This window comes from Poecilia formosa, unplaced genomic scaffold, assembly GCF_000485575.1.
Source record: "Poecilia formosa unplaced genomic scaffold, Poecilia_formosa-5.1.2 Scaffold257, whole genome shotgun sequence".
NCBI classification, from domain to species: domain Eukaryota; kingdom Metazoa; phylum Chordata; class Actinopteri; order Cyprinodontiformes; family Poeciliidae; genus Poecilia; species Poecilia formosa.
The window spans coordinates 308,273-445,516 of record NW_006800196.1 but is presented as its reverse complement, the minus strand read 5'-3'; the positions used below and the strand labels follow the sequence as shown (position 1 = coordinate 445,516).

The 137,244-nt window shown below is 37.5% G+C and overlaps 2 protein-coding genes and 1 long non-coding RNA gene across 4 annotated transcripts in view; 2 read left to right on the top strand and 1 right to left on the bottom strand.

Annotated features, from left to right (window-relative positions):
* The window catches only part of kcnj3a (potassium inwardly rectifying channel subfamily J member 3a), a 46,572-nt gene extending 34,708 nt beyond the window's left edge, over positions 1 to 11,864 (top strand). Inside the window, exon 3 of the mRNA XM_007570272.2 lies at positions 10,017 to 11,864. Coding sequence (XP_007570334.1) covers positions 10,017 to 10,612 — 596 coding nt within the window. The 3' untranslated portion in view covers positions 10,613 to 11,864. The remainder of the gene's footprint in view (positions 1 to 10,016) is intronic.
* A 21,117-nt stretch (positions 11,865 to 32,981) lies between these two features.
* LOC107838445 (uncharacterized) lies at positions 32,982 to 78,969 on the top strand. 2 transcript variants are annotated; one of them, XR_001664508.1, is made up of 5 exons: positions 32,982 to 33,286; positions 33,777 to 33,872; positions 35,169 to 35,210; positions 49,233 to 49,297; positions 49,439 to 49,621. It is a non-coding gene; the product is annotated as an uncharacterized LOC107838445 (long non-coding RNA). The 2 variants fall into 2 exon arrangements; XR_001664506.1 differs by lacking the exons at positions 49,233 to 49,297; positions 49,439 to 49,621 and adding an exon at positions 78,658 to 78,969.
* Positions 78,970 to 125,485: 46,516 nt separating this feature from the next.
* On the bottom strand, positions 125,486 to 130,215 carry nr4a2a (nuclear receptor subfamily 4, group A, member 2a). The gene is made up of 8 exons (XM_007570271.2): positions 130,033 to 130,215; positions 129,540 to 129,640; positions 128,505 to 129,379; positions 128,026 to 128,155; positions 127,653 to 127,816; positions 127,128 to 127,330; positions 126,778 to 126,956; positions 125,486 to 126,599 (listed from the first exon to the last, which is right to left on the bottom strand). Exons 3-8 carry the CDS (start codon positions 129,375 to 129,377, stop codon positions 126,343 to 126,345), a joined length of 1,806 nt encoding a protein of 601 aa, XP_007570333.1. The 5' UTR covers positions 129,378 to 129,379; positions 129,540 to 129,640; positions 130,033 to 130,215; the 3' UTR covers positions 125,486 to 126,342.
* Positions 130,216 to 137,244: the final 7,029 nt, after the last annotated feature.

Genomic DNA, 137,244 nt, shown 5'->3' with positions numbered 1-137,244 from the left:
CTTGATGCGCTTAGACTTTGACTGTTTTTCCCCTTTCTGGTCCATTTTCTTCTGTGTTTCTGTGACAGATTTCTTTTCGGTGACCGGCTCTGATGTAAAACTCAGAAGTTCCTCTTTGCAAATCTCCGTCTTAAAGGAATCCTCCTGATCACCTTCTTCTTCAGGCAGAGAAGTGTCCTGATTGTTAATATTTTCAGTGCTGTACTTAGAGGACTCTTCCTTCTCTGGTGTCTCCTCCAGTACGGAGATCAATTCCTGTTCGGTAACCAGTGAATTGTCTTCCATTCCAGTATTTTCAGCTGAAGTCCTTACATCAGTGGGGGCATGTTTCTCCAACCAGATGTGAAACGGTATCATTTTCTTCTTGTTACGCCTCGTCTTTCTTGGTTGTTGCTCAAACTTAGAGGGCTGTTCTTTCTCTGCTTTGTCGACTGTCTCCTGCACTCCAGCAATGGACTCTTCTACACTGACCAGTGAAACATTCTGCTTTTCGATATTACCTGCAGAAACCTCTTGATCAACAGGGACATGTTCCTCCGAACAGGTTTTAAGTGGTACCTGGTTGTTCTCGGTGGACTCACGCTCACGTGACTGTCCGTCCCCTTTTTGGTCCACTTTTTCCAGTGCTTTGGTGCTTGATTTATTTTCAATCACCAACAAAGAGTCCTGCTGTTCCATATTTTCAGCAGACATCTTAAGCTCCTCAGCTGTGTGCAGTTCCCACCAGACTGCAAATGACATCTTCTTCTTCTTGCGCTTGGGTGGCTTGGGTGGCTGTACTTCCCTCTCGATAATGTTGTCGGATGAAACTTCTTCGATTGTACGCTTGTTGGACTCCATTGTAACTTTTGCTTGTGGTTCTAAGATAAATAACTTCTCTAGAAACTCTAGATTTCAGAGTTGAAAATCGTACTATGAACTGCTAAGTAACTTCTCAAGGGAAACGTATCGACAACGGCTGCTAACAGGTTGTGATGAAGGTTGATGGATGTGACAAGCTTATATAATCACTGGTGATGTCAGAATTCTGCCTTTGGAGTTATATTGTGATGTCACATTGTGATGTCACAGTTCCATTTGATATTCAGAGTGGGCTTGTCTTACAGATTTTTTTATTAACACGCGGATGCGCGCGCAACTTGACTGCAGAAAGAGTAGGCGGGCTTTTAAACTGTCATTGGTTGCCATAGTTACCCACCATTACCTTGTTGTTTGAGAAGGACTTCGCTGCAGTAAGCAGAAAGGGTCGAGGACAGACCACTGTCAGTCTCACACCTTATTTGGAAATGGGACCATTGCACTCCGGAATTGAAAGGGGGCGCTATTTCCTATATTATCGGTCTCCCGTTTTTATTTTCTTTTGAAATCTGGGATATAGCTTCATCTTTAAGAAGGAGTTTCACTCTCAGCATATATTTGAACTTCTTTTATTTACTTCAACACAGCTCACAGTTTTTAACAAATTCCATAGCTTTCTGTATACTTCTAAATCTGCTCCTAAATTGCACCTTTTCGGGCCTGCTACTGCCTCTAGTGGTGTGGGAGTGGTAGCACAACTAATATAATTACGTCACTAAATGAGAATACCACAAAGTCTTTATTTTATTATTAATTCTGGCATTACCTCTGGTTCAGTGCCCCTATGCATTGCATACAGTGCATACCCATCTTTTGTGCCACTGCAAACAGGTATGAGTGTCATAGCATATGTAAAGATCTTCAAGGCTTATGAAGACAACCCACAAAAAGTCTGGACTGAGGAAAACTAACTCAAGGTTCTCTTGTGTAGTGATATCTGTTGACGCAAATGTGAGTGGCTTGTGATCCAATGTTTACTATTAGCTACTGCTAACACCATTGGCAGGAGATAAGGCAAAATCAGAATAAATTGTGAGATAATGAGAGGTTGTTTAAAGTTAAAATGAAGGATCTTTAAGTCTTTGTAAGGCACCATTCCAATATATTTGGTTAAATGTTTTTATCCCGATGATTGTCTTAAACAGCTTGGGTTAGAAACTGGAGGTCTTCTCGTTTCATTTTGGCATTTCCAAGCAGCTGCAGCACAAACACCAGCTTTATTTAATGTAATTCTCTGTCATTTCCAGAGCCAGAGAGGAACTCATTTTAAGCCCTAGAGTTCCATGCCTCAGACCAGCCTACTTTAGATAACAACCTATTATTATTATTAAAATCGTATAATTATCATCTTACATGTTGAATCTACAATTGGGCACTGTTCTGTAAAACCTTGTAATTCAGTGTATTTCTCTAAAATACTTCCAATTCATTGCAAGTGAGGGCTGCTTCACAATGTAGATTGATTTCAACATGAGTGCGCATCTCAAACAATATACATTACAACACATCCTTTTCAACAATATCACAATCTATTTTTTCAATTAAGAGCTCAGAGATATCCAAACCTTAAAAATGAAATGAGAGAGAGTAAGTTACAATATTCAATATCAAATTCAGAAAAATAAATTAAAAAGTGTTGCACTTCCTTTTAACATTGTCATCTCCATTTTTTCCCCTACAGGAAAACAGGTCCATCACAGTTAGATTTCACTGAGATTATTTACATCACAATGTTGTTTTCTGCAAAATCAAATTGCAAGTTTGTGTTCACATAATATTTAATCTAATAATCTAATAATAAAAACAGCACACTGTACTCTACAAGGTACATGGTAGAGTACACTGCCAAGTTAAAGTCATAATGGCAGTATGACATTACCTTAATGATCCTATTCTTTTTTTCCTCTTAAGTTATGGAGTTATGAGGAAATATGGCCAACTCCAACACATTAATATACATATGAGCAGTGCAGTAGTCTATGCAGCTTTGTATATTACAATATCATTGTCTAAAGACATGAGAAGTTCTGTCTCAACTCCTGGCTCTGCTTTTGACAATAAATCACATTTTTAAAACCATCATAATTTTCAGCACAAATCTCCTGTTTTTACAAAATCTTTTGATCAATTCAAGTCAGTTGTAATGAGGTGAATCATTTTTTGCATCTCATGGCACATTTCATAAAAACCAGTTCTACACCATGCCCTTCATTATTATTTCTAATATTCACTCAATGAGTAATCCTACCTAACCACTCTGGACTTGTGGGCTCATGACCAGTGCTTGCTGCTTTTTCTTCATTCTCACTGATGGGCTACTAGACAAAGTTCCCTAGTTACAGGGCGTCGTTAGCACTGTTTTGTGAAAAAGTTGCCATTTTTTGCACATTTAACTGCATCTGTTTTCAGAGCTTTCATCTTTTTAATTTCTAGCCTTTCTAGCCTAGTATTATGTTATGTAGTCCATGCATATATGCTGTAATAATATATTGAGTTTGAAGAAACAAAATGTTTATGGAAATATGTCTTGCTTTCTAAAATGCATAACAGTTTTAAGCACAATTTGAAAAACATTTCTGATTAGAAAAATAATTTGCAAAACAATATTCAGCAGACTGCACTGCAAGAAACAATGAATCCAACTTCTGTAACATCCCTGGCACTTTTTTGTAAAGAGATGCTTTTATTTATTCCCTTTTTTCACCTGTGGTAAATATAATTACTAGCTTTCAGCAGACTTTTTCTTGAAGCAATTCTCATAACACAAGAAGTTCTGGTCTGTAAATAACGCCAATCAATAACTTATAAGCCTGCCCTTATAAGTAATCTTTGTCAGAGATTGTATTTGTTTGCTAATGTTTTTCAAAGCAAATTTGACTTTCCATTTACTGTAGGTTTGAAATCAGAATCATATACATACAAAACTTTAGAATATGAAAATAGATTTGTAAAAATACCTCTCAGTTTTAGCTATTTGTCCTTTTTATTTCTATACTTCCGTATAAGTTAAAGTGCTAAAACATTTTTTTCTTATTGAAAAAAAAAAATACCGCTTATGGAAAGTTGCCTTTGAGTAACGTTTCTGTGTCCTTCAATCACCTCAAAGGGGTACATGCTTACCCCCCTCCCACACACACATGCCCACACACACTTTCTGCACTAATACTCACTTTACAATGTATTGTAAGAGTGACAGATAAGGAGAAGAAAGGGACTTGCCCTGTGCTTTATTAAAGGTGACATTTATAACAAGAGCTCTGGGCTTCACTGAAGATACGTCACCAAAATATATAATTTCCAGACTCCACTAAAAACAGCACTTTTAACTCTGTGGTTGTGTGCTTAAAAGGTCACAAGTCTTTGACAGTAAAAACAATATTTGTCTGGCTCTGGTGCTTTATGTATGATCAGAACCCGCACTTGCTGGAAAAAAACGCTCTCTGTTGTTGTCGGGGTCTTTGAGAGAGAGACACTCTTGTTTCGTGTCGTGTCACTGTTACTTTTGACCAAATGGAGCAGTGAAAAGGTTTATGGCCGTCACATGTACTCATTCCAACAGTTTTGTTTCCATAGAAACACAGAGTGCCGGGCAGCCGTGTATTACAGAGTTACATAAGACCTTACCAATAATACGACAGACAATCTGATATGGGATTTCTCATTTGACTGGATTCCTATTTTGGGAATAATGCACAGCAACAGCAGAAAATAACGAAATCTGCCTTCCCTTTCTTTACCGCTGCTATTTTAGGCTACAAGGACGTACTGCACCACTTGAGGTTTCTGTCTGATAATGTTTACATATACTTAACATAATGTTTGCATCTCTATCAAATATTAAACGGTGTCATGGCCTCACTGAGAGCGGAGGTGCACAGTTCAATATTAGTGCTTTATCTCTTACAGTGTGTGCCATATGAATGTGGGCGTAGCAGAACAGCAGGTCTTCGCAACACAATTGAACATACGTGATGCAACTCTGTCTATAATTATGCAGTGCTCCGGCATTGGGCATTGAATAATGAATGTAAATGAAATGTGTTATATTTAGAGATTGTGTCCAGTACCATTAGTTGTTAGTTTTAGAAGAATGATCCTTATCTGAGAGCCTCCTTTGTGGGCGGCTTGTCTTAGACGTGGAGTAAACTGAAACAGGAGGCAGGGTTTCACAGAGGAGACAGAGGTCTCACAATAACTCTTGCATCATCTGCAGGACCAACAGAGCATTATCAATAGATGTAAGATGAAACTATCAGAGTGTTGTGTATTGCGATACAGTTTTTTGCCTTAGGCATAGCATCGGTTTACAACTTCATTGCTTGTAATACATGGGTTAAGCTGTTTTTAATATTGCAGCCATGTATTTACAGTATCGATTTCAGCTTAGCATTGCATCACTAAGTCCAGTGTTCAATAAAGCAGATAACTTTTGATGGTGATTAGGTCAGCGTTCCGAGCCTATAAAAAACATATGTTTGTCTTGATAAGATCTCCTCAGATTTGGTACGCCGTGACCACGTACGTCGATGGCGACAATGTTTTGGCTGGAGGCTGTTTAACAGGCTCACTATGGAATAGGATTTCTATTCACGCTTAACTCTCAAACGCTTTGGCCCTCAAGTTCACATTAGCTTTGCCCGCTTCATTCACCGCAGCACGCTTGCATGAGCCTAAAGGCACTGGGACTTTGAAGCAATAGAGCTGAAGTAATATTGTGAATACCCCAAACGCACTTGATGTTCAGTCTCCTGCACATCTGTGATTGTGTGCAGGGTTGTGATCAGTGAATTATCTCACGGCACTGGGAATCAGGCGGAATTGCAGATGCTTCTAGTTGGGGTGATGACACTCTGGCTGTCAGCAGCCGTGTCTCACAGTAAACAAGTGCCCCTCAGTTTTGGGAACCAAATGTCTGCACGAATAATATTAGGTTCGGATTAGACCAGTGATGATGAGCAAATATTTGATTAATTGGATTCATTTGAGACACAAATGTCCTCACAAAGAAATATTTATTCAGTTTAACAGTTTAAGCCAGATTCTCAGTCTTGCAAATGAGTCTGTTAAACGATGTCTTCACATTATATCAAACACAACTGCTTCAACCAAAGCCTAAGTTTCAAAACCTATATATTAATACCTTGTAGAAAGTCAGCAAGACACTTCTCTGCTTCAGTTTTGTTACTAAAATGTATTTGTAGTCTGTGCAAAATACATTCCATTATACATAAATAATAATACAATATAAATAAACAATATATTAGTAATATATAATTGTTCACATTTGTGTTTTATGTGTAGATTATGGAAATTAATGATGAAGTGTGGATTGTTCCTCTAAAATGGACAAAATAAGTGCATTTAATCATATTTCAAATGTTTTGATATTTAATGATACACATTTATTGAACAAACAGTGGAGAAAAATAGTAACAAATTAACAATCTGGATAAAACAGACAGTCTTAGGATTTTTTAAACATCAATTGGAATTGAATGTGAAAATGATAAATAAAAATCTCATAAGAAATTTATCATGATAAACGACAAATGATAAACCATACAATATATTCTCGCCCCTGTTCTGAATGTAATTTTTTTTTCACTTAAACAAATTGAAACTTACAAGTTTGTAGATAGATAGATAGATAGATAGATAGATAGATAGATAGATAGATAGATAGATAGATAGACAATTTTAGCAGAACAGTATCATAAAATCTAACCGTAGTACTGAAGAATTCCTTTTGTGATATACTGATTAAACTGAAATAATAAAAAACAACACAAGAATGTAAATACTTGTAATATTTTGCTTTGTACTTTTGTCTTTAGCTTTACCTTTTTTTTTTTTTTTTTGGAAAAAAATGTTATGTTAAGGAAGAGTTCACAGCTTTTCAAACACCTTTGATCAATTCAGGTGTGTTGTAATGTTTTAATATCATGGCACAGAGCTATGCTGCATACTAGCCTACCCCTTGTTTGGGTGATGCCATGCACAGCTATTTTTGTCTTTTTCCAACTTTGTGCACACCTTCCTGATAGCGTGGGACGCAGGACCTTTCTACCACCCACAGAGGCATTGCTCTCTCATCCTAGGATGGAGAAGAAAAGCAGGTAAACAGCATGGTAGATGCAGAGTGCTTGTTGTAGCAACAAGAGGAAGACATATTGCTAAATGGCGGCGTGTACACAGCGGGCTGGATCACACGTTTGACACGGTTCCCTCTTGGCGCTCCCAGCATTTTTCCCTTGAAATGCACATTATGTTTGGTGTAAGATATGGAATCTTTTCGTGCCAGAGGGGTCAAGTTGAAGTGGAGGTATGAGGCGTTGGTATTAGTGTCAGATTCAAGTCCAAGCTCTTTCATATTTCATATCTATTATTTCATCAAGCCAAGTCGAAAGTCATTAAAATTTGTGTTTCGAGTCTGACTCAAGGCACATGACTTGAATCCACACCTGTGAAAATTACCATTTCCTCATTTACATACCTCACAAATGACCACAACACATTTGTGGTCATTAAATAATAGACTCTGCTCTATCATTACTATTATACAAACTTGTATGAAACGACTATTGTGTTTATAGTGAAATCAAATGAGCAAACATGTTGTATATTTTATATACGTTACAACCACCTCTCTGTCTGATTCCACCGCTCAAGAGGAAGAAAATGTTATCCAACTTCCCTTCTAGGTCTTCTTGTATAGACAGTTCTAGCTATTGCGTAATACAGCCTTGCATCACACAGCTATGGTAAATGTAGGTGGATTGTTTCTGTCCCATGTGCGTAAACCTGAGGTAGGATTCAAAACTGCACTTGTTTACGAAGTTGGAACGAAAAAATAAAATGATTTCTACTGAACAAAACACAGATATGTGTGCAATACTTAGAAGAGTGAACGATAAAATGTTTTGAAGTCAATTAAGCTTTATGAAAAAGACATACGCTGAAACGGAAAATTGAAATGGACCATTTTTGATCCGTGTTGTGCATTTGAAAGGTAGGGATACAAACATGTTGTTTTTTTGTTTTTTTTAATTCAAGAAGTCCAAAAGGCCAAAATCCACTTGTGATGGGATGATGTAATACCACTTTCAGAATCCACTGCTGATTTTCTGCAAGACGTTAAAAACAGATTTTTACAGCTGAATGTTAATATTATGAGACTCGCAGGGCTTTGCTTTAAGCAGCAGTGTGTAATATTAGACAGCTACAACAGGAGCTGCTGAATATCGTTGATGAGTAATCACTAACAAGCCTCCAATAAGTTTGCATGAAAAGATGTTTGTGTTGACTAATTTTAAAGACAGGGTTTGCTAACTGTATTAATTTCCTTTTGTGTATATGAAGGGCGGTTTGACGCAGGGGTTTAATGGAATAAATGTTTCTTCACAGGGGGAGCATTTATTCCAAATTCATCATGGTGTGATTTGGAGCAGACATAAACACTCAGATGAAACAACCAGCACATGCAAAACAGGATGTTTTGTTTTCAATTTGTTCTTTAAAATGGACACGACTGAACAGTTTAACCCGAAATATTTCAATGGATATGCAAAATCCCTAATGTATAATTTAAAGACTTTTGCATGAGTTTTAATTTGCCTTTGTTGCATCAAAGAAAGTTAAATGTTTTCCTGTGGACATGTTCTGTGATAATGTAGTACTCACAGGGAGTACTGACTATCTTAATCCTTCATCTTTTGTAGCTAGAAGCCAAGCTTAAGATGTGAACTGAAAAAAAGCAAGTAGCATAAAAGGTGATGTGAGGAAAAATCCGTTTCTGCAGTTACTTTGTTTTTCTGAGAACCTTGTTTCTTTACTTTAATATCACAAAACGAAACTTTTTATCTTTACACAATAGGTAAGCCTTAACCTGTAACACTCCAATGCAAAGTTATTCATACTTTTTCATATTTTGTGTTGTTACAAAAGCAAGGTTTTGCAGGCTTATGGCATTCAGCCCTTATCTTTGCAGCTGTAAATCTTTTAGGGCGTCTCTTTACCTGCACATTCAGAAAGTGAAATTGCTTTGTCTATTATTTTGTTTAATTTCTTCTTGAAATCCCTCTATTTGGTTCCCTTCATCTTACCATCAACTTTGACCGGCTTCTCTAGTTCTACTGAAGACGAGCAACCCCACATCCTGATGCTGCCAGCACCATGTTTCACCACAGAGATGAGGTGTTCAGGGAGATGTGGGGTGTTAATTTTATACCGAACAAAGTATTTGCAGCTCAAAAGTTCCATTTTGGTTTCATCTACCAGAGCACCTTCTCTCATGTATTTTTTGTGTGTGTGTGTGTGTGTGTGTGTGTGTTCTATATGACCTGTGGAAAACTGCTAGTAGGACTTCTTAAAGCTTTCTTTCAATAAATTGCTTTTTTCTTGCCAATTTAGTTTAAATACCAATTTGTGGAGCTTACAGCTAACAGTTGACTTACTGACAGCTTCTCCCACCTGAGCTGTGGATCTTTGGTGCTCACAAAACATCTTTCCAGATGTTTTTTTTTTTTTTTTTTTTGGTAATTCGTGTTTCTTTGCATGGGCCTTTTACATAAAATTTCGATAAAATACATTAATTAGCTTGCGTTGGGCACTGTTTGTAGAATTAAAAGGCACACTGAAGAACAAATCTGAACGAATAATGGACTCAGGTGCTAATATCAAGTTTAGCACTGTGCCGTAACTGCATGACAAATATGCTTCCAGGTTTTTTCTTAGCTTTTATGTCAAAATGAATTGAGGCTTTCAGGATTAAATATTTTGTAATTCATATAAAACTCACACAGCAAATAACTTTTAATTATTTTTCAAATTAGCCTGGAAAGTGCTTGCAAACATCACGTGCAGAAAAATAAAAATCAATTAGGCTCATTATTCAGGGAGCTGGCTCTGTAATGCAATAAATGTTGTTTCGATGGGGCTGTTATGTTTACAGTAATGTTTGCTTTGTAATCTAAAAATAGCACAAATAATGTTGGAAATATTATTGATTTTATGGAACGGCGCCAAGCACATAATTGAATCAGAGGCACATTGTTTCACATCGGAGCCACAGAGCAATTCAGTGCTGCTTTCTTTGCACAGCGAAGACGTTCATTTATATGATTCCAGAAGCTTAAAAGTTTCTTGTGTTTCTCTGGCAGGGATGACCTGCCAGGCGAGGACGTCGTACACGGAGGACGAGGTTCTCTGGGGACACCGGTTCTTTCCTGTCATCTCCTTGGAGGAGGGCTTCTTCAAGGTGGACTACTCTCAGTTTCATGCCACGTTCGAGGTGCCTACTCCTCCTTACAGCGTGAAAGAGCAGGAGGAGGCCCTCCTTCTGTCCTCGCCCCTCATGGCGCCCTCCCTGTGCAACAGTGGGGAGAAAAACAGCTCCCTGGACTGCCTGGAGACACTGGAGGACAATGACAGCACCACCAAGCTGCCTACCAAGCTGCAGAAGATCACGGGCCGGGACGGTCTGCCCAAGAAGCTGCTGAGGATGAGCTCCACCACCTCAGAGATGACTTACAGCTTCGGAGACCTGCCCATGAAGCTGCAGCGAATCAGTTCAGTCCCCGGCGTCTCTGATGACAAACAGGCTGGGAAGGCCTCCAAGATCAGCACAGAGCCCATCAGTAAGTCGGTGGCGGACTTGCCCCCGAAGCTGCAGCGACTAGCTGGGGGAGGAGGCGGGAGGATGGACGGACACTTGCCACCTAAACTTAGGAAAATGAACTCGGATCGCTTCACATAAAAGCACACAACCAATTTTAACTCCTGCTATCTCCTTTTTTTTTCTGAACCTGAAATCCTTGTACTATTCCGTATTTATTAACGGACAATATTCTTATATTAAAGGAGCTGTAGAATACGTGCACAAATACCTTATATAAAGTAGGGGGATGGAAATGAGCACATTTGTCCCTGGATGTAAGTGTTCTTGCTCTAATGAAAGACCTCAGATTTATTTATTTTTCTTTCTCTTTTTTTTCCTCTTTTTTTTTCTTTTTTAGGATGATGTACAATTAGCACAATCTGGCATGTAAGAAGCGACGCATGTAGAACCGAATCTCAGTTTCTGGCATGACAATTTGTTGATTTCACAAAACAAAAAGACCAAAAAAAAAACAAAAAAACAATTTCATTAGTGAATTTACAGACAGTGGACAATTGCACAAAGCCATATGATTTACACCACTGAAAACTTACATTACACTGGTTCTAATCTGTAGTGAAGAAAGGCACATGTTTGTTTTGAGTTGATTGCTTTTGTTGTTTACTGTAAAATTGTGGCAATGTTACGTTGGTTGCATGCTCCTCTTACTGACTTAGCTATACAAAGGTAATAGACAAAGATGTTTAGCCTTAACTATATTACCTTGTTCCCATTTTCATGTTTGTTCACAGCTGTATTTTTTGGTATTTCATATACAGACTATTTTACCATGTGCGCTTTAAAGATTTTATCTGATTGAATACAGAAAGTGCTACTAGATGATGCATACTATATTTACAAATGCGTTATTAGCGTCAGTAAAACTGGGCACAACGATACGCAATTTTCACTTGCTTATTAATGTAACACTTAAGTTGAAATACTCTATAGCTGTAACCGATAAGCACAAAACAATCATATAAATCCTTAAGATGTTAGAAAGCCTTTCTTGTCTCATTATATACCAAAATGCAATCTTCAGTAAGCCAGTGCCGCTTTAACAAGGGCACCACTAGATTTTCAACTTACGTGTTACTGGTTAGATTTGGTGGGCCTGTAAAAAAAAAAAAATTGAAATAATCTTTGTTTTTAGGGACCATAATATTCCTCCTTTGTGATGAAAGCAATAATATTATAAAAACTACAACCTACAGCCACAGGGTCTACCACACCCCCTATGATTGTTTTGTTTACTTGATCTGTGCCATGAAATCTGATTTTCTCTAAATGCATCAAAGACATTGTATGATAACTGATCTATTCAGGAATAAAGATCTAACGTAACTATTTAGTATCTTGGTACTTGGTGGAATATATTTGGTGCGTTGCACGTTTTATGAACGCCTTACTGCCGGCTGATTACAAGAGGTAATAATCAGAAATTCAAAAAATATACATATTCATGTACTTATATGACCTGTTTGCAGCTCACAGCATTTATTTATTTATTTATTTTTTTGTGGTCTCTAACAGATTTTCTTTCAGGATTTAGCTCCATCCATCTTCCCATACACTCAGACCAGCTTTCATGTCCCTCCTGAAGGAAAAAAGACACAGAACAATGCTGCCACTATGCCCATTAAACACTCCATGTGTTCAAGGTTATAAGCATTACTACTTTTCAGTCATAAATCCATTACCAAAATGCAAAAACCTCTTATCTGCAGCATTGTCTGATTGGTGGATATAACTTGGAGGACCAAGTTATAATTGCACTCTGCTTCAGTCTTATCCATGAAAATCCCTCTCATTGTTGGGACAAAATAGTCACCTGATTAAAAAACTACCATCAGGTTTACTGGGAAGACGTTGGAGCAAAATAAGAACCATTTTTCTGATAGAAAATCTTGCAATTTGATCATCAATTTAGCATTGTACAAGTAGCCCTAAAAGTTTTTTTTTATTCATCTCTCACCTAACTCTTCTTGTTAGCTGCTTCTCCAATTAATACTCTCAATACCCTGTGTTTCAAGTTTGGTGGACAGGGATGTCGTCACTGGTTTGCTGTCGTGTAAACGGTTTACATTTTTTAATAACAGACTAAACAGTGCTCTTTATGATGTTTAAAGTTTAGGACTTTGTTTTATAACCTAACCCTGCCGGAAACTTCTCCACAACTTTATCTCTAACATGTCTTCACGACACTGTTTATTCACTAATATTTTCTGAACCCTTCACAATCAGCTGGATTTATGGGATTGAACTGCAACTAAGATTGCAGTTCAATCCCACTGTCTTTTACGAATAGGTGATTTATCTGTTTATTTCATTTACAGTTCGAAGTGAACATGCCACATGTCAGCACAAAGAAAGTTCTGAATGAAAAGGAGTAGTCTGAAGAAAGAAAATCTTAATCTATTTTTGAAGCAGCTGGTTGGACTGTATTTATTTTGGGGTATCAGAGTAACAGAAGTTAAACACAAATGCAGACTTTTCATAATTTTATTTGTACCATAATTTCTGGACTATTAGCAGCTACTTTTCCCACACTCTTTGAATACTGTTTGGCTTTGTAACAACGTGTTTCAAAAAGCTGGACTGCTGCGTGATGAAGAGGACAGCACAAGCTCAAGAGAAAGACAAAAGTGACATTGGAATGACAATGAAAGAGAGACTGAGGAAGTGTGTGTGTGTGTGTGTGTGTGTTTGTGTTTGTGTATGAGGCCAGGGATGTTATTGGAGGGCATGCACAAAAACCATCACTGCACCTCACCCACACAAATACAACCACATCCCTAACTCGCATAATGTGCGTGGCATACAAAACCCACACAATGCACCCGACCCACACAAATACAGGCCACATGTGCGCAGTGCAAATGGCACACAAAAAACAGCAGTGTGGCACCGAGTACAAGACAGTCAGTTCCTGCCCCACACAAACAGGACACGTGAGCGCGATGCGCATGCCGCTCAAAAGCAGCGCATCTGACCCACACGTACATACATCCCCACATAGACTATTTGATACAAATTACGCCAAATAATACAAATGGAAAACAAAGCCTACCTATTTTAAGTACGGTAAACTGTCTTCCTGCCAGTTCCCAGGGTCAGTCTTCCGTCTGTGACATCCAGAGGAGGAGTAGGTGAAGTGATGACATGTCTGTTTACTCATCTTTAGATAGCTTCACCATAAAGCCACATTTAGCTAATGGAAGAAGCTCCAGCTGCAAAGTAAACAATACAAATTAACCAATAAATGTTTTGCATGGGATGTGTGTGCATTTCCTTGGAGACGCACACAGTTTTACATACAGGATATGAACATTTTAATTTTTGGACAAGTTCAGGAGAATGTTTGGGAAAGCAGGAAATTAAATATGGATCAAGAGCATGCAGTGGAAGGCTCCTCTAGAGCAGCAGGCATTGATCCTGATCCTCAGATCCTGTTTTGGACATTTATCTGCTTCAGCGCAGCTAAATAAATGATTGATTGATTGCACAACTTAATGACAAGCAGAAGAAGCTATTCATTCACTAATTCTGGGCATTTTGAAGCAGAAAACAGACAGGTCAGTCCCCAGCAATAGGGTCCCTTAGAGATCCTAATAGGAAGGACATGATGCAAAAATGAAGTTGTAGAAACTTCTATGTTCTTTACATCAAAATAGAGTAGTCTGTCTTATGTTCATACCAGTATCACATATAGCCCAATATGACCACAGCATCAACAAGCGAGGTGCAGCCCACAGACGATACACAATCCAAGCTATAAACACGATTGCACACTGGCTCATGTTAAATGCTTCAAAAATGTAACTGCTGTGTTTGCACATTTTATCACCCAGCTATGTTCGAGAGATTTTGGCATAGGGTGCTGCAGGGAAAATCTCTTAAAGAAGTCTGGAATGCAGACATTTGCATTCAGAACATACAGTGGCTGCAAACCCCGAGGAGCATTTCTAGAAAACTCCACGACTACAGTGAATGTGTGGAAACCACCTCCGTTTGCAAGATTGCATGGCCTGATAATGTTCAAGTGTATTTATCTATGAACAAATAGACCACGCTTTAGGCTGGATGGAGAAGGCAGTTATTTTCTTTTCCTTTTTCTACTTTTTCTTCTACTTGCTGTTTCCTTTTGCTTTCCCTAATATTAAAAAAAATAGTTATTTAGGTTTAGGACAGCAGTTGCTACTCAGACATTTTCAGGACTGTTCTTTCACTTAAAGAGCACTGCTTCTCAGTGTTGCCTCGATGTACTGAAACTGATGGCCTTCTAAGTGGATTTCTAACACTGTAGGCTGCAGCAGATTGAGAATGGGCTGTGATTACAGTTTTGGCTTTTAATCTCACAGGAAATCTAACAAACAATTTAAGAAAAAAAAAAAAAGCCTTCTTTCTTGAAGAAAGGGAAGCCAGGGGTCCAATGCCCTCTGCAACATGCGTTAAGTAAACACATGTTGCAGAGGGCAACATGCTGGAGGTAATTTAAAAAATGTACAGAGCATGAAATTATAAAGGATAGCATCTCAGAACTCCTCACGTTGAGTTGCAACTTGGCTGCTGAGCCTTTTTAGGGAAAAACTACTGCTGAACTAATGCTAACTGAAAAAGAGAAAATGTAGATTAAAGTAGCTCTTCTTTCTTTTGAATAGTTTTTTTTTTTCTCACTAAATTAGCGAAAAGCCTTGCACCTTTTAATTGCAACTTACATGATATTTTCTGTGATAGTATTTGAAAAACAAATGTGTTTTCAATAACTAAAGTGAATTGATAAATACTCCTTCAACACCTAAATTTTGAATAACCTCTTAAATTGAAAACTGGCAACAGCAGAGATTTGAATGGAAATACTCAGTGAATAAAACATAAGAGTTTGTTCTTTGGGATTAGTATTGAACAACACGAACAGGAAAATTAAATTCTTCTTGCAGCAGAAGCACAACCCAAAATGTATTGGGGGGGCATGTCGTGCTGTGTTCCTCTCAATTTTGCAACATTCTGCGCAGAGTACTGCTTACTCACCAAACAGGAAGAGCAACAAGGTAAAATCTCAAAGTAAATCACTGTAGCCAGTTACATTAGGAATCCACTTCCTCTTTTAGCTCTTCTTCTGTATCTGGTTGTCAGATTTTATCTGCACTTCCATCTATTATTTAAAATTTTAGCTGCAGCACCTCAAGCAAAGGTATAAAAGCAGAGGCGAGACACCTGCTGTGTGAAAGTACAGAAAGATGCTTAACAGATTAAACGTCAATTTGGCTAAGAGATATTCTGAAATAGGCAGACTTGGAGTAGGAACTTAAGGCTTCTCAACATTTTTTTTAAATCTTTATAGCGCTCCTCTACTTTCTTAAAAATCACAATTTGCTTGTTCAAATGTAAATATGGGTATTAGCCTTACTGACTACTTCAGGGTACTTTGTTATTTAAAACATGCAACTTTTTAAGCCATTCTTGCTTCTTACCAAACTAATGCACCACACATTACTGACATAGATCTATAAATACGGATGTTTTACTAATTTAAAAATACACTGAACAGTTGTACAATGTTACACTGATATTTTTGTAGGTGAAATAATTGTTGATGGACAGTCAACAAATCAAATTAAATCTAAATTGATGACTGGGACATTAATGATGTATGTAGTAGAAACATTCTTCTGCAAGTAGTTACTTTGAGCTTATTATATATGTGTGAAAACTTACAAAAATATTTCAATAGTGCACTGTAGATAAAGAATTATGTTTTTAAATTGATATCATTTAGCTATAAGTTCAAAGCAACCTGGGGTGGGGGGTCATTCTTACTTATTTGTTGTTTTACTTGGCAACACACATTGCCTGCAAACAAATTTGATCTGTTTCTAAATTTAGATAAAACTGAGTCAGACAAACAATAACACATCGACGCAAAGGCAGTGTCACCTCTTCAGGCACTTCCATTGTTTTAATCATACTCTTGTGTAATCAGTGCTGCACTTTATTTTCACAGCACACCATTTGTTGCTGTTAACTATGCATGTATAATAATGTGTATTTGAAGAGAGCCCCTAAAGAACTTCTGGTGATAAAAGTCAGTGCCATTATTGTACTTATCAGAAGCAGATAGGTTAATTGTGTCTTTATCCTCAGATAACCCTCCCCTCCTTAATAAACCCATGGGACGGATCGACGTATCAAAACTGCTGATGGCATTATCCTCAGTCTTTTCGGCGATGGGGTTCAAATCTTTTTAGGCCACCTTAAATCAGCAATTGTTCTGCTGGAAAACAATTGCCCTTTATCACCAAGGAGATCTGTGCTCTGGATGTCACTTTTTTTGTGGGTGTGTGGGTGGTGGTGGTGGGGTTGTCTTTTGTCTGAGCCTATCCTCCGAAATAGCATTTAAAAGCTCAAATAATTGGCGGAGACAGAGACGGAAGAAGTGGGAGGGCTTAGTGGGGAAGAGAAGACAGGACTGTTCATGGTTTAGAACCTTTTTTAAAAAAAAAAAAAACCCTCAAAAATAATTACTACTTGGAGCGATGTCTTGATAATTTACTGTTTCTGTTTTATCCGACATGACAACAACTTCTGTAAAGTCATCAAGTGGTAATTATGGGACAAAGAAACAAATGTGCTCAAAAATGGAAGCATTTCCATTGTCTCTTTACTGGTTTTATTGATTTTAAACACTTCTATAATCACATCAATTATGATTAACATACTTTACAACCAAGTTGAAAGTGGCTCACTGACTAGATGGCACTTCTTGAACCACATCAGTGCCAGTGTCAAGATGAGATAATATATGAGGCATCACATATGGAGATTTGTGCAACAAAAAGACTGAGCTGCGGGTGTCTTTTTGCACTGCATGACAAATGTCTTCTTAGCGTCATAACAGCTAGTCTTTTTGCCTTTGATGTCTGGTGACATGCTTTATTTAAACTGCAACAAAAATACAGCATGAAGAAAATAAAGTGGAAATAGAGCAGGTGAAAACAATAACATATATATATACAATTTTGACTTTTGCAGCAAGAAACTTTTTTTTTATGGGACACATTATTTAGCAGGACTGTTATTGTTTTTTTCAAATATGGCTAGTTTCCAATAATTTTGCTGCCTCGATGAGCACAGAAATTGCATTCCAGCAGTTGGTTGTTGAGAACTAATATGAGGACTGAGACCTTGTTTACCAATTATTTTCATCAGAACAAATGGGGTTGCAGCATTCATTTTAAGCAAAATTGAATTTATTTCTATAATTTGCTCACGTGAATGATGCAAAACAGTATTAGCAGAAATCCAAGTCTCTCTTTAACAGCATCATACTATGCTACTTAATATGTTGTGCAAAAATAATGCATCTACTAAAAGAGGAAAAAAAGGAAACTTTTTACAGGACTTACAGCCTCCTTTCTGAAATATTTATCAAATTTAAAGATTACTTTTAATGAACTATGGATGACTTAACAGTAACCAAAAGGTTAGTTTCCTCTAATGGCGATTTTTGAGAAAAGTTTGCGAAACATTTTCTCAAAAGAAGAACTTACCCAGTAAGTTCTGAAAATATGTGAGTAGCCTTCATGTTGGAAGATTAAGAGAGTTCGGAATGGGAAATTGCTGTGCATGTATGCTGTTGAACACGCCTTTTTACAGTGACACTCAACCTGCTGTTTTCTAACTAAGAAAAATGGTTTTAAATTTGCTTTGACAAAACCTAATGGGTTAATTTGACACTTTTAACAATTTTGTCATACTAAAGATGTAGGATGTTGTCTCTGGTTTGTCTCATGACAAATTCCCCTTCCTGTGAACGTGACTAAATGGGTTAAGCTCCTTTTATTTCTCTGGGTTTAATCAAGCATTAAAATGAAGGCCTCGATAATTAACCTGCATGTCAGTGTAACCACAATGGAAAATATAAAAAGCAATGTTTTCAACTGAAAGTCTAATTAATATTTTTACACACTGAGTCAGTCATATTATTCAGATTAGTCTAAATGCATCTAACCAAATTGAGAGGCGGGAGAGAGAGGAAGAGGGGAAAGTTTTCAAGGCCAGAGTAGTGATTTCCAATTAATCTTTATTCTTGCAACTCCTGATTCATGAGCTCTAGGTGGGATTTAACGAGGTTTAGTTTGGGTCAGGAAGCTTAGTGCTCAGTCAAGCTCAAGGTGATGCAGGTAACAACTCTGTAAAATAAATACTAGCCCTCTGTTGCTGCTTAATCCCGCTAAAAGAGAAAAAAAGAGAAAAGAATAAGCGCTTATGTAGAAGGCAGCTTCTTATTTCGTGACTGAAATGTTGCTTCAATCAAGAAATCATTCATCACTTTTATGTAAGTCCCATTTGCTTTAAACTAAACAAGCTAAAGGATTTCTGTCTTTTTACTAAATTAAAACCACATTATTTATTAACCAATTTACCAGAATTTCCTCTTGAACTTTATCGTCCATCATGAATCCCCAAAGATCAGTCCCTTCCAGCGGTAGACTAAGGCGAACAAAAGACAAAACTGACAGAGAGATGAGAGAAGTGCATTACAGACAGACAAGGAGACCCAAATTGGTGCGTGGGATGAATAATACATTTTGTTCAATCCTTCTAGTCCTGTAAGTTAGCAAAATGACAGTGATCAAAGTTGAGTCTGGGAGGATTGGTATTAAAGTAGAGATTAAAAATGGCTGGGAGAATGTAAAGGAGAACACCAGAGGGGGGGGATAGAGGATATTTCTGTCTCTTGTCAGATTCTGTCATGACTTGTTTTACATTTGCACTTTGCCTCCTTATCCCAACGCTGCTCTCCTTGCAAATCAAATAGGTTTGATAATTTGATGTGGAAACAGCTGCCACAGCCCGGCGTGGCGACTGCAGAGTCGGTACGCAGTGTCGCCCTTTGTTTTGTTCCATGAAGGCGCTTAAAATGAATGTGGCGAAAGATGGGTTGAGGGAAAAAGTGATGGCAAAAAAAATATTATTTTTAAACATATCCTCATGCTCGCAGATGCACAAACACATCCTCTGCATAACCGTCCACACATAGCCACAACAGATGCCTCGTCTCTGGTGTATTGTATTTGTAAGATAACGGGCCGGTGTGGGTGTTTGCAAAACAACTCAGTTTGCACCTGAGTCAAAATCTATCTCTGCTTTAGTCGCCAACAGCGCGGGGAAAAAGGAGCTGAGTAGGACACATCACACCAAGCCCACTCTCTTTGAAGAATACCGCGTCCGTCTGCCTGATGCTTGCTCTATCTGCAATTCATGTTTGCTGTAAGATCAGCTAGCGATTGCAGTCTTTCTGGCATAAATAATCATTTTTTGGAGAACAGGAAAAAGCGGGGTCTCTTTTCTTTGTGCTACGAGAGGCCACTCTACGTCCTTCAGCTGAAAACGTGAATTTAAGCAGAACGTGATGTGCGAGTCATGAGTGTAGAAGGATTTTTTTTTTCTTTTGTCACATTTTAATTAGCTTTGTGTTAATGAGTCTGCTCACTATTAAAACTTTATGAAATACATAAAATGCCGTACAAAAAGATTAATTCCTCTTGAGCACATTTTGTAACCTTACAGCCACAGAATTTAGTGTTATATTGAGATTTGTGACAGTCCAACAAAGAGAAGCTCAATGTGAAGTGGAAGGAAAATGAAACCTGCTTTTTTAAATATTTTTTTTTTCAATAAAAAAAAAAACCCAGTAAAATGTGGTATTTGTGTTTTCTCTGATATTCATTAAAAACAGTCCAACAGTATAATTATCATTAGAAATCCACCTGTGTGTAATTTGATCTCAGTGTAAATACAGCTCTGCTTTGAAGGCCTCAGAACATTACTGAGCAAATATCATAAAATCCAAGGAGAACAGCAGACAGAGCAGACATAGGGTTGTAGAAAATCTTAAGGTTAGACTAGTTACTTTGTCTTGGTCACATAAAAACAAAACAAAACAAAACAAAACAAAAAAAAAAACAAAAGAAAAAAAGTTAAAGGAGAATCAGTAACTTTCCAAGATAATTTAAATACCAGTCATTTGAAGAGTCTGTTAATGAAGAGATATTTATGTAAACTGAACAAACGAAAAATATTAGGTGAGATCCATATGCTTCTATGTGGAGGATGTGTACACTTCTTTAAAATAGCTGCATACAAAAGGGGGCACCAAACAGTAACCGTGGTGCTTTAAGCTCAGCCAGAAGGACTGAAATAAAACAAGTGCTCTCTCACAATCCATGGCTGCTAAAAATAAGCTCGCTCAGACGAGGGTGGCAGATTCTCGGCTGCATCCTCTGCTCTGTGGCTGTGGAGGCAACTGTTTGATAAGTGTAGAGCTATGAGAAAGAGATTTTAAATGTGTGCTTCTGTAAGCGTGATGTGCCGTACAGAGAGGTTCGGAGCCAGCTCACAGTACAGCTCCAAATCCAGCATCTTGTACACACTCTGCAAAATCTTAGTTACAATCACAACTTTTGATGAAATCAAGTCAAATGCACACACATGGTTTTGTTGTAAAGCCGTGTGAATATTTATAATAGATATTAAAATACCTGAAACTGCAAAAAAAAAAAAAAAAAACAATTAAACGTGCATTTTAAATACTTCATAACAAGGATTTCCCAACACTTGTTTCCTAGCAACTGCTACCAGAATACATCGAATCTGCATGTAGCCAGGATTTTACATGTTTTAATTCAAATTTGGATAATTTTTTCATGTTTTTGGGTTCTGTGAGAAGGCGTGTGTATTCGATGACGATGAGCAGAACAATAAAAACCCAGACTAAAGGCTCGTTTCACCTGGCTGAGCAAAACCTTTCCCCCCCCTTCTGCTGGTCACTCACTTCATCATTGTCTCTTCACTGCCATAGCACTGTCTGCTGAGGTAGTAGCGGAATGAATATTTCAGGAGTCAACATGGCATTCCATTTGTTACTTTGGCTGTGAACAGAGTTGGAGTCTCCCCACAGGTACTTAGGTGTTTAGACCCTGCCAAAAGCCTCTGTTCACTCTACACAAACAATTGGCAATTTGCTCACAAGCAATTACAACTGAAATTTGGGATGTGCACCAATTTACATCCCCTATTTTCTGCTTAGATAGTAAATAAATCAAGTGGTTTTCTAAAGATAACATCTAAAGAACAGATGTGGAATGGCAAATAAAGGAGGAGATGGGTGTCAAGAAGCCAAATCATCTATGCTGCACCAATAACACATTTGTCTTCTCAGTGAATTTGTTTTTCCAAAACTGAATCTGCAGGCTATTAATAATCTGCAGAGTCTGTTTCTGGATGAAGATGCTACTTGGTCTAAATACCGAGATGTTGAACAGCCTCGTGTTTACAGGCTATATGAATTTGTTGGATGCAGCCCTCCATGTAATTCATAATGCACTCCCCTCCCATGCATTTTTGATGCTATGGAAAAATAGAGCAGGCTTAAAGCCTCCACTTTCCCTCACCACGGGAGCCTAACCTCCCATTGGTGTTTAGCCTCAGGGAGCTGATTGGACTAAATGTTGCAGAATGAAGCACTGTTTTCTTCATCTCTTTGTGTTCTTTCTTTGTCAGGGTCACGTAATCACAAAAGGGCTTAATTTTCTCGTCCCGCTGTTAGTTTGAAGGTCTGGCAAGATCAATGGGTTTCAGGACAATAAACATTAAGATAAACAGTGAAGGGTGAGGTCACTGTGGAACCCAAGTGACACATGAGTGGGCCAAAAAAGTGAACAGATGGGTTTCAATTTTACTTCAGTTAAAGGCAGAGTGGCTGAGTCACAGTGAGAAAAACAGGTCAACAGATACAGAATTTACCAAAATATCAATACACCCTGAAGTTTTCCACATTTTTTTACATTATAGATACAGACATTGTTTGGTTACCACTGTTGCATCACACAAAAAGTAATTTGTTTTAAATAGTGGCTGCAGACGTTTGTATGTAGTTCTCCCTTTACGTGTGTTGTTGTTTTGTTTTTTTGTCCGTTTCATTTTTGCACATTGCTAGGTGTTAGGTTAGATTGCATGGAAACTCAAACGTGCCCTTGGGTGGGAGTACAACTATACTACATTATAGTTGTTTCTGTGTTTCCCTGGCAATGGTCTGATGATCTTTACAGATTATAACCTGCCCATTGACTGCTGGGATTGGCTACAACCCCTACCTGATAAACCCTGACAAGTATTGAGGGACTATAGAAAGTGGCAGGAAGGTACCTGGTCAAATTTTGAACTATTATTCTAGAACAAAAGTAAACATGAGCAAGTATTTACTGTTAAAATACCTACAGTATAATTAAGTTCAGACTTTTTTTTAAAAATGGTTTTAATGGATGCCAAGGAAAAACACTGTTGTGGCAACTTGCTGAATATGGGGTGTAGGAAAGAGTAGAAGGTTCTTAAAGAGACAGAGTCCAATTTCAAGGTGTCACATATGGCAAAGTAAAATTTCTTTTAAATTTTACTTTGTTTTTGATGTATATATACATTTTCATAACTGAAATGTTGTTATGAAAAGGTAACATAGTAATATATGTACCATATTGATTGTGACATAAAATGCCAAACTGTGCCTAGAAAATACAAAATACCTCCCTGTGGTTGAAAAAAAAAGAATAAAAAAATGGACAAGATTCATATTCTGCTGACTAAAAGTGTAAGGCTCACTCTGCATTAATATTCCATCAGGATATACTTTGTATTTTGAAAAAAATATATATTCAAAGTACTTGCGGGAAATGTACTACAAACCACACCATCATCTCTCATTTAAACTGACAGGAAGGTCTGGGGGCAGCAGTCCCCTCAAGGACAAACATCCGCCTTTCCAAACTGCAGAGTTAGGCTGCTGTTAAAGGAGAATGTCACACACAGGGACAACTTGTTTACCAAGGTAGACCGCAGATCATTACAGCAACAGAGATGCACAGAAGAACTCAGTTAAATGAGGAACATTCATTCAGCTCTCCTGTTCTATTGCTTTTTCAAACTTTTACATTTTATTGTAAGCACATCATCGAAATATCATAGGCTTGTATATCAAGTCTTGTAACAATAATACAAAAAAATATATTTATATACGCCAACTTTGCTTACAACAAATTGGAAGTATGTAAAGCTGTTGCTGGCACTGCTGTGTCATCTGTTAGGAAATTATTCATTCTGGCTCAGCGCTAAATATGCTTACCATCTGTTCTATTTTATTCCAGACCCCAACTCATGGTTCATGTTTAATGTATCTGTGCTAATAGCATCATCTTTGTACAGTACAATGGCAAGCTCTGTATCAGGAAATCGGCGGCAGCAGTGAAAAAGTGGATGCACTCAGAATAACCTTTTATCTGAATTGTTTGTGCAGCAACATCTAAAACCTACAAAATAATTGTCCTCCTAAAGTATAAAGCATAAATCAAAGGCTAAACAAATCTGACTGCTTTTGCATTCAAATTGCAAATTATCAAACATAAATGTGATACATTAGGAACAAGGACGTAATTGGTGCGCGCAGAAGCAACATTTAAAATCTATTAAAATCCTTTTCCTGAGAGGTCAGGTGTGACTCACTTTAATATGATTTCCACCCAGGAGAATAATTTGTGGACTTATGAAGAAAAATAAACATTGTGCCTTTAAGGCATTTTTCCTCATAGATGCAGTCTACAAAATCTGTGTGCCAGATCTACAAGCCACACCTTCATTATTGATGGTCTTTATATAAATTGTAGCTATCCCTCAGTGTAAAAAGTTTATTTTTTAATAACAGGCAAAATCAGATATTATTATTACATTATTACATCATTACAGTAATGTAATGATGTAATCATGCTTCCACCTTTGCTTTCATTCACGATAGCGCTCTGCAATTATTTCTTGCCTGTGTCAGAGAGATGTCAGGTGAACTTTTAATTTTTTTTTTTGCCTTTAAAGTGAGAAAGTGAAACAAGAACCCCAGAGCTGGAGTGAAAAGGTTGCAAGTGAATATTTTAAATAACTATGTATTTTCAGCCATATGTTTTTAATGAGTAATCCACTATGTGAAGCAAAATGTAATGTAAATTTGAATATTTTTTCTGAATTTTAAATTTCCAGCAGATGTGAAAATATTTTAGTGGAGTGTTCTAAACACATGTCCTAAAACAAGCCAGTGGTGTCTTAGTGTGAGTAAGGAATTATCTAGTACTTGATTGGCTCAGATTTTATTTGAAAGACCAGGACCGCATTGCGTCATTTCGCAATGACGCAGGCTCACTCCGATATTAACAACCAAAATAAATATCGGTTGTTAATATCGGCCCAGTTCCATATATTGAATCTATACAGATATGTAAAAAATGATATATCCCTATATGCATATACACATAAATAACCCCAGTCTTGTCTAAGGACGTTTCACGCCTCGGTCAATTAGAGTAACGATGATCTGCACATTTTCAGATATTTGAATGTGGCTCTTAAAATCTTCTCGGAGCTCAAATCCTCAGCTGGATGAATTTTAAATCCGCCCTGCTCTGCGCCAGCGCTGTCTTTCAATTTGTCGTCTTATCATAACCGCTCTAATCAAAACATATTTGAGCATGGGTATCCTCATTTGAGATCTGCTGTTGCTGCAGAGAAATGCCGGTTCTGGATGACCAGTCCAAAGGGGCTGCATCAAATAGCTTCAGGCTTTGAGGAAGATGAGAGAGTGGCATCGTCTTCTTAATCTCTTGCTCCCAGAAAGGGCCTCCACAACTACCTTTAATCACCTCGCAGCGAATTCTCGCTGCAGTCTCATGTTTCTGCATTCCATTTTATCCTTTCCCAAAGAGAAGCACAGGGGACAGCTGAGGTGGCTCATTAACACCAGACATGTCCAGGTCTGGGTAATGTGTTGCCTTATGGCTTAATTAAAACATAGTGCAGCTGCAAGTAATATGCTGTTCATTATTCTGCGTATCTAATTAGTATTTTTGATAAAGCTGCACTAAGAAATAATACATATGTGTGAGGAATGCTCTGAATTTGCCTACGAGATTAACAACACACATGTACAGAAAATTTGCATTTACGATGTGTTTTACGAGTCGTAACAAAACAATTGCTTTTGCTTAACTGTTTTTGGAGGAGATCTGTATAGATTTGGTGGTGCATCTACAGCGAGCAATCACAGGAGAGCTGCAAGAGAGTGTGCGTCTGTTGTAAAGTCAGCCAGATGGGAGACAACATCTTCTTCACCACAGGGAAAAGCAGTGGACAGAAACAGGTGAAGGAAAAGAGAGACAGATTTTCTCTCTCTTTTTCTATCCTTTTTTTTCAGGAAGGAGCTGCTTGTGTGACTCAGGAATGTCGGCAGTGAAGTGAACATGGAGCCAGTTTAGCTCATGATGAGGAGAGGAAGCTCAATAAAACACATAAATAAAACAAGACAAAGAGAGGAGGTGGACTAGCAGCAACCTGAACATGATGTAATCCATGTAACACACGTCAGAGGCTTTTGGTGAAGCTATATCCTCTAATATTGGAGACAATTACAGCTGGTCTATGAAAGCTGAAACTGTCAAATCAGGAGTTTGGAAATATGTTTTACGAAACGGTCCAGAAATAATAAAAAAAACACGAGAGGTGGATCTCCTTAAATCAGAATATGAATATCATAAGAAGTTAAACTTAATTTCAGTAATTAAATTCAAGAAGTGATTTTTAAAAAAAATATATTTATTTCCATTATTATAACTGTGGTTTATAGTAAATAAAAATGTAAAATGTAGTTTCTCTGAATATTGTAACATTAAATAAGAGCAACACAAATACTTCTGACACAGAATGTCACGTTCATGTTAGGGCCTAGAATAATAAGTATCTTGCCAGAGGCTATAAGAAATAAATGACTCGGGTGTTTTTAAGAGGTCAGAAGTCCTTCTATTTTAGATGAAAAAAGTTGTATAGCAGGAAATGATGGTCCCGTACTCTCAATGAAGAGATGAGAGGCACAGAATCCCCATTTCAGATAGTCCAATGTGAAGTTCAGACTGCATCCACTGCTGTCGATACAATGTGTTTGATCAAAGCAAACACATCTGTCCACCAGCTACGTTTTCCTCTGCTGGCAAACGTCATGGAGATGCTGAAAAAACTAGCTCTGCCCAAAGTCCCAATATGTTCTTAAAAGACAAAGAAATGGAAAGAGACTGAAATGTATCCCAGTGCCTCACAATTTTATATGACATATACATTTTTAGACTGCAAGAAATTTACTTTTCAGTAATATTCAAATTTATTGGTGTCCATCTGCATATAGAATAATATTATGGAGCTGCAAAGCCATCAGAACATGTGTACTTATTTGCTTTGCTAATCGTAAAGCTTTGAAGCGTTCACGACAGCCCGCATGCCGGTTTCCCATGTTGTGATTTAGTAAGAGCTCAGTCTCAGTTTCACAAGGCAGCAAAAACCTTGATTTTCTGTCGTAGAGAATATATACCATCTGCCACAACCACATGATGAGGAACCCTTTTATGGGCCATAAATTTCACAGCTGGACTCCGGCAACAACAATACATGCAATGCCAGGATTCAGCACATACAAACAGATTACCTTTCTCAATTGCCACTGCCCCTTCAGCTCAGTTTGTAGCCATCTAATGCACTCCTATTTTGCACACAGAGCTACTGTGGAGCTCTGCTCTATTACATACAGCTATCAGTGAAAGTGTGCAGCACTTCTGCAGCAAAATGTACACATTTAGGGGGAACGGCGTAATTACATCATGAAGTTTTCATGAGAGCTTGATCATGACAGCGAGGTCCTTCAGTTTAATTAGCCTCACTTATTAAAACTGTCTATCAGCCATGTGGTGGCGTTAATAAAATTGCTGAGGTCAAAGCAATTCTTCAGCTAAACCTTGCCATCATTCTTGGGCCATTCATTCAAACCAATGAGCTTTAATCAGCGCTTTCCCCTCTCACTGTATGAGATTCTTGCATCATGTTAATTCTCCTGTCAAAGAAAGGCATGAATGGGAAAAGCACTGCTGTAAACTGCATTGATCCATGTCTCTACGCTGTTTTCCTGCCATATACGCAGCGAACAGAAGCAAGAAAAGCACGGTTTTGACTGCACAATAAATCTTTTAACAAAGCTTACATGGAAATAGGAAAGCAGATTATTAAAGGCGCCCATGAGATGGGGAAGTACTGTACAGTACATTCAAGAGGCGTTGCTAGGTAACGCTACTGCTGGGTGAGTCAATGAGCGATCCGGAGGCTCTGAGAGGAGCTACAACACAGACAGCCCAGCAGCTACACAATACTCTCAGTCCACATGGCGACTGCAATTAGGTAAATTAACATCATCCCTACAGCCAACCCAGAGAAAAACATAGTATTTTTTTCCCCTGTCACATTGTTGTATCAATGGATTGGTGATTGAGAGCAGCATTAACTGATATATCAGAATAAAAACAGGATAGATTGAGACTAGAGGTGTGCTAAAGACTTCTGATATCTAAAGGATGAAAGTGATGAAACGTGCAAAGAAAAAAAAAAGTTGTAACAATGTGAGTAAATGAGATGCGACAACTGACATTAGTTAGTTAACGGCTAAATTCAATAACTTGGCCATTGTCCCCACATGCAATAGAGCAAATTACATAAATATCATATGCTACTGGAGGAGTTGCAATAAATACTGGAGAAAATGCAGCATTGGTTTGAAAGAAAGCAGTACAAGTGGCTAGTAGTTGCTGGGAGACTGGATATGTAGTCTAGACCTTAAATGAGCTTTTTTTGTTGTTTCGTTTTGTTTTGTTTTATTAGCCTGAAACTAAGAAGGCGACTGATCAAACATTGTGTTCTGCTGGGTTTGTTTAAAAATCCAAGAAACCAAAAGTACCTCTCCAAGATGTAGGTTTTCAAATTTTTATCTGCTTCAACAATATCTATAAGACTGGATTGAGTTGAATAGTTCTGATCATTTATTTCTGCATGCCTGAATCAGGGTAAATAGGACAAAATTCAAGGCAATCCAAATGCAGTTAAGATTTTTCTTAATATCTATCCAGCACCATTAACCTCTCCAGAATTTATTGCGACTCATTCACACATATGCAAAATGTAGTATTTATGTTTATGTCGAGTTGATTTCTAGCACAACTTTTTTTAGTTTAATTCCTGCGAAGTAGCAGTATTATTTTGCTTATATTTTATAGTGTACTTAATATGTAATTAACAGTCTGCTGTACTTTACTGTTAAAAATTCTGCAATGTTGACTTTGCGATGTCATTGCTCATTTATCAGGGTGCAAGTATATTTTGGAATCGGTTTAATTTTAGAAACAATATCATAAAATGTAATGCAGCCCATTCACTGTGATTTTCAGTTTAGGACAATGCTTATCTCGGTTCTCTGCTCTGTCTTTCGTGTAATAAAACAAGCCACTTACTTTTAACAGGTGCAATTCAGTCTGTAATTAGCAAGTGTGTTAGAAGAGAAAACGTCACAACACACATATGCACTAACATATGCTATTGCACTCACAACCGACACACACAATCACCCAGTGAAGCTTATAATAAGTCACTCATAATAACACACTGCTCTGCTGTCAGATGAGCTCTGTTGGGTAAAAGATTTTCCATTCTGACACAGAGTGCCGGCCACCTTACTCTATAGGGATTGTGAAAAAGTGTTTCTTCGCTGTTTTGCATAATAGAACATCCTGTTCTTACTTTACATCTGGAGCGGATTGAAAAACAAGTTAGATTTTGTAGCCTCAGGAGAATAGTAAATCTTATTTATTTTTATTTTTTTACATGAGCTGGACATGTAACAGCTGTTGTCTAAATCTTGTGTGTGTGGTTTTATGTCATTTAATTTTTGATCAAGTCAAGATTTTTGCTTTATTTGTTTTACAAATGTGAAATTAAGCGATTCTGATCATATTTACCTGCACCAACATTAGATGTGACACAAGCACAACATCATTTATACAGATCTTTACACAAAAGGAAACTTAGTGCATATAAAATTAGAAAAGGAAGCAGTGGTGGTCCTTCAGCTCACTCAGAGCTTGTGATGCTGAAGTAGCTGCAGGATGTAAGCCTGCTCTCACCATGCGTCTTCATTTACAATGACAGCGTCAGGCCGATTTGACATTAACCTCAGGTACATGAAGCACACAAAACAGCCACTACAGTGTGCTAGCCGAAAAAAGCTATTCAAGACTTGTCACATTATGACTACAAATTTTACACCTGACTGCATTATCCATCTCATTTATTTGCTCCAAACAAATAAACACAAATGTGAAACTATCTTTTATAACTTTCAGATCCAGTTCTGTTGTGCGATCTCTGTATCATGTTTCAGTCTTTCTCTGTTGACCGCATTTGTTTTTTTTTTTTGTTTTTTTTTGCAGTCATTATATAAGGATCTCTTAAAGTTGATGACATAAAATCTGCAATGATGTTATACAACAAATACTTATAACAAAGCACAACTTAAATAAACATAGAAGCCATTTTCAATGCAATCTTGTCAGGTGAGTTGGATGTAATGAATACCAGCATGGAACATTTGGATTTAGCTTAAGACGCCTAATGCCACATTTCAAAGACAACAGCGCCATCTAACATTCATATAGGAAATGTACAGCATAATTTCATACCAAAGCACAGGGCTATATTTGTTTTCAGGTCTTACTTTGAATCAATATATATATATATATTTTTTTTTGTTTTGTTTTTTTTGTTTTTGCAGCTTCTCACAGCTTCCTTTTTGCTTGAGGCATTGCAGTCACAGATGCTCAGTTGGTCAAATCCTCAAGTCCCAAATCCTCGCCCTCCCCAGCCACTTTCTTGGTCTACTGAATGCACTGTGTGTTGCTTTTAAATCACATGACACTGTCTGTTATTTGCTTCGCCATTCATCCATACAGGTGGAGCAGGTGGATGACTGACAGTTTTTTTTTCCCCCTCCAGGGATAAAGATAGCAAAGTCCCTTATGTTTTAATGACACATTTATTCTTTAACTTAGAATTGAGTGTGGTGGCAAGAAGATTTTCGCCCTCTTAAGGTGGATCAAATAACTTGGTTGTAATTATTTTTTTATGGAAGCCAAATACAACAAATACCTGCAACATCTTGTACAGTGTAATGTGAATCTGAAGAGGACTCAGAATCAAAATCACTATGGTATATTTTGACATGCTACTGCCTCCACCAAGCTTTATTGTGGCTGTGGTTGTCTTTTGGTGATGGAATGAGATGAGACTGTCTCACTTGAGCTGCACATTGCACAACAGCTACTTGGTGAGAATTCCTGCAGCCTTTCTAATGTTAATGTCGGAATCTTGGCACTCTGCTTGGCCAGTTTTCTTCTATTTCTGGATAATGTTATTATTTAACAGTATTTTCTGCTCCTAATATGTCAGGTTTGTCTTGCAAAAGAGAATCTTAATCTCAATGGGACATACCTGGTTGAATAAAGATTACATACAATGCAATTGTTGATTGTCTTCAGGCAGTTTCTTTCAGGCCAACAAGGCAAAATTATGTAAAAGCAATCAGACCCGGGCTCTGAGATAAATAACAAAAGTAAAATGAGAATAAAAAATAAAACAATGTAATAGCTTTTTGCATTACAAACCATGGGATCTCTCTATAAAATCCACACAACCATGCTGCTACACTCCTCCTGTAAATTTCCAAAACATACTTTCCATCCTTCCAGTGAATTCTCCATAAACTATACACTTGACTTTATTTGTCTGCTTAACTGAAAATTGTTCACATTGTTGGTCAATGCAAAATCTTGCTCTAAATTGGGTCATTTAAACTGAATGAGAATAATGTGAGAAACTATTTTTCAACTTCAAGATTTCTTCTTGTCTGACACACTTAAATATTTTGCCTCAAACAAATGTCAATAATCAGACAAATATAACCCGAGTAAATACAAAAAACTGTTGTCAAACCAAGTTTTGATCAACCTGTATTCCAGTGCCACCACGTGGTCACAGTCTGAATAACAATTTAGTTTGTGATAGTGCCAAGACTGAAGGCAGAATTTCCATCCATCCATTTTCTTTACACCCTTATCCCTTTGAGGTCAGGAGGGATCTTGGTGCCTATCTCCAGCTGTCAATATAAGTTTTCTGTTTATTTTGTTTATTAGATCTTGTCATTTTATTTTATTTCTTTGCAATAGTTTGTTTATTAATCTGTCTTTCCCCCTTGTGCTCCATCCGGTGTTCTTTCGTTTCCTGTGTCTCTTTCCTAGGTTCATCTTTCATCATCATCATTGTTTATTTATTAAGCTTTAAAAAAAAACAAAGTGCTGCACAGGTACATCAAAACTCAAAGTATAAAAGAATAATGGAAATAATAATAAAACAATGTGCAAAATACAAAGTTAAGAGAATAAGTCAGAAAACAAAGGTGATTGCGTTCCCTGGAATTATACACCCGTTTAAAACGATGAGTTTTTAAAAGATTTAAAATCATAAAATTCAGCAGACTTCACGTACAATGGAGATTGTTCCAGAGCTTAACTGCAATTGAAAAAAGTCACAACCTGAATCCTGAGAACAACTAAAAGCTTTTGATATTGTCAAGATCTACTCCGGATATGTGACTATAAAAGCTCAGTAAGGTGGTGATGCCAGACAATTAAGACATTTAAAAACAAAACCTTAAAAACAACTCTAAAAGAAACGGGAAGAAAAAACAAAATCAGGATATTGTCTGGTCCCAGTTAGCAGACAGGCAGATGAATTCTGGACCAACTGCAGACAACAAACCAAAGACTGGTCTTTCACTGGTTATTTGAGTTTCGATAAACCTGTTGGCAATTATCAACTGGTCAATTTTACATTTACAGAACATCTTCGTAATCAGGTTATTGAGACTTCTTTTTATCCCTGGTTCTGATGCTGCTTCCCCAACAGAAGAGAAGATGTGACAGTCTCAACAATACACTTCTTGAAGCTATGCAGCATCTTGCGGCAAACTTTGAAATAGCTAAGCTTCCTCAATAAGCTCTAGCCTAGTTTGCTGTCTAAATGACAACCAACCACCATCCCTCAACCATCTCTGACTGTTAAGTGTCATATTGGATTTCAATGATCATCGCAAAATTAAAAACCTTGCCAGTGTATCATAAATGGAGCATCCCTCCATTATCCTGTTTACATAAGGCTTTAAAAGTGGTTTGAGATACTGCCTTGACAAAAAAGGCCTGAAGGTTATAAGGTAAACCTTCATATTAACATCAAGTAACTTCTGTATCAATTAGAATAATTCACGACTCCACCTGTCAATCATAGGGAATTTGTTAGCAACTCACCAATCGGCGGTCGCTATTTGTCCCGAAGTACACGCCCCTTTTCTGAAAGAAAATGATACGATTATTAATTATAGATATATTATATAGATATATTCATAATTATAGATTATTATTATCCAACGTTATTCCCATAACGTTGTTCTGACCGCTGAGTAAGCAGTTTGTGACGTAACATCGGTGCGCAGCGGTAATGCGGGACGGATTGCTGGGTAGCACAGGTTGCTAACGTGCTGCGTTCATAAACATTTCGAGGAAATTATTGTCCAACTTTGTCAATGGGGAACATGCAAACCCGTCACTCATTGCCCAGAGCGTGTAGAGGGCGGAATACAATTTTCTACATTTCCAAAACCCAAACGGAGTCTGGAATAACGCAAGAAATGGATCAAGGCCTGCTGCCGACCTCATGTCCTGTTGAATGAAATTGTCATCGACGGCGACTACTACATGTACAAAGGTAACTGGTTGTAAGCATCCCATTTTTTGTCATGACAGCACTGTATGATAGTCAAATCAAAGCTCAGTAAGTTAAGGGAGTTATGCTTTAATTTATGTGTAAATTCAGGTAGCTCTGCTAACATTTGCTGCAGTAACATTTAAGCACTTTTTATGCTAATGTTAATTTTAAGTATTTTTATGAACGCATTGTTTTACAAGCTTGTATTATTTAAAGTCTTACTCACCTGCTTTTTGTACGTGTAAAATACAGCTGACACAGACTTTGTGTCCCAATTTGTCCTGTGGGGGAGAAAGACTTGGGCTTTAATGCTGATTTCTCCATTGTTTTCCGCAAATAACCTTACAGATCTGATGTATGACTTGGATAATGTTCTTGCGTGTTGTCTTTACCTCAGTGTTGGCTTGTATAAGGCAAAAAGGACAAAAATGTCTTGGGCACTGCATTGAGTTTGACGTCCTCTGCCATTATTACTGTCTGTGTTTGTCAGAGGTTTGATCTACTTCTGCATGGGGGCGGAGCTGGTTTCATGTCAGATGCATTCATAGTGGAATAAATCACTAAAGAAGCAACACATATTTGTAAGGTGGGTAGATATAAAAAAACTTAAAAAGGAATGCAATCACTGGTTGTTTATGTGCAACACATTTATTGCTTCTGGCTAACATCTGTTTTGACGAGGAAATATGTACTTTAGCACCACTTTGTCTTGAATCTTACTGCGTTGAACAAGTGTCACCAAATTTTCCAGCAAAGAGAGTTTGAATGCATGGCACTTTAATAACAAGTTGACTCACATAGCGGAACCACAGAAAACATCAACAGTGTTTTACCTAAGATAACTGGACTGCTGTAAAGTCGGCCAACGTCCTCTTTTCTGATAAAGCAGTTTTTGTATTTTATTGGCAAGTCACAGTCAAGAGTTTGGATGAAGAGTAGAGAGCCACATAAATAATGTTTTGCTTATTCAGTGATGATTTCCTCTGCTGACGAGCTTTATTGAAATGATTTTGACGCAGCAGTATTTAGTACCTACCCACAATCCCACTTGCTGTAATAGGTATTGTCTGGACAGAAGACTGGAAAGAAAATACCTAGGAAAGCAGACAGGCTGAAGGCTATTAAAGCAACCTTGTCTTCCCCACTGCATCGATACAATAATTCATTAAAAAAAAAGTAGATTTGACCAGGTACTGAATGCAGATACTATACAGGAGTTGGTCAGCCCTTCTAGTTTTTCAAACTAAGGCCCAAGGAGTTTATTTGGCATTTCAACTCATGCTAAAAAACATGATGCTGAATGAAATTAGGCTGGTTTTTGCTGAAAAATGATCTTATTTAAGATGCACTTGTGCATAAAAGATGAGCCTATCCAAAACAAAGGACAAGTTAAATACAACAGCTGGAAATAATAACTGAGGTAAATAATTATAGCCACATATTGTGGATATTGCTTTGTCTGTCAGCATAATTTGACCAGACCCATTCTGCTAATTAGAAGTATGGATACTAATTTGACTTTGCAGATACAGAAGGAAAAGTAAACTCCTACTACAGACAAAACAAATCTAGACTCTGTCCACTAGATGTCAGGAAGCTCACATATTTCTTCAACAAATCCTACTAACATTATGACCCTCAATAAAACTATACAGTAGAATACAAACAGGATAAATGTGAAGGAAATCCAAAACAATTTCAGTATTAAAATGCTCCTGTGATGAAAGTGACTTTGAAATATTTAAACTTACTCCTTTCACTAAACATTATTTAAGTCTTTGTTACAAAATAGTTTTATAACTTTTGTTAAAAATATGAACATTTTAAACCAGTCATGTTAATTGTTTTTGCATTTAAAATGGATTTTGTACATGCCTTTCAGATTACCATGGCACCCACCATAAGAGGGAGACATCCCATTAAGGTAAAACAATTAAGGCATCCTCATAAATAAAATCCTCAGTACTTCTGTCTTTTTTTTTGTTGTTTTTTTTTTAAAAACGTCAAATGCCATTTAGTTGAACAATCGCCATAATTTCTTCATGTTTTTAGAACTCTTTTGTAAAAGTTGCAGTTAATTTTTGCCTCCCGTAGCATTTGGTATTCTCATCTTCTCATCTCGGCATTAGATGCACACTACAGAGTTGTGTGTGAATGCAGTCAGAAGATGGCAATGGTGTCAGGTTATTGCGTGGCTGTCAGCGTTGGTGGGCTTGGACAGGCATCGGCTCCGCACCATGCAGGGTTCCTTTCTGCCTGCTGGAGATCTTGTACTTGCTTCTTTAGTCAGCCCTAAGCCGCTGTCCCCACGCAGGGCTGCCTTCACCAGCGTTCACCTAAATCTGTCACACAGATTTGACACTGTGTCACTTGGAGTGCACTCTGAAATGACATGTATATAATGTGGAATATTGTGCACATTTACAGCCTGGACTTCCCTTAGAGCATGACCGGTTTCCTTGTGTGCATGTGGGTGTGTGAAAAAAAAACAAAACATAATAAATAAGTGTCTGCGCTTGTTATTAAAAAAATAAATACATAAATAACAACATGGTATTACTTCATGAACATAAATTATGCTTTCATATTCAGACAATATAATTTAATCAGTCCTACAATCAAACAGATTTTTTTGGGGCACATTAGAAATCTTAAGAGTGTATAGAAAATGTGTTTGCAAAACCATTTAAATGAAAAAAGAAACAAACCTGGGCTTCTTGTTCTGAAGCAGATATAGTGGGCAGTTAAGTGACTTTTAACGATAGCGTTGTCCTTACATCTCAGTACCCTGTCAAAAATGTTACTGTCAAACGTTTGCCGTGTTTAGGCCACAAACAACACAAATCAGATCAGATTAGGCTCACAGCTATTTAGGCATGAGAAATTACACTAAATGCTCTTTTGTATCCTTCCTCCTGTGCGAAAACAATTTATACCCTAATGCTTATTTTAGACCAAAAATGCATTCAGGCTCCTATGTTTCAGAATAACACTGCTGAAAGGAATAAGAATATAAAGAATTGAAATGAACCACATTTTTGTAGATTTTGCGCATCTCAGTGTAAGCACGGTGCTTAACAAATATGTAGTGTGTTTAGTGTGTAGTTGCTTTTAATACCATTTGTTAATTTTCACAGTTTTAATATATTATCATTTTGTATATTTACATTATTTAACCCAATAATTGTTTAGTATTTACAGCAGCAGTTGGCAAATATCCCATTATTAGCAGTAAAGTGAACAATGCACAGTTGAATTGGAATCTTTCTATTTAACTGTATTGGATTGATTTGATTTTTATCGTGCTTCTTTTTATTCTTAGATATGAAACTGGACTTGTTTTTCTTTTAAATTGCACTGGAGTGACATTTGTTGTGAATTGGTGCTATATAAATAATCTGAAGTGAACTCAATTATTCTTGTTCTAGCTTTTACAACCAACTCAAGAGGAAGCTTCTTCCTGCACAGAAAGTTCTCAATTTGGAACAAAGAGAAGACAGTGGGACTGAGTGCCCATTTCTTCCTCTCACATGGCTTTCACTCTGTCGCTTTCTTCTGCAGTATTTACTGAACAAAATTGTCACAACTCGGCCTTGTTGGCCAGTAAGAAGGATTTCTCACTCCCCTGTCACTGTGGCTTTGCAAGACGTATTGCACAAAAAGGCTTGAAACTGGGTTGCGGTTTTTAGGGTTCTCGTTGATTAAAGTTTTAAAGCAATTTAAATTATTCTCAAAGCAGATGTGTGTTGTATAATGCAGATCGATTCAAAAAGGAATTTGGGAGGGCAGTGAGATACAAAAATTATAATCTGGCATAATGCAGTCTTCAATTTTTACTAAATTCTAATAACAGTAGCTGCTATTTTGAGGCAAATCTATATTTGATTAGAATTTAACAAGATGTTGGCTCAGTCAATCATTACTCATACGTAAAATGATAGTAAATTAAGGATTATTATAACATTTCTGGCTTTGAGTGTTGGAGCAAGAATTTAAGTTTGTAACCAGCTTAACTAGTTTAGCAAGGGCGCTAATGCTAAAGTCAAACTTGCTAGCAAGCTGGACTTTTTAACCCTTTGGAAGCTGACCCCAGTGAAATGCAAATTTGAACTTGTTGGAACAAATTCTAAGGCCTAGCATTATTTCAGTAACATTCTGTGCCTTGAATTGTTTAGCAACAATGCTAATGCTAAAGTACAACTTGCATGCAGCTGAATTGCCTTTGGAGTGTCATTGTCAACATTGTTAAATATTAGCTGAAATTGTAAGGGAGAAAGTTTACACACCACTTTGTTTGAATGGATTTGAAAAGTTGAGATTAACATTTTATTCTTTTACTTAGTTTGCTGACAGCCCTAATGCTATATTTAAACTTTCTAGCCTTTCATTAGCATTGAAAGTCGATGTTGGTGAATACCACAGATTACTGGTTAAGTAAAAAGTTTAAATGCACATTTTAGAATAAATTTTTATCCAAGTCTATTTCAGTAATATTTTTTGCCATAACCAGCTTAGCAGCAGCGCTAATGCTCAAATCAAACTAGATATCAAGATGCGATCACTAATAAATTACTATTTATTGTTTCTTTACAAGACGGAGCAAAAATAATGTTTGCTTAGAAATATTGATTCAAATCTTTCGAAATAAACTGGATGTATATTGTGACACCAACTTTATTGATCTACTCTAAAACTTTATTCTATCTGTGTAAATGTATAAATCTATTTTCTATATTTTTTAATCAATGTTGAGTTTCCACCAGCAGGTCTAGAAGTATCATTCAGGAAAACGTAAGTTTACATTTGAAATGTAGTAAATTTGATAAGCCATTTTTATAAGTTATTCATCTGAATTTTTTCTCTGAATGTTTTTTTTTTGTTATTATTGATTTATTTATCATTTGCTGAAAAAAATTGAAATAGGTACAATTTTTACATCTGTCAAACAGGAAATCAAAAGGAAAAGTTATCCACACAGACATCAAATCACAATACGCTGTAGACTTCTCATTTTTTAAATACTAGGCTTCACTTATAGTCAGGTGAGACTGAAAAAACTTTTTTGCCCATACATTGTAATGCAGGGGATACTTCTTTTCTCACACAGGTGTTTAAGAGATCCCCTCTCTGATAAATCATGATTTGTAAACTTTCTCACAGACAGCACTGACAGGTTTCCCTTTGATAATGTAGAAAAATGGAGAAAGCGAGAGCTGGGCTTAAGTAGAGCTGTGATTTAGAGCGCAGAGATGCAGCATCTCTCCCTTCCAGTGGAGGCCCTCCTGGGTTTGATTTAATTCTCTCCCCGCACTATTAAAAAGGCCTTCCACTACCTTCAGCGCATGCACCTTGCTGTCATAACTGGCACAAAATCATTAATCAATGCCGCTTGTAGCCAGTGCGACTAAGGCCCTTCGCAGTGTATATTTTTCCATTATTGATTGTGCGTGTAATGCATGAAGAAGTACAAAGATAGGTGTCCTCCTGTGTTGGAATGACCATATTAGGCCATGAGATGAGGGAACTATCTGGGCTTCATGTAGCACTTATCATTCCTGTCAAGAGGAAAACTTTCTTCTCAAAGTGTTTCTTAATTTAAACTGTTGCGTCCTTTTTTCCCCTCCCTTTTGCTTTTTGCTTCCTGAACTCAACAATGATCCTGTGCTGGATGTATGATGAGCAGTTATTTGGTGCGATAAACTGAAAGGCGCTGAATGTCAGTGTGTCCCCCCTTTGTTGTTTAATTTATTTTCTTTTCAAAGTGAAGGGAGGTGTCCTTGCTGTGAGAGTTAGTCATTGATGTGGCTATAGTTAGTCTGTCCCCTGCTGCGTCTGTCTGTTGGAGACGCTACTTCCTCTTTCCTGCTCGTTTGCCCAGAGACGCTCACCTCAGTTTGTTTGGCTGCAGCTAGAACGATGTAGGGTGGGCTTCATGAAGAACAAAAGATTATAGACTGTGGACAAATCTCTGCAAAACAAAGCACACTTGACAGACACTGTTAGAAGGTAAATGCAGTTTGACCTGTCCTTTTTGAAGGTATTACCTGTAGTGTTGAAAGTTCTTTGGTTCTTTCATTTTTAAAACATTAGAGAAGAACAACACAAAAAGGATACCGGTAATTTGTATGTTCTATTTAATTGTCATTTCAGAAATCTTCTGTTTATCTGTGTCTAAACTCTAGTGTTGGCACTGCAATATGACAGAGTGAAAGGAATCACATGCGGTGTTTTCCAATTCTGTGTGCGCTTTAAACGTTCTGATTGTAAGCTTCTTTAAAATGCTTTCCACATTCATTGTGGTAAAATGTTGGCAAAAGCCTTCCAGTAAACTTGTATATTGCTGTAATTTTACAGTGAGATCTGATGATGTTTTTTTACTTCTCTTATCTTTCTCCTACTTCCTTTAGGTTTAAGATAAAGTTGAACTATTTATGTCTTGGCTTCAGGTATTTAACTCTTTTAATCATGCCTCTGTCTCTTTTTTTTTTTTTTCACCCAATATATAACAGCATCAGAGAGAACATCCCTAATGATGGTCATATTTGAAGTTGAACATATCAACACATTTTAGTTCTAAAATCCCAGGAACCAGTTTTTATTGAGTTAAAAACAGTGTTTATGTGTGTACAAACTCGGATGTCGAATGTGAAACCAGTGAAATAAATAAATAAATAATTTAAACAAGAAGTTTTTTTTTTGCCCCTCTGAAAACAGACAGAATTAAAAGGTCAGTTTTTTTCTATGTTTTTCAGTGTAAGATTATGCAACTGCAATAAAGATGAAAATATGTTAAGGCATTTTACACATGATGCTAATACTTGTAGAGGTTGCTGTATATCACATATGAGGGAATTCAGCAAAAATAAATAAGCAGTAGGATTGCTTTATGTTTATCTTATGGTTTAATAATGTTCATTTGTTACATTTAGACAAATAATGACTCTAAATTGTTTTATCAACAACTGACTAATGGGTGTATATGCAGTAGATAAGCCCTCTGGTCAATAAGCTTAAAATAAATGGAAATAACATATTATGGGATAAAAGCCCTTTACCACGCCCATCTTAAATATCGATGCTTACAGTAATTTGTCCCCATTTCTATTGACTTTGTGTTTGGCTGTCAGTAAATGTCGCTATGAGAGCAAACGCTGACAGATTTTAGGGGGACTTTCTGCAGCGATGATCCAGATCAAGTCAGCGCACCCATCAGCTTAAGTTTTTTGGGGGAGTGGCTGCAGCTTTCACTTCAGCTTGCAGACGAGGGTCAGGTCACAGATCAAACGTGTTGTCGATCCTCCGGGAAGTCCAGCAGAACCTGAAGATGCTGATCAGAGCTGGCGGGGGGTTGTTCTGGCATGCTAATTGTGATTCATAAGTCAGATAAAAAGAGGAGTGGCTTTTCACAGCAGCTTGAGTGGAGAGTAACAAACCTTGACATGGTGGAATTTTGCAAAACCAGTATGTGAACCTGGAACTAAGGTTATTAGATAATAACACAATTGAATATGCTTCTTGTAAAAAATGTTGTTCTTCTTATATCTTCACATCTACAAAAACAATTCAAACTTCTTGATTATTTTTTTTAACATTTTATCATATTACAAGCTCACACTTTAATGTATTTTATTGACGTTGTATGTGATGGCCCAATACAAATAGGGCATACAAATAGGGCATAATTGTGACGTTAAAGAAAACAATACATGCATCTTTTCAAACTTTATATGATTTTAAAATGTACAATGCATGATACTTCCACCAAAATGTTTCTCAGTGGGGATGATGTGTTTAGGGTGATGGTAGGTAGTTATTTAAAAAAAAGTCTCTGTTTTCAACAGAAAAACTGTTTTCTTTAGTAGTATGAGGGTTTAATATAAATGCATAACACACTTATAAGGATGTTTGTAAAAAAAAAAAAAAAAACTTCCATTAAATAACATGTCAAATGAAATGACAATTATATTCTATTTTGTTATATGCCAATCTGGCAAAAATACGTTGAAGTTTGTGGTTGCAAACATAAGAAAATGTCTAATAGTTTAGGGACATTTAGTACCTTTCCAAGGCACTAAAGAGCTTAAATGCATGCATATCTCCTACCCTGAAAGAATTACCGTGCTGTGAACTAGCAAAGACTTCTACTTCCCTATTTATTTGGGAAGATCTATGTGAAAATGGTGTGATGTCTTTCCTGGATTTTATCGCCTCTAAATCGCCGGCTGGAATGCATTGCTAAGCCCGGCCTCCGAGGGCTAGCATATAGCTCTCTCTGCAGGCTTTGTACAGGATGAAGAAGTCATAATCCTCAAACAGACTTAAATTCCTCCAGAAAGGCTCTTGATCCTGAATCCACTCATTTTCTTCAAACAACTTAGCCCAAAAGAGAAGGGATATTTGAGCACGGCTGAAATCCTTGATTGAAATCTGCGACAAGTGGTCATAGACAAGCGCGCATCAATACACACGCACGCACACAGAGACGCAAATAAACCCCGGCACACACAAATACATGTGCGCCTCCCTGACGGTCGCCAGCTGCCGGTGGAGAGCCTGCACCAGGTAGTCGAGTGGGCCTCTCTGAGCTCTCATTAAAAGGTAAACTTCTCCGAGGCCAGGGAATCATGTCAATCACAGGCTGCGTTCCTACACCAGGCCCAAAGCCTGTGCTCTCCACCCTGTCAGATGCTGTTATCAGCTTCAAAGCCACATCAGAATGCTGTTTGTTCTGCGCTTTAGTTTCACCCACACGGCAGATTCAAAAAGGTACAGGTCTATTTGATAGTGTATATTTCATTGCCGGAGAGAGAGAGACTGTGTTTGTCTTGCTGTGTTTGTCAGCTCATATTTGAGCTGAGGGCTCCTATTAAAACTAAACACCCAACCAAAAGAATATTGCCACCGCTGGGTTCTTTTAAATCGAATATTGAGCCCACGGAGATTGAAAGCAATTTAGTGGTAGTTTTTATGAAAAAAAAAAAAAGAGAAAATCTCTGCTGTTTCTATTTACCCTCGATTCTCACTTATTTACGCAAAGCACACTCCCTTAACATATTTCATATATTGTAATAATTACATTACTTACCCTTTTCGCTTTTTTCCAAAATATTGCCTTTGTGAATTCACTTATTAAATAAATAAATGTTTTTGAAAGTAGGAGTAATTTTATGGAATGGAAATAATAAAGTGTAGCCAGTGCAGACTTAAAAGTATAAGGTTGTGTGTACTGTTTGAAATGAATGAGAAGTTACTGAAGGAAAAAGCATCAGCTGGTTGTTTCTTTTGTGGTTAACTGTGAATACCATAAGCAATTATGCATTCAAAGCAATTTATAGCACTTCACGAGGGGAGTCCATACTTTTTTTCAGACTTGTTTTGCCTTTAAAAAATGGCAGTGTATTTTCAGTACTTTTATCTTAGCTTTTAATAACCTTCATTTGTTACCTTTAGACTAACAATGAAATTAAATTGTTTTATTAACAGCTAACTAATGGGCTTATCAGTAACCAATAAACCTCTGGTCATTAAAGTTAACATAAATGGAAAGAAATAGTTACATGTTGAAAGCCCTTTATTACACCCATTGTAAACATTGATGCTATTGATTTTGTGTTTTTCTGTCAGTAAATGCCATAATGAGGGCAAACTATGACCGATTTTAGGAGAGCTACGTTTCCCCTTTTGTCACAACTCCACTTTTCATGTTTTTAATTATTACTCCAATAGTAGACATAGGTAAGTAGCAATTTTCTGGCTAATAGGGATAAACAGACATTTCCATTATTTAAATTGTGTGTTCTCTTTGCTTTCCTGTGATGAAACAACTGACCTCTGTGTCATGTCATGTTAACAACCCAGGGGAAGAGAACGTCATGGATTATTTATGTATTAAAATTCTTTAAAAAAAAAAAAAAACTAAGCAGAAATGATTGAGTCACATTTATTTAATAGGAATTAAAAGATATACCAATGATGGTGCATGTTACTTAAACAATGACTTCTTTGTGTAATTTTTAATGACTGAATAAATTAAATCAAATCAAAGTGAAGATTTTTCTGAATATTACAGTAAGGGTAAGGATAAGACCTGCAACAGACTGGCGACCTGTCCAGGGTGTACCCCGCGTCTCGCCCGGAACGTTAGCTGGAGATGGGCACCAGCAACCCTCCCGACCCCACTAAGGGACACGGGTGTACAGGAAATGGATGGATGGATGGATGGATGGATGGATGGATGGATGGATGGATGGATGGATGGATGGATGGATGGATGGATGGATTAGGATAAGACATAAGAGGATTTCACTTTTCAAGAACTTTTAAATAACAATAGAAATATATATGAGCCTCTGAACAACCTGATAAATATTAAATGTATAGTAGGCTATTTATTCCTAAAATCTGGATGTAGCACCAAAAGTAGGTATAATGAATAAATTTCAGTTCAAAAGAATGACAACCAATTTGTCAAATATGTTAATCACTTAAACATTAAATCTAAAGCGTATTTTATAATTATTACACAGCCCCTTAAAGTACATTTGTGTAGATCTTTGTTAGTAACAGTCTCCCGCTTTTCATACTTATTAATTATTCCTGTTTGGGTTTGTTTGATCATGTTTCTGTAATTCTTCAAATGGCTTCAATATATTTGTGCTACTGGTGTTTACTTATATTTGTCCTTTAGTCACAGAAATAATAATCCAATTTTATAAGTGCCTTAGTGTTTTAATATATTTCATAGGAATTACATCATCCGTATAAGATCACAAATCATTTGTCATCAATGACAAATGCCCACTAAAGCACGTTGGTCTGACCTATTTGTCCACCTGTGGAAAAAGGAAAATGAAACGGAGAGACTACTTCAGCCATTAGTTAGTTTGCTGGACAAACTGCAGAATCTAACTCTATAGGTGGCTGGGGAAATAAAGAGGTACTACTTATGTTCTTATTGACCTTGTAGCTGAAACCATTGCTGTTTGCTCTTTGGCCAACCTTAAACAACAGATGCACACTCACACACCCACATACGGACGCATCTGAAGATTTTGCTTGCATGTCGGACAGAAATACATCAAGTGATTGAGTGACTAATATTTTTTGTACTATCAGGAAGTTTTGGCAGGAGATGTCTTTTTTAGCGACAGTATTATTAAGAACCTGTCAGACTTAACAAACTAATTATAACTGCTTGAACAAACTCAGTTTTTTTATATATATATATAACTGGTTTCTCAATTTGCATCATAAATGTGTTTTTAGTTGTTTCTTTGATGCTGAAAAACAAACCTTAGAAAACAAAGCCCCAAAGTGTGTTAATTAGTATTCAAAACAGCAGCAAAGTTGCTTTCTGTTCACCAATCTATATCTATATAACAGTCTGAGAGGATTTGTGATAGAACACCATGTAAACAGCCCATTACTGCAACTTGGACTGATTAACATATGATTGTAATTCATCATATCGTGTGCAGCTGGTGACATCTTGCAGCAGCATTTATTCTGTGTTGATACATGACTTTGGTTTCTTTTTGACAACTCAAAAACAAACAGATTGCAAGCTGTCGCTACATTTGTTCACCATGAATGGAGAAAATGAATCGGGAAATCAGGTGCGCCAGGTGATTAGCACCATCATGCCTGAGATCCTCATGGAATCAAGCTGAACACCGTGTGTGTTTTTTTTTTTTTTCATAAACAGAGCAACACTGTGGCAACTGCCGGAGCGATTTTATTCAAACACATCTAACAACTGCTCTGGTTATGTTCAGTTTCTTGTGCATATCCATGTATTCTGTTTAAGCTGTTCACACAACATATGGATATTAAATTTACTGCGTGTGACTAATGGTAAATAAAACAGTTGCCTGGTCAGCCTGCTATAACTTTTAAAGCAGTTAGTTTAATCATCTTTTGGAGTAAAAGTCAAACATCTGGGGTATTTGCTGATTTTACATGTCTGCCCACCTAACAAATATAAGACTTTGTGCACAATTAAAACTAATTATTTGTTCATTACACAAAATCATCTACAAAGAATCTGTTTTATTCCAGATTGTGATCTTGGTGTTATTTTTTGCATAGGTAAAGCTTAGGATGAGATTTGGGCTTCCGATAAGGTGTGATTTAATCAAGGGGTGTTGTTTTGCCTCAAAAGTTGGTGGATATCAGAAGTTTTGGAAACTGTTTGATTGACAGAGCACAACATGTCCTTATCAGTGGCATGTTTTTTAACTCATAAATGTTGAATAGTTCATCCCTCAAGGGTCCACATAGTGCCTCTTTTTTGTTACAATTTACATAGATGACCATGTGTCAGAATTGAACTGATGCCACTTAATTTTATGCTGATGACACAGCTCCAGTGAGAGACAACCCATCAGAACTACAAATGGTATGGACTGATTTATTCTGTGCTAATTACATATTCTTTAAAATTGGGTTTGTGATTTAAGAAATTTGAAGTTCTTAGTTTTCCCAAAGATCTTGTCTCATCATGTCCTTATGCATGCAAAATTCTTTACCTTATGCTGTAAGATGGATGTGTTGTCACAGCTCTGTAACTTGGATCAGAACGATAGCAAAAATATTAAATTGAGGCTGCACTGGCTAAAGAAAAAGTGTTTCAGTAGTTCTTTCTGCTGTTGTAAATCTAAATCACATTTCTCCCTTGACGGCTACAGTAGATCTAACCCTCTAAGTGGAGCTGTTTATGGTGTTGTGCAGTGTAAAGTTGAAGCATAAGGGTGTCCCAAAGGTTTGTTGTTTAGAGATTAGATTGAACCAAGTGGCTCTTGCTCCTGCTCATGCTCGAGGAAAGCCAGTGCTCCCTCTTATAGACCACAACCTCTGAGCTTCGATTTGCAGCAGTGCGTTCACCTTCATTTCCTTCTGTAGAATAACATTGTTGCTGTTATTTTCTTGATGTTTTCTGGGAGTTTTCTTGCTCATACATATATCTATTTATTTGTTACTTCAGCACTCCTAGAAGAAAATGGGTTATCTGACACAGAGATGGGGGGGGGGAAAGCTCATATTTATGTTTTCACTTGTTTGATAATTTGCACTAATATCCCACTTCACTAATCTTTTCTCATAATCCTAGAAGTGGCATTCTGCGTATTAAAAGTTTCTTGCCTTTAGACTGTACTTAACTAAACCGCACTTTTAGAAATCTTTTTTGGCTGTAATTATTAGTTTGATAGATGCTTGTCTGTTCTGTGAGGGAAGAGGTTAGCTGTCCCCGTTAGTTTTGAGCAGAAGGTTTAGGAGGGAATCCACTGAAGGCATCTGTCAGTGAGGTAAAGAGCACTGACAACCATACATCATCTCTGCCTGGTGCAAGGCCCCTGTATTTAAAAGAGTACTGCAGTCAAAAGCCCATAAAGTGAGTGACTCCTCTGGAGCATCTGCCACTGCATGCAGAGAGAAGATTCAATGTGAAAAAGGGGAGATAATGTGCTCACTCACTAATGGGCACCCAACTAGACACAGGCTCATTTTTCACATCATGTCATCTGTAGGGTTTGAATAAAAGTAATGGTCACAATGAGCCTGGATCTCTCCCAGTCATTATGGCTTTTGCTTCCTCATTTTTATTTGTGTTGACTTGTACAGTCAGAGAGGATGACAGTCTCTGGGCCTGTGGATCAGTCAGATTGATGATTCTTGCTGCTCCCCGCCGCTGCTGACAGGTCCCTTCTTTCTGCCAGGCATGTGAGGCCAGAATGCCGCACTACGTCATATCAAATGCTGTAATCTGACAGAATAAAAGGATTTGCACACTGGGGACATCCCAATCTCTGTCTTTTATAATTTTCTGACAAAGACAGAAGGGGGGGTGAAAGGGCTCCTACAGTTTCGTGTAGCAAGAATTAGTGTCAGTCAAAGTTAAGTGGTTATTTTAAGATAAATAGGAGAAGGTTTCTGTGGCATGTTTTAGCGCTGGGCTTTATTATGCTATGCTAATGAGAATAGATACTGATTGGTCATTGGATGTATTCATTTCCTAAACATTCAGAGTCTAAGGACACGGCACATCTAAATCTGATTATTCTGAAAAGGTTAGTATGTAATTAACGCAAAGATTCACTGCTGCTGCCAACTGTGCTCAGTTTAAGATGGCAATAAATGCCCAAATGATGTTTTCAGCTTTAAGACACATTCACTTATCTACTTGTCATGATTTAATAAAAATGTGCTTAACTGATTTATTATTGTACAGTGCCTTTTAAAAATATTCATACTTCTGGAACTTCTACAGATTTTTTTCACATCATACTGACTTTGGTTTATTTAATTAGTTTTTGTCTATAATATAAAATCTGATTTAGTGTACAGTTGTGAAGCAGGAGGGAAAAGTAAATGGTATTCAATATTTCTTATAGAAAATGAAGTAGGACTTGCAATTATATTTAGCTCCTTTACATTGCTACCTCAATATAGATTCAAGTGGAAAAAAGACGGTTCAAAATTAAAGTTAGAAAGAACTTAAAAGCAGGGTTAGGTTGTAAAACAATATCCCAAACTTTATTTGATTATTCTACAGAGCACTGTTGATGTCATCATTTGAAAGTAGAAAGAATATGGCACAACTGCAGCCTACCAAGAGATAGACATCCACCTAAAGTAACAGCCTAGACAAGGAGAACATTAATCAGAAAAGCATCCACCCTGCCGTGGTAACTTTGGGGCAGCTATAAGATACACAGCTCTGGTGGGAGAATCTGTTATGGAAGAGTGGCAAGAAGAAAGCCTTAAGAAGTTCAATTTGTTACAAGACATGTTGGAGATAAATTATTGTTGAATTGGAATGTTCTGGGCTGCTTGCAAATTACTATATGGTGGTGGAGAGGGGGGGGGACAAAAAACACTGCACCTCACCTTGAACACACCGTTTCAATGTTAAAGCCGGGGGTGGTCGAATGAATGTGTATTTCCTCAACAGAAAATTAGATCAGAGCTAAAGAGAGGACAAATAGAGCTTAACACAGAACAATCCTGGGAGAAAATGTTTGAGGCTAGAGAAGACTTGAGACCGGACAATGTCCCAGAAGGACAATGATCAAACAGCCAGTGCCACATTGGAATGGTTTAAATCCAAGCATGTCCACGTGTTCAAATGGTCCAGTCAAAGTCAAGACCCAAATCCAGTTTAGAATCTTTGGCAACAAAAATGTTAAACTTTTGATTTTTCATTAATGTTTCTCTTTACACAATTATGCATGACTTTGTTTTGGTCTGTCACCTAAAATTTCAGCAAATAAATGGAAGTTTGAAGTTTTAAGGAAATAAAATGTGACAGAAGGTAAACTGTTTAAATATTTCTGCATGGGACTGTTTATAATGTCTTTTTTTTTTCCTGCTGTGTTGCATATTATCTTCGAGGCTTTCAAAACCCTCGGTGTTATATAATCTATATTTTCTGCTTCATCAAATACTTTTAGGAGAAGAGAACTGTTTTGTGTCAACCCTGATAAGAGTTCGGATGTGAAAACAAGTGATTTCCTTACTAGGTTCAGGAGTCAAAGGCCTTCTTCCAGGGATGTGGGCTTCAAGAGCCCAGAAGATTAAGACATATATTGGATTCATGATGGAGGCCACAAAGTTCATTTTGAAAATAAAACAGAATATTATTCACAGTCCTTTTAAAATTCAGATTGCCAGCTGACCCATGACTTGGAAGTAGTGCATTACATTTTCAATGAGCTGACGCTCTGTCACTAGCAGGAAGAATCCCATTTCCTGCCCGTTTGCCAGGGGAATTATGGGATTAAATCCGGTGTAGTTTAAGGAACTATGAGAGGAACAGAGATACTGTAGGATAAAAATTTTGACATTTCAGAATGGGCATTTCCTTTCTTTTATGTCTAGCAGTTTTAGTGCGGTGTGCTAATTTTTTTGAAGTGATTTTCTTCTATTTTCCTTTTTCGCTTTTTTTCAGTGTCAACAACATGGAAGGAGGTGAAAATCACGCTGCTTTGTAGGGAGCAGAAAAAAATCCCACCGGTAATATTATAAAAGACACATGCACACAGTTCTGCCTGATTTTCATATATATTAAAATCACTACCTTCAGTGGCATATGAAATTCTACAAACCACTAACGCCTAAGCTTACTGTTGAAATGTCTGTTTCCCTTTGATTCAGGTTTTCCTCTCTGTTTTCTGACCCTGAAAAGAGGTGACCAGTAATCTTATTCACACACTGCTTCCATCACAGACCTCTCCATATGCCTTACATAAGCCAGTAGAGGTAATATTGACATTGCTCAGCTGCATTAAAAGTTGCATGTCATACACAAATATTATGAAAAGTTAACGCTTTCTTCCAAGCTGCACCCTCTAAGCTGCCTGCATAATAAAAAGCTTCATTTAAACCCTCCTCCACAACAATGAGAGTCTGTGTTTATATAGACTACTTGCAGAAATCTCAATATCATATCTATCCAAATTTTAATTTTACTCTTACAATATTGAGAGCTTATATAGATATTGAGTAGCTACTATGCATCACAATATCAGAGTTAATTTATTTCAGTAATTCAATTCAGAAAGGCAGACTTATTATTTACTATATAGATTCATGACAGTCCATATATTTAAGGCTTCTAATTTTGATGACTATGGCTAATGGATAATAAAACCCACCATTCAGTTTCTCGCCATATTAAAATACTACGTAAGACAAAAGAAAATGGAATTTTAAGACAAAAATATTGGTCTTGTATAAAAATTCTGAAAGACGGGAAGGGCCTTGACCTATGATGACCTCACAAATCAGCACTAGTCGCACAACAATTTTAGATATATATTTTGTTGAATTTGATAAACATGGCTGTTGGCTGGATAGGACTGCACAGCACACAATGGATTTAATGTCATTGCATGATCAATGACAGAAGACTGTTTGGAATCCCAGTATTGTTCTCTAGTGTTTTCCAAGAATCATAAATTCACACTTTGCATGCCAATGAGATATCCAGCCTGCTGGATGGAGTCTCACCGTAGTCGATGCCCAAAGATTAAAGTGGCCGGTTAAAGGCTGAAAAAAAGAAGATTGAGGAAAGTGTGGATTTGTCACAATAATTTCCATCACCCTACTGCTTGAAAACTGTCAGGTCAGCATTCTTCTCCATAATGGCGTGCAACAAAACATATTTATACAACTGCATTTTTTTTTTCATGTACAAGCCCTCTTTTTTATTTGTCCTGTGCTGTATTCTAATATTATCAAACAATATATTTTGTTTTTCATGAGTTGTAAACCAGATTTGATTAATTGATATCATTTGAATAACAATAAATAAGTTGGTTTATTTTGCAATAAAATGAGTTTTGGATGCTATTCTAATTTACCGAGATGCACCTTTACACCTTTAACTGGTCTATAGACATGGAGAAGGGCTTGCATTTACACTGCATTAAAGTCGCAACTTAAGCATGGTGCTGAGCTCATTCCCATAGCACTGCCATCCAACCCCCATCTCTTTGCACCGATGCCTGCCTCATCACTCCACACAAAATATCCCACCCTTAATTGGTCTGTGCTCCTCCAACATGTTTGTAATGAAAAAAAGCAGCACATAATTCTTAGTTTGTTGGCTGGCAGAGCCCAATTTACAAAAGTGGAGGTTGGTGATAAGCAGAGACAGTATGGCTGTGGAGTGCTCAGAACAATGAATCACCCCGCTGCCAGGGTTGAGCAGAATATAATTGAGTCCAACATCTCTGAGCACTTTCACCATAATTAATGATAATCTGTAACAGAGGAATCTGAGATTCCAGTTCACAGAACTGTTTAATTAGGCCCAGTAATGAAAGCACAGGCACTACAAGAATATGGCCGGCCTCATGATTAATGATTTGTGCTACTGAACACAAAAGTGCTGCACCGTTAACTCCAATGGATGCTGCTATGTCTCCCTGGCATTTACAGAACACCAAAATACATACGGAGCTGTTTGCATCCCCTATATGTAGCACTATATAAATACTTTGTTTGTTTTTTTTTTCTGTGCAGATATACTTGCTTTATAATTAACATGTTCTGGATATCAAAAATACCACTTCAGATAGGATTTATCCTAAATACTATAGATAAAGCATGTCTTTTTTTCTACATATTTTTTTTAGAATCTGATTTTCTTTATTCTTTTTGTTTTGATGTCTGCTACTAATGTTGATTTTGGAAATCAGCTTATCTGTCAAGATTTCTCCTATTCAGGTGATTAGGCAACAATTACTTTAATTAATCTCTGCACCCTCTTTTCTCACAACCAGTACATGTTTTACTCTGCTTTTTGAAAATCTGAATTTTACTGTGACGTCTTTGTAAAATGACGGAGATGGAATGACTTTGTAAATATTTTTCTCCCTCCTTCAAATATTAACTGTAATTCAAAATCTGAAACTCATCTATTAAACCTGAAGTGGTCTGTTCTTCACTAAATAGAATTTTTAAAGGGGCAGTATTGTGTGTTTTCCAGTCACTGTGTTAATTGTGCCATTTTACAGCACAATCAAGTGACTGATCCATTAAGATGTTATAAAAATTATGTAGACATAAAATATGCCTTAAAAAATTTTGACTTCATAATTTGACAACTTGAAGTTTCGACCTCTGTCTCTTTAAGAAACGTTTTCTTCTTCTGTCGCTCCATTTTCAGGAAGTCATCACAGCACCTCTCCTATTAGCCCTGTAATAATGTTTTTACCAGAAATATTTATTGATTGTGAAGAAAATATGGAACAATTTAAGCTAAAGTTTTTAGGACCATGTCTTATGCTTCCAGTTTTGTTTAGACATAATTAGCATCCTGATTTATGTCCAAACTTCAACCACACTAGTGTTGATTAATTACCTTTAATTATTAGTTTACCATAACTAAAAGTGTTGGGAATTACATTACATGAGGACAAAAATAAATCTATAAAAGTTTGTAGTTGCTGCGCTGAAATGAATATGTTTTCCTGAAGAGAAAATATGTTTTTTGTGTTTTTGAAGCTATATTTCCAAGTACATATATATTTGTTTCCTGAACACTAGTGGTAAGAAAAGATTGGCATGTAACAGAAAAAAATGTAGGGTAAAGTAATAAAAGAGCCACATACGAATTGAGGTCTTTTACCTAAAAGTATGGATTGCATTATTGAATGAAATGCTCCAGCTCCTTCTTATGCCTTGCAGGCATCCTTGTTGTTATTTTTCTGGTAGTATAGCCTATGTCGTGCAACTCCACAACACATCAGCATGTAGGGCCTAGCCGAACAGTGAGTGCTGGAGTGGTTCCACATTTTTAAATGAATCTCATGAAATGCACAGTAATACAGTCACACTATTACAGAAACAAAATAAGATTTTGTTTGCCGTGAATTGGATTTATACCTAAAAAAGCTATTAGTCACTCCCTGTCAGTTTACTGACTGCTGTGAGTTGAACGTTTCTGTGTTAGACCTCTGAAGTTAAATTTCACAGTTAGTTAGATATTGTAAATGTATCGCTTCCTTTGCTGAAAAAAAAATGGTTTGGTAAATCCAGACATGGTAATAGATCTAACAGAAAGATTAGATCATTATAAAATAGTAAGAACAATAGGCTGTACAGCAAAAGGCTATGTGTTTTATTCATCAAACCTCTCAGCAAAATGCTAAAGTTTCTATCAAGCGGACATACAGTGTGCCTTAGGAAATGGCATTGTGAAAAGCAGCGGGTGTGGAAAACCTGACACAGGAGCTCAGCCCTCATAAATCTATGACAAAACTTTGCAAAAATAAGAAAGAAGACATAAAGAAGAAAAGGAAAAATAGATCTATTTTAGTGAAAGAAATGACTGTAGTCGCCCATCCCCTTGCTCTCCCATTTCCCATGTCGAAATCTTATTTAGTTCTTTAATTCTACAGTTTCTGACCTGGATCTGGCCATCGCTGCACATGAAAGAAATTACAAAAGCCTCTCAGTCACAGCAGCCCAGCTTCCTCCTGCACCGCAGCATTTGTCATTGCCAAAACAGCAGAGTTTAATTAAGTGTTGTGAGCAGCCTAGTGAGAAACACACTTTAATTTAAACCTCTGAACATGCTCCTATTGGTTCTTTACCTTCTCAACAATCAGCAGGGTATACGGCATAAATTTCGATCTCTCGAGGGGGAAAGCAGCTGCTGCACCTCTAGCGATTCATAAACGGCTTGCCTCCCCAAGAGCAATCTCTATTACAGCACATTTCATCATAACTCTGTTTGGAACTGTGAGCAGATGAATGTAATAATTAATGTCCCTTCTCAACTAAACATTTTATTTATTCTTGACAAATTAATGTCTGTTCTCATGTTTAAAAGTACATGTTGTGGGACAGTGCTTCAGAGTTGGTGAAAATAATGAAATGGAAAATTATCTCTTGACCCATCAGGCAATGCTTGACAAAGAAGGTAAATGTATTCAGTCCTAGAGCAATGGATTTGTTTCAAGTTGGTAAGCTTTTTGAGTCGGCAATGATTTTTTAAGTGCGCCTTTTATAATAACATAAGCTTTACCAGTTAAATCGATGTGGATACCAATAAAAAGGGACACACGAGACCACAGAGTGTTAGATCTGCAGCAAAGGCAGTCATTTTATCAAGCTGCTGTTGAACTGCCTTTGGGAACTTCAAAAGCACAAAGAGGTTATTGAACTGCAAAAACTGTTGAAGAGAAAAACAAAACATTTTGACGGACAGCTAAAGTGATTCACAGTAAACCTAAGTAGGAAATTACTGAATACATTGCTTCTTAGTAAAAAAATCTATTACAATCCCTACTGCAGCTAAAATGATCTTAAAACATTCCCATTCTTACAAATAATTTCAATCGTGAAACTTAGTTTTTTAGCTGTTTTCAGACTGGTGTCACTGCTGTCACATGGCCATGTATGTTGGCGAATCTAAAACCAGGTTTTGAGACTGTGTAAGTTAAAAGGACAGTGCTATGTATTTTTCAGGGAAGTGATATCTTCTAACATAACCGGGTCACAAAAAAATACAGAAAAACGTCTAATACATTTATCCTTCTATAACACTTTCAAAGTAAATTGTGAATAAACTTTAAAAAAATGTTAAAACATAATTTGCTTTATAACTAGCCTTGCAACATTTCACATCCTTCCCCAATGTTGCTTTTTTCTGTTCTATTAAATATATGGTCATTCATGATACAAACCTATTGAATCTAGTCCTGTTCTCATTTTTTTGTTTGTTTTACTAATTTTGGTCTCTACATAGAGAGGAGGCTGATTCAACAGCTTATAAAGCCAATTTTCTGAGCAGACCCAGTGTTAAAAAGTGCTCTGGTTCCCATATACGATCTTACAAATCAAGCACTGACGCAAACGCATAAACCAATCAAACCCAGGCCTCATGAGCCTTAAGCAAAGGTGGAAGTACATTTCCTATCCATGTTGGGTGACATCCTCTTTTCCTCCTGTTGGCGCTGCTCCTGCATTTGACTGATCAGACAGCCAATACATGGTCCAGGTTTATTAGCAAGACCTTACAAAGCCCAAAGCTCTGTGCAGTAGTGTAATTCTCAAAATGTGACACGTTAACTGTGTTGACTGATCCACACAACAGCTGGTTCATAGGGGACCTCTCACACTTGAGCGCAGCAGCCGTGTAAGGAAACAGCAGTGTCTTCAGCTCTATGTGGTTCTTACCAGAAAAAGTCTTGACACGTTGTTCATAGCTAGCTTGTTCATTCACTTATACAAGGCAGTTTTCAGGTTCTAAATTGAACACGAAGCATCTTGTCTGAAGTGTCTTCAATGCACTTAGAGAATATAGAATAAATCACATATATAATCTTATCCTTCTTTTATTGCAGTAATATGGTTTTTACACACAAGAAAATTGAAAAAAAATAGCCTTTAATTTAAGTACATTTATTCAGTATGGGAAAAAGAAATTCCACAATATGAATTAAAATTATTCAAATAAATGATGCATATGAAGCCATTTTTTAAAAATCAAACATCTTAAGTTGAGAGAGACGTATTGGAAAAAAAAAAAAAGGACTGACATCAATCTGAAAATTGACGCAAGAAAAACTAAGGAAGCAATAAAGCAACTGGAACAGCAGTGCTCTGGCATCCAGGAAGACAGACTACAGAAAACATGAGATTCTGGCAAATAATTAAAGTAACCAACATGTCTGTAACTACAGGGAGGGGGACACAAGAACCAGTTGCGACATATCCTGGGCGCATAGAGCAAAGGAACCTGAGCACAGGAAAGAAGGAAGGCAAGTAATAAACACATAAATACACACAGAGGTTATTATCACTACACAAAAGCAAGTTAATTAACCAACATTTAAAGATTAACTTCAACCTGCATCCAAGCCAAGTACAGAAGAAACTCGACACAAAGAAGTTAAATGTATGGAACACCATTGATGACAATAATAGAGAACTCAAAATAATCCATTATAATAAATTTGGAACCAAAAAGACCATGGACCATTGACTCACTAGTTTAATAATTATTATTCCCCTAATAATTCTTCCCAAAATTAAATTTAGAAAAATGCATAGGTTAAATGTCCCATTAAATGTGGAAACAAAATGTTTATTACGATCTTTTTAATTTCACTGAAATATTGCTAAATTAACCCGTATGTATGTACGCTTACGAGGTCCACTGTATTTGATCAAATTTATTTGCAAATCCTTGTGGTTTACATCATTTCCATATTTCAGCAACCTAAATTAAGTTCATTATAAAACATTCTTCTGTAATAAGCATGTTTAACATTTATCTCTAGACAATGCAGTACTCAGGTCAGTATAACAACTTGTAAATACACTGGGACATATTAGAGCCAGCGTTGGGTCGCCTTGATCGTTGATCATTTAAAGGATGCTCTCCTGGTCTTCCTCTTTAGAATGCCAAATGATATATGATCACTTCTACACCGCTAGTTAATGTACACTATTAGCTCTGTATTTAAACATGATAATGTAATTGATTTACAAATTGATTTATTGATGTTAATTCAAGTGTTTCATGTATTAATCAAAGTAAAGAAATTAATTCCGTATATTTTATGAGCTGTTGTGTGATCAACTAATGATATGAATTAATCAACTTTAATAAGAATTCAAAGACTATTGTTTGCCCAATTTGTCACTTTGTTGGAGGGGGAAATGAAGAACGGCCTCTTGATTTACAACGTGTAGCTCCGGGGGAGTATTTTAGAAAATTACTTTGCTTTTTGGGGGGTCTTGGATGGTACAGGGAGTTATCAGTTTATTAGCTGAAACAGGACAGGTGTAATCTGTTTAAGTAGAGATGTTTATATATTTTTTTTTCTTATGTTTCTGTGCTATGGGTGCATAAAGAACTCAGCACAGGTTTTTATTTCAAGTTTTCTATGCAATCTTGAGAAGTATGGAATTAGTTGTTTTTTCTATCACTTTCTAAATCTAAAAATAAAAACAACGTGTTGGACAAATACTTTAATTTCCAGTCTCTACTTCTTGTGATTTTATTTCCGTTTATTTGTTTTATTTACTATCTAAATATTATGTTACATTTAGACAGTCTGCAATATCTTTAATTATCTAACTGCTCTCAGTCAGCATTTGTCTTTATCGAATCAAAATTAAGGACAACTTCTCTGTGCTGTTAGCCTCTATATAAGTTGCCTATTTTTAACTGGATCTGTTTCCCAACCTGGATCTATTTGGGTTAAATGTCCTTATCTAATCTTCGCTATTCCAATCAAGATTCAAGTCTGAGTATTATCCATTTTGAAATAGCTTTGAGCAAAGTTATTCCAGATGCCAAAGCAACTATTTACAGAAGATAACGTAGATAGATATTTTGTATTTAATGAGCAAAAAGATATAACGACTAATGTAACATTCTAGAAATATGGGTCTGGAAAGGCATGGAATATTAAAATGGACAATTTGTTAGAAATGTTTTATTTGGACAGACTTGCAGAAAACGAAATTAATTGAGAAAGTATGGAGGTACTTTGTCATAAAGTAATGGAATGGTTAAAGGGAAAATGTAATCATATTCCAGAATTGCAAAATCTTTACGTCTTAAATATGTTAAATAAATAAAAATGGCAGTTGTGCCCATATTAGTGAGCACAATTGGGGTTACGGTGATTATGTAAAATTTAATTAAAATGGCGTTGAATGGCTCCCAGTGGGAGTGTCTAAATGCCTTCCCTACACACTTTTCCTACTAAGCCCCTTCAAGCTAGCGGCAGCAGGAATTATCAAACACTTGGTGGAACTGCATGTCTACTGAGGATATTGTACAAACTACTTCAGAATGAGTAGGGACTTCTTAGAGAGAAAGAGGCCAATTTCAAGGTGTCAGATTGCAAAGTCAAATTTCTTACATATGATCACTAGGTGTTACTTTTAGACAACATCTTTGTTCACTTCGTCCTCTTATCACTGAACAAATTACCATAAACAATGTTTAAGTTTAACAACAATACTTTGCTATCTAGACTTTAGTTTCTGTGGATATCATGTTCTGCATTAATGTGTCAAGTTCTGTGTTTTTGGTTGCATTCGAAGTTGATTTATTTATTTAGCTTTTTGGAAAGATAAATATTTTAACTATCCTGATAAAGAAGCCTGAAAACAATTAATTTTTAACAGTTTTGAAATATGAAATATACCCTTTAAATCATTCTTTAGAGAGGTTGAGGAGGTGGCGGGAAAACAAGGTAAAACCTGCTTTGGGTTGCTCTCTTTCTTTGCTCTTTCCTTACACTAAACTAAAACTTTAAAATGCAATAAAACAGTTTTCTTCCTCTGCTTCAAGTGAATTGTTTGCACTCCAGAGAGCCATTTAAGTAGTTCATTAGTGGCTATGTCATGTCTTTAAAGTATTGATCTGTCCAGTCAATGGAAAAAATAACAACCCCTTTATAAGCTTCTTGTCCACAGCGATGGGCAACATAAATTATTTAAAAAGGCCAGATTCACTGCGACCATGGAACCATCAATCATAAGGTATGGCAGTGACAAAAAAGCTTCATACGTCCCTCCTATCTTCCCCCAGAACAATTCTATCAGCCAGGTGACTGTGAGGAGCCCGAATGACCCGGTGTCACTCGCATTGTTGCCTCAGCCTTTGAACGACCCAGCTCTCCACCCTGCCCTGGAATGGGATGGCTAAATAGATTCTCTGTGTTTACCGCTGGGCTCCCTCCCAGAGCACACTTCAATTTGTCTAACAATAAGAGGTGGACAGAGGAGTTGGAGATTCCCAAACAATGGATGAATATTTTATCAAGTTGTTGAATTGAGTTGCAAGTGGCAGAATATTTATTCATGGATGTCCGTTCGGGGTTATTCCACAGAAAAGGGAACAACGCAACAGCTGCAGAGTTATTCTTGTTGCAATCTCTCCATCTTGTGTTGGCGAAAGAAAACAAAATTAATGAATCATGGTATTTACTGCGAAAATTCATTGCTTATTATAGATATGGTATCTTTACATGAATCGCTACAAGGACCATCTATTTTGAGATGAATTGTTTTCGTAAGGACGCAATGGTGGGAAGACAAAGTGGGCATGATATTAACACGCTCCTTTTTTATTGCAGTCGTATTGATTAATCAATAACTCCGTTGTTGTGGAGTTTTTTATTCTCTGCCTTGTGGCTGTTTTTTGTGTTGTGTGGCCAAACTACATTCTCTCATAGATGAGTTTTTTGACACTAGAAGCAGTGCTGTGAAAGTTTTTCCTTAAACAAAAAACGTGTACATTCGGTTCAGATATTTTAAAGAAGAATTATTCTGTCAATTCTCAATTTAAAAATCCGTTTTAAAATCACATCTTCTAATGCACAGCTAAATAAAATTTAAGGTGAAGTAGTTCATGTTGATTTATACATTTTTATGACAACTTTTTATTAACTGTGGCGTGATCATTGGCATAAATGGTAAGATTATTGTGGAAATATGCAGCTGATTTATAGCGCATTGTAAGGATGCATGTTGCAGAGAGTAATGCACAGCTAAATAAAGTTTATGGGAAACAAAACAGCTAATTTTAAAATATCCCGATGTGTTATAGCACAGATAGAATAGAATATACTTTATTGATCCTCAAGAGGAAATTACTTATTTATTGAAAAGCTGTAAAGTAAATACAAATATATGCGATAGATAATTTATGATATGGCAACATGCATTAGACAGTACAGTTTATTTTGTCTAATGGAGATAAAGCCTTCATGATCCACCAAACACCTCGAAAGGTGTCACAAGACAATTCAGTTTAAGAAACACATCAAGCATTATAAGGAAAGGCATGAAAAGGCAACTAAGCAAATAAAACGCACAGGAAGGCACTTAAATGTGAAAGTCTTGTCTTTTGAATTTTGATTTCAAAATGCAACTTTGATTAATAATTGATTATACAAAGCTACATGAAAGGCAGGAAGGGGCACCATTCTCTTGAACGGCCACCCAGTCAAACGACACTTTGTTGTTTTCAAATGCTCCCCTGCATCTTGGTTTCTGCGGTCAGTCCTCCAACCAACCCAGTGCAGCACAGCAAAGCCAGCGCGACAAAGCTGCCCTGATGTAACCAGACATGCAGGGATATGAATGACTACATCTAAGGGGTAATTGCTGCTGAGCGGGAGCCTCCTACCTCGTTCCATTTAGTCTATTAGCAATTTATGGCTGGTCTCGCTCAGCTCCACACAGGAGGGGTTTGATCTAAATTCTCATGAGCTTTTAGGTGAGGCTGGGACCCAGTGGAGAGCCTTAGGGGGAAGAGATGAGTTTTACTTACCACAGTTTTAATTCTCTTTGACTTATCATTAATTTGTTGTCACAGAAGAAAGGTGAGCGTCGCATAGATCTAATTAAAGTTAATAGGATTATGACTATTCTGTAAGGCTCTGAAGTCCTGTTTTGTTTTTTAAGGAAGAAAAGAGGTAATCTTTTCTAATGCCTCATCAGATCAATTTGGGTGAGTGTACAACTTGAAATACTTCATTTACACAGAGGCATTAGATAATCTTTTTGAATATGACATGATTGGAGAAAAGAGGTTTTGCAGAGAAGGAAATTGAACATTCATTCATTTATCCATTCGGGATCACAGCAGGCTTAGAGCCTATCGTAGCAGTTGAGAAGCAGGGTACACCCTGCAGAGGCCAACGTTATGGACTGTGACTTTAAAAGAAACATTCTGGATGTACATGTGCAATTTAGATCAACCCTGTTTGTAGAATAACACTGTTCAGAGAGTTTGGGTGCCTGGATATTTTGAAACGGTCTTAATGCTTCAATGCCTCATTTTGCAGGTTCTTAGCAGGGGTTCAAGCCCAAGGCAAGGGTGTTGGTACTATCAGCGGTCCCACTGGCTAATGCCCAGTGTCAGCTCCCCACTGCTAGGGATGCAGATCTGGATGTACTGGGGCGGGGGTTCTGACTGGCCCAACAACAACATGTAGGAAGAAGAGGTAGCCTAACGCTGTCTGATGGCATCCTGCCGCTCAGGACTGGTGGCCACCTAACCAAGATGTTGTGTTTGGGTTACTTACTCTAGAATAAAGATTGGAGTCAGCAGTTGTACAAATTGTTTGTATGAGAGTTATAGAGCAATGACTGTCTCTCCAAAGTACTCACTGTTTCACACTTTCTAAATTTTGTCATGTTAAAACCACAATCCCTAACGTCCTATTGGGAGTTTATGAGACAGAGCTACACAAAGTAATGAATAGTTGGTATGTGAAAGGGAAATGATACAAGACTCTCTACATTTAAAAAAAAAAGATAGAAATCGGATACACATTTTTGAGTCAATATTTTGAACTGCAACAGCAATCGTTTTAAAGATATGTACTCCCCAGCTCTGCATACTTAGAATCAATTTTTATCATTATTCTTTGCAGAATAGTTAAATATATGAATGCTGAAAGACCCGTTAGATTTAATTAGAAACACTATCATAAAATCTCAGCCCAACCATTATAACTTTTATCATTTTGGACAGTCAATAGTATTTGTGCAAAGTACTTCTTATGCTCAAATTGATAAGTATCTCTTTTACCAACTTCAATTATATAGTCTGAAAGAGAAAATTAAGCAGGGGAAAAAGAATTGTACAATAATCAAGGCATATAATTGCAGCATAGACATACTGAACATTTGTTAAACAAACTGCATAAATGTTATGTCCTGCCCCTTGCTCTCTGCTACGCTACAGCTCCCATCCCAGCAGACCTTGTAGAGAATGCATGGTCACTGATAATTGTAGAAAAACAGTTTTCCTGTTATGGTAAATTATTTCTTTGTCATTAACACAAATAAGACAGATTATCACCACTATGATATACTCTCATGACATAATCACATTTTACAAAAAATATATGTAAAAAAAAAATGTTACATATAAAAGTTACGTACTGCAGCTTTAAAGCCTACAAGTACAATTTCATAGCTAATAATTTGTGCACACAGAGTAGGATTATGTTTCCTGACACCTCTACTGTGTCCTCCTTTGCGAATGATGCACAAATAACAAGCACTCTAATTTTTCTCTCACAAATTCATCTGGTTTATCCATGAAAAACAGGCTAGATAGGATAAAAACTGGTGTGTCTGTTCATAGCATAAATGGTTGCTTGAATATTAAATAATGTTCTAAACCTATTCTAGAAAGGTGGGATGTGAACCATTGTCTTACTTATTAGGAATATTTGCTTGTAAACAAGTTTAATTATTTTTTTTTTTTTTACTTTCAATAGAGCTAAACTAATCAAAGGTGGATGAGAATTTAATTCATTCCCCCTCAAGCCCCAACACCGAAACTTTCTCATTTTACTAAGTTGGAGTAATTTTCTTTAATAAAGCCAATGTAGGGTTCCATGTGGCCTTACAGCAGAAATGTTCAGTGATTCTGGCTCAAACACCCATATAAATATACCACCTCTATAGGACATAAATGAATATAACTTCATGTAAGATTTGTCTTAAACAAATGTATTTTAAAATGTATATGGCTTTAATTGTATATATTTAATATCCCAGAATACAATCTTACTGCTACCCCCCTCCCTCTCACACACACACACGCATGCACACACACACCATGCTGTATCATGTGACTTCTGTGAGTGACAGCTCTGATGTTTGCTCTGAAACTCTCTCTGGCAACTCCCTCCACAGGGGAGTCTGAGCTACCAGCCCACAGGAGAGACTCCCACTGGGACCACTGTGGCCCTGTTCTTCCTCCCCTGGATGACCTCTGACACACCCAGTTTGTGCTTGGCGGCCTTGAAGAGGCAGTCGTGGGGATTTCTCCCCAGCCAAGCAGCAGGTTGTAATTGATGTGGCAGAGACGTCAGCACTAATCTTTTGCTCTCTGTCTAGCCTCTCTGTAAGCTCCTCGTCCACTCGATTCCCGAGACCTGCCGCAACAACCTTGGCCAACTGCTACCTAGTCAATTAGCTCTGCCCCTCTCTGTGCACTGTTTTGTGTACGTGTATCTCTGGTGGACACCCAACATGTTCAGTTATCTACCCAAACACATTCAGGTTGATTTCCTAATGCCGCCGCATGACACTATCAGTAAATGGAAAGCTCGGCTGATATCTTTTCCTGCAGTGGGATGACTGATTATATGTGGAATAGGGGACATGTTGATTTTCATATTGGTATGGAGGGTCCTATCTCTTTTTACATGCCTCACATTGCATATGGATATTCTAATAATACAGTTTCAAATTTGGTAATACACCTGGTGAAAGCATTACTAATTTGGTTAAAGTGTAGTGAATACAGCCCAGTGTGAAGCATATCACAAGTACAGCTCAGTCAACATTGTTGTCAACTCTGCTTTAGAGGGCAAAACATGTCATAAAAAGAGGGAGCACTTGTGACTGTCAGAGGAACAGTGGAAATCAGATGTTCACATACACTGCATGAAAGATGCATAAAATGTTTGTCACTGTCTGAGATAAATGCAAAATAAAAATGTTGATCTTTTAGGGCAGTTAGGAATACCAAAATTATTTATTTTCACCAAACTTTCAATTGTTCAACTTCCGAAGGTGACATATATTACCCTGTTATTTTGGTGTTAAATTGTCTGCTCTGCTCAAACATCTTGTATGTGGCAATCAGAGGTTTATGACAGTGAATAAAAAAACATTGGCCAGTGTCCTTAAGTCACTTTGTAACAAATTTGGTTGTATGCTCATTGTCCTAAGATTTTATTTCCTGGCTGTCGTACGATGTCGCTTCCACATTTCCATGCAACTGACTTTTCTTAATATCTGCACTCTTCCCCCATTCACAAAAAAAACAAAAAAAAAAACATGCACACATCTGTATGCTGCCACTCTCGGACTTTACATTTGGGATTATGTTCACTCTTAAACTTCCCTCATTTTTTGACATGGAGACACATCTCCTAGAGTAAGTCATTTGTCACAAAGTGTATTTTTAAAGTATGATGTGGATTTTTCATAGTGCTGTTTTAGTACATGACTTACTTCTTTCAGAGTGACAATTCACCCCAGATAGAATCTTGAAAAAAGTATTTTGCTTTTGTTCTCTGCCTAACAGAACCTCTTCAAGTTGTTTCAAAGTACAGTGAACTAGCATAAGTAAAGTTCTGACTTTGAAGAAAGCAATAAAACATGATCTGAAAGGTTATCTTGCTTGTCATTCTGGCATTTATCAAATGTAAGTATTTGTGGCAATTCTAATTAATTGAAAAAAGGAGACATATAGTGTGATTTAGTGTTAGGAGCAAAAAAGTTGTGCCTTTTTTTGACTACATTTGTAAATGTTTCAAGGGTATGAGCTACGGTTTCCAATAGTTCAAAGTCTGATAACAAATGAACTTGTTCACTTTATGCATCTAGGCACAAAAATGGGGTACATTTTCAGAGTAGTGCTGAGGTTTGGATGTTTTATCTATTTATTTTTTCAGAAACAAGGCAACCCTATAAGTGAGTTGACTTATTTAGAAAAATATTTGCTATTTTATTTAGAACAATTGTTGCAATTGTGTTTAATATACTAAATATTGTATCTTTAATCTTGTTGTCTCCATCCCTGTAATTGTCACTTTGCTGTTTTAAGTCTAATGTACGTAAAAAACCCCTTTTTTCCCGTGAAAGCTGAATATTTTCTGAATTTGCCAAAGCACAGCCGTATGTAAGGCTTATGTCACAGGTCAAAAAGCAGACATGGTCTTCCCACATGATCCTAAAGTAATATCATCTTACTGTATTCATTATTTATATGATTACTATGACTAAATACACCATAAGAGTTTTGATTATTTGGAGGAGGAAGGTCAAGTCCGTAAGAATAAAATGGAAAAGCAATAATTTCCCAAACGCAGCTTCGATCAGTATGCATGTAAATGTATCAAAGATGGAAAGCACACAGAAGGTTAATCTGCTATGACTGTTAAAATTCCCATTATATGGGGGTTGAATGAAAGATGACGATTGAATGAACCATGCTGTTTATCCAAACTCTTCTTTTGTCAGAAAAGCAGCAGGAATTACAGAATCTCCTCTCCATCCTCGCCCCTCCTCCCTCTCCTCATGTACACATGCAACATCTTAAAGCTGTGATGAACACACATGCATATTTTGCAGATATTCAGATTAGTTCTACTAACTTTATTTATATAGCACCAAATCACAACAACTATCATCTTAAGTCACTTTACAAACAAAATAAATAAACTAAATAATTATTGTCAAATCAGACAGACTTCAAGTCAGGTACATCCATTCCAATTGATCCTATCTATAAAATAATGCAGCATTTATTGTTCAAACAAATGTTTTCTCTTTAAAGAAACCCAGCAGTTTGTCAGCAGTCACTGACTCGTAGCATTCACTTCTCCTGGACGTGCATGTAGTGACAGTGAACTGTGGCTTGCATTGAGCCATTGACTTTGATTCAATCCAAGCTTCTGGACTATTTTTTTTTTTCAGCATCTGAACAGAACATTTCTAATTTTGGCAAAATTGTGGAAGTGAAAGCAGGAGATCCTAGAAACCTGGGGTTTAAAATGCATGTCCTGATCAAAGATTGTTTTAACTTTATTTATCAAGGTCAATTTAATGGCATACAGATTAAGTGACTGACTAAGTAGATTCTTTTGTCAGACATTGAAAGATGACAATTTTTGTCTTGAAGAAAAGAATAAGAGTTGAAAACTCAGGGTCACATTTGGAAGCTGAACAATGGTTCCAAGTTGAGTTAATATTAGCTAGGAAACGTTTTAAAAAATGTAAAAAAAAATAATAATAAAAAAAAAAGTAGAATTTGCTGTACGCAGAATATAGAAATGTTTGTTACAGTTCTATCCTTGAGCAAATACTTTGGGAAAGACTGGCAAATTCTTCTCATGGCCTCACTTGTATTAACTGTCTTAATGATGTCACATTTAACGTGCAAACATACCATGCATCAAAACAGATAGAACTGAAAAATAGAAGATGGTGAAGGACTGAGTACCACTGCTAACCACAGATTTACTTTAGAAAAAATATATATTTTGTTTAGAAATTTTAGGAAAAGATCAAATGAATTTTATTTTGCTGTACAAGTTTTTCAAATTTCCCTGTCACTTTGAAAATACAGTTATATAAAAACAGTTTTTATACTGAATACAGCTTTGTAAAGTTCAAAATTGAATATGTTATCTGAATTATTTCATTACTATCCAATAATTTGTTTATTAATGACATTTCTCTGAGCTGTAATTTAACTAACTTTCCATTGAAAGCTGGCAACAGGACAGAAACACAACAGTTAAGAAACAAAGGAAACCTCGGTTACCTCTCTACAGTTCCTTCCTTGTCAGTGTTTATCAAAGTGTCCACAAGCCAGGAACATCATCAAAAATGTCTGAAAATATAATAGGTTCAAAATGTCAGGGGAAATGGCTCAGTGTTGCAGGAAGCAATGCCATTTCCATAAATGTTTAATTGATTGTAATCCTTTGTTGAGGAGGCATTTGCACAATGCCTGGAGTTCACACGGAGCAGGCAACAGAAATATTGAAGTAAAATAATTGCTTTGATTCATCTGTGGCTTAATTGTCAGAAAACGCCTGATAATAGCCTTTTATTTAGGATGATTATCTGCCATATGTTTAAAGTTCTGGACAAAGAGTTGTAATTAGAAGCTTTGCTGACTAAAGTGAACTATGATGCATCTTCCTTCTTCCTTCTCGTATATAATTATAAAGCTGAGGCAAAACTTTGTAGCATCATTTCTACCTTGGCCACTTTGTTGACCTTCATTTTTGTTTTTCCTCAGCTATTTATTAGTTCACAAGAATTGTATTAGGTTATATAAAATTATTGTGTGTATTATGTGTTTGTTTTAACTCATTCCAATTCAAATTACTCTGGTTCAATGAGTGTGTGTTTAGTTGTGTCCCCTTGCTTGATTATTGTTATTAATTCTTTCTCATAGAAAGTGCTCTTGGTTCAATCCTTCAGAGATTAGCTGGGCAACATTATTAACAATGTGTGGTCATTGCTTTATATTGCTTCAGTTCATTCCTCAATAAGCTGATCGCTTCGGTGCAATTTTTGGATTGTGTTTGGATTATTTGAGTGTAATTTGATTATACTTGAATAGATTAGATTGGGTAAAAAACAAAAACTTGAATTTGAGACGGATATCAAATCGGACCAGATTGCCTTGTAAAATGCCTTAGTGGTGAATCGATGCTCAGCTAAATTGAATTGTGTGACGTATTCTTAGTTCTCAAGCCCCATGGAATCTAAAAGTCGAGGCTGTCATTCTCTTCTGCTGCCATCGACCGAGCCACCACACAGAGCTACAAATCCCCTCGTAGTCAGGTTCGCAGGCAACCATCTCTGCTTGATCCTCTCTGCTTGCTGCAGCCATGACAAGATTCTCAATTCTCTCCCTTTATTTACACGTCATCGCCCCAGCTCCGCGTCATGTCAGAGTGGTGTGGTCTCGCGGTCATGGCTGACCCCAGGGTAGGAGCTGTCTCCACTGATCCAAGCTTACTCTGCTGGGGACCGGACCGCGGTCATGTAATAGTCAATGTAACAGCAGCGGCAAATCATGCCACCAAACAAATGTTCAAACATAAAATGAGAAATGTCCTTTTTGGGCAAAGAAAATATGAAATTCGGGGTTTTTTTTGTCACCCTGTGGCTCTCTGAATATTTAGCACTTTCATTTTCTTATTCTTTTATTCAGTGCTAAGATCATTCCCATCAAGCAAATGAAGATGCATTTTACTTCTGTATAACGATTGCTTGGATGTTGACTACTTTTGTCACAGCAGACGGCAGATGAACATCCTGTACCCTCAAGCGAAGGTATTACTAAACCAAAAAGCTGCTGGAGGTGTCATGTAAATACCTAACCACAGCTAAAGTAATAGGCTATAAAGTGATCTTTAAGTGGAGTTTTAAGCACCCCCATAATGGCTTTGGCTGCCTTTTAGCAGACCATGTGACTCCCCCAGAGTAGTGATTATGAGTCACGGATGAAGAGGTCTTGTGTGTAGGTCAGCCTGTAAGCCTCACTTTCACCTGCCAATCTTTACTTTCCTCCGATACTCTAAGAGCAGTGTTCTTTATACTGTTAACTGTCTTACAGCAGGAGGTATCTGGTAAATTATGTCTACAAAACACCAAGACAAAACTTAGGTGTAGCCTCATCAAAATCCTACAGTGCAGAAAATCCTCCACAATTGAGAAAGAGCAGGGGGAAAATTAAGCAGTCATCTCATTTAGCATACTCTGGGTGAAGAAGCATGCAATCTTGCAAAGGTATTTGCACTACTTTAACTTTTATTTTGTCACATTACTACTACAAATGTTAATATTTTATTGGGATAATATTTTATATATCAGCACAATGTGTGTATAGTTAGGTGGAAGGAAAAGGATACATGTTTCCTTTGCATTCACCCCCATTCCCTGAAAAATCTGCCATTAATTTGTGTTAAACTCTATTTGACTCAAAACTTTGTGGAGCCACCTTGCACTGCAATTTCAGCTGCCAGTCTTTCAGAGTTATGTCTAACAATTGCTAAGGACGATTAAACCATAACCATGCTTCCCCACCCAGATGGTGTTCAGAATAATGTGCATACGCTCTTTGCGTTTTAGCCAAAAAGTTCAGTTCTTTTCTCACTTTTTCCACATTTTTGCTTTGTCCATTACATAGCTTATTGTAAATTGCAAACTGCATCCCTTGTGACTTTCCTTCAGGTATTGCAATCATTCTTGCTACTCCTAAAAGGCCAGACTATTGTCGAGATGTTCTTCTGCCTGAGCTGTGGATCTTTGTAACTCTTTGAGTATTAGTACAGACCTCACAATTTGCATAGACAACTAGGTCTGAAATTGTGCCATATGCATTTTTAGAAGGATGGATTGAAATTTTCAATGCTTGCGATGCTATTTTATAACCTATCCTGCTCTAAACGTCTCTACAGTGTAATTTGTGATGTCTCTGTTTCTTCATTGGTCTATCTTGTTCACTGATGATCTAGAAATCAATCTCTTAAGCCTTCACAGAACAGTTGTGTTAATATGGAGATTAAATTGGATACAGGGGGAATAAAGTAAAGGCAGCTGAGTTCAAATGAAAGCCACTCTTTAGAGATTTACAGTTGTAAAAAAATATTGAAAACTGAACCTAATTTTTTCTCCAGAATTCGGTAGTGTTTTGTCTTTTTTTTTTTTTTTTTTTACATAAAACCCATTCACATGTAGCTGTAACATTAAGTGTTAAATGTCCAAACAGTATGGCTACAGTTGCAAGGCACAGTTAAGTAAAAGAGGTTTAGGGAATACAGTTCTTGGCTTTACCTTGGCCTGTTTTCCTTTTACATTACACGAAGACACTGATGCATGATGGCTTTTGAATTTTGTATTATGTTGGAGGTCGGGGGGTAGTTTCAGGAAGTGGTCTTAATTTCACAGGGTTAAGGAACAGCAGATTCACAGGGAATACAGATCACTTAGCACAAGCCTGTAGCCGCCTCAAAGTTGGCCAGTTTCCCTCCCATTTGTTAACCACGTCCTCACAGGCACTGAACCGTTGAGACCGCAAAGGTGAACGTGCAGTCCCTGAAGGAGGCTTTGCTGTCATAGATCAGTAAAACAGTGATTCAGCTTCACTCGTGTGTGTTTCTATGTGAGCTCACTTGTGCATGCTGCATTACTTTATTAGCACTCACAGTGTGAGCTTTTGCACATCCGTCCGTGAAACGTGCCCATACTTTTCGAGAAGCAAGGACTGTGTCTAAAGCAAATAACACCAGTACAAAAAAAGGAGATTGTTTTTTTTTGTTTGTTTGTTTGTTTGTTTTGCATTTGGACCATAATTTGTGCACAATCTGATAAAACATGTCAAAATTTCTTTTTAAAATGTTAAGTTAAAGAATTTAAATCCCCTCTATTCAAAACTCCACAGACTTCCAAAGTACAGCACAATAAAATCAAGCTGCTGAATAGCTCGTGCCAGAATCTACCCATTATTTGCCCAAACTAAAAGAAATTGTACATGTGTCAGTGATAATCCAATAATCATGCCTCTACTAAGCTTTTAATTTGATTAGGCGTGTGAAAATGGAGAGCAGAAAGTCTCTTGGAGGATAACATCATAGACAACTTCTCCTAATCGGCGCTTTAGATTTACACATGGATTCCTTTTTAATGTTTAACCAGTCTTTAATCCGGCCCTCTCTGTGATGTCTGCGCTCGGAAGTGTATCTGCGTCTGTCAGAAGATGCGTGATCACTGCGATTGCATTCTGGGCAAGTTTTGATGAAATGCCAACCATTACCAGACGCTTACAAAAACCCAGCAAATTTGGGAAGTGATTTAATTTTGGTGAACAAAAACATTTTCATTTGTCCTTCAGGAATTGAAGATTGCATAGCATTCAGCTGGAATCTGCTCTAGTTTCTCTTAGTGTAAACAATTAGAAGCTTTCTTGCTACTGTACATATACAGAATACTTACTTGTCTTTAAAAATTGATCATCTACCTCTAGTGTTTTTTTGTTTTGTTTTGTTTTGTTTTTTATTACAAATTAAACTGATCAGTTGTCTTATCTTGAAAGAAAGTTAATTTAGATACTGGACATCTTGTCTGATCAGAGGGGCCATAGATCATTGAAAAGCGCACAACAGTATTTATTGGAAAACAACCAACACATCACAATACAGGCTTCATTTTACAGACTTTCCTAGAGCTTACACATCAATCAATAGTTTTGGATTAAGTGTTACTGGTGAAGTATATGAGGTAATATAGCGGGGAGAGATTTTTCATTATTTGGTCAATAAAGTATTTTTCTTATTATTTCCTCTAATACCCAACTCACTCAATGTTTGTTTTTCCAAAGCTTTATTTCCTCTCCATTTTTAATAAGCTGAACAAACCCATTTTCACTTTTTAAGGGCGGTTTCCCTCTCCCACCTCTGAGTAAATGGCGACTCTATTTCCATGAAATTCTCAAATGACATAGATTTTGCTTTTGCATAAAAGCATGAAGAATGGGCCTAATATTGCCAGCATTCATCTGCTAAGTGGACATTTGCATGGGTGCAACGAGGAAAAAGGGGAGTAGGAGAGACCCGCTAGCCTCCTGGGGTGACAGCGGCACAGGGGGATGACATGTGACAGCTGTGACAGTGCTGAAGGGGGGCGGGCAGGCAACTTGCTGGGCCCCCTGATCCAATTACGCCACACGGCCCCCTGTCAGACCCAGCAGCTTGACTCCAGCCACTCGGAGGACAGTATTGATCTCTTGTCAGGAGGACCAGTTGCCCTCCCTCACAATCCACCGGCGCTGAACTTTCCGACCACACCACCATCCCACCCCTACTTACACCCGCCTTTGAGGATGGCTGCCAGCCACCGTCTTTAAATGACTGGTAAAATAGGGTTATCTTATTCAGGTAAAAGGGGAAAGAAAAGGGAGGTCAGCGAGGTTGTGTGCCAAATATCCACAGCTTGTGTGAGAGGGAGAGTGCATAAAACACTGGGAAGGTGATGGTGGTAATGTGCCTGTCCGGCTCTAAGCTTAGAGCTATACTTGTAGTACTCCACTAAAGGTCTGCAAGGATGCTGCCTCCACTGGCTTGTATGAAAGCGTTTGATTTGAGATGATGAAAAGGCCATTGCAATTAGCTGGCCGGGCTTCATTTTTCCACATCCAGAAAGAAATGCTTGAGACAGTGGCAGCTGCCAATAACTTCAAGTTAGAAAGAACAGACAATTAGGCTGGGAGTCTGTTACCCCTGCTAGTCCCACATCTCCAGACCTTTGCGCTGGCTCTACTCCTTTAGCAACGTCAGGTCAATAGGCAATGATACTGCGTTGGGCGGCGGTTTGGAACAGAGGTTAATCAAACCCAACCACATCACATCAGCTGCATTTAACTTATTCTCTTTGCAAAGATCCAAAGAGAGAGAGAAGAGCAATGCAACTTACCTTTTTCTCCCTTACAAATCATAAAAGTGACCTTCTTTACAACATTTCAGATTTGTACATTTTTTGTCCAATTAGCAGCCCCAGCTAAGAAAAATAAAAGATGCATTTGACAAATAGGAAGAAATGGAGCAAATCTGATCCAATATTGGCATTGATCTTGATAACTGACGTTGTTCTTGGATTAGATATTGAACTGATGCAACCAATCTGTTCTCAGTCCAATGTGCCTTTGAAATTGCCAATGCTTTGAATCAAATTTCTGGGGTTTATAAAATGGTGCCTGATGCTTAATAAAACCAAGCATCCATTAGCAATGGTATTTTGTACCACTAGATTATGTGGTTGTCTAAATTTTAAATTTGAAAATGTTGCATTGTTTTTTTGTAATGTTTTGGCAGTTATCTATAATTTATAGTTCTTCAGTCTTCTCAAGAGACTGGGTTAAAGAAAAAACATTATTTTTAGGAGGGGGAAAAATAGCTTGTTTACGGACATGAAATGGCAGCTTGTGGGTGCAAAGTGGTTATCTTGTATAAGCAGCCACAATGAAGCAGGAAAAAACGCTGTCAACATTTTCTTCAAGGAAAGTTCAGCTTGGTCCACATAACCACAAAACTTTTTCAGGTTCACCACTGTTTGTTAAAAAAGTTCAGCTGCACTCCTCTACTCTTTTGATTCACTTTTGCGATTTTTTTTTGTCACACCACTCTCCTAAAAGTCAGTACCTTTTCATTTTTATATTTTTCTGTCCATCTCAAATAAAAGTCAGCTACTTCTTTAAAGATTACAGTCCACATTTGTGAGCAAGAGGTGAGTCATGGTGAAAAAGAAAGTACAAAACTTCAAGTTTGAGTATTTTACATGTTCTGGGTTTTGGATTTTTACAAAATTCATTATTTTGTATAATAAAGAACAACACAGTAGAATATCTACTGTATGGTGTCGTGCACTTGAGGTTGAAATAATTTTACAAACTAGTAAAAATCTAGCGTGCAAGAAAACTCAAGGAATTGCCAGAGGGTGTAATTTTAATTACACCCTCTGGTGTAATTGTACTTTCTTGCAGCCTTTGTTCTTTTACAAACAGGAATTATTTACCCCTTCCACAGGGGATATGTGGCAAAGAAGATGTTTCAGAGAAAAGAAAAAATAATATGCAATGGAAAAAGTCTTAAAGAAGGGACAGTTTATGCAAGGCATCAAGATGCAGGTTCTTCAGATCACTTTTACAAAGTTGGATGCAGTTAATAGCCATAGGTCCTTTTATATATTCCTTGCATCTCTGTCTTATTCTTACTATAGGCAATACTGAGGTGATGAAGTCCGAGAGGAGGAAAGTCTAATTAAAGGTAGCCAAGTCCCTCCTTGATACATCTTGCATTGGTAACACTGCAAAGATTTATGCATTTCTTTCAATTGTAACCTTTTCCCCTAGAATTTGTTTTAAGTTATCCATAAATTGCTCTTGGATCTAACCTTGGAGCAGATCTACTTCTGGAAATGATGTTTCTGTCTCGTGCTGAGGAGTTGAGCATGATTGATGCTTGGTTTTCTGTCAAAAGGAACTTACTGATGTCCCCTGAATGCCTCATCCTCAGACACTCCACTGTTTTTATGATCCCTAAATGGCTCACATATTTGTTGTTAATGAGCCTGTTTACAGAAGAGGACAGCCATGAGGATACACTTAAAGAGGCATGCACATGCATAAATACAAAATACATAAAGGGACCAAGAGAGCAAGAACATTATGAATATAACATAATTTAATTGGACACTTGCTTTGGGTTTAACACTGGGAACGAGTATAAATGGTAAAATTGTAAGATTATCTTCTGACAACTGTTTACATATCATAAGAAACCAGTCATAATAATGAGACTGTTGAATAGAAAACACAAGACTTAAGTGTTGAAACAAAGTAAAAAGTTGAAAGCTACAGATATCTACTTCAACGAACTTTTGAACATTTGGTTTATCATACGAAGCATACATATTTGCAAAAATAAGCTAAAATGTGAGACAGCAGATCATAAATCCAGAGTCGTTTAGCAACCTGTTCAGAGGGAACCCTTCGCAATAACCATTGGCAATTAAACCCTTGATCTCAACTGGATAAGCGTGTAAAAATGATGACTATATGGGTGGAAATCAATGGTTAGATTATTTTTAAGGGTTGATTTATTTAATTTCAGACTTTTCACATAATTTTACAAAGAGCGTCAAAGAATCTCGGCAGCACCGGACGACCCAAACTGCTGAACAGCTCAAAAAGGCTGTGAATAAGGCTTGCTTAAATAACTCTCTGAGTACAGTTTTACATTGGATTGCTTGCATTAGCATACATGGTAAAGCATTCTACTGATATATAGAAAAATACATAAATATATAACAAATCAGTGTGATGAACTGTTGTCGTGTGTGCATAGCACCATGAAATTGGGCACAATCTGGAAAGAAGCTCATAGTCACTTTCATGGTACATGCAGTGTGTGTCCAATGCGGAGTGTGGAGATTATCCTGGTCACTCATCCATTCAGTTGTGACACCAAGGAGGATTGGTCAGAGGTTATGTAGGGATAGCCTAATACTATTTATTATTGATGAATGATACAAAAACATGTGAATTCTTCATGTTGTCTGCCTGCCATTTCTCTATGTTTGGTATTACTAAAATTTCTTGCAGACCTTAAGATATACCCCAAACGCAAAAAACTCATTAAACTAATTTGTTGCTTGTGTCTTAATGAAATTAATAAACCCAAAATATGAACTTGTTTTAGAGACTAGATTACCACCACTAACCAAAGAGACAATCATTGGTCTGCAGAAGTATCTCTTTAGATGACTTCTCAATTTCAACATCCAATTCACATGTGTCCCTCCAATGAAGTACTCGGAGAGAGTAAAAACAATCTGTGCACACACCAGTGAGCTGAAATATGCTGTTGTGCTACTGCTGCAGTGATGTTCAATAAGACTGTTCCTTTTTTTTATTTTTTAAGCAAAGTATTCATTCATGTAATTAAGCTGGAGGAAACGCACAAGAAAAATAACCAAGATCTATTTTAGAAACACCAAATCAAGCTGCTGCACTGTTTAATATGTTTGATTGAAAAGAGAATGATCTAAATAACTTCTGTGTGCTGTAATAAAAATTGAGCATATGTTGCTGGAGGAACATGCTAAAATAACTGACTGATTTAATCATACAATTTATATTTCCACTTCAAATGTAGTAGTCTGAATTATTTGTTGAATCTTTAAATCTACATTATTTCTTTGTTAAAGACCCATGCATTTTACATAGCTTGAACGTCAGTGATTGCAGTTCCTGTTTTCATCAGAAGGGTCTGCTCCTTTGTTTTGTTGCTCGTCCAGTTCACCAAATAAACCCATTTGCACAATATTTGCACAATATTTAAGTTGGCTGGTCATTAACTGAAGAGCTTGTTAATTTTCACATCTGAAGGAAAATTCTTTATCAATATCCTTTCAACATGAGAAAAGTAAATTAGTTTAATTAGATTTTAGATAGTTAAATATGAGGAATATGCATTCAAGTCTTCCCTGGCAAAAAAGTAAAACAGAAGAAATCACGCTACCCTTTTATAAAATACATATGGACTTCACTACTTTAAAGTCCATACTATTTGTCTATGTAATTGCATTTTAAGAGAAAATTCTACTTTATTATATGTACTCCTACCAGATTTAACAATATTAGACAGAAAATCATTCCTGTCAGGGGAAAGAAAGAGGACATTTCACTTTGGAACAAACTGGGACATTGTTTCTGTTTTGGAAAGTGCAATTATGAGTGTTTTCAGACATCCAGTGACATGTCATTTGTAAACCAACTAGGACTTCCAAGAGAAACGATATTTGTCACACCTACTGTAATGCACCATCGAGTTGCTGAAGCACTGGGTCTTCCTAAAGGGGCCCAGGAGGGAAATCAAGGAATCTGTCGAATTAATGCATGCAGCGAAGATTCCTCCTGTCATCTCTGCTCTCTTTTACCGCTGCCTTTTAAAAGCCATTTAAAGGCACCAAAATGAACAGTACAGACAAGCTTGACAGTGACTCTTAAAATACCATCTGTCTCCTTTAACACTTAAATAAACTATGATACTGCCTTACACGAGCTTAATTTTAATTAATGAATTGATTTATGTTGTCAGTGACAAAGCAACATAGTTTAAGATATGCCAGAAGCGGTCTATATATTTCTTCCTACAAGGAAAATCCCTTTAAAGGATCCTTTTTTTTTTAATTGGACAAGGGCTCAAAATTACAAAGCATCATTAGAGCTTTTGATGTATATTGCAGTGAAAATGATTTTTCAAGCTGTTAGGATCAATTTGACAACGGGACATCTCGAATAACCATGTTCACTCCAGGGTGGCTTTATGGTTGCATTCCTTGGAGTGACAGAGATTTCAAAGTTGGGCTCATCTTACTCCGGGTGTAGAAAAAGAACAAAAGTTTCGCGTTGATAAGCTTGTGTTTCTGAGTGTGACTGCAGATAAGGAACTGTAATGTTCCACCACAGCAGGAGGGGGGGATCCAGATTAACAAGCTTAAAGCTGCTTCTCGTTATCTACCTCAAATTTATATTTTTACCTCCCACCAAACAGGGACATAATTGAGCCATTTCTTGTACTAAATATATTTGCTGTTAAATTAGAGCTCACTGCAATCCCAAAGATAATACAACATAAAAAAAAGTGAGCTTAAGAAATAGTTTTTAGTCATTTATCCTAGATAAAGACGGAGACGTACATTTACTCCGTCTCCTCTGCTTGCTGTAAACTACCTGACAATTGTTCATTAATGATTCCCAGTAAATTCCTTAAAATGGTAATTTGTCATCCTGTCACTTCATTTGTGACCTAAAATTCCTCACTAGGGGCATCATCAAATAAATTAATCACTACCCAGGATCCATTTCTCCCTCGTGCGTGCTGTTCTACCCGGCTCTCTTGTGTTTCTCTTCATTTACATATATTTAATGGCCCAGTTGTGGTTGGTTGTGCCACGCGACTTGCGCGGTGCGTGTCAGGTGAAATATTCCAACTGCCACAGTCTTTAACAGTGCGAGCCATGTCTTGTTCATTTTCTCAGTGAATTCCCCGAAACACAGGAGAATAAAGGGAATTAAAGTCATTTTGTGGAACTGTAAAACCAAAAGTGCACAATTTGCAGGTTTCTGGATGGGAGATTACGCTAATAGGCAGCACACTTTTATGAAATACATAAAAAGATGTTTTTCGTCATTCTTTTTTCTGCCTTCTGGTAATGCATTTTATTTTGTTTGCAAAAGAATGCATTAAAGCCACTTTAAGAAAGATGTTAAATTTAAACTCAGGAGTTGTCAACACAATTTGGCTTTATTTAATTGTATCTCATTACAGCACATGTGTACAGTACATTACCCACCAGATAGATTGCTTGTTGTGATCCTCAGGGGAATTGTGCTATTAAGTGTGAAGCTCAAGGCTTGCACAGGCATGAACTCAAAGCATGGAGATTTTACACCCAAAGTAGTGAAGGACAGTTTTTTGTTGTTGATTTTTAGTTGTTTTTTTTTCATACAATTAACTCGTATATCAAAATAAATTCATCACAACCTGAATTTTATTTGGCTTTTGAAGGGGATAAGCAATTTTAAATTTCCATTTTTAAAGCAAAAAGAGTATTTTGATTCATGTGGAGTAAGACGGGAAGATGCGACTATATATGGATGTTGATGTAACATCTCTAGCATCTATCCTGCTAGAAGCATGTCAGTCTCTAAGGCTGAGGACATAAAATAGATTGCTTTCTCACCAAAATTATTATAACTGGCTTATGGTAAATAGATCTACGGCTGCCTTTTGGTGACAGATTAAGGATATATGGAGAACTTTTTCTGCACAGATTGTCCAAGCAGGACATGTGGCTGTGCTCCCTGGAAGTAAACGCAGATAAGGTGGAAATATTTCTCCTCACCCATCAAAAACAGTCGGGTTTATAATGCTGGTCAGAAGAGGAGCAAAAATGACCTTTAGCCAGAATGTTTCCAGATTTTTTGTGTTTAGAGTAATGGTTCATCACTTATTATTGTGGTGGATTGTAAGCAGACTATCCTCACCACAGTCTACTTTTAAATCCCTCCATAGTGTTCTAGTTTACTAAATCTCCTACATGATATTTTCAGTGAGCTTTCTTTCTCCTTACAGGATTAATATCCAACTCTTCACTTAATGGATTCCCTTTCCAACTGGATACTTTGTTATAGCTACTTTTGTTTTGGATTATCAAAAATCATTATTCCTAATATAATCATTGCTCTTTGGAAACCTTGGCTTCATTTTTAGGTGGTTTCATTGTTTTTTCTACATATAATTTAAGTTTTGACATGGGAATGTGATTTAAGCTTAAGTACAGCTTAAAAAGAAGAATTGTAAAAATGAGGCATGACCTTTAAAGTTCATTTGAAGCATATTTTCCCACATACATTGTTTGTTATACTACTGCCCATCAAAGCACTGCATTAGCATTTAGATCAGAAGTCAGTGTATAATATTATGTTTCCATTCTATCAGGACGACATTTAGTTCTTAGCTGGTTATTGTTTATTTCAACATGAAGAAGTGTTAAAAGATGGTCTAAGCAGCCTGATTACACAACTTTCAGTGTAAAAGCTCTTTAGTGTTGTTGTTTTTTTCCTCCACCTTTTACATTTTGACTCAAATGCAGTTAAATAATCTCTTTCTCTCCGTGTGTGTGTGTTTTTTTTTTCTTTTGACAGTTAAAGAAAACAGCCCAATTATTTTTAGGAGCTCATAGCATGTCATGTTTTGATTTTACATCCTCATTAGGGCTTCCTAACACCGGAGGACATGTGAAAGTGTGAGAAGGACTACCAGAGACAACAACGGCAGCATGAATGTCGCCAGAGGATCCCTTCTCTCACCCAACCACCCTGTTAGAACCTCACAACCTGTTTCAAATGAAATTAGCATAATTAAGAATTAACATGCATTAATTGTTGTGTTCAATGCAAACTGAGGACAAATGTGTCATTTCCTGCGGAAGAACCGCTAAATGCTTTGTCACCTCCCCAGAGGCGTCATAGGTGAAAATATAATAAATGACTAAATAAAATGGAGAACAAGCAACTGTTTTGTCTAGATGCAATGAGGATTGGAGTTATTTACAGTGTAGGTAGTTCAATGCAGGTAATTAATGGACTGGGTGCTACACTTGCTGTCATGCTTGCTTAGAGGCATGCATTTCTTTGCGGTGTCAATTAGAACTGTGAAAAAAACTGATGCTTCCATGCATGTTATTCCAAGACATTATATTAACTAACCACCATTTCTTTCAAGTGAGGCATACTGATGAAATAAAAATACTGTGTTAAGGCCTTGATTATAATGCTAAAAATAATTTCTCAGATTTTTTTTGTCTTTAAACTGACCTGCAGACCTTGAGTTTGGCATGTCTTTTAGTCTGAATACCCTTTTTTTTTCTTTTTCTTTTTTTTGCTGCAAATGGTTTTGTACACTCAGTTATTTTTTTCACATTTAAATTACTGTTTATCTTTTGCTCATAGGTACCAACGACTATCAAGTCTCTTTGGATGATTCATAACTGGGCAGTTAAAATCTTGGGTATGATGTCCTCTAGATCACATCAATGTCATGTTGTTAAGAAACCAAATTTGCAGAACTTTGCTAATTTTATAACATGTTGTGAATGTAAATTTTTTTTAAAAAATGCATTCTTTTTGAAGCTTTTAGGATGTACTACACCCATTCGACTCCTCTTAAAAATACAGGTTCCCTAACTCATTTAGAAAATTTAAAGAGGCCTTGAAACTCTGAGCAACAGTCTGATCTTTTTTGTCCTAAACTCTGCCAAGGGGCTTCTGACCTCCCCTTCAACACACGTAATAGAGCTGTAGCCCATCTGGCAGAGTTTCAACTTTCCATTCATGAGAGCTATGTGAAAACTTTTTTTTTTTTTGTCTTCATTTCTGTTATGTTATATTTTAAACATTTGTGGCTCACCAAGAAAATCTTTTCAGGTTTTTACTGATTTCTCAGGAGACTAAGCCAAGAGAGAATATTTTAACGCAACAAATAAACACCCCTCAGCTCTGCAGCTCTATTTTTTTTTTAAAGAAAATATATCAAACAGTGTATTGATCAAGGAAGTCTGTGATGTTGCAAAGTTGAGTTTATAACAAAGGAAGTGGGCACATATGAAGTGCTAACCAGGGCTCAACCTTGCAATAAAGTCTGGCATTTGGAGAGTGCAGCTCAGAAAGAAGGTTATGCAGTACTGCAGCGCTTTGGGTGATGGAGGAACTATGTTTTTATTTTTTTTTTATTTTTTTTTTTTTCTGTCATTCTGTGAGCTATCAGATGGGAGGATGGTGGAAAGATGATCAAACAGATGTTGGTCTCAGAAGACAGCAGGCATAGTCCCAGTTGGGGATTAGGATAGAAATTCTATGTATCAATCCACTTTTAATTTTATGCGTTTGTTCAGAGCTTTAGAGAAAAGATTACAAATTTATGCAACAATATGTGAAAACAATGTAAAACCAGGCATAACATGGGTTGGCTTCGGGTGGTCTCTTTCATCCTCTTAGCTCGGGTCCTCTACCAGAGGCTTGGGAGCTTGAGGGTTCTGCGCAGTATCTTGGCTGTGCCTAGAACTGCACATTTCTGGACTGAGATGTCTGATGTTGTTCCTGGGATATATATATATATATATATATATATATATATATATATATATATATATATATATAGAAACTGCAGATTTCATCAAAATTCTCATGTGCATTAATTTAAATGCTATGGGTACCAATAAGGCTTACCCAAACATGTTCTAATTAGTTTTAATTCTTGTCTTTTTGCCCCAACACATATTTTGCAGTACATTTTTATTTTATTTTATTTATTTTTTTGTCAGGGTATGTCCTCCGCGTCCTTTTCTGTTCCACAGCATCTTTTAGCATAACAATGCACAGCTTTGCTTTTATCCCTTTTCTATGAAACTAATTTTGGTCCTTGAAACAAATTTTAGTCCTTTTAGTCTTTTAGTTCCTGCAGGTGAAAATGTGTTTCCACTATACACACCGGAATAGAAAGCATCCACTTTCATTCTGCAATATGTTGCATTACTTTTAAAACCTTTGTATATGAATTAGCTTAATACCCACTAGAGTTCATCTGAAACTTCTTTATACCAAATGCTCCCACATCAAAATATCTAGAGACTTCTTGTAGATCCAAAGGATTTTTTTCCCCACTACTTTACATTGCATAATCTATCTTGCCATTAGGTGGCATAAAACAGCTGGAACACCATTCTATGAGATACTGTAGCATGCATACTTTGCACACTTTGTTCTCCTGCTAAACCTGGCTGCTGGGGACTTTTGTAATTGTCAACAAAGGGCATAGCCCAATTAATATGCAGATATCACAGTAATAAAATCACTCATATTATGCTAGCTAAATGCTTTATCTGCACAGATGAAGATCCATTCGCACCAACATGTCAAATTCTTAAAGTGTCAGACCTTCTTTGTGGACAATTCAGGTTGTAATTACATGACCACAATACACTCAAACAGTGAATAGAGCACTAAACTTTTCAGTCCAAGAAAGTCAGGCAATCTCAAAGAAAATAGATAAAAATAAAATAAAATCACGATATCACATCAAAAAAGAAGTTTTAGTCACAGAGCAGCAGATTCAATTTTAGACCATTAATCCTAAAACAATCAGGGATACATAAAAAAATGCATTCCATAGTTGCGGCCGGACTTGATGTTTAAAAAGCTGCGTCTGATATCTTCACATTTAAAAATCTGTAAAACACACTTTCAGATGTGTCAATATTTGTGGCTGGATAACAAACAGTGTGACAGAGATTCTTGATCACATACCTTTTAAACAATCAAACATATTTTAGTTATGAACTGACTGCTGAATGGTCCGGAATCGAAAGCGCTGCCAAGATTTTTAATCGTGCATCGTACTCTCACAATGAAAGGGGCGGAACACTAGCATGCTAACCAGTTAACAAATGATAATGTAACCATGTTATGATAACCATGATAAGTTACTAATGTTAGCATTTATCTAGGCGCAAATATCTCTTCCATACACTCCATTAATACAATGAACATAAATACTTTTAATATCATTATTCCTAAATTGCTCAGTTTTTTTAACGTCTCAGTTTTTGTAAGGTTTCCCAGCCTTTCCTCCAACACATACAGTATGTGAATAAATTCTTTATCACTAATTTGCACAGCTTTTAAATTATTGTTTATATTTTTGAGCTTATATTATTGTTTTCATCATCCACCTAAAAACTGTTTTTGTTTTAAATACTCTTTTTTTTTTTTCTAAATGATCTTGTCTCCTTATTACAAAGAAGCAGAGCCGTACATTTATAAAGAGGTGGGGAATTTTCCACATTAATCTAGATTTAATATTCAATTCAAAATACATTTTTCCTATTAATTAAAAATAAACCATGTATTGTATGGTACATTATCCCTCTAACGGCCCCATGTGGAGATTATGAAGTGGAAAACTAATGGTCTGGGCTTTAGCATTTGGATTTTGCCTGAGTCATTTACATATCTTTAAGGGGATGTCGACGTATGTGCAAATAAGCAGAACTTTACGTGTCCCATGCTTTCTCTGCCACCACCTCTGTCCACCCCTCCCCTTTTTTTTTAACAGAGGAATCAAAGCAGAAGTGTTGCTTCTCTCCCCTCAGCTAGAGAAGGTAATGAGATTCTGTGCTCCCTCTATTACAAGGAGGATGAGAAATCTGATTATTAAGGAGAGGCATGTGGCAGTAAGAAAAATCTGTTTGTTTTTTTCTTATTGTATCACCCCAAGAAACAAAGGTGACCCCTGTGTTCTGTTCATTAAATCTTGCCTCCTCTAATTTATCAAGGTAAACTATCAGAGTTTCTGCTGAGCTAATCAGAATGTGGAAACTTGTTAGGTGTGCCTCAAAAGGACACATCACAGAATTCGGATATCACTTCACATACTGAGTAGGGCCTAATTCATGCTTCTCCAACAGCACAGCAAATGTATTAAGGGCATTAGCATGTTGATTTTATTTTTTTTTCCATACAGGGAACTTCAGGACGATGAGGATGAATTATGACCTCCAAAGCAGTACAAGTGTAATTATGTCAAGGACACAGAGTTGCTGCAGGTGCATGCTTTGATGCAAATATCACAGAAAAATATAGTTTTTGCTTATGATTACTTCTAGTAAAACTTATTTGGCGAAGCGTTTTGAATTTAGCCATACGTGCTGAGTACCACATTTTCCTGGTGGTCGACTTATAAAGGCACATCAAGGTTTTCCTCCCTAACATGTATGTAATCAATAAAGAAATGCACAAAAGCACAGAATTGTTTTCCAAAAGCTACAGTTATATCTAGACAGCAAACTGTTTGGAAAATCGTGTTTCACTGTACAGTTTGCAAGTTGCGCTGAAAAAGAAATTTCTGTGCTAGACTCCTGGTCCATGCACCACGATATCACAACTCATCCAGATTCCTCAACAAACTGCTGAACATATTTGTATGTCAGTGGGAGGTTTCTGCATCCTCACCATCTGGCTTTGTCTGGTTGTGGAGGAACAAAGTAAACATTTTTATCTAGTTGTCAGCACAATGAGATTTCTTTGCAGGTGCTGTATCTGCTAAGCGTGGCATCCTGTATACAATAAAGAAAAATAGTTTCTATTCAAATGCACCTATATGTCAACATGGCTGAATGAGTGCAGTCGGAAGAAAACTAAACACTCAAAGTCAAAGATCTGTGTCCTTGTCCTCCTTCCTCTCTTTCTCTTAACTGTTAAGAATTCAATTTTCAACAAACCAGCCTGTATGTGCAATTTGGAGGCTCTTCTTCACTCTTGAGGCTGGCCAATGCTCTGTTGACCAATTATTAACTAAATCCACCTGTTCAGTATAAAACACAGTGCATTTGGAGATTATAAAATGCAAGCTGAAACACTTATGAGAAGATACCAAGCCACAACTTTTGCTTGGCTGTTAGTCTTAACAACTGATTTATTTGTTTAAGCCTTTGGTTTTTGTGGTAATAGTAGCTAACTGTTTTAAAATTAGTGGACAAATGATGGTTATGGGCCACACGTTAACTTCATAATTGGCTTCTGCTAGTTCCTAATTTGTCACAAGCACAATTTAAAAGCTGTGGTTTAATCTTAATATGAACTGTTTGGAGAATTCGGCAGTAGCCAGTGAGAAATTGGCATTTATTATCGAACCTATAATCACATCAGCGCCCCATCACTGCAACCCGTTGCCTTCCGACTACAGCTGAGGTGAACACAGCAGGCTCACAAAGCTTCACTCCTCAGCTCAAGTGACCCGTCTTAGCAAGCGTGGCTGCTGCAACCCTGCAACCCAATAGCACCATGAATTCCCTTTGTAATTAATATGCGCAGTGAAATGCTCCCTGCACAGCCACTAAAGCGATTGGAATCATGCACGGGGAAAGATGTAATTGTGAATTCTGCACGGTGAACAATTTAGTCAAGTGGCATCTGATGGAGAACTAGTTCTCTCTCTTTTTTTCTTCTTCTTTTAATGTCCTTTAAGATTTAGATTAAGACTTTCTCCTCAAATATGCAAATTAATCCTTAAAACTGGACATTTCCCAACATGGGGAGCACAGTGGGGTGATGCTGGAGCCCACTGAGTTCATTTTAATCCCTATGGGCAATTATACTTTCAAATGATATCCTGAAGTTAAATCATGTTCACACTTAATTGATTTAAACGCCACAGTTTAGGCATGAAAGTCTGCCAGTGCTCCACAAGACAAAACTGTTGTTTAATATGATACAGTAGCCTCTGTGATAAGGAGAGTTTTGCTTTGTCCAGTTTATTAATTATAAGTGCTTGTTACTTTGCTGTTTATGTTCACGTCTGTGCCTGCATGTGTGGGGTGAGGGATGCAGATAAGACCAATGATCAGACAGCAATGGAGTCTGATGACATTTCTTTGTCTTATTTGAGTGATCTAATTCATGAGTTATATTCAGAATATAATGTTATATATATATATGTAAATAAAGTTACAAATAACACTTAAGCTAATTATTTTATTTGCTATATTCCATCATCAGGGGAAAACAAACAAAAACTGCAAAAGGTCATCAGTGTCCTAAGAATCGAAGCTTATTTTCATCTTAATGTTTCAGTGTTACAAAGACAAAAGTAGAGTTAGTTTCTGCTTTCTTCTAATTTGTGCTGGTTCACATGAACATTCTTTTGCCAAATGATTCTCAATCTTATCTCAAACTTTTCTCCTTCTGTGAAGAGATGAAACATCCTTTTAATACTTAGCATATATTCTGAATGTTGCTTGACTCTGTTGGTCATTGCAGTGCAAAGCACACTGTTGTTGCCTAGTTGTCATTTCTCAGACCTGACTTAATTAATGATATGTGTGGACTATTGTTTCTCATTTTTATAATGAATGCATTATTGTACTGTCACTGGGTCCATTGTGACAAATAGGTGGGTGGATGGATATAAAAACATACATTGGTAGCAGCCAGGGGGTTAGATTTTGAATTAATTGAGGAAAATGAATTCAGCAGTAATAGGCCCTGACAGCAGACTGTGGCAATTCTGATGGCAATGACTGATGGTTGATGTGCACACAGGCTTACGGCAAACAATGCTTATTTTTCTCTCGTGAATTTCAAATCTTACTTGTACATTCATTAAAAATAATTGTGTCATGTTAGGATCAAATAAACATATTAAACAAAGAGCTTAAATCGATTCTTTGGTGGATTTTGTGCTTCCATGGAGTTGTAGTCACCACCTTCTTGTGTGATCTGTATGGGAGAGAGGGAGCCCTATCACAGTTCCCATCACGCGCTTGTAGTCGGAGCCTTTTGACAGTGGCGTAATGCTGATCAGATAGCTGTGTGGAGTCATTGCTTACATGTGTCACAACCGCCGTCCATGATCATGTCAGAGTCATGCTGGGCGACAGAGCCAGGTTCAGGGCTCAGCGGACCTGGCTGGTTTTTGTGGCTGACATTTCCCCAGCATGACCAGGGCTAGCAGAGCTCCAGTCACGGCCTCTGCTGATGCGCTTTTCGACTGGCCCCTCAGCCCAGCGCTGGCAGCTGGGATGTGGGGGTACAGGTGATGCCAGTCCCTGTTAGCCTTACAGTACCTCCCGGCGAGTCGTAAACAATCCCAGCGTGAGCCGGCTTTGATACCTCGGCTTATTAAAAGTCTAACGAGTAAACAAGTCTTTGGAGAGTGCGATTATCGGGTAGAGTTAATGGAATAAACTTGTAATCCCTTAGCTTTCTTAGATCACCAGCACACCTAACTAGCATAATCAACATCAATTATCTTATTTCCATTAAGGTTAAGTTTGAGTTTGTTTCCTCAGGAACATTTTACAGGAACATTAAACCCACGAGACAAGTGGGGTACTGCAGTTAAACTTAGCCACTGGCTCATTTCCATCTGCAAGTCCTTAAAGTAGGCAGAACAAAACATGTATAAAATACAGTCAGGGTCAATACATTACAATATTATTAAAAAGTTTATTTATTCTATTAACTCTGTGTAAAGCACATAGATTACCCATAAAAATATGTACAATTTTAAGAATATATTGATTTAAAATTCATGATAATGGATTAGCGCTAACAAAAACCAAAAATACGTTTCAGAAAATTGTAAAAATACATGAGACCAATTAAAAGAGGGTTAAGAAAGTTGCATCATGGCCTACATAATGATGGAGGAAACTGCTGACTTTACAATAGTTCAGAAGGCAGACACTGATACTCTCAATGAGGAGCATAATCCACAAAAGGTCATTGCTTAAAATCTGGCTGTTCAAAGTGCTGAAGGAAAGTTGAGTGGAGGATAAAACAACTGGGATAAGTGCAGCCAGTTGAAGATTGTGAAATAACCATCAACTAAGATTTTAATGCTTAACTAAATTTTACAGATTTTACAAAAAGAACAACATAGTAAGAAAATAAAGAAGCCGGAACTGGAACTGTACAAAAATATACACATTATGCTTTTACGATGAAGAACCTTCTTTGTATGTAAATTTGTTCTACATAATTACCACTTAACATTGCATAAAGCAAGCTTAAGTCCATCCATCCATCCATCCATTTTCTGAACACCCTTGTCCCTCAGTGGGGTCGGGAGGGGTGCTGGTGCCTATCTCCAGCTAACGGCAAGCTTAAGTCATTAAATAAAAAATCTACAGAATGCCAATTTCTTTATTTGATTGTCAGAATAATTGATAGAATAATTCATTTCCAAAATAACCGTTTGCTATTTTATAGGATGAGCAATAATTGTATTAATTATTGAAGTTTTGTACGTTTGTAAAGGTGGTCCTAATGGGAATAAAGTCTTTGAAAGTGCTGTTTTTGTGGTTTCTCAGATACAATGTACGTTTCATAAATGTCAAGATTTGTTCTAAAGCGTATTTGTTATGAATTACCTTTTTAGGTTTTTTGTTAGGCTGCAATTTTGTATTAGTGGTTATGTTCTCTTAGAAAAATGACAACTTGCACAAAATGTTGTGACCCCTGATCTCTTTTGAATGGCCATGCAAGTAAGCAATACAAAACTGAATAGCAACCAGGAGAGAGAGCCATGCAGTCATAGCATAGCATAGACAGTATCATTACATTCTGGGACACCAAAGATGCTCCTGTCATAAGATAATTTCTTTTCAAAAATAAATTCTAACACGTATGCCTCTTCTGTATTGTTAATTGGGCCATTTTTTTTGAACGTGCTTATTTATAGTATTGTTTGATAGTTAAACGGATACTTATAAAACAAGGCTGGTAAACCAGATTGATTTATTGGTTCTTTGTGCCGGACATGATTATCTCCAGACTCTGGGGATCTTCCTGCTTCCCAAACAAGACGGTTTCCTGCCACACACTCATGACAGCTAAATTGTTTCACTGAAGAGGTTGTCCCCTTGTCCCTCTTACCTAAGCCACTTGTTATCAGAGAGATGTGGTATAATTGCACCCAGAGGAACTAGTAAGCTTGTGTTATGGAATCTGGTTCTCTTCAAAAGTGTGGTCCTCTGTGGCTTCTAAAACTGGAGAAAGGAGCTCTTTATTCCCTCTTTGTTCGAGGTGATATTGAATCATACTTTCATAAAGTGGAGCACCATTTAGAATCGCTTATTTTCTCCTGAGGTTTAAGCCTCTCTCATGACAAATCTACTGCTCTTCTCCTGCGGCGTTGATTGTATTAACAGGAAACATGATAAATGTTGGTGGGAAATAAAGTCTACATTCTGTTCTAATTACATATAAAGACTAGTAGCAGCTTAACCCTTAATTGCTAAATTCCATGCTTCTTTATGAGAAAATATTATCGGTTGAAGAGATGCATTTGCAAAGAGAGCTGCACACACCCACCCACACACACACACACGCACACTGAAGGATTTTAAGCACATGTTGGAAGAAAGGAGCTATAAACGGCTTCTTCTTCTGTGTCTCCGGTGGTGATGTTCTGGAGGGAAGAGGTTACTCACTGACCATTAGTGTGCTCAAGTGCAGTACATTCTTTGGCCTGTCAACTCATCTGCTAATGTGTGAGGAAATAACTCTATTTTCTCCCCTAGTGAAAATTACCAGCTCCGACATGACTAAAGGTACTCGGTGTTCTGAGAGCTATAAAAAGCTAATCTTTTAAAAAATAATCTCGGCTTTTAAATAAAATTTAAGAGAAATGCAATTCAAATCGAGCCAAACTAAAGATGATTTAGCCCATAATACAACATTTAAGCTTTATTAACACTCGATGTCTTCAAATTAAAGTGAACAAGATGAATTAATGGATGAATATGGCAAAAAAGGAATAAAAAAAATTGATTCACTACTGCCCATTTGATTATTTCAGAATCATGTGCATGGAGATATTTCCATTTAAAGAGGGTTAAAAGTCCTACAAGAGGTCTTAGATTAGACTTTATAGGGAGAGAACTTGCAGTATAAAATTAACTTTATGAGAGCAAGAAGAACCTAGAGTGTAGATAGGTTTTCTAGGTAAAGTATCCCATCTCTCCAATGAGAAACAGATACACTCCTCATTATTGATTAACAGTTTAGTGCTATATATAAAGTAGAGATGTCAAGACACAATGAGTTTTTATATTCAAGAAAATTAAGAATTTTTATTTTGTGATTTCCCATGAAAGTTTTTTTTTTTTTTCCAGATTTTAAGAATATGTTGTTTTCAAAATTGTCAAGCTACCCTTTTCTTTGGTAACATGGCTGGGACGTTGCCAGCAGGCCCACCAGTGAATGGGAGTGTTCCACCACTATCATCCCAGCCTGGAGCGCCTTTTATCGGCCACTCCAGGCTGACAGTCCACTCATCTGTGCTGTTAAGGCATAGAACCACCAGTGGATGAGAGCGTCTTTGAAACATCCAAAATAGAACATTTACTTATTGGGCACCAAAAGTTAGATTTCGTAAGCCTTAGAAGGATAAACCACACTACAGTATTCACAGTACTTTTGGTGAAAAAGATTTTTTTTGTTTTTGTGCAAAAATTAAAGAAAAGGCAGTAATAAATAAAGTGCTATATTAAAAACTAAATGCTTGGTTTGAGGAATCTACATTCCACGGCTTAAACTTACTTCACCAGATAAAATCACATGCAGACATTTTGCAAGATGAACATGAATTTGATGAGAAATGTTTAAGCACTTTGCATGTAAAAATCTTGACCCTGTACAAACAACATTTATGCTAGAACTTTTTACTAACTTTGTACTATTTTGGCATAGACTAATAAGGTACCCAGGTAAAAAGAAGAATGTGCCAGTTCTCCTGGTTCTTCTCCAGAACAATAATGTTCTGAATGACGCAGAACTAATAAACAAGCCTCTCTGTGCTTGTGGTGAACTGAGGTGCGTTGAGGGGTTAACCCCTGCTGTTCCTGTCCAACATCCCGCCGCCAACCTGCCTCACCCCCACCCTCACCCTCTCTTCTCTCAGCGCCCCACTCCTCCATAGAGCCAATACAAACAGCATTATTTATGCTCAGCAAAACACCCCTTAATTACTCATGAACCGGCACTCGCTCCAGAGTCTGCCGCTCCCCTACCTCCCACCATCAGCCATTAAACACTCCCTAAAAGCTTGCTATTTGATATTAGCACACTTGAGCCTTTGAGAAGAAATTAAAAAATAAATAAACCCAGGAGTGATTTGCATATGCACAGCAGCTGATATTTATACTCGGCGTTGTGTCCCTCAAGGGCTTGTCTTATTACCTCCATCCTTGGGTCCTAGCACAGAGACCGGCGAGGCAGGCAGGTGATTAATTCTGTCCTCATGAGAAGCCAGCAGTATAGTTTTTTCCCTCTTTCTCTTTATTTTTGTGAGAATCATTTGTTCACTTTGCTTTATGTTCTTTTATTTATTTTTCTTTCCTTTTCTTTAGTATTTCAACTTGTAAAATAGTCACGTCTAATTAAGTTATAAATACAAACACCCCAGCATGTGGCGATGCTATGAATTGTATATATTATCCAATGGTGGATACAGTCATTACAAAGTCATATATAAAGTCATATGCAACGTCATTACTAAAATGTAAAATACTTTATTTATGAAAAAAATTACTGTTATACTTCTCCATCTGTTATTTGAGTGTTTTGTAAAAAATAAGGAAACCTGATTGTAAAGAGGTCTTGTCAAATGTTTGATTTTTTTTTTTTTTTTTTTTTTTTTTTTTTTTTTTTTATGTACCTGGATTTGAATCTGGTCTGAAATATGTTCATTTGTATCAGGTGAACAGGAAGATGAAAAATAAGCAGGTATTTAAATCAGTACCCACCTTTGGCCAAATTCTAATGAATTTATGAAGTGGTAGAGCTGGGCTAGCAATCTGAACAGGACGGGGTTCCTCTCTACATATGGAAAAAAAAATCACAGACAAAAGAGACCTGAGCATTGTGCGGCATGCTGGTATAATGCTAAACATTTAAAATCACAACCATTTAACCACTAACCACTTAAAAAAGCAGCAGAAAATCTCCTTCTGTAATTTTATTAGAGTAAAAGAAAATACACTAGAAAAATAATGAATTAGTCATGTCAAAAATGTTGGTCTCTATCATTTCTGGTTTTGGTTAATTTCGTATCCTGGTCATCATTTGATTGTTTTAAAACACTTGCTGATGATGTACATACAAAACAATTAAATTATTAAATTTGTTCATTCATTTTGGGTAATTTTACTTTTATTAGGACTTTACAACTTTTTGAAGAAATTACCCTTTGGGGTCTTAAACTGACGCTTTGTGAATACCTGCAGGGTCGCAACTACATATTATTCAGGTGGATGCAAACACATAAATCGGAAACATTAATATAATTATTGCTGTTAATAAACCTTGCTGAGATAGGGAGGTATATACATTGATATAAGCACTAAAATACTTACCGCCCGGTCAGCTTTCACCCTACAAACATTTTTCTCCCTTTAAAAAAAATAATTGCCTGTACATCTTGCTTGTAAAATGCTGGCCCACCCTCTATCTAGACTTTTTTTTAGTTTAACCAGCAAAAACACTGGGTTCAACTTTGTCCCTAATTACATCATCAGATTTAAACAGAAGAGCCATCAGCTGCTTGCACAGTGTGTACTATGTAAAATCCCTCTGTCTAATTACTGCCTTGGTCCCACATCCCTATGACATGGCAGTGATAGATCATTATTTTCCCCTGCAATTTGTTATATTCTTTGCAATATAATTGGATCAGATTAATTATTATGATTAATGGATTCTTAGATATCTGTGGGTATCCATTTATACCAGGGCTTTAACAGAGGCAGCACACATGGTTTTAAGTGCATGTAGTGATGCAATCTTTAAGGTTTGAGGTTCTTGAATCAGTCACTTAAGCCTCTTTGTGTGAAGCTATTTATCCTAAATGTGTTTAAATAAGACTTCAGGTTTTTTTTACTAACACTGAAGTTTTTGTAGCACAATATAAACATAGGAAAAAAATCACTGAGAACAAATACATGATATATTACTGTTAAATTTGGTGTTAAAATTAGAAGGAAACTGAAACATGTTTTCTTTTTTTCTAAATGTGGACAGCTTGTTTTAAGCCCCATTACTCAATAGTTTGTAGAATCACCTTTTGCTGGAGTCACTGGAGAAAAATCTCTACCAATTTTGCACATGTAGGCACTGGCAGTTTTAGCCTATTTAGCCTCAAGCTCAGTCAGATTGAACAGAGTAATGCATGAATAAGCTTTGATCAAAATAATTTTGTTGTAGTTCTAAATCCATGTTTAGAGTTGTCATTCTCTTGTGAAGTGCCCCAGTCTTTAGGCTTTTGTAGCCTATAACAAGTTTTTTATTTTTTTTTTAATTCCATTCATCTTCCCATCAACTCTTACCATCCTTTCTGTCTAAGCATCCCCACAGCATGATGCTGCAACCACCATATTTCATAATTGGAATGGTGAGTTCAGGGTCTTGTGCAGTATTAGTTTCTCCTACACATGTTTTGTGCAGGCTGAAAGGATTTAAAAAAGGATTCACCTGGCCAGAGCACCTTGGTTCACATACATTTGCTATTTTCTATACATTGTTTATGGTAAAATTGTAGAGCAGAGCTCTTGTGGCTCACGTTCAAAAGTTCATAAAGTCTTGAGTTGCAACACTAATAATTGTTTCCTCAACAGATCCTCCCACCTAAGCTCTTGATCTCTGCAGCTCCTCCAGAGTTTGCATGGCTCTTCTTATGCTTCTCTGATTACTGTCGTCTTACTTTGTTCATTTTAAATGCACAGCCTTTTGTTGGTAGATTTGCAGATTGCATGAAATGTGAAGAATTTCAAGGGGTGTGAATATTTTTTAAATATTCACACCTGTGAATATTGATGCCTGCCTGTCACACGTGACAGGCAGGCATCAAAAAAATAAACACAGCAGTACAAATTCCATACATACAAGCTAACAAGCCTGACTGTAAATTAAATTGCGTTTAACTCTGTGGGTTTACCTCAGTAAGTGGCCACATAGTGCGCATTAACAATTCTCCAGTGAATGTCGTCTCTTTTGCTCTACTTCTTTGTGTTATTTAAATAAAATATCACACAAAAAGATTTTTTTTTTCCATGTCTATATGCATTAAAATAATTTCACAACAATCAGCACAGCTGTATTTATTTATTTATTCGTATCCAAATGAAAAGCGGTTCTTTTGAATTAAATCTCAATTTCAGGTTCGTAACGTGATAACTTATTAATGAGAAGTAAAACTATTATACAGTGTCCTAAATCTGTTCCACGACTGCAGTTTAGCTCGTCCAAAAAATACTGTCCAGTTATGTTGGATGGACACTAGTCAATTCACTGTGCATGGGAATAGCTCATTAACAGGCCGAGGCGAGCCGCGTGCGTTTGTATATGGCTGCCATTGGTCGACGTGCAGAATGGATTTATGGTGTCACTCAGCCCTGGAGAACGACTAATGAGGGTATGCAGGCTAGCAGCGTCCGAGTGGGGTAATTCCACCCACCATCCATCCAGGAAAAGGGGGGGGATGCTGGATCGAGGAGGGATGTGGGTAGGTTGGGGTGGGTTGTGGAAGGAGGACACATCCCTCATTACGTGAGAGTGTCTCGGGAGCTTTCTTTAATAATTTAATAAATAACATCAGCCCAACAAGAAATTAATGAATAGTATCATTAATAATGAGCCCCAGCCTTGTAGTGATAGGACAGATATTAAATTGAACCACTGTGGGGAGATCTCCTGAGACTCAGGATTTTTCCAGCAGCAAACAAGGCCAGTGAATGAGGCAGCCGTCCCTCCGTGCCAACAGCTTTTACAACAGGTTGAAAGTAATAAAGGAGGATTTTCCCAGCGATAAAGTTAAGCCCTAGGAAATCTGCTCATGTAGATCGCTATGAAAGGCACAGCCAAATGTGATCCTTAATTAAACTTTAATCAAGATAATGCTGTTTGCAGGAGAAGTAGCTTAAAAAAAAGGTGTCCCCAGCCCCCTGTTTTCCATCCAGTCAACCTTCCAGCTTCATATTGTAGCGGTCATAACCCCACTTATCTGCTTCTTAAACTTCTGTGTGTTTGTTTTGTTTGTTTTCACTTGCAAACCCTCATATTCTTTCTTTGTATGGTTTTGAATCAGCAGTACATTTGTAAGGATTTCTTGCTGTTGTGGTGTGATCTCATTTTTGTGTGCTAAGACAGGCGTGTTAACATTTAACCAAATGCCTAAGATGCAATTTAAATCCAAGTGTTATTTTTTTTATCTAAAAATTAAATAAAATCGGTGCAGAAATATTTCTGCATTTATTCTATTACTTTTTGTGATGTAATTATGAAATGCATCACTAATTGTTACTTATTTTATATTTTAAGCTATGCAGGTACTATTTCTACATTCTTTTATTACTTAAAAATGTAAATATTTTATAATTTGCTGTTGGATCTATTGGTAAGTTGATCTTATAAAATACAGCACATTGTGTAACTTCCTCTTAAATAAAAAGAAAGTAAATGTTTTTATTATGCTTTATTGCTTTACTAAACTTTCAAAAAAGTAAATAAGGTTCCTTTTTTCTACAATAAAGCCTACCATGTTACTTTGAATGGGGTTTAGATTTAATTATAAAACAGATGACATTACTCAGAGTTTGGCGGAGCTGCAACAAAGGTAAAATACATTCATTTACATTGAGCAGATTTGGGTCATGTCTCTTTCATTTACATAATTGTGTGCATTATCAACACAGGTATACTAGAGTATAAAGCAAAGAGCTTACACTTAATCATTGCCTGCTACCTTATTGCATGAAAAGTTAATCTTGGGAATCAGCATAATTTCCAATAAATGTTTGCTAAGCTGTCAATGGATTAAACACATTGAAACTGAACAGGCAATTGTGCCAAATAGCCTGTATTAATAGCTTCAGTCTTTTATAGCTGCACAATCGCGTGACCCAATAAGGTTTTTGGCCTCATACTGAGTCATGCAAAGTTGTCATGTTTTAATTCTTGTACAAATATTTACTTTGCATACTAGCATTCGTGAACCAGATTTAAAAAAATTGTAAACTTGTGTAGCAATCTTTTGACATTTTTAATACCAAAGATTTTAGTTCCAAATGCCTGACATATGTTTTCTGGGCCCTTTCTTCAACATGGGCAAGACTAGAAAACATGCAGTTTGTAGAGCAGTGTGATGATCTCTGTAGGTCAAAAAAATTCTAAGGAAATATCTATTTTTCTAAATTTGCCAATGTTTACTCCATTATCAGTGATTAAAATCATCTATACTCTAACACTGCACATTGAAATGGTGAGTGAAGTAAAGAAATCACCAAAGCTAGCAACAATATTCAGGAGCTAAAGCAAAATTTTCAGTAAAAAAATGAGTAATACAAAGATTTTTTACTCATTTTTTCAAGAGTGACCAATAAATGTGCAAAGAAATGTATTTTAAGTTAGTAGACCTGAAAAGGGTGCTATAAGTAGAACTTTTTAAATCAGGAAGTCTTATTTTTAGTTTATGAATTTAAGTTTTGCTTTCCACTTTAGCTTTCATTATACCATATGTCCCTATGTGGTATAAAACTTTTTCATCCCCTTCTGTATAAAAATATACCAGTACTTCTTTCATAATAAAATGTGGATTACAGTGAATCACAGGGAAGCATCGCCAGCTGTTGCAGGGAACTGAGACCAGACTGGCCAGTGTCTACAAAGCATGTTTAGACACTGAACACTACTTACCTGATATTTGGTGGAATAAAAGGCAGTGGTGCCGCTGACCTTTATATTATTTTTTAGAGATGATTGCTGTTATTTTTAATTGGTTTTCTAATCACTTCCCTGAACTTGTTGTAGGGACTACATATCCCTTCTGGCCTTAGGATCCACAACGCCTGATCTTCACAGAGGAGAAGGATGTTTGGGTTTCCCTCCTGAACCTCTTAACCCTGTGACCTGATGATTGATTGATTGATTGATTGATTGATTGATTGATTGATTGATTGATGGATTGATGGATGGATGGATGGATGGATGGATGGATGGATGGATGGATGGATGGATGGATGGATGGATGGAATTGTTTATGTTTGTTTATGTTTAAACTGCAAAACCTGCTCCCAAATGTGTCTGTACTTTCAATTCTAAATTATTATCAGTTGTGAGAATACATATTCAGCTCATTTTTAATTGCTGGTAAATACTGTACAGTTTCAGAGAACGTCTGGGTCATAGAGTTGGTCGAAGCTAAGGGAAGGGGAAGCAGCCAGGCTGTATTCGGAAAGGGCCAAAAATGGATAGTGGTCGTTCTGAGTTAAAAATGCTTCAGTCCTCTCTCCACCTGAAGAATTAGCAATAGGCTTTGACAGATTACAGTGCAGCTGCTGCTTGTTTAGTTGCCTTCTTTAAAAGCAATGCTCAGCAGAACATAGGTTTTTTTTTCTCCTACATGAATAATTACATCCTTGATTTCTGAGGTCCAGTTTCTACAATAGAAACAGGCATTTCAGATGAGCAATGAAGAGATCTCTGTAGATGCTCCTTCTCTAAATGTTATGAAAGGTGGGTGTTCACATAAAATGTGATACGGGCCTGAACGAGAGCTACGTCTCTGTTTTATGTACAGATTGCCATAGGAGGCTTGCACGACAATGACGAATCGCAAGTTCTCCGATTTACATAGTGCTGTACATCTTTTAATCATAATGACGAAACAATGAACAGCACTGGCCTAATGGCATTGCACTAACAAGAGCAGAGAGAGGCTCCTACGTTCCTCCCTCTCTTGCTGCTGGTGGAATGACTAATGCTTATAGGGTCATGGTGTAAAACTGTTGCCCCAAGGTCAGCGTACTGACACTTAATTGTTTGTCCTGTCATATGTCACTTCCTTGAAATTTCATATGTGACCCTTGTTAGCCCTGTGTTTCAGTTTTAATCCCTGGTCTGACAGAAAGATCAAAACTGTGCCATGATCAAGATGTGTCAGATTACTCGTGTTGGGTCCTGTCATTCTGATGCAATGCAGAGCACAGATACTTGTCTGTCATGTGCCAACTGATGCATTACCTTGTTCCTAAATGCTGTGCATTGATTTGAGGACCCACATCTGAGAGTATTAACAACTTAACTCAAGACAGCGACACCTGAGGCTTTTGTGTTAAGCTTTTAATAGAAAGACCAGATATTTTTTTCTTGTTTTGTGACTTATAGCTGAATTTTCTAAAGGGCCTAGGATGGGGTCTCTGAAGTCAGGATCTGTTAAGAAGGTATCAGCAGTTAAGTCCGAGCAGCAGCAGATGCCTCTCTTGGCATCGTTGTTTAGCATAGATCCATATAACAAAGTCCTGGAAGCTAAAGCCAACAGCTAAACCACAAGTGGCTTAAGAATCCTGCAAACTTCTTCCATCTTACAGTTTTTCATGGTCACTTTGGTGCCTTTCTCAGATCAGAATTCAAATTCTCAGAACTACTTGTTCAATCTTCAATTCACTGTGTCACGTGTGTACGTCAAAAACACTGTTTTCCATTCTTTTGAACAGGTTGCAAATGCTTTGCCTCTATGCAAGCGATTATGTAGAATTATCTGCTGTTTCCTACATTTTAAATTGCTTATGTCGTGTTGATCAAAATGTATCATATGGGTTTCTGTTGAAAAGTCTCAACCTCCGCAACATTTAAGCATAAGTTCATCGCATAAGTCTTAACATGTAAAATGCTTGAAGAAGTTATCATTATATATCCAGTATATTTTAAAATTATTTTTCATTAGACATTTTTTCTAAATACAGTCTGAACTGCTAAATTTCTCCTAGATGAATCCTTAGTTTCTCCAGTGTAGGTAAATGCGTGAAGCATAGATCACCCAATGATTAGCCAGTTTTCTGAAATAGTTCAGAGGTGCATCTCATGACCCATTAGCTGGAATGGATATTAATTAAATTATTAAGGATGTTATAATATCAAGAATCTACATATATTTGGTTGTTCTTATATTTGTCTCTATAACAATTGACTTTTTCTGTTCTCGTACCTTGTTGTTATCTCTTGCAATTCAAAAATCTTGTCTCCTGGTTAAAGTAAGGGACATAAGAAAACAGAAATTTACATACAAACATGTCATCCGTTGACATTTATACGATGTAAACAAAGTCAAACGCTGCATTTCCCAATCATGTGATACAAAAGCTTTTTTCACTCCTGCAGTTCCCTGGTGTGTAACACTGTGAGGTTATCACCAAACACTTTACAAATGACGTGCTTGTGTTTGCATGAATCTATTGATCAGTACCCCTGTTTGGCCAGATATCTTTCTTTATTTAGGTTGGCAGGTTTACAAGCAGGACTGCTGTTTCTCTCCTTCGCACCATGTCTTCTGCTTTTTGCCTCACTGACTTTCCTAACTGCGCCGCTTTATTGAATAAATTCAGGCTGTCACTTCCCATGGTGGTGGAATAACTCAAACACAACATATAATAATATGGGAAAAGTAGGATAAAATAATGTTGTCATAGCTGTAAAAGTGATTGCTCGAAGCCACGCTGGGCAATCGATACTCTAATTCCATAATTTATACTCGCAGCAATGGAGGAGGAAAGAAGCTCTGATATGGTATTTCTTGGCTCACTGACCAATTTTGACCTTCAGTGGAAGAGAAGAGTCGGATTATTGTGTTGTTTAGCTCAAAGAAATCACCTACAAGTGTTGAGAAGCAATGTTTGACATTTTATGTTCAGGACCAAAACCCTAAACTGATTAATTCCAGGTAAGCATCAGCTTTTGAACCTTCACTATCTTTATGACGGTAAATCCGTGACACTCAGCTGACAGAGTGAAACATAAAAGCTGGCCAGTGATTTTCTCTAACTTATTTCTTTTATCCCTTCTTTTTATGACAGGGGAAGCTCTTATTCCTTTTTTTTTTTTTTTTTTTTAGCCTGGAGCAAAAAGAATTTTTCACCAGTGTAGAAACTCATTATCAGTTTCTCATTTTGTCTGGTTCGCTTTTCTGGAGTTGCCAATCATATGCTAACCCATTCTCCACTAATTGCATCTTTTTATTGGCCATTTCAGATTGAACTTCCTCCCAGAGGTTGTATGCATAGAAGTACCTATACTTGGCCGTGCTGGACACTACAAAATTCATCTGTACATGTTTCTAAATGTTTCCACTGGACAGACAGCGTGGAGCTGCTGCTGGCATTAAGATGAGATCTTTGAAGCTTCACAAGAAATCCATGAAGAGCAGACTACCAAAATATAACAGAAGTCTCACTAAAAGGAAGAAATTGATTGCAATTAGTAGAAAGATTTTTTTTCAAGTGTTTTTCTGCCCCCTCCAGTGATGCTAATAACTTAATGATCCCTAAAAATGCATGCAATTTTCCTCGATTAGATTTAACTATATTGTGCGCTTGCATGATAGAGATTTCCAATCACTGATGTTCTGACTGAGAGTCTCTGGTTGTATAGTAAATAATGGCATCAACTGTCACAAAATATCACATTTTTTCTGTAACAACTAAATATCATACACAGAAGCTAAAATTGATAGAGCCATGAAGCAGGGCTATAATGTTGGATCCTCTCTCTCTCTCTTAATGTAAAAAGCTTAATCTAATCTATGCTCTAAATGTAGAGCTTTCATAATTATCTTAAGAGTATAAAAAGAAACGTGAGGCTTATTCAGACCCTATATATTTCAATCTTCTCAAATTCAAAGATTGTAACTACTTCAATAAATTGCTAAATTTTATGTATTTATTCTATTTATATATAATAATAGGTATACTAAGTCGACAGGCTTGCTTCAAAGGTTTTTGCTTAACTATACACACAAGAAAATCTTTATTAGTCAATGAAATCATAATTAGTTAATAAAGAAATAAGGCTTTTAGATAAATTACCACAGTGAAAAACCATGTGTGCTCCTCTCAAACAACTGTATGAGAAGACCCCAAAGTTTGTGCCAGAAGCAATAATTTAACTCCTGCAGCTGTCCAAGATGAGCATATTATATATACACATCAATTTTTTTCAGACCACAGTGAGATAAGATCACATGCAAAAATCTAAACTGTTTCAAAACACTTACATTGATTAATAGCTTTGTCTTTAAAAGTGTTACAAGGGGTAAAACTATGAGAGTTTCAGACAAATATTTCTCTCACAGATCAGCCATTGAGGACTGCAACATATTAAAATGAAAATGTTCATGTTTGGGTTTTATTAGTGTGAGATGCGCTTTGTCTTGACATCTCAATCAAGCATTTTCATGTTATCCATGTTAATAGGCCCTGTAATTAAGTTGTCTCAACCTTTTGCAACTTAATTACAGAACTCTGCAAACACTAACTGTGGATTACGATCTGTTGGAAAATGTAGACGGTCCAGCCCAGCAGGTGGGGCAGTGGCCCTAAGGACCCCTGCTAAGCTATTGAGAACAGAGGGACCTGAGGCTGCTATAATGACCACTAAATGTCTGTGGTGTTCAGTTGCTGCAGGAGATTGGCAAGGAGGAGCAGAACCTTTCCTACGGCATATCCACCTCCCAAATGGGATGTTGGAAAAACATGCAAAAATATTTAAATAAGTAAATCCATATATTTTACAGAATGGGTGATTTACAGACTTGATGTAATGTACTGGTGTCATATTTTGTCTAATATATATATAAGCGGCTGGTCATTTTACTGCATATATTCCCATTCATGAACAAGTCTGACTTCCTCGTTTTTTTGTGTGTGTTTGGCTTTTGGGGTACTCGGAATGGGAGAGTGAGGGGGGAGGGGTGTGACAGAAGAGGTCTCACCTCACACTTCATGTCCCAAATAGATTAGAGGAATTTTTCCCAGATTCTGTCGTTGCCTCTGCAGCCTGAAGCAGATTGAGCACTTGTGAGGATAATTAAAATTGATGATATAGAATGACAGAGACATGATTTCAGCCTGCAGCAAAAGGTCTCAGAAGACAGTCTAGCTAAACTGTCATGCCACTGCTATTCTGTTTTACATGACTGTTTCACCTCACTAAACTGGCTTAAAGTAAATATTTAAGTGTTACCAGCAAGTCGAATGGTTTAGTAACCAATAGTCTTGAGCATTACTACAGCATAGGTGGTATCATCTGCACTGAGTTCAAAAAGTAAAGGTTTAAAGCAAAAATATTCTATCTGTGCTGGTGGATGCTTTGTTTATGTCATCTCACACAAAAATGTATTCTTATGTAGATGTCAACAAGGGGTGGGGATGGTGCAAAAGTCACGTTTCAACATACGCAGAATTCCAAATATCGTTTTAGAAATCTGTGTATCTCCTTTTTTGCCACTTGTGCACAGGTGAGAAGATAATGTCAAGCCAATTATTTCAATGAGGAGTATCAGAATAGGACTACTCGACTGCTGATTATTCATGAGTTTAGAAAGCTTCGTGTGTAAACGAATTAGCTGCAAAGGAAACTGTGGTTATTAAACTTTTTTTTTTTTTTTTTAACCGTAGACTTCCCTTTTTTTTGTACCAGCTAACTTAGATGAGCCTCCCTTTGTAAACTGCCTCCACGTCAGGCTCAATCTATTAAACACATTCAAGATATATTGCTCCGGCCCACATATGAGGGTCATTTAATTATTCACATCATATGTCATTTTCAGTCCAGAGTGGGAACAGCTTGCTCCTGTTTCTGGTTTATTTGAAGGAGCAGAACAGCTGTCAATAAGAAGAGCAAGGAGACGAAAGGCTAGACAGAGGCCTAATGGGGGGGATGGTAGGAGACTAAACCCCCCACCAGGATCTCTGTAAAGATAAATATTGATTGGGGACTGTTTTAATTACTTCCTTAAATTGAGCAATTTTGGTTTTCCCTTTTGGCTCTCTGTGAAAAATCTATGTAGGATTCCATGTTGAAGGAAAAGGAGAGGGTAAGTGTTGGCATACCATAAATCACTGCAGATACATAATTCATTGGATGCAAGTTAAAAGGACAAAACAAGATGCTTTTGGGCCACTGAAAATAGCACTTTCACACAGGTGAGATATTTTTCTTTGCTTGTGACCACATGCGTTCTTTTGTTTTCATCTCTACCATTCTCAACAAAATTATCAGGAAAGATGAATAAAACGCTTCATTTTCTCTAAATAATCAAAGTTTAAGAAATTATTTATTTAAGCTACAAAATATTATTTAGGTGAAGATAAATGTTTGAGTCAAAGTCTTCGGTGTTTTGAGCCATCTTGCACTTGCGAATGATTTGATTTTCTGGTATATAACTTCTCATATCAGTTTGTCTGCAGGGTTATATGGTCACCAAATTTTTCGCAATACATGTTTCAAATAAAACAAATAGATGTCGCTATAAAGAAAACTAAAACTGCACCAGAAGAAGCGCACTGCAGGACTTACAGACTATTTTAACAAATACACTTTTCCATTGACAAGAATGGATATTAAAATAAGACACTTTCAGACTAATGCATCTAGATCTTATCCACTAACGGCAACCAATTATGTCTACAGATGTACTCACCCTCATAAACTCTGACGTTTATAAATACATAAAAACACAGACCTGAAGAAATATAGGTAAATATTAACACTGTAGAGGCATGAGACAAAGTTCCAGCACAGTCTATGTATAGATTTTTATGTCATCCACCATCCGATACTGACCTGGGTCTTTTCGGCCCTTGACTGGGACATGAACAGATAGACACTGGCCTACCTTCTGCTCTCCCTTCACAGCTGTATGCTGCTTTTAATCAGCTCCAGTCTCACTGCTGGATGCCTCCATTTCCTGCATGTACCTGCTTCCTATACTATTTCCCGCTCTCCCTGTAACTGTGATCTCTACTTTTGGAAGTTTTTGTATTATTATTATTATTTTTTTTTTTTCATTAAAACTTTCACCAAGTTCTTACTGCCTCACCCTACTTGCATTTTTGGTTAAACCACAATATACAAACTTGACAAGTGTGATTGATTTAGGCAGCAGAATAGTGACTGGTTACTCAAATTTATGAAGATAACTCATTTAGTGTGACCTACAGCTTCCGTGGAAAGATCATTTACAAAACTGAAAGCTAATAAGAACAAAGACATATTAAAACGTCCAACTTCCATTTTCTGAACAACAAAGAAACAGGGTTTTCATGCATATCACCCTAATATTAGAGGCTCCGCAGAGACAAGGTGTTGTTGCAGTCTAGCAATGTGAGGGCAATTTATAAACGTAACAAACCATTCCTTCTTTCCTAGAAACGTCACTGAACTGCTCTTCAACTGCACAGCTTCCTGCTGCCTAAAATTTCAACAACTACATCCGTTCCCCTGAGACTAAGACACAATACCAAACACATTTGTCACTGGAATTAAACGTTTGAGGTTTCTGAACAAGGCATCATGTTGCTGGATTGTAAAGACCCTTGCAATGACCTGTGCATGGAGGCATATAGGAGGGAGTATTTATTTTCACACTCTGTTCATCAGATATTCCAGCAACAATTGGGTTGGAGAAGCAAAGGTGGCACTGACTGGAGCTCTGACCTTAATCTAAAGGTTTAGGCTGTTATCAGAAGAGGTGAGTCCAGTCAACTGTGCTTTACCAGACTGCTGTCCATTCATGACATGATGCTTGCTGGGGATGGTTTACAGACTGAAGCATTAAACTGAGATACTCCAAATGTAGTGTTTCAGTAATTTAGATATGTTCTTATGGGCTTGTACAAAACAACCCCTTACCCATTTTTTCACCTAAAAATAAATACTATGGAGGCTGTGTTCTTCCAATGATCTATGTGTTTTTCCTTACCACTACCATTATCCAAATAAGTTAGGAAAGACATATGTATTATACAGTTTGCATGGTATATAGAGACAATTTCATATTTTAATTAATAAAAGAAGAGATAGTGTCATCAAAAGTGTAAACATTCTGCCTTAAAAGAGTTTATTTGTTCATAAGCTACAAATAAGTAATAGTTTATTGGTATTTATATAAAAAAAAATGAAACAGTATTCAAAATCAGCATGTAATCTGATTGACACTTTCTGAACATGCCAGTTGTAAAGTTTTCTCAAAAACAAAAAAAAATAACAAAATTCCAAGGAAGCAATTATACCAAAATGCTTAAATAACATTTAAATAGAGTCCTACTTGTGATTATTTTCCTCTCGTTTTATGCATAAGACTGACAAGCCTATTTTAGAGAGAGGTGTGAAGCGAGGTGAGTAGACAGGCCCTTCTCTCTGAGTGCTAATGGATGATTGGAGACAGGATAGGAGGCTTCAGTTCTTCCTTTCATCCTGGCCTGCTTTTGACCCAGAGAGACAGTCGTAATCGGTCCGGCAGAGGGGGTAATCATCCCCACGTGCAGACTCTGATAAGTTGGAACACCTTCCCTGAGCTCGGGGAGGGAGCTCCCGCAGCCTCCCTGGTTATCGCTGTCCCCGGCACCCCTTCAAGAGCCTGCGTTGTCTCCTCTTCCAGGCTCAAAGGCTCCATCAACAGCCGCCTCTCTGCTCTGCTTTCATCTGACAGAGCACATAAGCCGGTAAAAGGGAGGAAAAAAAATATAAACTGGTTTCTATCTCTAAAATTGTGATCTTATGAATTCGATTTGCTCACTTTTAAAATGTAACTGCACAATTTGCTATTTTTTTTTTCTCCCTGTTTCCCTTTCTCAGTTAATATCTGTGGAGATAAATTGGTTCGATTGACAGGCTCATTTTTCTTGTTGTGTGCCTCTGTATTTGTGATAAGGCTGCTGACTGTGGTCACCTGAAGCGGCTGAAAAAGTTCTCTGAGGCTTGAGAGCTGTTACCGAACACCTTTCATGTTGGGCGAGGGGAAGATTCTTCGGCTTATTTTGCTGAGGAAAATCCCCCCCCACTCCATGTTTTGCTTGATTACATTTTGCTACGCTTTTCCTCCTGTTTTTCAGAGAACTTCTTAAGCCTGCGAGATTACTGTTTAATAGGGATGATATTGTGCTGGCTTTATTGGCTATTTGCAGCTGCGCCGTCGGTTCATTTAATAGCCCCGCCGGTTGTTAAAGGGATTACACAGCTGCCACACTCTGGAGTGTACAGTGGGCCTCTGGTGACAAACAAGAAAAGACCATTGCTCAAAATAAAGCAGAAAGGGGAGAAAAATAGTTTTCTGTAGTTTTTAAGCAATGACTTGCAAAGTTTGCATGCCACATTCAAATTACCTGTTCAAACCTTTGTGATGTGACTCTGATGATTTCCCATTCCATATCAAAGTGACCTTTAGAAGGCCACAGGCACTACCCACCATTGATTGAATAAATTGATCGCCATACATTCAGAGGATATTAATTAGACATGGAAAACAAGTGAATGAACACAAATTGCCTTTAGTTTAAAGGCAGCAGCAAATAAAACAGTCAGGGAGATTTGAGAAAACAAAGCGAAGCATTCGCTGCTGAGGTCTGTTGATCCTTCTTTCCAAACTGAAATCACAGAGGAGTTTGAAATTGATTTTTTTTAAAACTACGAAACAACCATACCTTAGTGCTCACAGCACTGCACAAAATTTCTCTCCAACTTTATTAATTTCACTAAGAGGCTGAATCCATACATTTTTCATGTTTGGGGAAAAATGTTCATCTGAATGTCTGATTTCAATCGAAAAATGATGCATTACTTATTCCCCACCAACAGGTGACAACAGCATTCCCCTGTCCAGAAACCAATTAGTCTGGAAATGATTCCTTCTGTAAGCTCCTAATAAGCCGTAAAGTTAAATGGGGTACTTTTTGAGATTTGGTGTGTTTATTATGTTTTAATCTCATTCCCTCACATTAAATCATACCTGAAATGTTACTTTGATTCGCTTATGCATTTTTGAGGAATTCTTCTATCTCCCATGGCAGCCATTCAGGGGTGCCTAAACGCTTGCTATCACAAGGGTCCTCCTTGGGTGTGCAGTCTTCAGCTGGACTTTTGCCTCACCGAGCCCCCCCCCCCCCCCCCCCCCCCCCCACACTGCCATGTCTTCCCCACTAGACTAGTGACAATATCAATTATCATCTCTCAGTCCAACACTCCTAAGAATGGTTGTTAACAGCATAATGAGAAGCACTGTTGTACTGAAATACAGAAGTGTGTGTCGGAAAGAGCAGGAGCTCCAGGACCCAATTCCAAAGTATCAAACTACAAAGTAAAATTTATTTTTAAGTCATGTAATATGGAGCCTTTTTAAAACTAATGAAAGTAATAGAGTTACCTGATTGTGCTATAAAATAAAATGGCTCTATGTGCCTGGAAAATACATAATACTGCCCCAGTAAAAATGAAAACCTAATATTAAATAAATGTATTATTATTATTATTATTATTATTGAATAAAATTACTCTAAATATGTTATTACAAAGTTGATAACATAAAAGTCAAACTAATAATTAACAAATTAATTTAAAATAATTGAAATAAAAACTTGAAAACTTTACTCTATATTCAGTCAGTCTAAATAATTTGTTTCACTCTGTGAATTGAGCTTGTGAACTAATTTTTTTTTCAACAAAATTCAAATTTATTGAAGTTTTTGGTTGTAACGTGACTATGAAAAAACTGAAGGGGTATGAAAACGTCTGCTAGGTGCTGCACACCTGTCTTTATGCATCCATTAGCTTTTACTTTTGAAGGTATTTTTAAGGACAAGTGAATAATTATTGTTAATGAAGCATTGCAGCCTGTAGATCAATATGCAACATGACTGAATCTGTCTTCGCTGAATTGGGTGACAAGCTGATGTGTTGCACTTTTAGTGGCATGTGACTTAACCATGTCAGCAGCAGCTGCCGGATAGGTTTCAATCGAGAGGGCAGAGTCATGCAATTTGTGCCAAAGCTAACAGCTGTTAACTACACAACCTTTGGGCTATGAACTGCAGCTCTGTCCATTGTCAGTCCTCCCCCAAGTTAAATATTCCAGGAGGAATTTGTTTCAACAAGGCCACGCGCAACGGGTGAAAACCCTTTACACCAATATTGCTCTCAAAATTGGCAGCACGAGAAGGAGGGACATGAGGGATGCTCGAGAGTGGTAACCTATCCCTCTCAGCCCCCTGGGAGCCTCTTGGCCAGCTTTCATCCACATAATTATAATAAATTTGACATTTCATAGATAATATTGATTTCTTTATTTTAGCATTTCACCATAGGTGACAGTCTAGTGTCAAGAATGAAATTTCTATTGATCTTCCGCGCATTAATCCCTCATGTGTATGTGATCATTTTTATAAGACCTTTTACTGCACATAAATCAATATTTCATATTTCCACCCATACCAGAGGAGATGTCATATTTGTAAACTGTGTCTTGACACTAGCAATTCCTTTCTTGCTCAGCTGCAACTGTGCAAGACCAGTCAATTTGGGGTGGTGGGAGCGAAGACACAAGGGAGGAAGGGGGGAGAGGGCGAGAGAGGAGGATTTACAGTCGGCAGCTCTGGGCTGTTGGGGAGGAGTTGAGTCCTGCTGGAAAAATAAAAAGCAGCGATACTGATGATGACATGCGTTGTCTTCTAAATATTTAGAATTAATTAGCTTCCTGCGGAGCAGACTTCCCATAGTAAATCAGCACTGCAGCACCTTGAAAAAGTCGGAAAACAGCCGTTTTGTCACGTTAAAGCTTCTGACTTATATCTTATTGGTATTTTATGTGATAGACCATAAGAAAGTAGAGTAGCCTTTGATCCTGAAGTGGAAGGAGACAGATTAATGGATTTTGAAAACTGTATGCATAGACATCATTAAAGTGTGATTACCAATTGTATTCAATCTCTTTTAGTCTAATACCCCAAAATAAAATTTTGCTCAACCAGTTACAATCAGATGTTATCTAATTAGAACATACTCCACCTGTGTGCTATTTATTATTTGCTAAGTATGAACAGACATAGTAACAGTATCTTTCATTGTCTTGCAAAAATATTCACACTTTTAACCTTTTTACATTTTGTCACGTTACACTTACAAAATTCAACATATTTTTTATTGATTATGTGTGACAGATTACTACAAAGTTTTGCATAACTTTAAGGTTTATTAAAGAAAGTATAATTTTAATTTTTTTTTAATAAATAGAACTCTGACATTTGTGCATTACCATTCAGCCCCATTTAGTCTGATACCTCTAAATCAAATGCCAGTGCATTCAGTAACCCTTAGAAGTGTCACACACACACAGTGTCATCATAAAAGTACAGAAGCAAAATTATATATGCAGAAAAGATTAAAAAAAAAAAACTAAGGAAAATTACTGAGTGGCAGATTGATTCACATTTTTTAAAAATAAATTAAAACAATCATCATGTAGAAATGTTCTGCTCTTTTGTAAAATACCGTGAGCCATGGTGAAGTAAAATATACACTGATTTTATATAACTTTACTGATAAAAACATGATAAAGTGTGACATGCCTTCCTATCCCTCCTCCCCCAATACTCTGAAACCCCTGAATAAAATTCCCTTTGTAATTAGAGCACACTTCTTTGTAATTCAATCCCAATATAAATACTTACATTTTTGCAAAACATTAAAGAACTCTTTCATATAGGATAATATATGAACCATAGAAATATGGAATATTTAATACACGCAGGAAATTTGCACAGATGTGTCAGGATGACTGACTTGTTTTCCATAATAATTTGAAATAAAATCGCTCTGCATGCAGGAATGTTGCGCTCAACTGCAATATAACATGACAATAGCCATGGAGAATGCACAACTGTTTGGTGAAAAATATGATCACCTGAGCGGTGCAGACACCTGACCTTTTCTCAGTCTCCCTTAACATGTCCCTTCCATACAATCAGTGTGAGAGAGCTGCACAAGAAAGGCCAGTCCATTAAGAGAATATGCTAATTTTGCCATCCCCTCCTAATTGATGCCATTTTACCAAGTAAACAAGACTTCTGTCTACAATGGATGTGTTTCTGCCAGTTAAAAGGATATTTCAGATCTGCTTTTTCCTGTAATTTCCTCTACTAGAGCTAAAGGTGCGCCATTATTGCAAATTATAAGTCTTTCCCTTTGAAGAGAGGTGCTATTCTTGCAGTGTGTTTTTTTTTCCCCCCATCCTTATTCTCCTTAAAGGCCATCCACTATTTTTTATCAGTCACTGGAGAATCTTCATTCACATGAAAAGGTGTCAATGCCTGACTGTTTGAGCATGATGACAGACACCCGGCAGAAGTGTGACTGACTGCCTGACACCGTGGAGGTTTGTCAATGATGTCAGCGGTAGCTTTACACAGTATTGTCCCGGACGCCGTGCTGTACAGGACAGCACTGTAATATTGGGCCGGAGGACGCAGACAGACGGGGATGTGTTATCTCCACAACCTTGCTCTCATCCCTCAGTACTCCACCGCGGGCCGTGACTGAGGGTCTGCGAGGGATCCCCCCCGAATGAGCTGGCTCGCTTACATTCATCTTCCCCCTGTCAGCCATGTAATGCTGTATGAGCTTGTTCCGCCATTCAAGTAATGCTGATGAATTTGCTGTCCAGATGCCTTTCACTCCACTTTGTTGAAATAGCGGGATAGACCCATCATAATGTACCTCTGGGTCTGACCACAAATGATCATTTCTGCTCTTTTGCCAAATTGTTCCTTAGCAAAAAGCCTACAAAAGTGTGTGTGTGCGTGTGTGTGTGTGCGTGTGCGTGTGCGTGCGTGTGTGTGTGTGTGTGTGTGTGTGTGTGTGTGTGTGTGCGCGCGTGTGGGTGCGTGCGTGTGTGGGTGAGAGGAATGGGAAGGGGGAGGGGTTTGGATGGGTGAACGGCCGGGCAGGCGAGGTTGACTGGCACTCAGTGCTAAGCTGTCTCTCTGAGGAAAGGGCTGTTTAAAAAGCAGGAGCTGGCGGCGGAGCAGACCTCTCAGTTGCCTGTCTAAATACTGCCTCTGTGTGACTGACAGCGAGGCAACAGAACACTGGCATTCTTCCTTGCAGCCACTCAGCAACGCTTTAACAAAAACCAAAGGATTTAATATAAAAGCCAGAACAGGGTGTCACAAAATGCTGCACTGCTGCCTTTAATTTGTTTAACATTACCAGCGGCCCCTTTATTTGAATTGCTAGTTTAAAAAGAGAGACGGTTACGTTTCAAATTAAAACAATGTTTTATGAGAAGACTGTGTAAGATGTCATTTTCTGTTCTGATAACTATGCACAAGAATTCCTTGCCTATGATTTATTGTTATATGCCTAGAAATTGACCTTTGTAAATCAAATCTAAAATATATAAAAGGTTATTTTCCCCAGACAAGTAGACAAACAAGAGTCATCAACAAGCAAGAAGGAAGACATTGTAAATGCTGCAAAGGCTTAATAGCTCAAAATTAACAATCTGCCTTGTTTTCATGGATTCAATTAAAGTGATATTTTGTTGTTTCATGATGCACTTAGGAATGATAAAGCACAGATCTGAGTATTGATTTTTTTTACCCATAACAAGATAAAAATATGTATATGTATGTATTTGTAGGGCAAATTGAATCAAAATGCACATATGACATGGAGACACTGACAGCAATTGAATTTGTCAGTCAGGAATTTAGTTAAAGATCTTTGATCTACCAGTGGATAAAACGATTCAACAATCCTGAGTATCAGTAATATCTTATGGTGGACAGCTGCTTAGAGCTCCCTGCCACCTGGAGGGCTTCAACAGCATTTCAAAGCAAACATATTGATGTCAAACCAACAAATAGATTTTTTTGAGGCCAATATTGAAATAAACTGAATAAATATTTCTAATGCTACTTATTTCTACTGCTTGTGTCCAAACTAGGGTCACATTTCCCACAGTAGTTTTCAGTACTATTTCACACTTCTACTGAAACCACCTGGCTGACATCAGCTAAATAAATAACTGCTCATGTAGTTTCTATTAGGAGTTTGGCAAAATCAGCCATATTTTTTTTTCTACTGTGAGACCTGTTTCTCACAGTAGAAGAAACTGTCTGTGTTGTCTGTCTGTGTTTCTCCAAATGTAGGGTGCTTGTAGAAGAGCTCTTGTGTCATGATGGGATGGTGCCAGATGCTTGTTAACAGTTATTCCCACGTTACACGTTTCCAATGTGACTGTGACATTGGTGGTTCCCGAATGGACCCTGCCATTTGTGGTCGAAGTTGATATACTTAAAAAAATATTTTCTGAAGTAAACGTGAGATGCAGCCTTATATTACATCAGCGTTTAACTAACAGCAGTGACATAAGGACAGGTACATCAGATCCATCACTGGCTGAAACCCGTGAAGGAAGACAACAGAAGCTGCTGAAGCAATAGTTAGACATAAAGTAGAGGGATACCTTGCTTGTAAAGTCAAGTTTTCTTTGGAGGAAAAAAAATGCCTATTATAAGGAGAATGACTTTAAACAACACTACGGCACCAAACTGACATCAGCAGATAATTAAGAAAGGACATGGTATTTTTCCCAAAGTGCTGGAAATGTTGTTGTTTTCTTAAACTAAATAGTGAATTTACCTACCTACCTACCTACCTACCTACCTACCTACCTACCTACCTACCTAAAGTGTATTTGATGATTGAACTATTAAAATAGGAAATTATAAGCAATTTTAGAGAAGATTTCAAGTGTGGATTTTAGCTAACCAGGATCCACTGTGATAAAATGTTTTCGAGTGTGTAGTGGGGAGGGGTCGCTAATGCAACCTAAGGTTGGCTCTGTTTTGAGCACATTTTTTTCTTTTTCCATATCCTGCATGAGCACACGGATTACTTTTGAAAAAATTATTTTTCTTCAAGCTTTTTTTTTTTATGTAACAGTGTGTTGATGTTATCTGTGCACCTCCAAGAGCCTGAGAGCTAGCAGAAAGAATGATAGCTATGTTTGTGGTTTAATAACTATTAATTCACTTTTTAACTGTAATTGATGCTTAAATCTCTCCACCCCTCCCCCACTTGGCAGACCTCTTGTCCCCCCGTCAGCTCCGTCCTTCTAATAAGGGCATTATTCCAGGGATTTCATGCATTCTGATAAATCAAATTAGAAGGCCAGTGACTTAGATAGATTGCAGCAAGTAATTAGAGAATCCTCAATGCCTTCCTCGCTGCCACTCATTTACAAGAGTCTTTGTTATCCACCTATCTCAGCGCAGCATGAGCCGGTATGTGTTTGCATCCCTTTCCCCCTCCTCTTAAAATTCCTTCCCGATGTCACCGGAGAGACAGATCCCAGACCATATCTTGTCACCCCGGCCCGACCGCGCCATGCACATCAGATAGCGCAGTGGGACGGCCGTTAATTGGAGCAACTTGGGTTTGGCAAGTACCCACGTGTATGTCAGTGACATGCAAGAACAAGGAGATGAGCTGACACATGGAGACAGGGGACAACCTGGCCCGAGCTAAACCCCCATCCAGCTAAGCCCCTTCCCTCCCACATGCACACACACTGTGCACAGCCCTCGCTCCTTGCCCTCTGGAAACAACACCATGTTCTTGATACTAAGCCAGTGGTCAACATCAGTACTAGAATATACCTGTAAGTGCAGCACTTTAGCACAAATCTGACATATTCATGCACTAGTTAAGTACTTGCTTTCATTGTACTTAATATTTTAACTCCATCTCCACAGAAGAGGGATTAGTCTTGTATTGTTTTTACTGCCTAAGTTAGTAAAATGTGCATTTAAAAAAAAAGAGCTGCATGATGTTCAGAATTGCAATCATCAACACAATTTCAATATTTGCAATATTAGCATCACACTACGCTGTTCCAATTCATCCAAACTCTGTTTGCCAAATTCAGCCACCTAAAGTTAAGCTCACCAACCGCCATATTGCAACTAACCACTTTTCCTTTCAAGACATTAACTTTTTTTTTTTTTTTTTTCATTTTGCTTTATGTTTTCTGTGTTCACACTCATTAAAAAAGAACAACCTTTGACCAAAAAAAACATGGAAGGAACTATTTTTCTTGCGTTCCATTTAAATTTAACAAAAAAAAAAATGTAGTGTTGGCATAAAGTTTAAGCTCTGTTTTTGTATGTTTAGAACTATCACATTTGTCACCCTGTCCTGTTTGAATTTAGATTTTCTTTGGGGCCAGCAGAGGATCCAAAACTGTCCCAAAGTTTTGCTTATGGTTGCCATTGCAGTATTCAATGACAACGTAAGACTTTGTTTTTTCTACATATTAAAAACCTGTAAAAACTGGGTAACACTTTATTTGAAGGTGGGTAAATAAGACTGTCATGACACTGTCATAAACACCTGTCATGAATATTAATAAGCCTTCATGAATATTTATGACTTTTGTCATAAAGCGTCATTCGGTAAATTATGACACTTTTAATACAAAGTTGACATTATTCAAAATGTCTTTGTTATGACAACTTGATATTAACCAAGAAATCATTACTGATATAAATTTGTTATAAAAGTATTACTGATTGCGCTTTAAAAATTAGGTAACTTTATGTTATTAAAGGTAAAGTTTATGAAAGTGTCATGACAGTCTTATTCACCCCCTTCAAATAAACTGTTACCAAAAACTGTATAGCTATTGCACAGCAGATGTTATGCCATAATCTATATAGATATAATTATGTGTCAAGCAAAAATTCCATCACCTTATAAGTGAGACACTCATTCAGTGATAATTTAGAATTTTTGCTTCTATGAAAATTAGTAATTATGTAACCTAAGTTTTTTTTTATTTTTTATTTTTTTATCTTTTAATATATTATTTATTCATTTTAAATATTGTACTCGTATAATATTTGTCAAGCCAAAGACAGAAATTACTCAGCAGGCAGGACAGGACCATCTGTGCACCTTAAAATCATCCCCTTTGACAGCTGCACTTCCTCCTCATCTACAGTGTCTTCTCTGTAGCATTTTTCTTCCTTCCTTTTTCCCACTTCCACGAAGCCGGCTGACACAGTTCACTTTTCTCTTTTAGGAGGATGAATGAAGATAAAAAGCAAGCAAAACGGAGTACGCGAGGCGTCACTTGCTTTGATTCATGATGACTGGGAGTTTTTGCAGCCTCTTCCTTGTCTCGCCTGCCTGTTTGCCTCTTCCCCAGCTCCCTAATGGAGAGCCACAACGGTGCGCTCGCAAGTGACACCTCTTGAAGCCATCAAGAACAGACTGATTATGGTGCTAAATATTGATCTCTGCCTCACATGTGTCAAAATTCCCCCCACTCTTTAATTAGAATTTCTCCTCCGTGCCTTACAAGAACTAACCGAATATATTAGAGGACTTCATGAGGAGGAGGGGAGAGCTGTAAGCGGGGCATAATTGTGACCTCTTGCCTTGCTTCTTCCCTCCTGAGTTTTGAGATGACTCCCAACTGTCCGTCTGATGCTACCAGGATCTGTAATAATCAGTCTTATTTTCCACATTTTATCACAGAACGATCTGGTCTTACATCCATCTGCGATGTTCTTCTCCTGCAAGGCCTTTCCACCTCGTCATTCCATATACATACAAATATACAAATATAAATTTATAATAGATACAACTATTCTGAAATAAAACATTTTTAGAGGCTGCACTGAGACTGAGGCACAGGTTCAACTTCCAGAGGGGAAATCAGCCTAAACATACTGACAGACACATAATGGTGCAGTTTAGATGGAAGCACATTCACACCCATATGAAACTTAGATTGTGGCAAAACTTGAAGATGTATGTTTATTGAAGTCTAATCTAACCCCACTTTCACGTCTAATGAATAGCATAGAAACAGGAATAGCACCACTCTTCTGTCAGACTGCCCTGAGGCAGCTGTGGCTACCATCCAGTAGCTTCCCACCATCAGCGTGTGAATGTGGTGTGTGAATGGAAGAATGACTGAATGGAGTATGAAGCGCTTTGGGCTCCTCTGAACTTGATAAAGCACTATACAAGTACAGAACATTTAGCATTTACCTATTTTTGCAAAAAAAAAAAAAAAAAGTATATCTGAGTCTCCATCTCTGCAATACAAGTATGAATCCTCTCTATAAGACTTTCAACAAAAGTCGCAACAAAGCTGGTGCTGCAAGGTTTTGTAACAGGGCTGCTGAACACTGCAAAATACAAAACACTATTTTTCAATTTAGTTTTTGAAAAATATTTTGCTGATTATCTTTTACCCTTCCCTTCAGAAATATACACTACATTACTTTATAATGGGCTACTACATAAAATCCCAGTATACTGAAGTTTATTCTTCATGGGGTATGGACATCTTATAGCTCTGTCTCTCATGTGTTGTTTCAGGCACACCTACAGTGTAAAGTTACACATGTTTCTCACATCAGCTGTCACCTTTTAATGAATTTTTACTGTAATAAAATGCAACATTCGTTTCAATTCCTTTCCAGTTTTCAAGCCCTCTTCTCCTCCTCCTACCTCCCCGTGTCTCCCCGCACTCCCCCATCCTTTGGTTACCGGTCATCATTATGAGATGCTGGCAGGCTCGCCGTCAGTTGCATTCTGGCGAGAGCCAAGTGCCATGAGGTGCCTTTTTCTATTTGTTTGTTTCATGCAACACTGCACCAGCCACTGACCTGTGCTATCCGTGTCGTGCACGAGGGAGGCGGGTTCATCCAATCAAAAGCCGGCTGAAAATTAACACTGGTCTTTCCAATCCAAAAGAAAGAGAGTGGCAAAAAGGAAATCCGATGACTAGTGGGATTCTTTTTAATCTGATCACTTTGTTTTACGAGCAAAGTGATGTAATTTGTGCCGTCAAACAATCGACAGCTGGATCTAAATAATTTGTGAACATTTTTTCTGAGAAAATCCTTTTGTGTAAGGTTTTCTCTTGATGTATGACGTTCTAAAATGAACGTCAGTTTGCTTGTTTTGTTTTTTTGTTGCTGTTGCATTTCAGTGTGAATTCTGAATCCCTGCAATTCACTACATGCAATATTAATAGTTGATCCATTGGCTGCTTTTCGAGCGGGAACTATTTGAAGAGGGAAAGTTCATGTGCATTTTTGATGGATTGTGCATGTCTCTTCCTACTCTATATGGATAGAGAGCTTGTTTGAAGGTCAGTGATTCTCCTCAGTCATAGTCCTTTTTGGGGAGAAGAATATCTCCAGTCTTCGCTCCGTATTTTTCAAGCGCTTCTAGGATGACTAGGTTGGATGACCCTGGAATCTGGTGGAAATGAATCTCTTTCAGCCTCCTCGCGCTCCTTTTTCTCACGCAAGTCTGTCAAGAAGAAAGACGCCGACCTTCTCCCATCAGGCTTTTCATGTAAAATATCCACTTTTCTCAGCTTCCAACCTTTTCATATCTTTGATATGTGGTGTGCTTCTTCTCAATACGTGTGGTGGATTGCATTTTTCCTTCACCGAAATTACTTAATTCGTATTATTTCCCCCTCAAGTTGAAAAAATATTTATATTTTCTAAATACCATTAGATAATCTAAAACCATGCCTCTCTTTAGGCACAAATAAATTTAGCTGAGGATAAAAAAAAACTGAGGATATATATTGTGTGTGTGTGGGTGTGTGTGTGTGTGTGTGTATGTATTGCTTTTTGTTAGTGCATCAGCAGAAAGGGTTGAGTAAGGGTTGAGTGGATCTTGAGAGCTGGCAGGTGCATTATTGCAGCAGGCTCTGCCGGGCTTGACATGTGTGTTCCTAATCTCCGAATGATATGACAAAGCTGTGTGGGAGACTGGGCTGGAACTCTCTCGTGTTGGTTGTGACACACAAACACACACGACAACCCCCTCCGCCCTCCCCTTCTGTCCACACGCATGCACACATTATTCCCCTCTTGACCCGTCAAGAATCTGGCCCTTGACTATCTGCTGGCACATTGTCACTGTTGATGTACACTTGTGTTTCCAGTGGGAGATTTTTAAAACCATCAGTTTATGTTGTGAGAGTCTGGCTTACTAGATGGGTTTGCCACAACAAAAGAGGCCTCAAAAGATGAATTACAGGCTATTTCGTCTCCTCTCAGGGCCACAGAAAACATTGCCATGCCACAAGGGCAATCTCTTTGGATTTTGGTGAAATCGTACTGTGTTTGGGTTTACCAAGCCAAACTGTGAGCTGTCAATTTGAAAGGCGGGGAAAATAAAAGACTTTCAAGTTATTTCTAACCAGTAATTTGACCAAAAATAAATAAATAAATAAATAAATAAAGTCAAATTGCTGTGTTTTTTGTCTCCTTGGTTTTGATGAGGAATGAAATCTTCTCACATGGTCTTTTGTATAAAACTAGCATTTTGATGTTTTTATTGCTCATTATATTCAGTCAAATAAAATCATGACAAAATGTTTTTGTTTGTTTTGTTGTTTTTATTTTTACATGATAATAGATTCACTTTACTCAAATGGCTTCTGTGACCCTATGGGATGTGCAGTCAACAAGATTGCCGTAAAGTTTTTATTCTTTCACGTTTATATGAACCAAAATCTATGCCGTATGTTTATTGGTCTTCTAAAAAATGTATGCTACAAAGAATTAAGGTAATTCTCAAGGTTAAAGACTAAAAAGAAAAAAGAAAAACAGGGAATGATAATCAGACGTTAGTTTCCTGCATTTTCGATTTAACAACAAAACAACACACAAAGTTGGGATTCATATATAAAGCATCATCTTTTAGAACCAAAGACATAACATATTAATTATTGTTGATTTCTGCTAGGTCAGACTTTTGGGTAAATTTTTTTTTTTAATATCTTAATACATGTCAAACGTTTGCATCATTATGTTTTTGTCCAAAAAACAAAACAAAACAAAACAAACAAATTCTGGCAAGTATGTTTCACGTTAGATTTTTCTGTGTCTTACAACACAGAATATTTTCATTTAGAATGTGTTGACGTGTAATAAAGAAGGCGGCAGACAAAGAATTGTTACGAAGAGCAGATGACAAATCATGCATATGATTCGACTGAAAGACATGAGCAGATTACATGTGCATGAGTGTGCTTAATATGTTTCTCTTCACCATGGAGCGGCGGCGCTGGCCATAACACAGGCTGAGGGCATCTCCCTGTGGGAAGGGAGCCAGTGCATCTGACCATGTTAGAATCCAAGATGCATCCCTGCATTTAGTCACTTTTTCAGTGGTTGCCGTATTAAGCAGAATCCTTAAAGCTTTCAGGAAAATTATTGTCATTTCATGTTATAGCTTCCTTTTTTAGACCGTTTTAATACATTTATGTAAATTAGTTTCATAGATAAGCATTATTGGCCACTTAGTGATACCCCACATGCATCATTTGAACCAGGGCGTTCATCGGTGTACTTCTACAGTTGACTCTTCACTCTCCTCCAGCCTCGCCCCAGAGACCAAATGCATCATTTAAAGCTCATACAATTCATTGCTTCCCAAGCCACTGGCTCGTACCAGCCTGATGGAAGCATTTTTCGCCACTTAGAAACACGCACCGTGTGTCCGACCCCTTCCTCCAATAATATGTCCTCTATTACCATCAGCCATTTATGCCTCTTTTTTTTTTCTCCACTTCAGTAAGCACTGAGCACCGGCTTCATTAAAACTAATTGAATTGGAAACATGTCTGCCTGAGGAAACATTAACACCTTTTATATAGGAAATTTCTGATTTCAATATGTCAATAAGGTCAAAGGACCTGGCCCAAGTGTTCAATACAGCTGCATGCTTTATCCATAAGCTTAAACTGGACGCATAAACTATGAATTTATTTAATCCAGATTGCATTTTTGACATCTTCCATCTGCAAACTATTTGTTTCTGCTGTTTTTTTTTTTTTTAACCAAAGCAAAAATACGATGCATTGCAAAAGTATTTATACACCTTGACATTTTTCTGATTTTGTCAATTTGCAACTGAAAGTATTTTATTGTAATTTTGTGTGATATATCAACAGGAAGAATCACATAATTCAAAGCTGAAATGAGAATGATTTATAGTTTTAAGACTGAGTCATTTGTACTCAGAGCCTTAAGTCAATTCTTTGCTGCAGCTGCAGGTTTTGGGAGATTGAGGGTTTGTTTCTACCAAGTTTGCAACTCTACTGGCTGAAACTTTTAACAGTTTTGGGGGGGATAGAATAGCGCAAACTCAGTTTTAGTAGAGAGTCAGTAGCATTTTCACACATATTGCCAGTTGAATTTAGGTCTGTACTTTGACTGGACCATACTGTCATATTTTAAAATCGTTGCCCTGTTGGAAGTTCGACCTCTACTCCAATGTAAAATCTGTTGTAGCTTCTAATGTGTTTTTTTTCTAAGATCAACTCTGACCAGCTTCTGTATGCCTACAGAAAAAAAAAAAAAACTGTCACCTGCAGTTGGGATGGCCCCACCAAAGGGTATTTTGCATGTGTGCCAAAAAGTTATACTTGACCCCTGCATGACTTGTGGCAAATTTTAAGATGAACCACTTTCAATGATCCCACAAAGTTTATTCACTAATTAGGTGATTTCTGAAGGGAACTGGCTGAACTGACATTTTGTAAGGAGCATCAGAGTAGATGTTCCTTAACACAAATACACTTTCCAAATTTGCAGTTGGAGGAAAAACAATCATGTGGGATGAATATTTCTGTGAGGCACTATACGTGTCCAAACAGAAACTTAAGTCTTTTGTTTCCCTTCAGCTTCATCGTATTATTAATGTCTTTAGGTTAGCATAATTGAGTCTTGGTAGAAGTACCGCCTTAATGGATTTTCCTGACCACACTTGAAACAATAATTTGATGGTATCTATCAGAAATCAATGCGCAGCAACAGAGCAAGCACAGCTGTTTAATGTGAGGTAAATATTTATGAGTTATATGACTGGACATCAAGTTCAGTCAATCTTCTCTGAACGGCTCCATGCGAATGATTAACCTCATTTTACTGCTGCTGTCTGGGCTGGTAATGGCCATTAGAGCTCAGAAGGACTGAGGCCTTTGATTTTTGGCTTCTCATCATTCACAGCTTGTCGCATCCCTTCATCCTTCATACATGGCTGCTGAATTGATTGTCTGTTTAGTCCTATGAATGATAAAGCTGCTCTGGGGCCACAGGCTGAGAGAGACAGACATGGCTCACCTCCCATCTATATGCAAGGTGGATTTTTTTTTTCTTTTTCTTTTTTTTTTTTTTCTCTGCCTTGCCGCTTGGAAATAAGCTTTTTGCATTATTTATCGGACAATCATCGGGATTCAAAATCCGGAGAATCAGTCACAGTAATATAACTATAGGCAGTTGTATCTGAAGGGCCATCACTCAGCTCATCATTCATTCATTTTGTTTAGTTGGCAGGACTTATGTGATTGTGTAATAAACATGTTTTACGGCAGACTTGGCCAGCAGGGCATTTTACTAAGCCGAGGGGAAGTTAATACAGAGAGAAGTGAAGGTGAGTGAAATCTAAGTAAAAAATCCCAGACGGGTCACTCAATATAGGTTTGGATTATCAAGAGCTGAAGTACAGCAAGATATCCGACATAAATAATTTTAATTAAAGAGAACACAGGTGATAAAGTGCAGGTAAGTTTATGTTACACTTGAGGTCAATTAATTTATTAAAAATTATTTCCAATCTCACCCACAGGAAAACAATGATATGCCATTCAATTGGATAATTTTTCTTGATTGGCTCTAGTGGGCAAGTAACATACTAAAACTTATGATTTGTTCCGTGTCGGATAAATGCACCAAGAAAACAGGTTCTGTTATGGGTGCCCACACTCACACACAGTCACATATGTACAAATAGAAGCACTTAAAAGATAGGTTTGTATAACAACTTCTATTAGGAACTGCACTGTTCAACATCTGCAGGCCAAGCCTCCAAAACCCTGCTCTGTTGTTCTCATGACTTTAGTTTTTTTTATTATTATTTTTTTATTACAAATTAAGGAAAGATTTACAGGTAGGGGAGGGAAAACAAACTGAGTTATCGCACTGCCAGGAAACATGAGACAAGTATCAGAAAGCATGCACAGCAAGAGGAGGATCTGGAGAAAGGTGACCAGAAACTGGAGGTTGTAAACTTGGGGAGCTGATTATCGGGATGCAAAAGAGATTGAAGTTTTTAAATGAAAGTTTTTGTGTGGGTGTATTGGTATCAAGCATCAATTTTTGTTAACTTTGATTACTGTGGCTTGCTCAAACACAAGAGAAATTCAGTTTCTAAAAATGTCAAGTTCTAGATAGGATAAATAATAAAGAGCATCTTTACAATTATTGACACCTTCCACAAGGACAGTTTGTCAAAATAAATTGTAGCTGAAATCACTGATTGTGCACAGAATTCTGGATGCAAGCATATTAAGGGAAAGTTGAGTGGAAGAAAAAAGTCTGGTTGAAAATAGTACAGAAGCTGTTCAACTAGTAATGCTTCAACCAGAAGAAATGCTGGTTGAAGCAACCTTCCCAAGACTGTTGTGAAGCAAACACAGTGAAGAGTTTAGTGGAGTTTCACAAGGCTTGCACTGTGACTGTCAGTGATTTAACAGTCACCCCACATAGATGTATGCAGGATCTAATCTTCACTTGTTTCATTTCTTGAGACAACATCAGAAGCGCCTCTAGGCTTTCGAGACAAAATACTGAACTGTTGCTTGGTGGTCCAAAGATCCATTTCCAGCTGAAAGTAAAACCTTTCATTTAGTTAGGAAATCAAGTTCCTTAAAGTCAGCAGGAAGAATGGAGAAGCACTGAATTCATATAACTTGAAATCCACAATTAAGTTTCCACTGTAAGTGAAAATTTAGGCAGCCATGTCATCTGCTGGGTGTTGGTAACATGGTGTTTCATAAAGTCTAAGGCAGCGCTTCAGCACTTCGTGCAGCCCTCTGCTAGCAAGGTTTACGAAGATGTCGCTTTGCTTTGCCAGGTAGCCTCGGCCCTGACCCACACTGCCAAAAGTACAAATAACAGCTTCTGTGACTGTGGTACCACTCTGCTTGGTTTGCCATCAAACTGGCCTGACCTAAGTCCCACTGAGAAACCATGGAGTTTGCCAAGGAAAAAAAAACAAAAAAAAAAAACAGAGACAGCAGAACCAACAATGCAGATGAGATGAATGCTGCTATGAAAACTATCTGGACTTCTTTCACACCTCAGCTCAACCAAAGGCCAAATTATTGATATAAATTTCCTTTTACATGAAAATAATTTGCAGAGGTGCACTCACAGTCCCCCAAGAGTCTTTTTTTTTGCTTCTTAGAAAAACACTCCAAATCTTCTCAACTTCATAGTATTGTGAGAAATGATAGACCTTCATTTCGAATGTCTTCCGGGGTTTCATCAAAAAGAGAAACTAAAGAAATATTTTAGATCACTATAACTTTGAAGTTTTAAATGCTTTTAAGGGTGTAATACAGAAATTTGAACAGATTAAGAATTCACAGCAGTAAAATGAATATCTAAACCCAAACACATTCTACGCAGCCACAAGTTCAACTAATACGCCAAAAGAGTTAAAAAAAAGTGCAGCTGATGTGCATCATGCAACACAAGCCAGTCGTTTTTTGTTTTTTTTTTTTGTTTTTTTGCAGGCAGCATTTATGATCATGGTACAACCAATTCCTTGGAGAGAAGCAGCTGTACAATGCATCCTCTTCTCCCTGAACACAGCCTCTTTCACCTGCTGGCTCAGGCTGCACTGATCACGGGTTGTAAATGTTCCTTCTGCGTTTGTGCGTCTACGCTGACACGGTCCCGCAAATGCTCCAATTGATGTCGAGGAAGAAGAATACAAAAAAAAAAAAAATCACCAGGGTCTATAAAAACATTTGGAGACAAATTCCTCTGGCATGTGTAATTATGCACAAACACTGACAGAAATATTAGCTCCATGAGTCATGTTGTTTCGTATCGAGATAGACATGTTTAAACCCCCAACTGTACTTAGAGTCAACAAAGGGAAACTTGTGACATTGTCTCCGCGCCCCCTTTTCCAAGCAGATCTGCTAAATGTCAGCAAACTGGTTCTGAACGGAATCCCAATTTGCCTTGGAATTAGCGCTTTTACACTGACGATCTAATCATTTAGACAATTTATTGCCTGCTGCTATTATCTCTCAAAATAAGCTGTTCCCTTCACCGTGATCACGGGATAAATGTGGAGAAGTCGTGCCTCTGAGCTCTGCGCGGCGTCACCTCTCTGCGCTGACAGTGTGAGGAAGACACTTTGTGACAGCGTCCCTGCTTCACTCTGATCGGTCCGTCTCTGCTGTTTTTTTTCTCCTTTTCCTTTTTTGCGCGGATCTAAATGACTTTTATTTCCCCCTTTGCGTATTTAAGACAAATTGCTTATTATTCGCTCGTTTTCTTTGGAAGAAAAATTAAAGGGAGACTCGACGTGCAGGACCGATATGTTCTATGACATGATTTATAAACGCAGGTTACCTTTTACAAGTTAAAGTTTGATTAAGGTATAGATTTGCAGGAAGTCTTTTTTTTCAGAATGTTGAAGTGCTTCAATACTATGAGCAATGTCGTTTCACTTTTGCGCAGTAAGGTCTCTGGTTAAAGGGAAAGTAAATTAATTTCAGCTGTAAACCTTATTTTCAGCTGAAAGTCCCGCTTCTTATTGACTTTGTTAAATCTCAGTCCATTTTTAGTAAATCTTATTCAGTGTCTACAGTTAAAACGGCGAAACTTTAGTATGTGTTCCCCATCCAAACGTTCATCCATGTTCCCATCAACTATAGCAATGCTTTCCATGGAAACCGTTAATCCACAGCATGATGCTGCCACCACCACAGCGTTTCAGTCGTAGGTCAAAAAAGTTCAATGTCGGTCTGAACAACTTCGCCTTCTTCACTCTTCCATAAAGAGCTTTCGTACTACTTAATGTCGGTCACCATTGCGCAATCAGCTGTTACGTTTTGCTAAAAACTAAAGATTGAAGCTATCGTTATTATTATTATTATTATTATTATTATTATTATTATTATTATTATTATTATTATTATTATTGATTGCACAAGTACGTATAAATATGCTTTTTAGTAACTTTCTCTAAACTAATTTTTGGATTTAATTTGTGACCACAGCAGACCTACAACTAATCAGTATCCTTCACGTAGCTCCGTCCATCTTCCCATCACCTCTGATCAGCTTTGCTGTCAAGCACACGCCACAGCATGATACTGCCACCACCGCAGCAATTAGGCAAAAGAACTTCAGTTGTGGAGTCTTCAGACCAGAGTTCTTTCTTCCATAGCTTTGCTCTTTTCCCTACAAGGCTTGTGGCAAACTTCAACCAAGACTTCCGTTTCTATTTATTTATTTATTTTTAGTTTATTTCTTTTTTTTTGTCTTGCAGCTTCTTTGCAAAGCTTGGAAATTTGGTGGAAATTCCTTTTCTTTTCTTTTTTTTCTTTTTTTCGTTTATTGAAATTGTAAATTTCACAACCGGTCGGCGCGCTTTGATACAAGAGCTTTCAGCTCTTGTATTTAGCAGGGATATATATATATATATATTTCTTTTTTACTTGTTTTGTCCGCATTTGCTCTGGCATTTTATTCGTGAAGTTGCGCATTTAATTCACTTCGAGAATCAGATTTCTGCTACTAAAACGGCGAATCGTTGTTATTTTATAAAATAGGACTAAAAAAATTAACGGGGAAGCAAATAATATTTTTCATGAAAATAATCGAAAACCGCAACGTCTAACATTTTTAATGCTAACTCCATAAAACTTATGAAACGGATATATATTTTTTTAAAATCTTTTATTTATTTATTTATTTATTTATTTATTTATTTATTTATTTATTTATTTATTTATATTTGCATTAAAGATGTTTGGTGTTATTCTAAGACGAATCATTTAAATCTGTTGCATGTAGCAAGAAGCTATCGGCGATAAAAATCATATTTTTACAATCTAAAATATTAGAACTATTGGCAGGATGGCAGCAAACTGATTGAAACTGATTCCTAAATGTATTCTTATTAAACTGTAATAATAGGGAGTCGCTCCGTGTAGGCGTAAATTAAACTAAGGAGCGCGATGAGAAATAAAGGAAAATCAAACAATACTAAAATTAAAATACATAAAAAAAATTGGTCTACCAGCCTAATATCTGGAAATTGTCCATAGTTTTAAGAGCAATGTCTTGGCTTATTTTAAAATACATCAATAAAAAAGTAATAAAATAAAATAAAATAAAAATCCAAAAAGATATTATTATCATAATTAAACTCTGCCTTTAATTACAAACTGTTAGCGCAATTGATAACTCATGACCAAACAATAATAAGAACTGAGTCCGTTTAACATAAAAAAGCCATGCCTGATAGGAAGATTTATATTAATTTCAGATGAAATGTTTAGCAAAGAATTGTTTTCAACGTTTTATTTGTAAACATTAAATATTTCTTTCTCTCTAAAGTTTTTGAAGTCGGCACCAAAAGCGTTTACAGAAGTTGTAATTATTACATCATGATGCCAAAAAGATGGAGGCCTACATCACACACTTCCCCTCTTTCCGCGTCCAAACGAATTAAATCATAGCTACCTAGACGTTCAGAAAGACATAAAAACATAGACAACGTGCTCAGCATGAACTTGGATGAAGGGATTTTTTTTTTTGTAAATCGTTTAAATTGCACCATGCTTTAGTGTAGCTCCTGGCAATAGAAATAATAAATATATAGAAACGTTTATATTCAACAGCAACAATACTTACAGCACATACAAACAAGGAATGTCTGACAGTTTTTTTTCTTTTTTTTTTACAAACACCATGGGGTTCCCCTCAGGTTTATCTATACAGATGATGAGATATTCGTGTCCATTTAAGGAGTGCCATAACTACGAATCTGTATCAAATCTAGCAGACTACATAGTGTCCGGTATATTTTCTATATATAGACATCACCTCAGCAAGTGCCTATAAAAGAACAAGGAAATTAAAAAAAGAAAAAAAAAAAGCAGAAAGTTGGAACATGCGTTATCTTATCTGGATACTTTTTGGGAATCCGGTCAGAAACACATATATAGGCACGAGTCCAAAACAAAAGGGAAAAAAAGGGGAGAGAAAAGTCTGTTTTTCATTATAACAAACTCTGTACAAATGTTATAAATCGATGCGTTTTGAGGCATCGTGTATTCTATCATAATATACAGTGTTATGCGTGTGACTGTGTGGATTCATATATGCTGTATATAGAATTGGGATATATTACATTGTCTTGTGAGAAAGAAAGAAAGAAAGAAAGAAAGAAAGAAAGAAAGAAAGAAAGAAAGAAAGAAAGAAAGAAAGAAAGAGAAATAGCTATTAAGCGATTAAAATCTCAGCTTATTCTTTCTATTTATCGTGAATTCCCATTAACTGTTGTTCAATTAGCTTATGAATTTTACAAAAGAAAATTAGGAAAAAACATAATCTGTTAAGTTCGTCTCGGACAGTCTTTTTGTGGAAGTTCTTTGAGAAACTCAGAAAGGTAGGGTGTCGAGGAAAAGTTTGTCAATTATTGCTGGCGGGGGGACTAGGTCCTCTAGCTTTAGGTAAAAGATACGCTGCAGACCTTGGGTGCACAGTGTGCGCAGTTCGGGGAGCTTCCCCAACAGTTTTGACAGGTAGTTGGGCCGATTCAAACCGCCGCCATTGAATGTCACTTGATCCTTCAGGCAGTTGACGATCTTATTTTGGAGATCCTCGACTCTTTTGGGTTCCTTGAGACCGTGTCGCTCTACAAACAGAGTACAAAACAAAAAAAGAAAAAGAAAAGGAATAATTAAAACTAATAATTATCAGTGCATTTCTGATTTAAGTTTTTTTGTTTGTTTGTTTGTTTGTTTGTTTGTTGCCTTTTTGTTTAGTTTTGTTTTTGTTTTTTCTCTCGAAGGTGTATATACGCTTTTACACACCTGTCACCATGGCCAAAGCCGCGATGCAGGAGAAAGCCGAAATGTCTATGTTCATGCTCTGCAAGTTGGAAGAAAACTCCACGATGGCGTCCACCCACTCTCCAAACCCACGGACGCACTGCAGTCTGTGCAACACCACGCCATTACAAAATATAAGTTTCCCTTCCACCGGATTGGACCTGCAATTAAAAAAAAAAAAAAAAAAAAACGCCATTAATTACGCACAGCAATAAATGAGAAGGATTTAAGAGCCTTTCTAATTATTGGCCAGCTAATAAAGCCAAGAGCAATGAAGCCTGAAGAATTATTATCTAAAAAGCCCCGCTTTGTTTTATTTTGCAATTACTCACCTGTACGCCAGCCGCAGGACGAAGAGTTCCAGGAAGGCGGATTCAAAGAGAAGATCCTGATCCTGCTTCGGGAGCTCGGAGAAGCCCGGGATCTTCTCCGCCCAGCCTCGAATGATCTCCATGGAGCCCGTCAGGAGGTCATAGAACTGCTGGATGTGCTGAGTGTTGTCGCCGGTCATCTGGTAGTCAGGGTTCGCCTGGAACTGGAATTTAATTTAAACAGCGCCTTAATGAGGTCCCTTTAAAATATATAATCCGTGAAATTGCAAATGCCCATTCCCAAGTGGAGAGAAAGAAAGAGAGAGGGGCACCTCACTATTAAATTCATGTCTTTCTATTAAGTTCTGCATTCCGATGTGATGTACTTTAAAATAAAAGTCTGACAAAGTTTGGAGTGCAAGCGATGGATTACAGAAAAAAACTTTAAGGGTGATAAATTCAGCTGGGATAAGTTAAGAAAAAAAAAAGCAACGTCAGTCTTTGTTCATTTATGTTTTAACTCTGGTTAGAGTGTATTTTACTCACTCTTGAGTAATCCAGAGCAGACATGGAGGGATTGGAGTCCACATGGGCCCGAACCAGCGCGCTTATGAGGCTCACCGGTGGCGAAGGCGGGGAGGGCTCCTGGGGGCTTTTGGGTTTGGATGGTAGGCGTCCTCTCCTTCCTTTCAGGTTATCCGTTCGGACAACTGCGTCCAGAGAAATTTCACATATGCATTACAAATTATGCTCCTGTCGCTGCGCGTAAAACCATATACATCTGAACAGAACAAAACACAAACTTGTTCCACGCACGTCTTCTAAAATATACAAATGAGACAGGCGTAATTAAGCTCGGATGTTTTTTGTTTTGTTTTTGTTTTTGTTTTTCTTTTCAAGTTTCAAACGTAAAACATACCTTCTCTCACCATTCCGACGACAAGGCACTTCTGGAAGCGGCAGAACTGGCAGCGGTTTCTTCGCCGTTTGTCAACAGGACAGTTTTTATTCGCTAAACACACATATTTTGCATTCTTCTGAACGGTGCGCTGCAACGAAACCAGATGCACACATACTGTCACCTTGCAGGCCCTTTATAAACGACATATATTAAGTGCACACAAAGCACCGGTGCTGCAGAACATGAGAAAAAAAATAAAAAAATAAAGATGAAAACGATATAATATCAGCTCTATCTGTGTGTCCTGTTTGACCTAACAAGAGGGAATAAAGCAGTAAACACACACGCGTGATTCCTCATATTTCACAAGTTCCTTGGAGGTTTGGCTGTGTGTTTATAATCTGATCTTAAATAGTGGAATCTGATTCGATTATGGAGGTTTTGCGCATTCTAAAGACATAATTCATCTTCACAAGGCTGCTCTTTTTCCAACTTACTTTAAAGAATCCTTTGCACCCCTCGCATGTCCTCACTCCATAGTGCTGACAGGCTGCGTTGTCCCCGCACACCGCGCATAGACCCTCGTTTGACGGCGATCCCCGGGAAGGGGGAGACGGAACCTGGCTGTCCACCAGCTGGTGCCCGTGTCCGAGCTGCAGGGAGTGGGGGAAGGCCAGGCCGGCCTGCTTCCTGATGGCACTGGGCACCGCGAAGCTCTGTGCGTCCAGGCCGCGGTGCGCTACACCCGGGCCGTCGTGGTTCATGGAGACGTGCAACGGCCCGTCGAACCTCATCTGGCAACTCGACACGGGGGTGCCGGGCGGCGACTGTTTAAACGAAAAGAGCGAGAGCCTCGACATGGGGTTCTTGCGCTGGTCTATCATGTGAGACGTGGCGGCAACGTAGTTCTGGTGGAAACTGTGCAGAGAGCCCGGGTCCTCCCACATGTGGTTGGACTGGATCTGGAAGTTCGGCGTGCTTGGAGAGTGAGGTGAGGACGGCTTGAAGTACATAGGCCCAGAGTGAGCGATCATCTCCTCCGACTGGGGAGGCAGGTGGCTCTGCTGGTGGTAGCTGTGCATCTGGACGTCCTCCACCTTGATGGAGGACTGCTCTCCAGAGTGCGGCATCTGATATAGACAAGGCGGCTTGACGTCGTAGCTGGTGTTATAGTTGTCCATGAAGGTGCTGAAGCTCGGCAAAGAAGTGGTGGCTGTGATCTCGGTGTTGGTCAAGTCCATGCTAAACTTAACAAACTCGGGCGTTAGGAAGTCGCAGCTGTACTCTCCTGCGGTGTGGTAGCTGTAGCTCTGGGAAGCGGGGCTGGCTCCTTGAGGTGATGATCCATACTGAGCCTGGACGCAGGGCATGGCTGCAAACCAGGAATCAGAAACACCAGTATTAGAAGGAATCTGTGTAAATAACCGCGGCTAATTCTCACGAAGCCCCGTTAAAAGTGCAAGAATAAGCACGAGCCAATACACGTTAATTTGTTCTACACAAAGAGATCATTTCTTTTTTTTTTCTCCTACCTCAAGCTTTTGACAGTTTTCCGGTGACACTTGAAACAGGCAATGTTAGAAGTTGGGTGGATGTCAGGGTTGAAGAGAGAGCCTCTTTTCTGGACCTTCCGCTAAAGAAGCAAATACTTCTTGGATTTAATATGTAATGAAATTAAATCATTTCCAGAAACAAATAGGATATCGCAAACTTACACGTAAACGTTGCAGTTCTTTTTTTTTTTTAATCTTACACCAGTTTAAATAACTGTTTTAGTTGTGACGCTTTAGAGTGACAAAGCGTCACTCTAACTTTACGCACGACTTCCAACTTGTTTGCGAAGCCAAAATCAGAATATTCATATAGCACCAAAGCAACGCTCATTTATGTAATGAATTGTGTAGTTTCAGATAAAAGTAAAGAAGAAAAACAACAACAACAACAACATCTAAACTTAAACATTCGAGACATGACCCAGCGCGATGATTTTTTTGTTTCGGAGAAAAGAAAAGACGCAGGTCTTACCTCTTTCACATCCGCATCGTCGCTCTCAGTCCATGCGATAAGCATATAGTAGGTAACCATCAATTTAGTTTAAAACCTCCAAATCATGAGCGTTCTTTGATAACAACGCCAAGCGGGCAAACTGTGTGTGACTCCGCGCACTGACAGCGACACCAGCTCCAACTATCCAGTCTGCCTCAATGTGGCTTTGTTTATGTGAGAGCTGGATGCCGTGGCCCACGTGTTTCGAAGCGCGACGTCATCGGCGTCGACAGCGACGCCCACCAATCCGCTTGGGAACTTTCCCAACTCCTAATTTTCCCCGTGAGTGTGTTTGTCTTGTGGTGTGCGCGTCCTGTGCACTTCTTCCCACAATGGACCTAAGCAGAGGCTGTAGTGGAGGGTAAACCCAGCCAAAGTCAGCGCAGTGTTTGTTCTGGACTCAGCGTCATGCCTGTTATAGATGACATCTCTAAGCTCTGGGATGTGGATTTAATGTCTGTCGTTACGTGTAAGGTTGGGTAACTGATGAGATCAAGTTTTATTGTTTGGTGGTTGATCACCAGAGTCCCTGCTTAAACTAGAAGAAGAAAAAAACGTGGAAATGTGGAAACTTGATTTAAGTTTTTTCCAAGTCTGGATGAGTATGGGAAAAAGTTTTTATTTTATTTCCGGACGTTTTATTCTTTTTCTTACTGTTTGAAATTCCATCCATCCATCCATCCATGCATCCATCCATCCATCCATCCATCCATCCATCCATCCAACATACATACATACATACATACATACATAAATACATGCATGCATTCATCCATCCAGTCAGTTCTGCAAATTTGAGGTTATAGGTTTTAATAGTATGGGATTAAGTGTGTATGAACTCTGGATCACTTTTGTTCTTTCTCAGCTGGATTAAATTTGACGTAGAAAGACAAAATCCATAGTTATTTCGTCATGTGAACCCCTGGGTTGCGGCTTGTCTTTTCCAATCACATTTTTTTTCTTTTAAACAGCAGTTAATGATTGGGTAATAAATCACACATACAGGGGTAACGTGCTGTCTTTCCTTCATGTCCTTATCATAATCTCAGAGTGGTATAAGGATTAGTGTGCACTTTCATATCAGAACTATTCTATGTCACAATGATGGTAATACGTCACTCTCACTACTGTAATAAACACGTCCAATGAAGGAAGGGTCAATATTATTCTTTGTTATCTTCTGAGGATTTTTCTCTGTTTCAATTGTGTTCCAAATTTAGACCTCAGATGGGGTGGGGCTAGCCTATTCATAGCACCGGTGAGCCGCTGCAAGAGGAAGGGGGGATAATTAGTGGGCCTGTAGCCAGTTGTCACAGGGGACCCAATTTAATCCCCGGAGAGGGAAGTGTGATAGGAGCTGGCAGAATGGACTGACGCAGAAAACGCTCAGGTTGACGCAGTGGCCAAAATAATCTCCAGGCCTTATTGTTCTGCAGCGATGAAACAAACTGATCTCAGAGTAATCTTACACTAGCACCTTGTGGCCAGCTGAGTTGTGGCCTAAATCTTTCTAGATGGGTTCTGGCCTGTGCAGTGAAAGCACCGGAGAGAGCACACAGAGAGCGTGTGCAGCGTTGGCTCCACATTCTACAGTCTGCATGGCAAAGCAAGCGGCGTTATGTATCGCTGGTGCACCGATGCTTTATTATACCAGCCACAGCAGCCATCAGTCTTAAAGCAGCAGCCCAGACTTATACACACAGGAACGTTGTGAACTGGGGTTATGGAAGAGGGGCACGTGATGGTTAGACTCACCTCTAGAGGACACTATTGTGCATCATCCATAGTTAAAGATGCATTCTCACCACTTAACTGTAAACCACCTGGTTCTCTTTGAAGGTCCTTATTACTAGTACTTATGCTCTTTGAACTTTATTTTCACAATTTTCACTTTCTGTTAGATAAATGCAAAGCAGTGCATAACTTTGAGAAGGAAGGACAAATATAAATATATTTTTTAAGTCTTTCGATCAAAAAATCTGAAAAGTGCGGCTTGCATTTGCATTCAGCTACCCTTTTATTTTTACATCCTTGGGCAAATCCAGCTCAGCCAATTGACTTTGGGAGTCACCAATTAGCAGAGTCCTTCTAAATTCTAAGTTTAAATTTAAATCTTCTAAATTTAGATTTGTCTCAATATATATACAACCGTAAAGAGTAAAGAATGATTTCAATATAACCTTAAACATGGGACCAGAACTACAATTGAGTGAATTTGTTCAAGTAAAGGATAAAAGCCTGAAAGGTCCAGTCAGACTCCAAATCCCATCTACAAACTGTGACAAGACTTGAAAAATGCTACTCACTGAAAACCATGTGAATCCTTATCAGTGATTATCCTGCGCATAATTACAGTCTAGTGTGTTACTGTCTTACACATAATCTCAGAATAAGTCTAAATATGTTTTTTTGATGTGACAGAATATGAAGAAGTTGAATATGTTAAAGTATGTTTGCACTTCCCAACCAAATGAGTAGTGTAATAAAAACACTTAATTTAAAAAAAAAAGTTCACAGTAAGTTAGAAATCCAAAATATTTAATGTATTAATTGTGTTGTAATTGTAATGTATTAATGTATTAAAGCTTCCCTTGTAGGCCTGCTACTGTTTGAAATCTCCTGATAAAATGTTTATCTTGATACATTGACACATTTCAAACACAAATTAAAAACAATTAGGGGCTGCACAGTGGTGCAGTTGGCAGCAAGAAGGTTCTGGGTTCGATTCCCGGCCCGGGGTCTTTCTGCATGGAGTTTGTATGTTCTCCCTGTGAATGCGTGGGTTTTTTCCAGATACTCTGGCTTCCTCCCACAGTCCAAAAACATGACTGTCAGGTTAATTGGCCTCTCCAAATTCTCCCTAGGTGTGAGTGTGTGTGTGTGTGCATGGTTGTTTGTCCTGTCTGTCTCTGTGTTGCCCTGCGACAGACTGGCGACCTGTCCCCACCGCCTCTCACCCCGAACGTTAGCTGGAGATGGGCACCAGCAACCCTCCCGACCCCACTAAGGGGCAAGGGTGTAAAGAAAATGGATGGATGGATAAAAGCAATTAGCTATTTAATTCTCATTATAAATACAGAAGAAGAATACACAGTATAGGGACATTCGTAAAGCAATTTTTTTTTTCACGCAGCGGTTTGTTTGGACTAAAGTTCTCACTTTGACATAATTTGTCACCAAGTTCGAGGTGTGTGTGGAAAACAAGTTACTCTCAGACCTCATATCTATTCACTTTGTTCCTGAATGTTACCGCATCTTAGAGTTCTCCTCTTGTCCAGGTCAATCAGTGCTCATGGATCAGTTACAGCCTGAACAACAGCCGGCTGCGCTTGAGGGGATCCATGCAAAGTGTGAACGGGGATCACCATTAGATCCACTGACGTCCACCTCGGATTAGCGCTTCCATGTCTTGTGGTCCTATGTGGGTGGCTTTCACTGTGGAAACTGCGCTGTGCATGCAAAGCAAACTTCCTGTGTCAATCTCAAATTTACGTCAGCGCTCTACATCATTTTCCTTTAGCTTGCCAGCAGTCCTCACTATGTTGGCCTCTATCAGCACCACTTAGCGTTTGGTCCACATGAGATTGTCAGTTTTATCAGCATAACATCTGCAAATCTGACAGCGATGCAAAACATGTAATTAGACACACAGATCCACAGTGGAGCCCTTTCAGCTGCATGCTGTAACTCATCTTGTTGCTTGTTTGGCTGATATGCAGGGCTGGCCCAAATTTGAATGGGGCCCAAGGCAGAATTTAATTTGGGTGCCCATTTGCAGATAAGACTCCCAAAGTACCACTCTATTTAATTGTTTATACATTGTGGATTAAAAAAAAAAAACATGTTTCACTTAACCAGTGTGCCAATGATGAATTCTGTACACTGACACCAGAAATTACATCAGTCAGATTGGGGTCAGTGCATGTATTAATACAAAGAATAAAACTGAACCACAAGCTGTTATTCTGTTTGTGGTCTAAACATAAAAATTAAAATTTGACAGATATTTTCATGTTTTTAGCGATAAGCCCAAAAAGTGCAAAGGAGATTAAAAATAAACCTCAAAACTTATAAGAAAGTGCTCACTCATAATCAAAAAACATACATTTACCACTGGACTGCAAAAATATTTACTACTATAAATATAAATACAGAAAATGTATTGATTGATTTTCTTTTACAATTGGTAATCATCTTTTTTTCTCAAACAGGAATAAGTAAATAAAAAAGTGTTGCTGTCTACATTTTAAAACGAAGACAGGAATAGAAAACCTGCTCTCCACATTCACAAGCCTGGATTCGTCTCTAACCTTCGGCAGGTCTCAAACTTTCTGATAACTGTACAGCCCGACCCCGAAGGCATCTCTTTGTTCGGTGTCTTCCTTCCATTCCTGGATTCCCACTTTACAAGCCTAAACGTCTACTTAATATGCTTTAATGCCTGCTCTTTAGAGCCAGGAAGCACTTCATCACTTTTATACACCTTTATATAACACACTGTTAACTAGCAATGCCTTATGGAGCAGCTTGTCTTGCAGCTGGAAGGCGCCTCCATGGCATGATGGAGGTACCTGTTCACCATTCACAATGAGACAGTAAAATGGGAATAGAGGCCTCTGCATACTGCTGCTGTCTATATCAGTCAATGATGAATATTCATGAATCACAGTGTCATGACATGCTCTGTAATTGGCAGCAACATTAGTAATGACACTGCTGGTATCAAGTCCCTGCATATTCATGCGGTGGGGCAATATTTCCTCACGCTGGTGTTTTTCTGTTCTTTTTCAATCCTCCTGAAAGTGGAAATGTATTCTGAAGCTGCAGGTGTCCCTGCTTCCACAATCAATTGCTGGCTGGATTGTGCCCCACTGAAAATCAGACAAACCATTAGATACTTTCTTTTTTTTTTTTTAACAATTTGTTTGATTAATAATATGTCTGAATTATAAAAGGATGAGAGGACTCTTCAGTTCTGAATCTCTTTGTAATCGTTTTGACAGTGGATTCTGAGAGCCAGCAGTGTGAGTGCTTCTGGCTATCAGGCTGTTTAACATCATAACGTTCAGTTATTTCTTAAAAGTAAAAAGAGGAGCATTTGTAATTGTTCTTGGAGATGAAGCATGCACTTGTGGGATTATTTTACGCTGTTTCCCCTATAATTCCAGAGGTTTGCACTGGAAAAAAAAAAAAAAAGAAAAAAAATCTTGTTTCCCTTGAGGTGTTTGCTCTGATTGTCTGCACACTGCGGCAGATCTCTTTTTGTGTTGGAATCAGCTGCCGTTCCGTTTCGGCCGCACCAAAGTGTCGCAGAGTGGATAATGAGCGCATTGGAAAAGGCTTTTCCTAAGCTTCAAGGCTTTTCCCTCTAAGTAGCTGGAGGGAAGGATTTTACTTCTCCTGGGTTCCGGTTGAAATGATGAGCTGTCCAAAGAAGGAGGCAGCCTGGGTTCTTCACTAGCACAAGATACTGCATCACTTATGTTGCAAGTCCTGGATGACGGGCTCAGATCTCTGAAGTTGTAGAAGATTACCGAGTATGTAGTGTAAAAGTTTTCATACCTTGTGAATTTTGGGGATTTTATGCAAATGACCAAGAGAAAATCCAAACATTTTGGTTTAAATTTGGCCCTCCTTGTTCTTTTTACCCTAAATAAACTTCAACTCCAAAACAACCAAATCCAAAAATCTCGATTCTTTTTTATTTTTTATTATTATTATTTTAGCACAAACAGAGTAGCTGGTCAGAATGGATAGAAAGATTGATGGAGCTAAATACAGGGAGGTCCTGGAAGAAAACGTGTTTGCCTTGTCTTATCTCTATATGTGAAAAGCTGGGAAAGACACATCACCACATATTTGCAGTTGTAATTACAGAGCAAGGTGATTGACTTAAGGCAATCTTTTGTAACACACAAATGCACACCACTGATGTAAATGCTGCAAAATGTGGTTGTACACACAATTGCACACCCCACTGTTAAGATTTTTATTTTGCTTTATTCAATAATTATGAAAAAAAAGAGCACAATATTCCCACTTTCACTTTCGCAAATACTTCCAAATGTGATTGCAACTTGATAAAATGTGACAAAGTTGCAGAAGAAAGCACACTTTTTGAAAGACATGCCCACTTAAAAACAAAACTACCAGGTATTAAAAAAAATAGTTCTCCATACTAGGTATTACGGCTGTCCTTAAAAGTAAGAAACAAGTGGCCTAGATTTGTTTTTAGCTGCTGTCCTTTGAGTTATTTTGCACCTCTCTGTGTTTCCTTCACAAAATCTTACAAACTTTTGGCTTACTAAGAAACGATGCAATTCATTAATTCTGCATGCAGCCGAGGAGTAGCGCCGGACCTTATATGTGCTGTTTGCTTCAGCAAGGCATTACTTACATCACTGTGTTTGCTGATGTTCTTTTTCTTTTGTGGATCACCAGCTGAGCTGTGCATTACAAGCGCAGGCAAGGCATCCGACATTGTAATTGGAGCAGCTGTCAAAGTTAAGAGAAACCTTGTGTGTTTTTTATGGCTCTGCTCCACACTGACAGAACACAAAACAGGTGAAAGTGTTGCCATTCTTAGTGTGATGTGTTGTTAGCAAAGTCTTATTAGATAATGTATAAGAAAAGCAGTAAAATTTTTATGAAGGCAGCAATTTTTAACTAGCTTTCTAATCATTAGTGAATTAAATTATACAGAATTGTTGCACTAATTAAGACATTTTACCTGTTTTTGAGCAAGCGTTGAAGTATGTCCTGTCTCTTTAATGTATGCAAAACCCACAACTGCAGTGAATTTAAGAATGTCATTTGTCTCTTTTTTCACTAAGAGACCAGTTTCTTCATTTTGTTGATTAACAGTTAGTCAAGCTTGCTTGTCGCCACATTTCAGTACAGTCCACTTGAGCGCCACATGGAGATTTCATGATTAATTGAGACAGACAGTATTTAGAAATGTTATTGACTCTGGAATATAAACAAGCAGGTGATGTATTTGTTTTATTGCTTGATAGTGTCTGACAGTTTTGATGCAGAAAATTCATGGCTTATTTTTCCTGAATATGTCATGAGGAGTACAAAGACATATGCATAATAATGAAACACATTTATTAGTGTGTACTGTCCCCTGGAGTTACATGACAGTGAAATGGATGACTGTTTTTTTTTTGTTTGTTTGTTTTCCTTTTT

Bases quoted from the DNA above. Each gene is read 5' to 3' on its own strand.
- nr4a2a (XM_007570271.2), bottom strand. From the start codon at position 129,377: ATGCCCTGCGTCCAGGCTCAGTATGGATCATCACCTCAAGGAGCCAGC. The intron at 127,817-128,025 runs GTATGTTTTACG...CTCTGGACGCAG, and splicing joins CGTCGGAATGGTGAGAGAAG to TTGTCCGAACGGATAACCTG. The intron at 126,600-126,777 runs GTGTGTAAAAGC...CTCTGTTTGTAG, and splicing joins GGCTTTGGCCATGGTGACAG to AGCGACACGGTCTCAAGGAA.